This window comes from Dipodomys spectabilis, unplaced genomic scaffold (genome assembly GCF_019054845.1).
Source record: "Dipodomys spectabilis isolate Male_0828 unplaced genomic scaffold, ASM1905484v1 ptg000018l, whole genome shotgun sequence".
Classification (NCBI taxonomy): domain Eukaryota; kingdom Metazoa; phylum Chordata; class Mammalia; order Rodentia; family Heteromyidae; genus Dipodomys; species Dipodomys spectabilis.
The window spans coordinates 12,112,447-12,237,981 of NW_024870695.1; the positions used below are offsets into that span (position 1 = coordinate 12,112,447).

Below are 125,535 nucleotides of genomic sequence, written 5' to 3' on the forward strand. Positions count from 1 at the left end.
GCAGGAAAGTCTGTGAGCCTCTTATCTCTAATTAATCACAGAAAAAGCCGGACGTAGAGCTATGGTTCAAGTGGTAGAGCATTAACCTTGAGCAGAAGCAGCTCAGGGAGAGTGCCCAAGCCCAGAGTTCAAACCCCAAGACCAGAAAAAAAATGAAACACTAATGTACACCTCCTTTTATTCAATGTTTATCTTTAGATCCACATAAGACCCGAAAAATCAAGACAATCGTGCAGGAGGTGGTCAACGGTGAGGTAGTCTCATCCCAAATCCAGGAAACTGAAGAACAAATATGAAATCCTACAAGATCAGCCCATGCTTCCTTAAGAAGAAGAAATTTACCACTTTCACAGTAAAACACTAGCCTAGTTTAATCTCTGCTATGACCTGTTTAATTTTCTATGAGTTCCCACATCTACTGAGTCCCTTTTGCACTTCTGAAACAATATTCCTTTGCAAGTTCCTGTGTTCACACTGGACTTCATTACAAACCAACATCACCTGCCATCTTTCTGGCCCAGGAATTGTCTTTCAATAAACTTTCTTCTGATCACCTGGTCCATTTAAAAAAACAAACACAGAGCTTTGATGAAGTAGTATTGTTAATAGAGCTAGCTTTAATAAAGATTGATAGCAATAACATGGGAGCATGTTTTCTTGATTCTCACAACAATATCAAGCGCCAGTATCAAATGTTAATGATTACCTACAGCCAAACACAGCACCAAGATGTTGAAGTTGGAGATTAAGTTTAAGAAGATTCTTCTGGAAGTTCTGTCCTGTTTATATCAACCCATTTGGATTGTCAATTTATATTGTCCACTAAAGGGGACAACAGTTATCCTGTTTACTTCCTAACATCTTTCATACAGTTAAGAAAATGCTTTTTGAGTGCTTACAGCATGCCCAATTGGAGATTCAGTGATGATTAAGACAGTCTTTACCTTGAAGTGTTCAGAGGTGACCAGAAAACAGTGACCCAGTGAGAGAGGTCTCCCAAAAGTTGGAAGGAGATATGGAGAAAGAAGTGGTCAGTTTGTGAGGGAGGAATTAAAATGCATACCAAAGCTAAGCAGACAGAGAGCAAGAGAAAGGAGACTGCGCATACATATAACAAGTCCCAAGGGTGGGAAGAAGCTTATTTGACTCCTTCTTCTAGCTGGCAGCAGTGAGGCCCAGAGTGGGGTTTCAACTGGAGCGAGTCAGACCCACAAAGTCAGCAACGGAAGCCAAGTTGTAGTTTGGGACAGAAGATAGCCAAAGTCTAAGCCATAGTAATGGAGCATTATATCAAGGGTGATTTGATCTAGGTTGCCAAATTCAAAACCCTAAACAAGAATAGGAGTGTGTGTGTGTGTGTGTGTGTGTGTGTGTGTGTGTGTGTGTGTGTGTGTGTGTGTGTGTGTGTGTGTGTGTGTGTGTGTGTATGGCTCTGAAGCCAGAGAGGGTTGAAATCATTGTTCTACTACTTAATAACAAGCAACATCATCTCTGCGTGCCTGTATTTCTTGATCTTTAAAGCACACATGGTAGTGATGACAGTAGCTGTCTGTTGGGTGGGTTTTGTGAGGACAAACTGAGGTAACAAACATAAAACATCAAGAAAACACTTAATTTTTGAGGGGTGCCCTTTTCTTTTCTTTGTTTTGCATACTGGGAATGGAACCCAAGGCCTCAGAGGTCCAGGCAAGCATCTTACCACTGAGCTACACTTCCACCCAGAAAGTATTCATATGATGCTCCCATTTTTGGTTAGTCTGGAACCGAAATGGGTTGGAGAAGCCTGGTGAACCATGAGCAGAGAGTGTTTAAGGAAGCCAAGGAGAGAGAAGGAATAGAGCTGAGTGCAAAACCCACAGGGGATTTTATTAAGCTTCTTTGAGCTGATTTGCTTCAGTAAACAGCCCTTTGCTGTTAGCCCTCCTAGTACTCTAAATGGTGTCTGGACCTCTGTTCATCTCACGGTATTCAGCCTGCAGTTCTTTCTCACCTTCCAGCACATGTCCAGGGAAAACCTGACCCTTCATACAAATAGATTATCCAGGTCTTACCTGAACCAAGTCTCCAGCCTCTAGTAACAAAGGATGGTGCTACCACAGTGTGCAAAAGTGCCTTAAACTAGTTGTGATTTGAAATAACACCTGCTTTCCTCACAGCTAAATCTGAGAGGTGTGAGGCCAAAGGAGATAGAGGTTTAAAAAAGATAAGTCCAGTGGCCGTTGTTTAGGCCATTGTTCAGCCCTTCTTTGGGAAACATTTCTACCTACAGAGCTGCTGAGAGGAGCTTTTCCTCAGACTCTTCTCTGTTCTCACGTTGGCTCCATCCTTCTCTCCACACTCACCCCCTAGGTAATAACTAGCTCCATGGCTACATTGATTACTTCTTGGAGTAGCCTCCAGAAGGCTACACCTCCTGGTTCTCTTGACCTCCTGTGGGAGGAGTGATAGATGTATAACTTTCAAGAAGAGGTGCAAGAGCATGTTAGCTGTGCTCTGGTCTTTTAAATTGCATGGTTGGTGGCAAGTCAGCTGAGACAAGCTTAAACCATGAAGTAAAAACCACATAGTATTCATGCATGCATGTATATCCATGCATGGTGGTGCATGCCTGTAATCCCAGTTACTTAAGAGGTGGAGGAAGGAGACTCACAAGTTCAAGATCAGCACTCACAAAATTCTTGAGACCATATTCCCAACACAAAATAAAAACAAAAGGGCAGGGGGCATAGCTTGAGTGGTAGAACACTTCTTAAGCAATCTCACAGCCCAGCATTCAACACCAATAACATGAACAACAAATCTATCATTTCATGGAATTTTTACTGAGGATCCAGTGGCTAGGGTTTTGTGGAACAGCAAGTTCTAAGCAAGTCCTTTTCTAATAATATCTGTCAAAACATTCAACAGTCTTCATTTGGCAAGAGAAAGATTGGATCTCTTATGTTCTAGGTTCACCTTGCCCTAGTTTTGCTGCCAAGAAAGGTCATTGGCACAGCATGTCTTAGTCTGTGTGGGCTGCTTGTACCAAAATACCTCAGTCCAAGGGATGAGTTATAAATGAAAACCATGTCTTTCTCACAGCTCTTGAGGCAGACTCAAGTGTCCACTAGAAGCTAAGTGCCAGTGGCACATACCTGTGACCCTAACTACTCAGGAGACTGAGATCTGAAGATGGCAGTTCAAAGCTAGCCCAGGCAGGAAAGTCCATGCAACTGAGAAGTGGCAGAGAGAAAAGGCTCAGACAGCACCCAGGCCCTGAGTTCAAGAAAAGAGTCCACTAGGGATCATAGGGCCTTCTCATTAGGCCCACAGATGCAGTAGGCTTTCTATGACCTCTCTAATCCCATCCACAAGGGCCCTGCTCTCAGAACCAAGGTTCTACCTATCACCTAACACTATCACACTGGTCATAAGATTTTAATTTACAAATTGGAGGGAGGAGAGGACACAAATTTTCAGGCCATTAAGTATAATCTCATGAAACACCATCCTGCATTTGCTAAACCACGTACCCCCAATCAACACAGGCCTGTCTTCAAGGAAAATAACTCACTCTTAAGAAAAACATCTAAAGGATCTAAACATCTAAAGGATCAGACAGCAGTCAAGATTACAGCCTACAATTATTTTTAAATATAAAATTTTAAATGTTTTTTAATTTTGTATGCATTTGTTGTAAAACAGTCTAGAAAATACAGTTTTCTGTATTTTCTGCTGAATTGTAATGTCTTAGAAATGGGAGGGAGGATTTTGGAGAGCATGTTATTATTTTCTATTGTGTAAAATTAAAAATGTTTAATAAACAGCCTGTCTGATGCTGGTAATCACAAAATGAAAGTGAATTTCAGTTATGCAAAACAAGTGGGTTTGCAAATAGGTCCTGGTAGGAAGGGAACTGCCTGGTTTCTAGGTCACAGGGTGCCAGTCGCACTTCTTTAGGCTTTGTAAGAGTGCCACCTACTGGAATCTAAGAAAAGGAACTTTTTTTTTTTTTTTTTTTTTTTGCCTGACCTGGGGCTTGAACTCAGGGCCTGGGCTCTTTCCTTAGCCTCTCTGTGCTCAAGGCTAGTGCTCTAGTGCTTACCACTTGAGCCAAGTGCCACTTCTGGCTTCTTCTGAGTAGTTTATTAGAAATAAGAGTCATGGACTTTCCTGCCTGGGCTGGCTTTGAACTGCAGTCCTTAGATATCAGCCTCCTAAGTAGCTAGGATTACAGGTGTGAGCCACAAGCACACGGCTAAGAAAGGAACTTTTAAAAACCACTGTTGTCACTGTACCCTGCATCTTGTATATACATTTGTCTAATCTGGGGAGGGGAAGAGGAATAAAAAAGGACACAGGATGACCCATTGCAACAATGATACCCACAGGACAGTATATTGGAAATGAACTTTACAACTTCAGGTGGGGGGGGGGGGGTTTTAGAAGGGAGGAGTGTGAGAGGTGGGGGAGGGAAGGGATAGTAGGAGAACAACAAGGGAAGGTGTAACAATGCTCGACAAGTAATGTACTCGTTGCCTTACTCATGTAACTGTAACCCCCTCTGTACAACATCTTTACAATAAAATAAAAACTTTAAAAAAACACTTGGGGGGGGGGGTGAACCACTTGAGATGTGCCCAGGACTAGAAAGTCTATTCAAACCAGGTGATAGAGAGGAGAGAAAAAATAGGAAAAAGCAAATTTAGAAAGAAAAAAACATTTACTTAATGAAATAACACTGCCTTACTTAACTCTCCAGAACATTCTATAACGCATAAAATGAAGTTTGTAAATAATGATTTAGTCATTATTTGGTGTTTAGAGCACCAGACAGCTTATCTTAACTACTCAGGCTCTTACAAATATACTCAATAGCAAATGATATTGACCTGTAAAATAAAGATTCCCAGACTGAGGGTGTAGGTCAGTGGCAGAGCGCTCACCTACCGTGCAGGAGGCCCTGGGTTCAATCCCCAGCACCAGGGATAGAATAAGTCTATCTTACAAGACTATTATAAAGGCTTCATTGACTCAATTCACACATGTCAGACAGTAAGCACTAAATGTTTGCTGTCTTCAATATAGAAAGAAAAAAACAAAATCACGCATGCTTTAATTAACTAATTTGCATATTCCCCCAGACATTTATTTTTTCCCTTCCCTTCATACATACTCATATGCAACTCCAATTTTGAGAAAGAAGTACGCAAACTATTTTCATCTTAAGTAATTCTCTTTGACAGATGGTTGCATCTTCTAATCTGACATATGGGCAGAAGATCATATTAATCCTGTTTCCCAAAAGTTGTGAGCATCATATAAAACAATTTATGTGGAAAATGATAACTTCTGTAATCCATAAAGTACTTCAAAATTCTAAGATGCTGACATTAATGACCTGCTCACACTAAAGGGGAAGACTTGGTAAGAAAAATATTATGTGACATATAAAACACATTGGGAAGAACTTGGCACTCTTGATCTTGAGGCATTTTCTTTTCTTAAACTAGCACGGCAAAACATTAACATGGTCATGGAAAAGGATATATGTATTTGCAATCATGTGTCCACAAAGTTCAGAAGACATATTTAAACTTATGGAATTCAAAAACATCAAGCCCTTCAGAAACAATGTCTGCACTCTGTTTTAAAATTGTGAATTTTAGTTGCTAAAAGATGGCATTGCTAATATTTGACTGTGTCTATAAGAATATGGAGATGTAATATATAAGACGCTGTAAGTTTCCTTCACAATCATGGAAAAATGATTTTGAAGCCAATGTTTGTTTAATAAACTATACTGATAAAATAGTCCACAGACAGCACTAGGAAGTAGCTGGTACTTCAGGCTTTGCTCTGTGACTCAGAACTAGTTACTCAACTTGAGATGACTCACTTTTTTGAAAAGACAATAATAATACCATACTACATAATCACATTAGCCCAGCATTTTGGAATGGCAAAAAATACCATAAACACACTATGACCTTGGCTGGTCAGATTGTGTTTGTTTTAGCTATTGACTTGAAACCCTCCTCCTAAGCTTATGAATACATGAAGTTTCTGTCGAGAAAACTATATCCATTTTGAATTAGTTCATTAACATCTGATCCCACTGGATGAAGGCCATATATTACAAGTTCATGCGTGTAATCCTAGCTACTCAGGAGGCTGAGATCTGAGGATCATGGTTTGAAAGTCTATGAGATTATTATCTCCAATTAACCAGCAAAGAAGACAGAAATTGGAGCTGCGGCTCCAGTGACAGGACACCAGACTTGAGAGAAAAAGCTAACAGCGAGTGCCCCCGCCGTGGGTTCAAGCCCTGCTACTGGCTGCCAACCCTGCCTCCTCAAAAAAAAAAAAGCAGTTGTGTGTTTGTGTCTAAATATATTTAGCATCAACCACATATACATCTATTGAAAATTACCTCAGTCATCATGAACTAAAGGCAAATGCATAATATAGTTTCATGCACTTTTTTTCTTTATTGCATTGGAGCAAAGTTAATTAGACAAGTCATCACCATTCCTAATTGGTAAGTACTATTTCCCCACACATAATAAAAGCTTATCATTCAACAAAGATGAGTTGGAGTTCACAGCTTCTGGAAGGTATGACACTTCCTCACTCATGCTTTACAAGTTCTAAAAGAAGCAACTTCAGACTCTTACACAGGTATTTTCAGGGCACATTTTAAAAGCCTTACACTCTTAAATACATAATTACATTTTATATTACATTTTGCATCCTATATAAGTAGCTCCAAGATGTTTGTGTTCACAGTAGAAACCTACTCCAAACAGTCTCATCTGATTATAAATGACAGAGTAATTTCAGTATTAAATTTCCTTATCTTATCTAACAGAGGCTGTGTAGGCTGCTATAAATAAAAAGATAAATTTTTAGCACTGTCTTTAAAAAATAAACATTTCCAATCAGGATCCAATCAATAGATGACTCTGGAACAAAATTTATCAGAGAACTGATCAGAACAATGGAATCTAGTTTTGCTGTCTGGTTCAGAGGCTAAAGATGGGGCAAAGCCATGAAGATTTGAAGTTGGAAACATCTGACTTGGCTTTCCACTTAGGAACCCAGTGGCAGCTGTCTCTCCCCTATGGGACTCTGGAAAGGTACTTTTACAGCTTGCAGAGCTGAGGGAGCTGGGAAAGCTGAACGCTGGCCAATGGGAAGATGAGAATGGCTTAAGGGGAAGGTAGGACTGAGCAGGGAGGAGAACCCACAAATCTCTGAGTCATCATTATCAAGATTATCTGTCACCTCCAGGGTACACAGGGAACAGTGGCATGACAGGGAAATGATTTCTGAGGAGTTAAGGCACAACACATACAGGATTATATTTTTCAAGATGCTTTAGTAGTAGGTGACACAATTATTTGCCAATTTATCCAGAAGGAGATTTCCACTTTTTTAGCTGTACTTTCCAAAGTATTGGCACCCTGAAAACCTAATGATATAAAATTACATTCCAAAAATGTGTGAGACACATAATAACACACTTTTGATGTATACAAATGGTACATTATATCACCATACAATCTATCTCTGAACTATAAATCTGGTTAGCATCTTTATAGGTTGCTTAGTTTATGTTTGGTTTGCTTAAATAACAAATATACAAAGTAAGAAAGTGAAGTGCTAGTAACTCATATCTATAATCCTAGCTACTCAGGAAGCTGAGGTCTGAGGATTAAGGTTCAAAGCCAGCCCAGGCAGGGAAGTCTGTGAGACTCTTAAATCAAATTAACAACCAAAAAGCAGGAAGTGGATCTGTGGCTTGAACAAAAAAGCTCAGGAATACTGCACAGGCCTGGAGTTCAAACCCCAGGACCTGAAAAACACAACAACAAAAAAAAAAACTATTATTTTAACAAATTGTCACATTTCAGTCACACTGAACTTGAGCAAAATATTCCAGCATTATTCCTCCACCAATATTGGCCTTAAAAAAAAACTATAGCTTTAAGTAGCTAGTAATTATAGCCTTTTAACTAGGTCAAGCTCCATAGCTCTTGAAACAACAGACTTATGTATTTCTTTACTCAAAAGGACAATAACCATTTTCCTCCTAAATATCTATTATTTAATTCCCTTTTCTGTCACCATAACACCACCATCCTTGTCCCAGCTCACTACTCATCCTCTCCCACCTAGATGACTCCAGAGGTTCCACTTGTAACTCCTTCCCTTCTATATTCCCCACACAGTACCGGCTCTGTCTCTCCACTAGTTGCAACCCTTTAAAGGGTTCTAGGTCTTTGGTAAGAAGACCAAAATCCAGCAAGGACTAGCCTTTCTTAAATGTTTCCTCTCTGCTATCTTCCTCAACTCTAGCTAGGCACCAGTGGTTAATGCCTGTAATCCCCACTACTCAGGAGGCTGAGATCTGAGGATCACAGTTTGAAGCCAGCCCAGGCAGAAAAATCCATGGTCTGGTCGTGGGGTCTAACTCTGGGCCTGGGCGCTGTCCCTCAGATCTTCAGTTCAAGGCTAGTGCTCTACCACTTGAGCCACAGCACCACTTCCGGCTTTTTTTTCTGCTTATGTGGTGCTGAGGAATCGAACCCAGGGCCTCATGCATGTGAGGCAAGCACTCTACCACTGAGCCACCTTCCCAGCCCTCCATGAAATTCTTACCTCCAATGAATTTTTAAAAAAAATAATAATAATAATAAAGCCATAAGAAGAGATATAGCTCAAGTTGTTATTAGAGCACTATCTATAAGCCAGAAAGCTCAGGGGCAGTACCCAGGCCCAGAGTTCAAGCCCCAGGTCCAGACCAAAAAAAAAGTATCCCCCAAACCCCCTACCTCCCTACCCCCCAACCCCACCACACACGCACCAGATGTACAGTCTGGTATTTTGACATACATTTAGTGAAATGAAATGATTACTAGTCAAGTAAATTCTAATACCCTGTTTCTTCTGACTCCACCTCCTCTTCACAGACTTTCCTACTTTGCCTACCACCTGCCCCTCATACCCAGTATAGCCAGGCAAACTCCTACTTGCCAGTCATGGCTTAACTCAAATGTCACCTTCTCTGACAAGCCAGCCTCTGACTCTGTCTCTCCCACCATCTCCAGTAGTAACCAAGTCAGGTTCTCCTATTACATTCTGCATACCCGATACCACAGCGCCCGTCAAATCTCAGCAAAATTTGCCGTTCCACAGTTAGTTACCTGTACCACTATATGTTATATGTACATAGACTTGTGTACAGCTATTAGATAATACTTATGATATTCTCTAGAAGTTCCAGTTCTTTGTATATGGCTATCCCAGTAAACGTGTTCCATAAACCTTTGCTGTGTTAATGTTGAATGGTGGTAAGATATTTCTTATATCATTTTCTTGAAACACCTGTTATATCTCCATGTATGTACTTTTTAACTTGAGACTGAACTCACAAGCCTTCGTGAGTTAGTGGCAGAGCCACTAACCAGTGTCTATCACGTAACAGGCACAGAGAAGGTGCCTGGAATACATTTAACTTGAGTATCTATTTGGTTTAATTACTGTCGTTAAAATATGTTTGAGTCACTAGAAACTAACTCCCCTTATTTTCTCCTCCTTAAGGCTTTTTATTTTAATGTTTTTGTACTGGGTTTGAATTCAAGGTCTTGTGCTTGCTAGGCAGGTACTTTACCACTTGAGCCATACTCAAATGTGCTTTAGTTATTTTCCAGGCATGGTTTCATGTTTTTGCCTGAGGCTGGTCTCAGACTGTGATACTCCTCCTTACAGCCTCCTGCATAGCTGACACCATGTATGGCTTGTTAGTTAAGACAGAGTTTCACTTACTTTTGTCTGAGTGGTCCTCACAATGTCTGCCTCGCAAGTAGCTGAGATTATAGGCATGAGTGACTGCTCCCAGATGGCCGAAAGCCTTAATAAAGGAATTGACTGTTAACATACTTTAAAAAAATACCATTAAGAAGATATTTGTATTTTACTAAGATAGTCTGTAAATTTAATTAATATATTCAGAAAACACTCACACTCTGACACTCTGTGGGAACAAAAAATTATCTAAAATATGCAAACCTTAACTCAGCCATTTCACAAAGCTTATTGATATAAATCATGTTGCTCAATATCTGATGATTCAGTAGAAAGTGATTTCAGTCTCGACAAGGTCTTTTAATTCATGATGTTTCTTTCTTTTTTTTTTGGTATTGTTTAGGAAACTAACCTGAGGACTTTTTCCCATGCCTCCACAGAACATTAGAAGTCGTTTTCACAAAATAGAGTGACTTGGTTTCTATGAAGTATTTTTAAGGAAAACAATGTATCCATAAGTACTCACTTATAGAAGCAATCTTGGAACCTTCTAATTCACAGTGACAATGTGCTTTGTTTATAAGCAATCAACTAACAATAGATATGAAAACCCAGATTTATTAAAGCAACTAATAGAAAACTGATATTGCATGAAAAAATAAATTGCGTTTTGCTGGGCACCAGTGGTTCAGGCCTGCATACCTGTAATCCTAACTACACAGGAGACTGAGATCTGAGCATTGTGGTTCAAAGCTAGCCCAGGCAAGAAAGTCCACAAAACTCTTATCTCCAATTAACCATCAAAAAGCCAGAAGTGGAGCTGTGGTTCAAGTGGCAGAGTGCTATCCTTGCACAAAAGAGCTCAGGGACAACACCCAAGCCCTGAGTTCAAGCCCAGGACTGGCACCAAAAAATAAATAAGCATGATTTCAGAAACATAATATTCCTGGCTATCAAGATCAAAATAGAATTTGCTCCCCTTTGATTGACAGAAGTGTTCTATCTTGAAATACACTTCCCCCTCAATCAAACTAGTATTTTTAGCATTTACTAGGCATTATAGAAGTAACTGTAAGCAGACACAGATGCACAAGGAAGTACATTACCCTAAGGTATAAAGTGACCCAAGACAGAGGGTACAACAGGAGTTTGCAGGATGAAGAGAATACACAGGGCTGCATAGGAGGACTTACTCAGAAGAATCATATGATCCAAACCCTGTCCTTGGAACATGGCAGTCCGCACTTTCTTTTTAGAAAATGAATTGTTGTTGTTGTTGTTTTGACAATACCAGGGTTTGAACTCAGGGCTTTCACACTTGTTCAGCTGGCACTCTACCTAGAGGCAATCATGCTTCTAGCCCTGCTGTTTGCTAATCTGAAGATGGAATCTTGTAGACATTTCTGCCTAGGCTGGCCACAAACTGAAATTCTCCTGAACTCAGCCTCCTGAGTTGTTAGGGTTACAGACATGAGCCTTTGGCACAGGTCATTTTTTTTACTATCTAATTTATCCATGTACGGCCATGTATTTATTAATGGCCATCCAGAAATAAGCCCAATACTGAAAGCAGAATCTGGGAGAATATGGGTATATTAAAAACATATTACTTGAAAAGATGCTTAGAAACATCATAGTAGGATTGCATATGGTTTGCACATGATTGAAAATTTTATAGGAAAATAGAATTGGGGGGAGAGGGGATTGTAGCCTAGAAAAAAATCAAGTGCCTAGCACGTGCAAAGCTCGGGGTTAAATCCCCAGAATTTAAAAAAAATTCAAGTGAACAGATTGCTGAAATACGATCTAAACTGTTCAGTTTGTCATTAGTATTAGTATACTTTACCATAAAAGCATATGTTGATAGAAATTTTCATTTTGGTGCCAATTAGGTTGTCACTTAGGTATGGCTTGAGTGAATGAGTCATTCTAAATTTTCAAACCTTGGAATAAAAATATAATCTATTTTAATGATTGTATTATGCAAGATGCAAACAAGCAAAACCAACCATATCGATAAAGTATCCATTGGTCGATCTTCATTGGGAAGCATGCTCTGCTCAGCACCATCTACCAGCTGAAAGACTCAGATGAAAACAAACGTGAATAGTCAGGGAAAGTGTGTTTGCAGGGAAATAAAAATCCAGTGTGTATTGGGTTTTGCAACAATCGCATGTTGCAATGAAGAAATGTGATTTTACTTGAAGGAGGAAGATAATTACAGCTTAAGAACCAACTACTTAATCAAAATCACGATCAGAAAAGTCTGAGTGACAAGCCTTATCCCCACACCCAAGTAAAGAGGATGAACCCAGAAAGTGAGTAAAGCAAGTTTCCATTACCAACGTGTTTGAGACACCTGAGAGACACTCTGAACCACACCTTGAAACCAAGGAGTGGGAGGGGGGGAGATAGCTATGTTACCATTGGTTACTTAAATAATTTCTGTAAATTATTTCTGTTGTGTTCTATCTCTGAACATAATACTACCCTGGAGATAGATCAATGGGACAAAACACAGCACATATTCTTTTAAAAATAAATTCTGAAAATTCTTTGGGGTAATACTAGGAAGATAAAAAATAAAGAGAGATTAGATTGATACTGCAAATTTAGAATTGCTCCAATTAAAAGCAACTTATATGATAATGAAACAAAAGCCATTATCATTTAAGATATCATCCAAAAGACTCCATCAGCAAATCTAGAGTCTGTGTAACAGATTTTAGCCCCATATAAGAAAACGTTTATAGTGAAAACACCTCACAAATGGAATGTCCTGGGAAGCACTTAGTTTCCCATCACTAGATATGTTCAAGTAGGTATTGAGGATATTTGACAAGGGGATTCTGTCTGGTATTGAATATTAAACAAGAGAAAGAAGAAGGTATGAACATTAGTAGGTACCTATTGTATGTGAGATACTTAATTTCCTAAACTGCTGGCCTCAAATTTGTGGTGCAGATAAGAACTCTTTCGTAGGGTACAAAGAGATTACTTAATTTACCATATACTCAAATAAGAGACAAAGCTCAAAAATCAACACATGGTAATCCCGTACAAAGTCTATTTTGGTTGAAGCCATAACAGGGAATGTGTCCATGATCTAGACGATTCCATTCTGCTTCTTTCTGACTGCAATCTTATACTATTTCTACTAAGGTATCCAGAGACTTTTGGTTCTATTTGCTTCATCTTGGCATTAAACTCAAAAGATAAACCATCCTTTAGCTCCTTTCCAGCTGGATTCAGTATTTTTTCAATGACCAGATGGTCACTAACAAACCATCTAAGTAAGTAAGTTCACATGGATCCAAACCAGGAACCTGGTCATAACAGTTCAATGCAATTCTGAGGTCTAGGACCAGCTGGAAGCTGTGTCATTAGCCATTAGTAATGTCTCCCATGAGCACAGGATTGAAGATTGGCAAAAAAAAAAAAGGGTTTATGTGGGCAGAGTGGCACATGCATGTAACCCATCAGATGACAATTGTAAATTTGAGACTACATATCAAAGACCTGTCTCAAAAAAAAAAAAAAAAGAACAATGTGCAAGCAGAAAGGGAAATTAAGGAAACAATCCCATTCACAATAACCTCAAAAAAAAATAAAATATCTAGGAATTAACCTAACCAAAGATGTAAAGGATCTATTTAATAAAAACTATAAAAGCCTAAAAAAAAAAGGAAATCATAGAGGACACCAGGAAATGGAAAGACCTCCCATGTTCTTGAATAGGCAGAATTAAAATAGTGAAAATGGCCATACTGCCAAAATTGATACATAAATTCAATGCAATTTCCCAATGACATACTTTACTAAATAAAGAAAACAGTCCAAAAATTCATATGGAACAACAAAAGACCTAGAATAGGCAAAGCAATTCTAGACAAAAGAAAGAATGCAGGAGGGATCACGATACTGGATTTCAAGCTCTACTATAGAGCCATAATAACAAAGACAGCTTGGTACTGGCATAAAAAGAGACCCGAAGACCAATGGAACAGATTAGAAGACCCAGAAATAAAACTGCATACGTACAATCAGTTGATATTTGACAAAGGAACCAAAGACATACAGTGGAAAAAGCACAGCCTCTTCAACTATTGGTGCTGGGAAAACTGGGCAGCCACATGCAGAAAACTAAAAGTGGACCCCAGCCTGTTACCATGCATCAACATCAACTCAAAATGGATTAAAGACCTTAACATCAAACCTGATACTCTGAAACTACTGCAGGATAGAGTAGGAGAGACACTTGAACTTATAGGCACAGGCAGGAACTTCCTGAACAGAGTCCCAGGGTCACAACAAATTGGAGAGAGACTTAATAAATGGGACTACCTTAAAATAAAAAGTTACTGCACAGCTAAAGAAATAATAACCAAACTAGAAAGACAGCCAACTAATTAGGAAAAAATATTTACCAGCAACATATCAGATAAGGGCCTAATATCTATTATATACAGAGAACCCAAGAAACTAACCCCTCCCAAATCTAACAAACTAATCATTAAATGGGCAAGGGAGCTAAAGAGAGACTTCTCAGAAGAAGAGATAAAAATGGCAAAGAAACACATGAGGAAATGTTCATCATCCCTGGCTGTAAAGGAAATGCAAATAAAAACAACACAGAAATACCACTTTACCCCAGTCAGAATGGCCCATGTCCTATATTCAGCCACCAACAATTGCTAGAGGAAACGCAGAGAAAGAGGAACCCTACTGCATTGCTGGTGGGAATGTACACTAATACAACCACTTTGAAAAGCAGTCTGGAGGTACCTCAGAAAGCTAAATACAGACCTCCCCTATGACCCAACCATCCTAGGCATCTACCCTGAGCAACAGGAACCAGGATACAAGGACACATGCACCTCCATGTTCACTGCAGCAGTGTTCACAATAACCAAGATCTGGAAACAACCCAGATGCCCCACTATAGATGAGTGGATCCAAATATTGTGGTACTTATATACAATGGAATATTATGTAGCCATTAGAAAGAACAAAATAATGGCATTTGGAGGGAAATGGATGGAAACAGAGCAAATAGTTTTGAGTGAGGTAAGCCAAGAGCAAAGAGACAAACAGCACATGGTCTCCCTGCTAAAGCCAAAATGCAAGGAGATATGACAAAGTAAACAGGACTCAAGAAACAAAGCCTTCCACTCCTTTTGTCATATCAAAGGGTGGGGGGGAGTCCAGTCGTGGGGCCTGAACTCTGGGCCTGGGCACTGTCCCTCAGCTCTTCAGCTCAAGGCTAGCACTCTACCACTTGAGCCACAGCGCCACTTCCGGCTTTTTTCTTTTTTTCTTTTTTTTTTTTTTGCTTATGTGGTGCTGAGGAATCGAACCCAGGGCCTCATGCATGCAAGGCAAGCGCTCTACCACTGAGCCACCTTCTCAGCCCGACTCCATGTTCTTAACCATATATATGGTATATATATACACACAACTAAGGAAAGCTAAGAGGAGGACACAGAATCAGAAGGAAACAGGAAAACATACAACAGAGGGGCCCATCAGCTGCACTGGACATTGACAAAAATGAATTAAGCAACTCAAAGGCAGCGATGGGAGGGAGGGAATGAGAGGGAGAGAGGGAACAGCTTACACCAAGCAAAAAGAAAGAAATGTATATATCACCTGATATGGAAAAAACAGTTGTATTGCCAAAGCCCATAGAATTCATAAACTTTGTAGACCATGATAATGACAATTTGCCTTGTGATGGTCAAAATGTGTTTATGGCTTTACCTAAGTATAGCTATTCCACAATATTGTGAAATGTGTGAAATTTATGTTGTCACCTAATCTCAATTTTAAAAAACTAAAAAAAAAAAGGAAGAAGGAAGAAAGAAAAGGGAAGAGGGAGAAGGGAGGGAGGGAGAGAAGGAGGAGGAGGAAGAGGCGGCGGTGGAGGCGGCTTTGTGTTTGTGATCTCTAATATCCATCTTCCCTAAAACTGTTTGTCTACTCTCATCATCAGTTCTTGAGTGGACATAGAGAATAAATTATTTCACCAACCAACTGTTAAGGGATTGCTTACTAATATTGTTCCTTAAACCACTACTGGAAGGTATGGAATTATGTCTTTATTTCTTTATAAACACCTTTAATTATGTATTCTGTAATACATAATAAAACCCGGAGTTGTACACAAAACTAGACTGCTTATCAAGAGGATTTCTCAAAGATATAAATTAGAGGTGGGCTTGTCCTGGACTAGAATCTGTTTCTCTCCATATTTCAGGTCCAGAAGCTGAACTCCCGCATGTCGCTTGAGGACAGACACAGTGACTACACTCACACAGTGCTGACATGTGGATTGGAATGCCGGTGGATTAACATCAAGGGACCTATTTTTCCAGATGTCCAAAGCCACTTCCATGAGAACTCACTTTCCTGCACCTTCTAAAATGTAGACTTTTCAAAACTCCTTTTGTCAGTTCCCTATGATAAAGTTTACTCATCCACAGGGCAGTTTTACTGGGTTCCTGAAGATTCAAAATGACATAGGATGTGGTCCTTACCCATAAGAAAGTCCTATCTTATAGGGTAGAAGGTAGGGAACAAGACACTGATAATTATGACATCGAATAACCTAAGTCTGCATTATTAAAACCCTCACTGACTGGAGGATCATTGTTTCTTTAGATCATGATTTTTTTCTGACTTTTCTCTCCTTTCACATACCTACCTGAGCAGCCATCTCACTTCTTAGCTCAGAGTGTTTGTCCTTTCCTTTGTTTTTCAACCATTGAGCCACAGCTCCACTTCTGGCTTTTTGTGTATTAATTGGAGATAAGAATCTCACTGTTTTTTCCTGTCTGGTCTGGCTTTGAACTATGATCCTCAGATCTCAGCCCCTGAGTAGTTAAGATTACAGGTAGGAACCACCAGCACCAAGCACTAAAATACCTTTTAAGATCTCCGTTATTCAACTTTATTTTTTTCCAGTTGTTCTATATCCAGCAATCTCATCTTTCCTCCATTCTTGTCAGCTCCCCACCATTCTTCTGTCTTGTGCAACACTGGGTACTCTGTAGCAGCACCCACTGGGTAGTCTGCTGCAGCACAAGACACAGATTACTTCATTCCATCCCCACTTTTTCCCCATCCTCAGGGACAAATGGGTCTGGCTTCTGTGCCTTAAATTATCCAGAAAGCTCTTATTTCCAGATCTTCAAGGATGTTGTGTTGATTTCATAGACTTTTTGTTTTCTAGCACTCATTCTCCATGATCTCTCTGAAGACCCTGAAACTCAAGACTTTGAAGAGCCTCCTTCTAGAACTCAACCAGGTGAATTACCCTTGCTCCACTCCATGCTATAATTTCCTGGGTTTTTCCGGATTGACCCTATTCACTTCCTTTACTGGGTACTTTTCCTCTGGACCACACCTAGCTATGACAGGTTCATCCCTATTCAATCTTAACCTTCTGCTCTCTCTGTCTTTTATAAATCAAGTGTTGAAATGGACTCTGTTATTGCTTCAATATGGACCCTCTTGTCCTTCAGTTCTCTCCTAATGCATTGATTTCAAATTCCAATTTGTCTATGTCATCAATATGTGTGTGTGTGTGTGTATATAGTGTATGTGTGTGTTTTAAAGGAAAGACTAAGAGTTAAGATAATGTTCATCTCCTGTTTTGCAAACTTCAATGGTCCACTCCATGACCAAATTCCTGTAACAGCCTTAAAGGCCACAGCAATGTAGCCCAGCCTAGTTTCCGGTCTTATCTGTTGGCAGCCATGAACACACTTTACGCCAAACCAAACTTTTCACAGTTCTTCAAGGATATCCTTTATATTTATATCTCCTTTGTATATGCTGGTCCCTTTGTCTAGTACGTTCATTTTCATGCAATGAATTCCCCTACTCGTTCTCTAAGATGCCGTTCAGATTCAGATTGGCATCTCCTGAAGTCTTCCAGAAACTAGTGCCACATCGCTGGTGTTCACGTTTTACATACATCAGCATTGTTGAATTCTCCATCCTATCTTACAATTGATCATTGTTTGTGTCTTGTTCCCTACACTCCAGCCTGCACATTTTCTCTACTTGTATCTTGTTCCCTTGTTACTCTTGATGGCTTCCTCAAGGGTAAGGACCTCATTAACTAATCTTTGCATCAGTAGGGCTCCAGTAAAATACCTGGGTTGTGATATGTATTCAGTGAATGACTATTCTACAAAAATAAGAAAACTAAGGCAATATCCTACCCCTTTCCTTCAGCAAGTAATGGGAAAAGACCTGGAGGCAACAAAGAGCCTCTTTACCTCCTTCTTGCTACAGCTAACCTAGTCAAATAATATTAATTGAAATAATACAAAAAACTTTTCTTAGCTGGGAAGCAGTGGTTCACATCTGTAATCCTAGCTACTCAGGAGGCTGAGATCTGAGGATTGAGGTTCAAAGCCAGCCCAGGCTAAAAAAAATATATATATTTATATGTGAGATTCTTATCTCCAATTAACTACCAGGAAAAGCTACAAGTGGAACTGTGGCTTAAGTGGTAGAACCCTAGCCTTAAGCAGAAATGTTCGGGGACAGCACCCAGGTCCTGAGTTCCAGCCCCAAAATGGGCATTTAAAAAAAAATCATTTCTCCATGATTTTACCACTACAGTGTCCAAATTCCACTTAGATCAGAGGTACATTTTTAATGCAAATAGCTGTGAAGACTACCTTTGCACATTTGTCAGTAAGTCATACCTTAGAGTGAATTGGACTAACCAGATGGTAATCTACCTAATACCTGTTCTCACAACAGGCTGAGAAGTTTCAAGAATGAAGGAGGAAAAAATAGGGGAAAGGAGGCAGTCAAAGGAGGAAATGTGGGTTTGAGGAAACAACTTCAGAAGGCAGGATTGCCATAAGGGGGAAATGCTGCAAAAAAAAATAAAGATCCAAATTCAATGGTGAGAACTTAGGTAGGTGCTGGCTCCTCTACTGCTCACCCAGAAAAGGTGGAAACACCCTCTCTGGCACTCAGCAAAAGCTGCCCCACCTCCACTCACAGGCTTGGCTTCAGGGGAAGAACTCATAATCCATTGTTACTTTACTTATGCTAACTCCAGTAACCCCAATTGTTTCCACCTACTGCCCCCATTATCTTTCCTTTCATCTGGTGAGGAGGCAAGGGAGAGAGGGTGAGCTGGTTTTTGCAGTCCCAAGACATCAGGCCACCAGAGATGACTAGTTCTCAGCTTAGTCCACAACCCGATCCCACCCCAGACATCTCTCCTCCTGCCTCCACTTCAGCAAGGAGTGGGTTTGCTGCGAGAAGGACTGGAAGGAAGAGGATCCGAAGGTTTCCAAGCAACAAACACAGATGCACCTGGCAGTGTCTCTGCCCGGTTAAACCTGCAGCAACCCACTCCGAAAAAACTGAAGCACCAGGCTGTCTGGGAGGATGTGCCACCAGGAAAAAATTCAACACCTGCACTTCTAAACCACTCCTTCCAGAATCTCGCATTCTGCCACTCTCTGGGTCTCGTCCATTTTAGTATCTCATCAATAATAAAATAGTCGTCATTATTACTAATATAGTAAGGAAATATTAAGCAATAAAAATACTTAATTACTTTAATTGGCTTTGTTTTGTGTCCATAATAGACTGCAACATTCTCTTAACTGACTCCCTTGCTTCCAGACCCTCTCAGAACCACAGGTTCAGCTTAATGTGTTACTTTAGGCATGGGCCACCTAAAGAGCAACCAGAAACTTCACAATGGTCCTCAATATATTCGTCTATCCCAAAGTAGCTCAAGTACACAAAATACTGCAGGTAGGAAAAATTTACCTGCAGTGGTGGTTGGCAAGGGAAAAGAATGGATGTTAATCTCAGAGTGAGAGGAGGGAGTTATTTGTGTATAATTTTGAGAAAAATGTCTTGGTGAATAAACCTGACTAAAAAGTGAAGTCCAAGCCAGGCAGCAGTGGTTCACACCTGCAATCCTAGCTCCTCAGGAGGCTGAGATCTGAGAATCATGGCTTGAAGCCAGCCTAGGCAGGAAAGTCCATGAGACTCCTCTTATCTCCAATAAACTACTCAGAAAAAGCCAGAAGTGCTACTGTTTCTCAGGTGGTAGAGCACTAGCCTTGAGCAAAAAGTGAAGCTTGGGGACAGCATCCAGTCCCTGAGTTCAAGCTCCAGGACCAGCACAAAAAAAAAAAAGAAAAGAAAAGAAAAAAACTGATCATATAAAATAATATTTATTGAAATGAACTCCGGGAAATGGAACCAAGGTTGTTTTCTTTGTTGTTGTTTTTTCTTTTGTCTTGTTTGTCCATTTCTCTGTCTTTGGGAGCATAAGGAGGTACAGAAATGGAGGACAAAAGGTAAACAAATGCAGCAGTGATACTCACTAGACACTATTTTGGGAATGAACTACACGACTTGTGGGTGGAGATGGGAGGGAAAACCTAGGAGAGAGTGAAAGGATGACATTGTCCAAAAATAAATGTACTCTTTATCTGACTTATGTAACTATAACCCCTCTGCATAGCACCTTTATAATCACAATTAAAAATGAAAGGAACAGGAAATCATTGGAATAACAGAAGCATATGGAGTATGATGGGTACACAGGGTAGTCATACCATTTTGCAGGACTTGGTCTCTCCGCATGAGAGAAATTTCTGTATAATTTCCTAGAAGGGATTATTCTCTTCTGAGGACATAGATGTGTTTCTGCCTTCAATTAGGCTGAAGGACAACTGCCACACTGACTTCAGGATCCATATCTTCTATTGGCCTCATCCTACCCCAAACACAGCCTGGAACCCAACACAATAAGGACTGTATCAGAGAGAAAGAATACCATTGTCCTGGTTGAGGTATGGCCCTAGGCCAATTGTGTCCACCTTTATGATCTCATTAAAACGACAGAAATAGAGATGATCTCCATGATCCCTTCCAGTAAGATACAAAAAGGAAACAACTGACACATACAAATTAGAGTTAGCAAAGATTGTTTAGTAAAAGGACTAAATACAATGGTGTGGGTATGGTATAGAGAACCCACCATGGGTAAGTTATTATTGGCTACTTCCATGTTCAAAAAAGACAAAAGACGGCAACTTAGAAAGGGAGAATTATGATTGGGTGAGTGGCTCATACTTGTCATCCAAACTACTCTGGAAGTAGAATTCAGAAGAATTAGAGTGCAAGGTCAGATCCCAAAGGACAATAACTTCATGAGGCCTCCATCTCAACCAATAAAAGCCTGGTTCAGTGACACACACCTGTCATCCCAGCTATGTGGGAAGCATAAATATGAGGATTACAGTTCTGGGCATAGATGTGAGACTCTAGTCAAAAATACCTAAAGCACAAAAGGCTGGGGTATGACTTAAGAGGTAAAAGACAAGATGCCAAGTTCAAACTCTAGCATCATCACCACCCCTAAAAAGGGGGAACTCATATAAAAAGAGCCATTTTGAGACAGTTGTGGCTATTGATGAAGGGACATAGCTAAGCTGCAGAGAAGATCAGCAAAATAAATCCTCCAAACTCATTTTCTTTTCTCCTCCAACTTCCTGATGGCGTCCCCACTGGACAAACACAATGAAAGCTAGAGGGAAAAGTGCTTTCCTGGGACTGAGAGCAGGGTGGAGAAAGGAGGAAAGAGGATCTGGATGGGCAAAAAACAGCTTTTCAGGGTCAGCCCTCATTACACATTTGCTTTTCAAAAAAATGACCTTTAATAAGGAAGAAAAAAATGAGGGCCAAGATGTTTTCTTCAGTATACATAAAGTATGTCTATTTCATATCATTTTTACACAATATTCTCACATCTACAAGGGTCAAAATCAAGTCAGCTGCCTGCCTTCACTTAAGAATATAACTTGCACTATTGCTGAAACACATAGGACAGATGCTTAGAGGACAAAATAAAGACAAAAATGGGGGGGCGGGGAGAGAAGCACTGAGATGATATAGAAATACTCAGACAACAATAAGTATCTACTAGATGCTGCAAGAGTACATGACACCGTCCCTTCTCTAGATGAAGCCTAACGTATCATTGGAGCCAATCATAAGAAAGTGTAGTATAGCATGGAACACTAAATTGTACATTGAAGGAAATGAGAAGAAAGATATAACCATGGACTTGCCTGATGGTGACATGTCTCATGAAGGAGATGGCATTTCAGCTAGTTTGGAGTCCAGGTTGTTATGAATAAGCCAGTAGCAGGAAAAAAACACATTCTAAGCCAAGAGTAACAAAGGCCTTGAAATCAAACAAGGCACAGTCTCAGCCAGGAGTAAAAAGCAAGGCAGCAAGGCCTATTTGTAAGTAAAGGATTTGGGGGTTAGGGGAAAGAGATTAAACCAAGGCTTGAACTTGAGACCTTGAACTATCCCTTAACTTTTTCATTCTATCACTTGAGCCACAGCTCTACTCTGGTTTTTCAATGGTTAACTGGAGATAGGAGTTTCATAGATTTGTCTTGACAGGCTAGGTTAACTTCAACTACAATCCTCATATCTCTGCCTTCTGAGAAGCTAGGATTACAATATGAGCCACCATTGCCTATCTAGTAAAGGATTTATTAAAAAGGAAATGCTAAGCTTTTTTATTGGATCATGGATTCTTTAACATTACTGCTCTCCATAGTTTATGGGATAGTAAACCGTGTCTCGCCCAGGGCCACACAATTACTTTACAAAATGACTGCAACTCCACTAACACCCTCACCTCAGGGGGCACAGGGGTTGGCCAGCCTGGCCAAGAGAGAATAAGGTTATGGAAAAGACTTAATCCACCCACAGAAGCCCAAGCATGTTGAGCATGTCGATGAAGTGATGACAATACTGTTTCCAGAACATTAATCATGCCACAGTGAACAGAGATCATAATTGACAATAGTGATGAGCCAAAAAGAAAAAGAAAGAAAAAAGAAGATACTTCAGAAGCTGGTGAAGTAATGGTAGGGGAAAAAGTGCTGTATGTCCAGATTAGGACAGGCATCTGCAGTGAGATCAGACAGAAAGAAACAAACACATCAGATATCATAAGGAGTGACAAAACTGGTGACTTGGTGGATGTCAGGAAGAAAGAATGAAGATTAAAATACTAACCACATGGCTTATCATAGTTACCAAACGTAACCTTTTCCCACCTTCCAGCTCAATTTCCCCAGCCAGGTTTCTTCCCCAGTAGCCATTTTCCAGCTTCTAAATCTAGCCTTCTCAATTTTTCAGATTTTGTAGGCCTGCTGTGTGTTGGGCAGTGAGGGTTAGATTCTAAGAAGCAGTGAAGACAACCATAGTAATCATGGTAATAGAAATATTTATAAGTTCTTGCCAGAGCCTGCCGGCTACGAAAGGGAATCCTGAATTAGGGGGCGAGGATGAGAAAAAAAAAGACACAAGACAAAGGATGGGGTCGGGAGGCCTGCAGCTCAAGACTGCAGCACCGTTTATTTTTAACTTTCCCTAACATATACTGTTAGAAGTCAAGAAGTAGCATAAGGTTACTATAGTCCAGAAAAACAAGGAAAATTTCAGTAAAAACAGAGTGCAGTAAAGACAAGACAAGGTCAACTGGTTGAAAGTAAAACAAACTCTGCAGACATACCAAAGCAATCCCGGGCACCTGGTGTCTTTCAAGTAAGCCAGTTTCTTGTATGTGCCTTCAAGCGAGCACAGGGGTCAAGATGACCTTTGGGCTTTACTGTCAGCTCCCAACTAGTTCTTATTCCGTGCACTGTTCTAAATGCTTTGGATTAACTCCATTGACTCCCAGGATAACTCATTAGGGTAACCAAAAATTATTATTGCTCCTTTAGAAAAACAGAAGACCAGGAGAAAACCACACAATAGATACCAAAAATTAAGCAATGGAGTTGGACTATAATCCTGGTAGGCAGCCTCTAGGCCCACCCACTTAACACTGTTGCAGAACTCTCAAAGGCCGTCTAGAAGCTTCCATGTTTTGGGGCTCTAAAATCATAAACCATTTACATAGCATTTACCTTGAAAAGATATATTACTTCCCTTCCATTAGACTGTAATGACTGCTAAGATCTTTAAGGACAGGAGTTTTATCCCACTCATCTTTTTGCTGTTTGAACTTCTACTCGTGTACTTCATATCAAGATGAATAAAATCTGAGAACAAAAAGATAACAGCATTGTAACAATTAGGTGTCAATGATGCCTAGACTAAAATCATACATTTTTATTTAAGTATGCACCTGCAGATTTTCCCTCACTGTGTTTGAGAAGTTTGCCAAAGAAAACACATAGATTTTATCAATATCTCAATTCTCCTAATCACTCAGCAAGTTGGCAAAAGGGTATCAACTCCATCCAACACTTGTACGGTTCTCTCTCAGCAGGCTGTCAGAACTCCCTTTCCCATTCCTCAGAACCCTGCTCATGACTCACATAGAGCCTACACTCCTCTACAGTACTACCCCATGATGGTTGGGTCTTTGTGTTTGCCTCTCCAAATGGGCACTACTCCTTGAGGAGCAAACTGTATTTAGTCACTGGTATAAACTCCAGTCAAATTGCAAGTGCTCACTACAACCTGTTGAAAGAATGAATAAATGAATGGCCATTATTGATCCGCTCCACTAGGCTGACCCATTAGGAGTCTTAACCTGCTTGACCTCTCCAGGCCTCACTACTACTGCTACTGCACACGTTGGAAGACCCTACATGCCTTCAAAAGACTCCGCTTAAGTTCCACTGGTGCCATTAAATTCCAGTGGTGCCTCATTCTAACATGACTCTTTGCTCAATGATCTTTTAATGTCAGTTCAACATAATGAAAACTGTATCTGCTCATTAAAAACAAAACTCCAGTGCAGAGGAACTATGCTACTCCAAGCAAACACCAATATTTTCTAAATCTTTGGGGGGTTTTCTATGACAGTAAATAATGCCTTAGATAATTTGGGAAGCAGACTGAAGGGAAGTAAGCCATGGGAACACAGAAGATGCCTAGGAAATATTCACTCTTCTGCCCTCTACTCCCACAATCACTTACCATTTACATAGCACCTAAGATGATAACATATATTAATTCCCTTCCACTAGATTGCATGACTGGTGAGATCTTTAAGGATGGGAGTTTGATCTCATCCATCTTGCTCTTGTTTAAACTTCTGCCCATAGGGACATTACAGAGAAATGGATAAAATCTGAGGACAAAGAGATAACAGTGGATTGTAGCAATCAAGTTATCAATGATGCCTCCATTAAAATGATGCATTTTAGCCCAGTAATTATATGAAATTGTTACATGGGACCTCATCATTTCACTGAAGCCAAGTAGTGATTCAACAAATGGCACGCACAAATACAGGCATCCCAGGTACTTTTGTGCAAAGGTCTCCCTTCACATATTCTGTGACTTAATGTAATTGTAACTGAGATCTCCTTACACTGCTTTTAACTACCCAGAATTGGACTGGGGTTTTATATTTTCCACCTGGGTTAAAGTTCAAGGATACTACTGAAGCAAGACTGATAATGTAAGATCTAAATTCTGTGGTAATTACCAATAAAAATAAATAGTCAAAATGTCTCTTTAATTAAAGATTTCCTTTCCAACAAATAGGTTTTATGAATATCAAGGATTCAGCATCCTCATTAAACCTTATTTTTCTATTTTGATTTATCACAGCCTTCATTTATTGTATGTTATCTTTATCAAAAATCCATTCCCATGGTTAGGCTGCTGGCATTTTTTTTAAAACCACCGTTTCACTTGCATGTGCTAGCAAGTTGGAGGCACTGCAGGTTGTCAGGTGGTAACTTCTCTGAAGATAAACTCCCCATTAATGTTCTTGGCCATGGTTCCCTTTCCCTGAAGAAACTTTTTGCAGCTTTCAGAAACTGGAATGTGTAGCTACAATTTTAATTTAAATAAACAAGTACAAATAGAATAGTATATAATAAATCCTTATCCTTTGCAATACGTTGGTACTTCCACAGTGTTTTGTTCTGTTTATTCCCATGAGGAGAAGTATGTGGCAAAAGTCAGATACTTTAGCTGTGCAAACCAAATCCACCACAGGAGAGAACACACACACACACACACACACACACACACACACATACACACTCACAGAGAGAGAGAAAGAGAGAGAGAGAGAGAGAGAGAGAGAGAGAGAGAGAGAGAGAGAGAAAGTTATAGTAGGAATAAGCCAAAATCTAGGAATCAAACAAGCAAGCCTGTAACAGCTCAGCCACCCATCATGTATTGTTAGGAAAAATAATCACCACCCCCAGCCTCAGATTCCTGAAATCTAGAGATAATATCTACCATTCTAGCTCAGCACCTCATTCCAGAGACATAAACTCTGTCCTGCTTTTCTCACCATAAGTTTTACAAAGAAGATTTCTGTGATATTTAATATACTGTACTTTGATCAAATTCCCCTCGCAATATTACTTTTTATTCTTACTCCTCCCTCTTTGTTTTTAAAGTTTTTAGTGGTTATGTCATTTTTTCATATACATATGTATATATATATATCTTCTTTAATATTCATCACTGCCATCCTCTTCTTCCCTCATCACAGTATCACAAAAGTATTACATCATTACAAAACACATGATATGCATTTAAATATCTGTAATTTTTGTTTTTATATGTGTAATAAATTTTTAACAAGGGATATATCAGAGGCTATGGGAAGATATGAAATAATTTTGCATCATATATTAAAGCCTTGAATCCTTCCCTAACTCTTATGCCAAATTCTACGCACCATGTGTCCAAGGAAATATCTTTTGTTTGTTTATTTAGAAACCAATTCTAGCTTAGAAAACATATACAAAGTATGGTTCATAACTTTGGAAGCAAGTATCACTTCTAGTCTGGATTTCTATTCTTGCAAGAAAAATTTTGCTTCCAAACATGATATATCTAAACCTCTCTCTTTCAGTCAGTCAGAAGTTAGTTTAAAATACTAGGGGTTAACTCTTCACCTCTTGTGTGAAAAACCTCCACATCATGGTCTTCAAATGAACCTACAAGGCAATGATATCCTTCCCTATGGAACAGAAAACTAATCCACAATAACCTCACAAATTCAAAATGTTAAAAACCATTAGTGTCATTAAATCTGAAGCTAAATCAATCAGTACTCACATACAATTTCCTACTCAAATTATCACTTCACTATAAACACATATGTATAATTTTTGAAATTGTGCTTTGATGGCTTTCACTGACATGTGGCAACTTTTAAGCACTAAATTGTTTAGCACATAATTTTAATTCTTCCTTTTGGTTGCTTACAGTTTTCTACAATGCCCTTTCTGCATGATTCTATTACACTCTATGCTAGTTCTCTTGCCTGTCCAACTACTTAAAACTGCTTTAACCATAAATTTCAAAAACTTTACTTTGACCATAATTTTACAGCTTAACTTTTTTTCAAATTCTTCATTCAGAGCAACCTGAATTGAAGCTGAGAGAAAAATGCCTTTAACAGTTGCTCAATGTTCTTCAAAAAGCAAAAAAAAAGCATAATGAAACTGATGCTCATCTGAACTCCACCCATCTCCAATTTCAACACAGCAAGTCACCTGTTTGTTCTTAGGGCAAATTGAGAAGCACACGTATTGGTATTGGATATTGCTGAAGATAATTTATGCAATCATAAGCCAAAGATGCTACGTTGACAAAAAGAAAACCATACAAGTAAGCAAACCCTAACACACTTGAGACACGCCCTCCCGGTATATAAAGGCTTGTCTCTGTCCTCGGCAGCAGGCACTCCCTGAGCTAACCAGTACCACCATGTCTGTTCGGTACACCTCAAGCAAGCAGTTCTCTTCCTCCCGCAGTGGAGGAGGAGGAGGAGGAGGAGCATCATCCATCAGAATTTCCAGCAGCAAAGGGTCCCATGGTGGTGGACTTAGCTCAGGAAGATTCAGTAGTGGCTCCTTCAGCCGTGGGAGTTCTGGTGGAGGCTGCTTTGGGAGCTCCTCAGGTGGCTATGGAGGAGGTTTTGGTGGAGGGAGCTTCGGTGGGGGTTTTGGAGGAGGCAGCTTTGGTGGGGGCTTTGGTGGAGGCAGCTTTGGTGGAGGCTTTGGTGGAGGCAGCTTTGGTGGCGGTAGCTATGGCGGTGGAGGCTACGGTGGTGGAGGATATGGCGGTGGAGGAGATGGTGGCCTTCTCTCTGGAAATGAAAAAGTAACCATGCAGAACCTGAATGATCGCCTGGCTAGCTACTTGGATAAAGTGCGGGCTCTGGAAGAATCAAACTATGAGCTGGAAAGTAAAATCAAGGAGTGGTATGAAAAACACGGCAACTCGAGCCAGAGAGAGCCTAGAGATTATAGCAAATACTACCAAACCATTGAGGACCTTAAAAATCAGGTAAGCAGCATTTTAAAATCCAACCTTAAATCTATTTCTATCCATGTAGTGCAGGTAAGTAAATAAGAACTTAAGCCTAATGTAGCTATTCATTGCATGCACCTAAGGTACTTGCTTCTAAACATAATGTAGTGTCATCTAAGATAAATATTTGTGATGGTATCATTGTGGCAGTCTTCATCCAGTAAATGTTGATGAGAGACTACTGAGAATGTTTTAGGTTTCTAATGAGCATATAATGAGTCCATAGTTAAAATATATTAGGTCATTTACAAATGTAGGCACTAAAAGAAATATTAAATGGAAAAGATTGATAACAAGCCACTTCTGGTACTGATGTTTCAGGAAACATGAATTCTTCATCATGGAAATGAAATACTATATGCCTCCAGGGAATCTGTGACCTTTGCCTACAAATTGGCTACAAGTTCAGGGTACACATACTTAAGAAGTATTTAGAGTAAATTATATACAGGTATGAGTCAGTTGAAAGTTGGCTGAAATGCATGAAAACTGCATAGCAAAAAAGAGAAAGACACTTACTAGAATCCAGCTACACAATTCCAGTGAGTTTTTAGAACAGAATTACACCAAAGAGCATTGAAACTTCATGAGAATTGAAGTATCAGGGTTAGCTGGTGGTTTTCTATTTAAGCTATTTAAACTATTCTCCCTCAAGACTCTGGGAGAAAATAACAAAAGCAGAGTTCATCTACACCACTGTAAAAGCCACATCTTCATCTGACCTCTTTTTAAATAATTTGTGCTTCTCTTTCCAGATCCTCAGTCTTACAACAGACAATGCCAATGTCCTTCTTCAGATTGATAACGCCAGGCTGGCAGCCGATGACTTCAGACTGAAGTAAGTGAAGTGAATGTGGTCCAATATTGTATTCAACAATGATTTTAGATAGATACTCAAAACAAGATTTACAATTTCCTGAATTCATCCAAATGGTACAAGAATTGTCTAGGAAATTTCCTTTTCATTATTACCTTTTTAACAATTTTTAAAGAAAGAAAATGCATTAAAAGGAACTAACATCCAGCCTTCTCTGTATTAAATCACCAACACTCCTGTGTGGACTAGTGTGTTTTAATGTTAGCATTGATATTAAACCTACTTTATATTTGCTTTGTAAACAATCTCTGCTGAGAGATGGTTTCTAGTATTTGTATCATACTTGTTTCAGGTATGAGAATGAAGTGGCTCTGCGTCAAAGTGTGGATGCCGACATCAATGGGCTGCGCAGAGTTCTGGATGAGCTGACCCTCACTAAGTCTGACCTGGAGATGCAGATAGAGAGTCTGACTGAAGAGCTGGCCTACCTGAAGAAGAACCATGAAGAGGTGACACAAAACTCTATTTCTCCCAGCCAAGAAAAGGTTCATTATGGTCCTGGCACAGTCATTAAACCTATGTGTTCCTCAAATAGGAAATGCGAGACCTTCAAAACGTGTCCACTGGTGATGTTAATGTAGAAATGAATGCTGCCCCAGGTGTTGATCTGACTCAACTTTTGAATAACATGAGAAGCCAATATGAACAACTTGCTGAGCAAAACCGTAAGGACGCCGAAGCCTGGTTCAATGAAAAGGTAAGTGAATCCCTCTTTATAAGGAAGTCCATGGAAGTTTTCTTATCCTGCCAGGGTTTTCTCATCTTTTCATCTGTTTTTACTATTCTAGAGCAAGGAACTGACTACAGAAATTGACAGCAACATTGAACAAATGTCCAGCCATAAATCTGAAATTACCGAATTGAGACGCACTGTGCAAGGTCTGGAAATAGAACTACAGTCACAACTGGCCCTGGTATGTTAAAAGTCCTCTGAAAAAATGTTTATTGTATTATACAAGGTCTTCACTCATACAAAGCTGAGGACAAGAAACCAGAAACAAACCAGAAGTTCTATGTTCATGGAGAAAAAGAATTATTAGCATTGATGTAAGAGGGTTGAAATTCCAATGCTGCCATTAGACATAAAACAAATTCTAGTCATTTTCCTAAAAATTTCTTCTAGGATGTCTTATTGCATACTTTGATAAGTTTCAAAATACTGAATTGACAAGGTCACTAAACAACAACAAAATCTTTCCAGAAACAATCCCTGGAATCCTCCTTGGCAGAAACAGAAGGTCGCTACTGCATGCAGCTCTCACAGATTCAGGCCCAGATCTCCTCTTTGGAGGAACAGCTCCAACAGATCAGAGCTGAAACCGAGTGCCAGAATACAGAATACCAACAACTCCTGGACATTAAGATCCGACTGGAGAATGAAATTCAAACCTACCGCAGCCTGCTAGAAGGAGAAGGAAGGTAAAATTCAAAACTGAACACTTACTCCAATTTTTCATTCAATATTTCAGATAGTGAGACTTATTACTCAAAGCCTAGGGAAAATGCCAGAGGATGGGAGGCAAGAAGGGAAGTGGAAAGCAAGCAGTCTGGTTTTCTCATAGATTTGGTCCAAGCATGATTGGTGAAGGCCTGCGGCTCCCGCCTGTAATCCTAGATATTCCAGAGGCTTAGTTACGAGGGTGGTTCAAAGTCAGGCTGAGCAGGGAAAGTCTGTGAGACTCTCATCCCCGGTTGACCACCAAAAAGCCAAAAGTGAAGCTGTGGTTCTAGTGGTAGAGCACCTGCCTTGAGCAAGAAAGACAAAGGAAACGGCAAAGCCGAGAGTTCAAGGCCCAGGACCAGCACAAAAAGCAAAACAGCAAAAGCCTGACTCTTAGGGTTGTATGCTTTTTGTTCTGAATTCTAAACACACTCGGCATGCTTGCAGTTCCCTCAGAGGACATGTTGCTTGTCTGCTCAAACAAACATGGCACCGCGAGCGTGCTCTAGTCCCCAAGCTGAGACATAACCAAACATGGCCTCACCCCACTTAGTTCCGGAGGCGGTGGATCCTACGGCGGCGGACGCGGCGGCGGAAGTTCCGGTGGCGGCAGCTACGGCGGAAGTTCCGGCGGTGGCGGCCACGGCGGAAGTTCCGGCGGCAGCTATGGCGGCGGCAGCTCAGGCGGCGGCGGCCATGGAGGCAGTTCCGGCGGCGGCTACGGCGGCGGAAGTTCCAGCGGCGGCTACGGCGGCGGAAGTTCCGGCGGCGGCGGTGGTCATGGCGGCAGTTCCGGCGGTGGCTATGGCGGCGGCTCCAGTGCAGGCCAGAGCGGAAGTGGTGGCTTTAAGTCTTCTTCTTCCGGATCCGCTGGAGAGTCATCTAAGGGACCAAGGTCAGCAGAAAATATCTGGGGTAATCAGCATTAGTTTTAACTTTCTGCGATGGTTTGACCTTTTCTTTCTTTTGCTCTTTAAGTCCAAGAGCTGGTTTGTTGTTTTGTTCTTTTTTAAATGAAATATTAGGATCTTCATGTGCATTTTTAAATAAACTATATCTTGACACCAAATGGCCTGGCCTATATGCCACCCAAAACTTAAACGTCCCTTGGGCTTAATGTTAATTTTCTTCCTTTAAATTTAAAAAAAAAGTTGATTTTTTAAAAATATACGCTTATGAATTAGCCTAGGAGCCTTACAATTTGGCCTATAAATTGGCCTAAATCCTAATTTTTCTTTGTTACTATTCATACAGATACTAACAAAACCAGAGTGATCAAGACCATTATTGAAGAAGTGACACCTGATGGTAGAGTCCTTTCATCCATAGTTGAATCAGAAACCAAGAAACACTACTATTAAGCTACAAAGAGAGGAACCAGTCTCCCTCCACACAGCCCGTTCTACACAGATGCATGGAAGATAAAACCGTGCAAGAAAATGCTGTGGAAATGGCCTGTGGAAGTAGGCTCGCTCCTTGAACATAAGGTGTCTGAAAGGTGTTCTGTGATTTCTATATTTCTTCTTCTCACTTTACCAGAAAGTATTCTTTTGATGATGAAAAAAAAAAAAAAAAAGGAAAACTTTCTGTACTCATTTACTAATGAATTTCAATAAACTTTCTTACTGGTGCAAATTTACCTAAATTTGTCAGAGTTTATATTCGTCGTCATATGGGTATCCTCAGACCAAGATAATCTTACTTGAGTGAAAAAAGTCCATGAATCCTCAGGTATAACTCAACAATATTCAGGAAACTCTCAGCACTGTGGCTTTAAATTATTAATTTGTGCTACTTTTAAAATCTCAAGACCCTACTTACCTAAAAGTAAAACTGGAAATTTCTGGTTCTTTTCCTTCTTATATTTGCCTGCCCTTATTTTCTTCCAATTACCATATTACTTTTTGGTTGCTATTCTGCTTAAAAGATACTTTCAATACCTGCCAACCCAACAGAAATCATGTCAAAATCATCATACTCAGCAAAATTATTTGGTGTCAGGTGATGCTAACGTGGACAAAAGCACACATCTAAAGTCTCCTGTCCCCTCCCCTCACCACTGCCAGTGATTATTACTAAAGACCTGGTACTTCCAGAGTAAGCTCAAATATATCTCTCCACCAGTAGAAACCAAGCTGACATTACTAGTACTTGGCTAAGGATACTATGGGGCTGGTATATGCCCCTAAGCCTATCTCATGTTCCCTAGTGGTCAGCACCCTTGATTTCAGCTCCACTTTTTCCCGGGATCTGAGCCTTGAGCCTCTGTTATTTGGGACTCTACTTTGTAGACACTAATTCTCTTACACACAGTTCCAGCTTGTGCTCTGGAGGTCAGTAGCTCTCCAAGGAGGACTACATTCTCATTTCCTTTGCATCAAGAATCTCAGAAGAGAAAGCCTTGTTCACATGTGTACCTTAAGAACCTTTGGAAAGCTAGATTTTAATCCCAATGAGATGAGTACCACATCTATCTTACTCATCAATGTAAACTCAAACAGCACAGTTCTCAACACATAAATAAATAGCTAAAGCTCAATAAATACTGGCTGAGTGACAACATAAATGAGCCATGTCCAAATGAGCAAATACCCACAGCATCACCCAAGGCAAATCTAGAAATGCTGGGATTTAAAAATAATAAAGAGTAATTATCATCAAAGTTCACTACTGGCATGTATAAAATGCCATCATGAAAACCATCACTTGGTAAAATTAATATACAATACTTTAAAATAGACCTTGTAAAACAAAAGAAAACTGGAAGAATAAAGTTACTTGAGCTAGAAAAAAAGTGTTCATGTCACTCGAGGTCTCCAAAGTACTGGGATCTTTGCTAGTTCTCCATCTTCAGTACTTCTTCCATGGAAAATATCCACACTCTGGTAAAGGCTGTCCCTAACTTTTACTCTTGAGTAATAGCAATCCCATTTCCCAGCAGGTGATTTTAGGAGCCTCAGACACTGAGTCATAACCAGTGAGGACAGAAATTGAATCTGTGTAGTTCCTCAAGTACCTTCTGGGGTTGTTAGGACAAGGTAAGGACTGAAGCAAACAGCTCCCTTCAGGGTTGAATAGAAGCTGTAAACACTAGTGCAAAGAGAACCCTCCCCACCACAAACAAGGGAGAGAAGGCACAGCAGCAGACACAGCAACAGTTGGAAAAGGGACAAAGCTACTGGCCCAGGTCAAGAGCTTGATACATAGCACCAGCAGTAAAATCAATCAATCAATCAAATATTTTAGTCACCAATTACAAGACCTCAGCAGGAGGAGGGAAGGGTTTGGAGTGCCTGATGGTTTAGTTCAGTGAGTCAAGTCCACTAATTCATTCAACACACATGGATGGAGCATGATAGATCAAGCTAGGTCCTGGAAATAAAAAATGGTTAAGACATTGCCATGGCATGTGATATGTATCATGGCAGATGTATATATGTCAGGTGAGGAGAAGCATAGGCCAAGAATCATGACCTCCAAGCCAGAATGGCATGTCAGAGACTAATTAAAAGGTGGAAAGCAAATTCTTGAACCATCAAAGGCCCTCGTTACAGATGCTGCTGTGAGGCACCCAGCGTCACCATGGCTTCTATAGTAAAATCTCTGCACAGTCATTTTTTTCTTATCCATCATCACATCTATGAAGTCCTTTTATTCCCTGTGAGAGAACAGAGTCATATTTTCTGAATGTTATTAGACTTCCTAGGAGAACAATATCTTGCCTACTAAAGTAGTCATCCTGATTTTCCTCCCTTTCCATCTCGTATGGCCTTATCAGAGGCAGCCATTACCAAATCTAATGCCAATCACCAAAATTAATGCCAGTCTCATCCTTTTTATTTTCACTACCCTGTCTTAAGACATCTTAGTATCTCTCTGCAACCAGCTTTCTACTGGTTTCTGGTCCCTCCGCTCACTCCCTTCCCATCCATTCCCCATATAGCAGCCAGAACAATCTTTCTAAAATAACCTCTCTGCTAAAATCTCCCAACAGCTTCTTCCCTCTACGCTCAGAGTCAAATTCCAAATCCCTCAACTAGACAGACTCTTTGAATATAGTTCATGCTGGCCTAGAACTTACTCTATAGCTCAGACTAGTCTTGAACTCATGAGTTTCTGTCCCCAACCTATGAAGATGTAGGCTACCATACTAAACTACCCAAGAAGTCTCTTTAAAGGCATTCCCCTGCCATCTTCTTGCCCTGTACACACACGTTTCTCCCCCTGGTGTGGGTATGGGTGATTTGAGGGTGTCCTCTCAGTGGTACATGTGTGGGAAGCTTAGTCCCAGCACAACAATGTTCAGACAGTGGTAGGATCTTTCAAAAAGAAGGACTGACTGGTGGGCACTGTGAGTGGTTGTGGGCTCTGTCCTGGGAAGGAATGGATGAAGCTCATGTGCAATCTGATCAGTTCTCTGACAAGGGTTTTGAAGGGACGATCCTGCTCTTCCTGTGCTCTGACTGCCGTCCCTTCCCTCTCTCACACACTCCCTCGGTGACGCATTCTCATGAGCACCTTATCCGGGCCAAGCAGAGACCAATCTATGCTTACAGAGCCTCTTTCCATTAGAAAGGCCTCAGCCTCAAGGATCCCATTATAGCAAGGGGAAGTGGGCTAACACATGCTAGGGCTACATGTGAGTGTTCTGTTCATGTTCTCCCAGAATGTCCCTCCGATTTCCTGCCCTGGATAGTACTTTCTGGTCTTCCTATATGTAAATTAAGGTTCTTTTATCATAAGTTTCTCCTAGTTTCCTTCCCAAGTTTTTTGTTTGTTTGTTTTGGTTGGTTGTGGGTCTTGAACTCAGGGCCTGGGCACAGTCCCTGAGACTCTTTATGCTCAAGGCTAGCACTCTACCAATTGAGCTACAGAGCCACTACCAGTTTTTGAGTGGTTAATTGGAGATAAGCATCTTCCAGGGATTTTTCTGCCCAGGCCAGACTTGAGCCACCATCCTTAGATTCAGCCTTCTTTGTAGCTAGGATCACAAGTGTGAGCCACTGGCTCCTGGATTTTTTTTTTTTTTTTTTTTTTTTTTGGCTAGTTCTGGGGCTTGAACACAGTGTCTGAGCATTGTCCCTTAGTTTTTTCATTCAAGGCTGGTACTACACCACCTGAGCCACAATTACACTTTGATAGTTAACTGGAGATAAGAGTTTCACTAATTTTGCTGCCCAAGCTAGGTTTGAACCACAATGCTCAGGCCTCAGCTTCCTGAGTAACTAGGATTACAAGCTCATTACATTACTCATGTAATGGGCTTATTACAAGCATGAGCCCAATGCCCTCCCTGATTTTTTTTTAAAAACAATTTATAATTGTGATTAAAATAATGGCTACTTACTTAAGACTGTCCACTAAACAATAGGCTCCACAAGAATGGAGAAATGTGTTTTAGTTGCTTCCCCTCTGTGCTCTTGGCACAGAATAAATGCTCATCAAACAAACATTTCTTAAATAATGAATGAATGGCATTTGATAGGCAACATGGCCATAGTCTAGAGTTTTATTGTGTTATTAATTTGAAATACTGGGGGGGGGGGGGGAACTCAAAGGAATATGTTTATGCCTTTCATTAAAGAGTAATTTTTGTGCTTTTCTTTTTTAACCTATCCCTAAGATGATTCTGTGTACTGAAAAGACCAACACACCAAGTGACAAGGCCTATTCTGGGCTTTATTCACCCAGCTTGATGCTATGTGTTCTTGAACATTTCTTTTTTTTTTTTTTGGGGGGGGGGGGGGGGGTCCGGTCATGGGGCCTGAACTCTGGGCCTGGGCGCTGTCCCTCAGCTCTTCAGCTCAAGGCTAGCACTCTACCACTCGAGCCACAGTGCCACTTCCGGCTTTTTTCTTTTTGCTTATGTGGTGCTGAGGAATCGAACCCAGGGCCTCATGCATGCAAGGCAAGCGCTCTACCACTGAGCCACCTTCCCAGCCCAAACATTTCTATTCCTTAGTTTCTTCATCTTTGGAATAGACAAAGGAAACTTCCCTCTTCTTAACTGCTTCCTTCCTATAAAATTCAAATGAGATAATACTCAGGAAATCCCTTGAAGCTTCATCAGCCTATCAATGTAAGTCAATCTTGTATTTGAGTCATTGTGCTCTGGAGGGGGGAAATAGATTCTGAGTCTGGTGCTGGTGTCTTGAGCCTGTAATCCGAGCTAGTCAGTAGACTGAGATGTGAGGACTGAGGTTCAAAGCTAGCCAGGGAGGAAAGCCCATAAGACTCTTAGTCCAATTAAGCCCTAGAAAGCCAGAAGTGGAGCTGTGGATTCTTAAGCAATAAAATTAAGGCACGGGGCTTAGGCCCTGTGTTGAATCCCAAGGACCAGCACAAAAAAAAAAGAGAGAGAGAGAAAGAGAAAGAGAAAGTAAAAGAAAAAAGAAGTTTCTGAGCTCTTAAGGACCCAGGCTCAAGCAGATTCATCCTGAGCAACTGAGCAGCAACAGCCATTTGTAGGGGAGTGCTGCCCCCTAGTGGAAAGAGAGCACAGAACCAGTTTGGTCCACAAATGGGATTGCCAAAGAATTGGCTTACTAGAGCGAAGAAGAAAGGAGGAGGAGGGGGAGGGGGAGGGGGAGGGGGAGGGGGAGGAGGAGAAGAGGAGAAGGAAGAGGAGGAGGAAGCAGCAGCTTGTTTTCTTTCTTTTTGGTGGTACTTAAATTCTCATATAATGTAATTTTGTATAGTGTCTTGAGACATGTATAAATCGTGAAAATGACAAATCAATGTAGTGAGGACACTAAGTCTTTTCAAAATTTTCACATAAAAAATGAAGGGGGGAAAGGGAGAAAATGCAGTCAAGAATTCACTGTATATGCCACAAAATTAAGAAAAGTAAAGGGAGAGGTGGGTCAAGGGGGTGAGAATGTTGGAGGGGTGACACTGATCAAGATGCATTGTATTCCTAAACTGCTTCGTTAAATGGCAACTCCCTTGTACAAATAGGTAAAGATTTTTTTAATTTTTAAATGTAATATGGAAGACAGGTGCTGTTGGCTTACACCAGGTAATCCTAGATATTTAGGAAGCTGAGATCTGAAGATCACCATTCGAAACCAGCCGAGGCAGGAAAATCCATGAGACTCTTATCTCCAATTAACCACCACAGAAGTGGAACTGTGGCTCATGTGGTAAAGCACTACCCTTGAGCACAAAAGCTCAGAAACAGTGCCCAAGCCCTGAGTTCAAGTCCCCAAACTAGCACCAAAAACAAGCAATAATGTTTTGCTTTCCTCCCCACCCCCCACCCCCCACCACCTGTGGTAATACTGGGATTAGAACTTAGGCCTAGGATATGCCCCTGGCACTTCTGGCTAAGTTATTTTTTCAGATAGGGTCATGTATTTTTTGCCTGGGCTCACTTAGACCTACTAACACTTTCCACATAGCTGGAATCACATCACACCCAACCATAGCCAGCTCTTTTTGTGAGAAGGGGTTTCACAAACACTTTTGCCTTTCTTCTGGCCTCAAACCACAATCTTCCAGATGGCTGCCTTCCAAGTATCTGAGATTGTTGATATACACCATGAAGCCTGTCTCTTCTGTTGTTTGAGTTTTTTAATATATTCTTTTGAAAACATTTTATTTACATATAAGATTGCAAACACATTACACCAATTAGTTGTCTAATTATTACTTAATAATTATAATAAATAATTAGTAATGATTAATAGTGCCTAGTAATAATAATATGTATGCTGGTTAAATGATCATCAGACATGGGAAAAGTTCACAATTCTTACTATATGCTAATCTACTAATTAGATATTTCCATTTAAATGATTAAGGAAAACAATTCATACGACATGTTAAGATTATGGATGGTGGGCTGGGAAGGTGGTTCAGTGGTAGAGCGCTTGCCTTGCATGCATGAGGCCCTGGGTTTGATTCCTCAACACCACATAAGCAGGGGGGGAAAAAAGCCGGAAGTGGCGCTGTGGCTCAAGTGGTAGAGCGCTAGCCTTGAGCTGAAGAGCTGAGGGACAGTGCCCAGGCCCAAAGTTCGGGCCAACGACCGGACCCCAAGATTATGGATGATGATATATAAAGTAAGTGTTCATATCAGCATGCATTCTTTTCTTTAAATTTTAGTGAGGATTTATTTAGTACAACAGGGGTAAAGCAGGAAGAAACAGAAAGGGAAACATGTCCTGCTCCCCATGCTGGAAATCAGTTAAAGACAAAATGTCAGCTGGGTGTTTGTGGCTCAGGCCTGCTGGCTTCTCAGGAGGCTAAGATCTGAGTATCAAGATTCTAAGCCAGCTCAGGCAGCAAAGTCCATGATACCTTTATCTCATATATTTGGAATATATATATATATATATGCATATATATGCCAATACTGGGGCTTAAACTCAGGACCTGGGCATTGTCCCTTAGTTCTTTCTCTCAAGGATGGCACTCTACCACTTGAGCCACAGCTCGACTTCCAGCTTTTGGGTGGTTATTTGGAAATAAGAGTCTCACAGAGTTTCCTACCGTAGCTGGCTTTGAACTGAGATCCTCAGATCTCAGCCTCCTGAGTAGATAGAACTACAGGCATAAACCACTAGCACAGGGCAATATATTTTTAATAACATGGTTTGGGGGTTTTGGTTTTGGGGGGTTTTTTTTTGCTCTCGTGGGATAAAAATATAGTTCTGTGGTTAATGAGCCTTTATAATTGAGACTCTACTGTAACTGACACCCTACCACCATCTTGCTTTACTTTTCACACTTGATACTATCCTCCACGAGATAATGATGGCATATTCTTAGGTTCTAGATGAAAGAAAGTGAAGAATTACTCATGCAAAATTAGAAGCTCAAATAATGAACTCAAAATACAACAACCCCTAATTTATGTCAAGATAACAAACATCCTGAAGCAACACCCAGGCATGTTAGACCTTCATTATATTTTTTTTAAATCTCCCAATTACACCTCATCTAAATGATGCCATTCTTTTTTTTTTTTTTTTTTGGCATTCAGAACTCAAATAGGAACCACCCATCCCCCACACTCCTCCAGGAATTGTGCATAAAAGCCCAAGGAAACCATCCCCACAAGCTACTCTACTCATTTTGAGGTTCAGCTCTCCACAGGCAGAGGTGAAGGATTCGCCAAGCGCCATGTCCCTCCGGTGTTCTGGCGAATCTAGGCATGTGGGCTTCCAGTCTCCGGGTGCAGCCGCCAGACCACCCAGCAGAGGAGCAAGCTTTGGAGGCAGCAGCACCTATGGTAGCTCAGTTGCCACGAGTGGATTTTCCTGTGGTTTGGGCGCAGGCCTGGGCAGCGTTGCTGGTGGGAGTGGTGCCCTCGGAAACGCTGCGTGTGCTGGCCTTGCTGGAAGCGAGGGAGGCCTCCTGTCTGGCAATGAGAAGGTGACCATGCAAAACCTCAACAACCGGCTAGCCTCTTACCTAGACAGTGTGAAGGCTCTGGAGGAGGCCAACGCAGACCTGGAGAAAAAAATCAAGAGTTGGTATGAAAAATATGGACCTGGCTCCTGCCGTGGGCTGGATCATGACTACAGTGTCTATCACCTCACAATTGAGGATCTGAAAGGCAAGGTAAGAAACCCCAGCGATGGAACCATCCCAGGGATGTCCAACTAAGACATAGCTAGCCAGGGCAGAGAACCTCTATGTGAAATGCGTCAGGACAGTTACCCTCTGACTTGGATTTACTTACTTGTAACAAATAGGTAAATTAAAGAATCATCATTTCAATACACAGTCACTTACTATACCATCATTCCTGTTGCTCCAAAGTAGGCACGTTCATTCGTGAATTTCAAGATAGCTAGAAGGTTATGGCTTGCATCGTTGGGAAATGTATTTGTAGAGAAGAAAGTGAGATACCCTCGAAGTGATTGGCTAGATGGAAGTAAATGGAAACTTAGCTCTTAATTTTTAAAAATAAATTCTAAATGTTTTGGTTATTTCATGTGGACTTTTATGCAACCATTTCTTAATTATGTCACGTGTGTGTGTGTGTGTGTGTGTGTGTGTGTGTGTGTGTGTGTGTGTGTGTTGGTACTGGGGCTTGGACCTGAGTGCTGTTCCTTAGCTTTTTTGCTCAAGACTAGCGTTTTACCACTTGAATCACAGCTCCATTTCCAGCACTTGGCTTGTGAACAGGTGCTAAGAGTCTCTCAGATTTGTTTGCTTGGGCTGGCCTCAAAAACCTCAGTCCTCCAACCTCAGCCTTCTGAGTAGCTAGGATTACAGACATGAACCACCAGCACCTAGCTATGTTAACAGTTTTATTAAGTGAAATAATAAATAACGGGAGCAAACTTATTTGTCTTTTGATTTCCTCTAGATTATCGCTTCCACAGCTGCAAATGCGAATGTAATTCTGCAAATTGATAATGCCAGGCTGGCGGCAGATGACTTCCGACTAAAGTAAGTGAAAGAAAACAATTGTGGTCTAGAGGGGGTAAAAAAGGTTCCTACCTATATGTAATTTGTTAAATAAAATGTCAGCTACATCCCAAGGAAAATAAACCAAAATCTAAAGATAAAAAATAAGCAAAGAGGGGCTGGGAAGGTGGCTCAGTGGTAGAGTGCTTGCCTTGCATGCTCAAGGCCCTGGGTTCGATTCCTCAGCACCACATAAGCAAAAAGAAAAAAGCCGGAAGTGGCGCTGTGGCTCAAGTGGTAGAGCACTAGCCTTGAGCTGAAGAGCTGAGGGACAGCGCCCAGGCCCAGAGTTCAGGCCTCATGACCAGACCCCCCAAAAAAAAATAAGCAAAGGATTTTTACTGCGATACTGCAATCCGTTATAATTGAGATTTGTCCATATATGTAATATCTTCTTGGAACAAAATACCAATACATCTCTCTATCTCCCTAAAATAATGCCAAGCACAAAGTAGGTGCCCAGTTAACCCCTTGCTGCCTGAGTAAAACTGTTAACTAAGATAAAATTACAAAATAATATCTTTTTAAGTCAATAAAGATATGCTATATTGGAATCTGTGGGGTTATATGACTGCTAATTTTCATGCCCAGGATCATAGTAGAAGAGAGAGCTTTCTCTGTGTTTGTTTATAATATTAAGAGTACTCATTCAACTTCTGGTTTGGTTTAAATGAATGGAGAGTTCCCCTTTCTGCTAAGTTGCACTGATGTCTTCCGATGCCTCTCTCCCCCACTCGCCAGGTATGAAAATGAGCTTTCCCTTCACCAGAATGTAGAGATGGACATCAATGGGTTGCGACGTGTCCTGGATGAGCTAACCCTCTGCAAGACTGACCAGGAGCTGCAGTACGAGTCTCTGAGTGAGGAGATGACATACCTCAAGAAGAACCATGAAGAGGTAGGAGACACTTCACTTCTAGTCAAACAGTGATTCTGTACATTTATGTGTGTGTGTGTACACCTGTGTGTGTTTTTACATGTGTGTGTATGTGTGTGCTTCTAGGACTTGAATTCAAGGCCAAGGAACTGTCCCTTAACATTTTTTACTCAAGGATGATGCTCTACCACTTGAGCCACTGCCCCACTTCTGGCTTTTTTCTGGTTAACTGAAGATAAAGAGTTTCACAGATGTTGCTGCTCAAGCTGGCTTTGAATCATGATCCTAGGATCTTGGCCTCCTCAGTAGCTAGGATTACTGGGATGAGCCATTGCAACCCAGCTGATTCTGTACATTTAAAATGTTTAGGAAGAGGATATTAAAATTACAGTAGTAGCCAGGCACCAATGGCTCATGCCTGTAATCCTAGCTATTCAGGAGGCTGAGATCAGAGGATTACAGTTGAAGCCAGCCCAGGCAGGAAAGTCTGTGAGACTCTCATCTCCAGTTAACCACTAGAAAACCAGAGTGGCACTGTGGCTCAAAATGGTAGAGTACTAGCCTTGAACCAAAGAGCTAAGGGATAGCACCCAAGCCCTGAGTTCAAGCCTCATGATTGACCAAAAAAAAAAGTCACTAACCCAAAGATATTCATAAATCCATCTACTGACTTAATGGTATGACTTGGGACAGACCCTGGAGTCAGGAAAAGACCCTCACGAGCCTGAGTAACTTGTTCGAATCCCATTCTGTTCAAATCCCAGCATGGGAACTTACCCCACCTCTCTGTGCCTCAGTTTCCTAATCTGTAAAATAACTTTCATAATAGTATCTACCTCATGATGTTACATGTCTTCAAAATGGATCATATCAAATGCTAAGAATGGTGTCTGGCATATAATAATCACTTCATAAACAATAACTGGTGTCACTAAGATGAAGATTCCAGAAGGGATGAGATTCTTATTTGGCTTTTCCATTGGGCATAGATCCCCATCTGTCTGACAACTACCTAGTCCATAATTAGATGCTGACATAACTCTGATCTTTGTAATCTCTTCTCAGGGAAAAGAAAGACTTTCTCTTGGGAATTCTGTGACTAATTTTCATAGAGGTGGTGGGTCTGTTTTCATGAGCAAATAATTGATTAAACTGATGATTGACATGAGTATGGATCAAATGAGCTAACTGTGTGTGTTTGTATGCATGCACACATGCTGGTACTAGGGCTTGAACTCAGAGCCTGGATGCTGTTACTGACTTTATTTGTTGCTGGAAGCTAGCATTACCACTTGAGCCACATTTCCACTTTCAGCATTTTTGGGGGGGGGGGGTCTGGTCGTAGGGCCTGAACTCTGGGCCTGGGCGCTGTCCTCAGCTCTTCAGCTCAAGGCTAGTGCTCTACCACTTGAGCCACAGCGCCACTTCTGGCTTTTTTTCTTTTTGCTTATGTGGTGCTGAGGAATCGAACCCAGGGCCTCATGCATGCAAGGCAAGCGCTCTACCACTGAGCCACCTTCCCAGCCCAACCACTTCCAGCATTTTGATGGTTAACTGGACATTAGAGTCTCACAGACTTTTCTCCCCAAGCTGACTTTGAACTGTGATCCTTAGATCTCAGCCCCCTGAGTAGTTAAGATTACAGGTGAGAGCTGGTTTGTTGTTTTTTTTTAAATCATTTCACAACATGTGTTTCACTAATGTGATTACACTTAGCCAAAGAAGGTGTTGCTATCAAGTGGGTGTGAAAATTCAAAAGTGTAAGACACTTGATACGGTGCAACATTGTGTTTACAGTCCACAGTATTATGTGGTGCACATAAAATTTTGCTGACGGGAGGCCCTCATGTTAACTGTTCTAACCTCAACTTTTAAAAACATTAATTGAACTATTTTTTGTTTAAATGGGGTCACAGGGAAGGAAAATCTGGAAGAGAGGAAGGAGAGAGGGGTGACACTGTCCAAAACGAAATGTACTCATTACCTGACTTAGGTCGCTGCAATCCCTCTGTGTGTCACCTTTCTATAATCACAATTGTTTTTAAAACGGGGGTCATGAAGTATGCACACTTGATTGCAAACCTTGGGGCCTGCGATGACTCAGACCCTGGTGGGGCCCCCGCTGGCGTTTCCCTACAGCAGATGAAATAGTCAAGGTCCTCATGTGGTTAAATACCATCTGTTCCAGGAGATGAAGGCGCTGCAGTGCGCGGCGGGAGGCAACGTGAACGTGGAGATGAACGCGGCGCCCGGGGTGGACCTCACCGTGCTGCTCAACAACATGCGGGCCGAGTACGAGGCCCTGGCCGAGCAGAACCGCAGGGAGGCCGAGGCCTGGTTCCAGGAGAAGGTGAGGTGGGCGGGCCCTCGGTGCTCTCCCTGTCCCCTTCCCCGCCCTCCCGACCCCGTCGCCCCGGCACGGAGGGCAGGCCCGGGGTGACCCTCTGCGCCCCACTCGCCCTCCAGAGTGCCACGCTGCAGCAGCAGATCTTCGACGACGCGGGCGCCGCCAGCTCCGCCAGGGCGCAGCTGACCGAGATGAAGCGCACGATGCAGACGCTGGAGATCGAGCTGCAGTCCCTCCTGGCGACGGTAGGTGGCGGTGCGGGGCCAGCCTGGGATTGCTAGTTTGCAGGTGGGGTTTGTTGTGTGTGTTGGGGGGGGGGGGAATCTCAACCTTTTTTTTCCTTTGTATTTATTTATTTATTCGTTCGTTTGTTCATTTTGCTCAAGGCTGGCTCTTGAGCCACGCCTCCATTTCTGGCTTTGGGGTAGTTAACTGGAGATAAAAGACTCTCACAGACTATTCTTGCCCAGGCTGGCTTTGAACCATGATCCTCAGAGCTCAGTCTCTTGAGCAGCAAGGATGCACAGGCAATTTTATGATTAAATAATAAATAAACTTAGAAGAAGCCCTTTTCCTTCCTTTTAATAACGTCACACACAGGAGACAGGGAAGGAGATCAGAGTATTGTCTTCCTGCTTGATTCTCTGACATCACTGAGCTCAGAGGTCAACTTTTGGTCTTGCATCTCAACCCACAGAGCAAGCAACAGCAGCATCCTTCATTCCACCTGAAAATTAAGTGACTGACTGACGGATGGTCATTTGGCCACTCACAGGAAAATTAGATCACATCAAAATCTCCTAATAGTGAGAAACACATTCTAAAAGCTACATTGTGAACCTGGTGCTGTAGTTCATGGCTGTCATTCCAGCTACCTGGGAGGTGGATGCAGGAGGATAGAGAGAGAATCCAAAGCCAGACGGGGGCAAAAGTAGCAAGGAAGTCCCTATCTCAAAACAAAAATACAAACAAAAGAGCCGTGGGTCACATGATATAGCATTTGCTGCATATGCTTGTGGCCCTGGGTTCCATACTCAATATATAAAGCCACATTGTGCTTTTCAGCAGGCAGAAGAAACGGAGACACACACCCAGCATCCTCCATCCCCAGTGTCCTGGAAAGGGGTCCCAACCCAGAGCACACATCCACACAGCAGGGCTTGCACATAGTACATACCTGGATGAGTTCAGAGGTTGCTATGGAGACAGCCCCTTTTGGTCTGTGAACTGAAAGATTCCCAAAGGCTTGATTTTTGAGAATTACAACACACACAGGGCCCAGGATTTCCTCATCTTTACAAGAGGGCCTATGTTCCCTGGGGGGCTCCAGCTACTCTACCAATGAGTGCAGTGAGCCATGAAGGAAAACATGACCCAAACCAAGAGAAACAAGAGGGAGAGACAATGTGTGTGAAAGAGAGTTGGGGGGGGGGAGGGGAGACAGGAGCAAAGGGGGAGAGGCTTAAACTCAGGGCCTTGTCTCGATTTTTATTTATTTATTTTGCTCAAGGCTGGTGTTATACCACTTGAGCCACATCTCCACTGCCAGCTTCTTTTCTTGTTCACTGGAAATAAATTTTCTCAGCTTTATCTGCCCAGGCTGCCTTCAAACTATAATCCTTAGATCTCAGAATCCTGATTAGCTAGGATTACAGGTGTGAGCCACCAGCACCCAGCTAGGAAGAGACTTTTGATTTAGCCTTCAAAAAAAAAAAATACAATGTTCTGTTACCATAAAATGTTTCCATAGAGACTGGTTTTACCCACGGACAGTGTGTACATCTTAACCAGCCTGTCTCTCTTCTGTACCCCCCCCCCCCGGCATCCCTGCTGCTACCTGGTTCTCTGAGCCCTCTCTATTTGGGCTCTGAAAACCCTCCTCACCCACCCCCACCACCCCATTCTTCCCTGACTCTACAGCCTTATAGAGAGGAGCTGTTTGTGCTACAGGAGCCCTGAGAGTGAATTCTCCTATTATTTGTGGAAAAATAGTGAAGGAAATAAATTTCCACGCTCCCAGATTACAATTGTAAACATTTGCACATAGGTGCAATTATATCATGAAGTAGTTGGACTCTGTGCAGCTTGTCATATTATAATTTGAGGTCATGAAATAATACACATATCCCTGAAAAATGATCTATAGAAGACCCAATATAATTGAATTAGAGAATAATGGTAGTGTTGAATCTCATTTTGCCTTAAGAAAAATTCCAAATTCCATTTCCCCTAACTAAAGCACAAATCAGTTGTAAGTTGGGAACTGTCTAAATATCTAAATGTTCAAACACTTGCTCCCTGTATTAGGCAAAATTCTAGTTCACCCTGGTCCTGCCTCATTGATAAGCCAGTCTTTACCATGAAAGGCTTGGAGATACGATGCTGTCTCCTCGGAGTTCCAAGAGAGTTATCTATCTTCCCCAGGAAGACATGTCATCGGAGAAATGAAAGGCTTTGACTATTAGGCCCATCCTTTACTTGCTTATTGCTATGGGATGTCTCATCTTCCCCAGTACTACCCTGGTCGCCTTCCATTCAAATGCCCCTGGAAAGCCCAGCACCCCCCATCTCCCAGGCGCTCAGCAGCCTGTCTGTAGTCTAAACTTCTCAGCCCCATTAGACCCCTGTCTGCCTGCTAGCATGACTATTTTATAACTCCCTCTTTGCAAGGCTAGAATGAAATCAATACATATTGAGCAATATATGATCTGATATCAGCATAATGCCCATAACTGCAATAAGGGAGGGGAGAAGGAAATAACAGGAAAGTGTTTTGAAATAAAATGGATATATAATGGAAACATTTGGGTCCAACCACCTACCAGAATAGGTCAGATGATCCCTGAAGCTTCCCTTTTTTGGGGGGGTGGGGTGGGGGGAAGGGTGCTGGTACTGGGGCTTTTACTCAGAATCTCACTTTCTTGCTTGGCATTTTTTGGTCCATTGTGGGGCCTGAACTCTGGGCCTGGGTACTGTCCCTGAGCTCTTCAGCTCAAGGCTAGTGCTCTACCACTTGAACCACAGCACCACTTCCGGCTTTTTCTGCTTATGTGGTGGTGAGGAATTGAAACCAGGACCTCATACATGCAAGGCAAGCACTCCATTGAGCCTTCCCAGCCCCTTGCTTGGCTTTTATAACTGTTCAAGACTGATGCTCTACCACTTCAGTCACACCTCCATTTTCAGCTTTTTTCTGATTAATTGGAGATAAGTGTTTCGTGGACTTTCCCATCCCAGCTGGCTTTGAACCACAATCCTTAGATATTAGCCTCCTGAGTATCTAGGATTACGGGCATGAGCCACCGTTGTTCAAATTTGCATCTTCTTTTCATAAATATTTTATTTTTTGTGATCTAAGATCAGGCATTGCTGCACAGAAGAAAAGGGAAAGGAAAGAGCAGAAGAAGGGTTGGACATTCTGATAATAACTAATGTTCAGGAGAGGTAATAACTACCTAGACATATTTATATATGATGAGGAAACCAGAGACACATTACTGTAATTGGAATACAGCCTCACCTGGCAAGAAAAATTACAGGCTATGAAAGGAGAAGAGAGGAATCATTTATACATATAAAATATAAATACATATGTAATATATCCATATATATATTGACCTGCACTGTGTTAGGAGATAGGTCTTAAGTATTGAAAACCCACCCTATGAAAGTATTTATTTAACTCATTCAATACTAAATTCATTCAACTCAATAAGCAGTCTGGGATGAATGGCAGGAAAGGATAGAAACAAGACAAGAACACAACACAGATAAGAACAGAAGAACACAAGAACACAATGGGCCTCGTAATGGCAGGCATGGGGAGTAAGTAATGCAGTGAAACTGAACTATAACAGACAACCCCAAAATAAACAGTGCCATTTCAAAATATGAGTTTTCCAATATTGATTTCTTAGTGTGCTACCTCTCCCCACCTCCCCACAAAAAATGTTTCCACATGTACGTTGGTCCTGATAGGAGATATAGAGAGAGATAGATATAAATATAGATAGATATACACACCAAACACTAGGAGTGTCTAGTGGGACAGTGAAAAATCCTGTGGGCAAAGGATCATATTTGTCCCATGTCTCTGTCTCTCAGCATGCCTGGCCCCTCCCAGACAATGCCAGCCTTCACCTTGTAGTGTGATGAGTCGCAGACATTTCCAGATCTCACAGGGATCAGTCCTGCACGCTGTAGAAAAGTACCATGCTCACCTAGTCCTCAGAGTGATTTCATCCCTTGCTATTGATCTTTGCTGTCCTCAGAAACAATCCCTGGAGTGCTCCTTAGTGGAGACAGAGGGTAACTACTGCACACAGCTGGCCCAGATCCAGGCTCAGATCGGGGCCCTGGAGGAGCAGCTGCACCAGGTCAGGACCGAGACTGAGGGCCAGAAGCTGGAGCATGAGCAACTGCTGGATATCAAGGCCCACCTGGAAAAGGAGATTGAGACCTACTGCCGCCTGATAGATGGAGATGGAAAGTGAGTGAGACCACATGGACGTCCTGAGCCTCAGCTCTACCCTGCATCTAATCTTTCCAGACTGCTAACACTTTTTGTTTTCCCACTACACTAAAGCATGTCTGCCTCTTGCCTATGCAGTCACCTCTTCTTCATTTTGTACATCACAGAGTCTTAGATGATGCCAATCCTTATGGTGCAAGTTCCTGGTTATTGCTCAATCAATCATTGCAGATTTCAACCACCTTCTGAAGCCCTGTCTGTAAGCATTCTCCTGCTTCCAGTTCATTCCTCATATTACTTCTGCTCTGAAATAAACGTACTCCATAGAAACACTCAGGATCCATATCTGTCTATCTATCTATCCATCTATCTATCTATATCCATCTATATATATATATCCATCTTTATATACATATAGAGAGAGAGATGGATCCTAGGAGGTAAAAAAATACTTTGTTGTTTTATGTATGTATAAATGTACCTTAAGATAATATATGTACCTTTAGTTACATCCATAAATTACTATATATTAAACTCTTGAATTTTAAAATCAAATGGAAAGGGGGGTTCTTTTAATATCCCCTGTCTCTCTGTCTCTTTTTGTCTCTGTGTCCATCTGTCTCTGAGTCTGTCTGTCTGTCTGTCTGTCACTCTCTCTCTCCTCTCCCCCCTCCCCCTCTCTCTTTGCAGTATTGAAAGTCTTTACCCAGGACCTGTGATCACTAGCACTCTGATACCTGAGTCACACTCAGTCTTTATTGGTGTCCACTTATTTTCCAGAGAGGGTCTCATGCTTTTGCTCAGGCTAGCCTATGGTCCATTATTTTCTCTTTAGATAACATTTTATTACTTCAAGCTCCTGCATTTGAAAACCTTAGTCTTTTCTACCATAGTAAACTAATGTTCTCTTGCACTCATAATAATAATAAACATAAATACAAAAAAAAACCCTTTTTTATTTCTTACAGTTCGTGCTCCAAATCGAAAGGCTTTGGTTCCGATAGCTCAGGGAATCCACCTAAAGGTAATCAAATCCCATTCTATTTCTATTGCAGCAAATGCTTTTACATTAATGGCCTTGCTATGATATAGCCACACCCCATAACTGATTCTAACTAAAGAGTTCTGACTAAATTTTAAATTTTATCCAGCAGTGCCATACTGTTATTATTAATCTAACCTGGCTCCCCAGACAATGATAGGTATAATATATTACAGCCAACAGCAGAATTCTTTGTCACATAATCTTTTAGGCTGAATATATGGATTCCTATGTATTTTATTTCTAGATTCGCCCAAAACCACACTGGTAAAGACCGTGGTGGAAGAGATAGATCAACGTGGTAAAGTTCTGTCATCAAGGATCCAATCTATCGAGGAAAAGACATCTAAAATGACAAATGGCAAGACAGAAAAGAAAACACCCTTCTAGCTGTCCATTTAGGGGAAGGAATAACTCGGGAAAGATTCGGCCCAACTGCATTCCTCTAAGAACAAATAAAAACACTTTCTACTCTTCAAGAAAAGATTCTTAGCTCAAATACCTGCTTTCTCAGATATTATATATTGTTTTCAAATAAAAAGTTGATATGCACCCATTTCCATTCACTGATGGCTTACAAATATTTGTTATGGTATTGTTTCTTAGGAAGACACTCATGGAATCTGATAAATGAATTTCAATCTAAAGGAGTTTTTTTGTTTTATTTTTTTGTTTTTGTTTTTGTCTTGGTGCTAGTACTGAGGCTTGAACTTGGGGTGTGGGCACTCCCCTGAGCTTTTTTGCTGACGGCTAGCACTCTAGTACTTGAGCCACAGCTCCACTTTGGGCTTTTTGGTGGATAAGTGGAGATGAGAATGTCACAGATTTTCCTTCGCTGGCTAGCTTCAAACCTTGATTTTCAGATCTCAGCCTCCTGAGTTTCTAGGCTTACAGGCATGAGCCACCACCACCCAGCTTTCAGTCCAGTTTTAAGTAATAGTTAATACTAGTGCATGGCATTTAAACATTAAACTCTAGGCATTGTCTTTACATCCCACCACGTCTATAAACAGGCAAATAATCTAGGAAAGTTCAGAAATTCTCCTGCAACTGAGAAACCCCAACACTAGATGGCACATGTTTAATGTTTTACCAAAGCCTATCTTGAACCCTGCTGGGAATCTAGATACTTCCAGGGAACTGTTTCTTACTTAAAGGAAAATCTCTGGAAAGATCCACAGACATGAGCCTCATGTTAATGAGTTTCTTGTTTTCCTAGAGAAGAATTTTGATGCTTTTTCTATGAAGGTTCAGAGAGCAAACATTTAGGCTTTTCAGGCCTCAATGTCTATTTCAACTGCTCAGATTAGTGATTATAACAGAAAACGGTCATAAACAACAGCCAAATGAGCGCAGTAGTGTTCCAACAAAACTTTATTTAGGGACACCAAAATTTGAATTTAAACCAATTCCATGTATCATGAAGTATCATTCTTTTTAAATTTTTTCAACCATCAAAAAGAAAAATCTTCAGGCTGGGAAGGTGGTTTAGTGGCAGAGTGCTTACCTTGCATACATGAAGCCCTGGGTTTGATTCCTCAGCATCACATAAGCAGAAAAAGCCGGAAGTGGCACTGCAGCTCAAGTGGTAGAGTGCTAACCTTGAGCTGAAGAGCTGAGGGATAGCACCCAGGCCCAGAGTTCAGGCCCCACAACCAACAAACGAAAAAAGAAAAAAAAAAATCTTCATCTGGGAGCTATCTGAAAACACATGGCCAACCAAATTCAAGCCACCAGCATCTGTTCATGAGGCCAAAAACTTCGCAAGATTGAGAAGCATTATGGTTATTTTAACCTTCCACTTTAGGATAGTAGAAGAGAAAATGAAAGCAGCTCTTTTATTTCTCAAATACACGGCCTGATTCTAATGAAAAGCTCCAGGGAGAGCAGGAATTCTGCCCAACAACTACATAATCAGATAGGGACTCAAAGAAATATTAACAGTAATATTAGCAAAAAGTCAAAATGCACCCAATAAAGCACACATTAGAAATTCCTGGGGAAATGACTCCCAAATCTACAATGCATGGGACCAGCTACTTAATTAGCTTAGTGTAATTGGGATTTAGTGGAAAATGAAAGTGTGAGGTCCCCTTTTCAAAAACAAAAAGAAATATGCTATTAAAGGCACAAAAATACTATGCTTTTTTCCCTCTTCTCCAGTCACATTCTCAATTTGTCCTGCATTTTGGCTGTTTTTGTTTTGGGAGTTTTGAAGTTGGTTTGGTTTTGCTTTTCATTTTAGGTTTTATGGTTTGTTTGGGGGTTTTCGTTGTTATGTCATTCTCAGTAAGGGAAAAAAATAAAATTTTAAGTTGTTACATGCTTTGTACCACACATTTTTATATGTTGCTCAATGCCAGTTTTAAATTCAAACATAAGAACATTTAACCTAGATATTCAACACCAGAATTACACAATCCATATTTTGTAGTTCACACAAGCATGGGTATTTTATTCTTACCAAATAAGAGGAACACAGCATACAACAAACTCAGTTGCTTTTATTTCACTTCACATGTGCATATCCTACCAGCCCTCCCTACCTTCGGCTTACTGATGAGTAAGAAATGGCTCAAAGGAAAAGAACTATGAGGTTACTCTATCTTTCTATAGGAAAGCAATAATAGTAATAGTATTAGCATAAGTACATGACTAATACAAGAAAGTCCGCATGTGATAGGGCACCTTGGTTATTCATGTTTATTGAAACACCAGTACCTTCCTTCTACATTTGAAGTAAGTTCTAGTTTGCATGGAAAGCCTGGCTTGTTGGGGTTGTCAGAACAGAAGCCTGGCTTAGTGATAGTCACAATACACCAACTTTGTACTTGGGGTGACCCTCTGCCTCACAGGGCTGCCAGAATGCAGTGCACATGGGCTTTGTCTATATTCTGTATCTCAGAGGTAATGTGGAACCAACTACAGACAAACATCTCGCATATTCCTCTGTTCCCTTACACACTCCAGGATCCCAATAAAAGTCTCTTATAAGACCGATGTCCAAAGATACAATCAACAAAAATATTTATGGTGGCAACAGGGAAGAGCAAACCAAGTATAGGGTTCTTCCAAACATACGACCTTTTTCCTCCCTCTCCCTGATCCTGTCCTGACCAACTGGTGCCCTCACTCAGATTCTCCTCATTGGGGGCTACACTTCTGGAAGAAAGCCATGATCTGGTCATGTTTGAGACTTTGTAGTGCCAAAGTGACTTCATTTCCTTCTGACTGGACCACAGAGACAATCTCAGATGTTCCATGATGTCAGGTCTGATCATTCACACACACACACACACACACACACACACACACACACACACACACACACACTTGCCAAATAAAGAGATGAGGAACCATGAAGGGCAGAGGACGATGTGAGCACACCACAAAGGGAGATCAAATGTGCACTTGAGCCTATCTCTGCAGTAGACACATGATCTTTGGGTTTAAATAGAAGAACTAGGAGAGGTGCAGAGAGGCCGTCATAATTAAATAGTCCAAGGCAAAATATAGCCTGGTTGATGGTTATCTCTGATATGGTTCTGGGAAGGGTTCTGGCTAAGTTATCACTGACATCACTCAAGGGGAGTACACTGGTTCCCAGGAGATGATTACTACTGTGCCACACTGCAGCTTTATCATGGCAGGTAATTGTCCTCATTGGAGGGATGGTCTGTCCTGTCAGGCTCCACCTTTCCTTTTCCTGGGTGTAGTTTCAGCTCCTCATCCTGAAGATGTTATCTACTGGTCAGTCCTGTTCCTCCCTGGAACCCAAGATGATTTTCAGGAAAGAGAACTCAAGAGCAAAGGAAGACGGATGTAAAAGAGAGGCTGAGAAGGCAAGCTTTCCTCCTGATTTTAGTTAATTCAATGTTTTTGAAACAACTTTGAGAGACCCATGGTGCCAAGAAAGGTCATCTCTCTTGGGTACAATGGACAATGACCAACCGGAAAACCATTCCAAATGAACTTATTGGGTTGGGGTTTCTCAATCTGAGGAGGTTTAAACTCAAATTGTAAGTCCACAGGACAGTAAGGTCATGAAAATGTCATTACAAAATGCCAATGGTAATGGTAGGATTGAATTTTTTTTTTGTAATTAACATACTTCTGGATTACAAGGGTTCATGTATACAGAGTACTTGAAATAAATTCACTTCCTCCACTTACCATATCAAATTTTAAAAATCACTATTCTTAATTTTAAGGAAAAAAAATAATAGGGGGGAAGGACAGCAAGGAAAAATGGGGGAAAGGCATAGGAAAAGAGAATAGTAAGTCAACAAGGCAAGGGCTGAATCAAGAAGAGAATCCCATGCCAAGCCCCAAACTGTAAGGAATAACAAAACGTAGGGTGTAGGGGGAACGAATGGGAGAGAAAAGGGGAACAGCCAGAGCTGAAGCATTCTCGGACAGCAACTCCTGAAACTGTCAAACTGAAGTGATGGGTACCTAACACAACCAAGACTGTAAATTAAATGTAAGAAACAAGATTAAGGCAGATATACAGTGATAAGTGACTCCAATCATCATATTTCTGAAGTAGCAGAGCCAATGTGGAAGAATGAACACAGGAGTCCTAATCTAGATTCTTCAATGGCAGTTGAGGAAACTGAGGCCCAGAGAGGTGAAACCAATTCCCTTATATAACCTGATTAGCAACCTAGCTTAGACAAAAACCCAAGACAGAGTCAGTGATCATTCAGGAAGGATAAAGATCAAGGGAAGACTTTCAAGTCTCCAAAGAAGATAAGATTTATTCCTTCCATTTTCATGTATGACCTGATTTTCTTCCTCTGGAATCATAGTCTGGAAAGTTATTTTCAACATGTTTGATATATAAGAAAAAAACTATACGCGTGGTATTTCACTAGCTGAAGAAATGCAATGTTTACTGACTTGGGCAAAGGAAAGAGAAACTGGTCTATCACACATTTTAAAAATTTCTTACAGAAATCTCACATTCTCAAAGCCTAGAAGACAGGAAGGGTTACTCATAGCAAATTTGCAAAGCATCCCTATAATAACCTTGATAATACTCCACCCTGCCCCACACCAGAGATAATAAATAACCCCAAGGGAACCATCCACCTACAGAAGTGGACACAAGAGGATGAAGACACTCATTAAAGGGGAAAAAAAATCACCCAATTATGGATAATTCACAATGAGCTGGCAAGCCCTATTTTGCTATGAGTAGCAAGAGTTCACCACGAAACACCCTAATAATGTGTATATAAAGCAAACTCAACTGAGTAGGGCACTCGCTACCTGAGCATCACTTCCAGCTTGGACAACATGTCTGTGCGCTTCTCTTCAGCATCCCGACGAATGGGCTCTGTGCGCCTCTCAAGTGGAGGGTCAGGGCTGGGGGCCGGAAACACATGTGGTGTGCCAGGCATCGGAAATGGCTTCTCATGTGCCTTTGGGGGCAGCTCATCAGCTGGAAGCTACAGTGGAGGGCTGGGCAGTGGAAGTGTTCCGTGTTCTACCTTCACTAGTAATGAACATGGCCTACTGTCAGGCAATGAGAAGGTGACCATGCAGAACCTCAATGATCGCCTGGCCTCCTACCTGGAGAATGTCCAAGCATTAGAGGAGGCCAATGCTGACTTAGAGCAGAAGATCAAGGACTGGTATGAGAAATTTGGACCTGGTTCTTGCCGTGGTCTTGACCATGACTACAGCAGATACTTTCCAATCATTGATGATCTTAGAAACCAGGTAAGCAGCACATTGTCATGTCAAGCCTGGTGACAGTACTTGGCACCATGTATGTGCAAATGGGTACATTGGCACCACAGGGCTTTGGGATCCACTTCCAAATATGTGGTAGTTTATTGTCAGTGTAAATTCTAAGCTTTGTCTGTAGCCCACTTGTTACTGACATGGGGTACACATGCATGTTTTCAGTAGTATTAAAATATCTTAAAACTGCTGTGACTTCAATTGCATTTTTATAAGCTTTTCATAAGGAAAAGTAAAAGGTTTCTGTGACGGGTTAGTAGGAAATTAAAACAGACTATGCTTCCATTTCTCATCTTCATATTTTTAGGTGCCAGAAATACTGCTATAAATGAATAGGTAACTTTATGTCAAGAAAAAGTGAACTTCTAAAGAATTGTCTCACTCTTAACTCTCCCTTTTTTCCAGATAATTACTGCAACTACAAGTAACGCCAATATCGTCCTGCAAAATGATAATGCAAGACTGACAGCTGATGACTTTAGACTCAAGTGAGTAGAACTGAAGAGAAAGAGAAACAAAAGAATTAAGCACCCTTTTCTTTATATTATTATTTTTGTGTGTGCCAGTAGTGGAGATTGAGCTCAGGATCTGAACTCTGTCCATTCCCTTTTTCACTCAAGGCTGGGATGCTACCACTTGAGCCACATGACTCTACTTCTAGTTTTTTTGGTGGTTAATTGAAGATAAGAGACTCAAGGACTTTCCTGTCCCGGGTGGCTTCAAACCACGATTCTTAGATGTTAGACTCTAGAGTAGCTAGGATTACAGGTGTGAGCCACCAGAACCCAGTTTCCCTTCTTTTATTTAGAACTTGGCCTTATTCTTTCTTTTTGTTGATCTGTTTCTCCATTTGAAATCACATGTAGGTTAGAATGACTACTTGGGGGTGCCCTCACAAATGACCTGGAATCTCGAGGTCATAGGGAAGAGTTTTTTTTTTTAATATTCCCAGTCACTTGCTTCAAAGAAATGTATTTATTGCATGCTAGGTGATCTAAATGAGCCTTATGTATGACTTGAACAGTTTGACCTCAAAGCTTAGTTTGAGTTTGATTGTGAATGTGAATTACTGACAAAGGATGGCTTTCCAACATTTCTCAGGTTTGAAAATGAGCTGGCCCTTCACCAGAGCGTGGAGGCAGACATCAATGGCTTGCGCAGAGTTCTCGATGAGCTGACCTTGTGCAGAACCGACCTGGAGGTCCAGCTGGAAACACTCACTGAGGAGCTGGCCTACCTCAAGAAGAACCATGAGGAGGTAAAACGTTCTTCCTCACCAGTTTTCACATGACCCCCTACCAAAATAACAAATCAGGTGACCAGAGTCACATCTTAAATCATCAAAAAGAGCTTATCCGTTGCTCCCCATGCCTGAAATGTTTTTATTTTGTCCCTTTTCCGTAATGGCTTCAAACTCTAGGGATCTTGTCTCCTCTTGACTCTTTTAAAAATAATCAAGATTGGCTGGGAATGTAGCTGAGTGATAGAGTGTTTGCCTAGCATGCATGAAGCCCTGGGTTCAATTCCTCAGGACCACATACACAGAAAAGGCCAAAAGTGGCACAGTGGCTCAAGTGGTAAAGGGCTAGCCTTGCGTAAAAGAAGCTCAGAGACAATGTGCAGGCCCCGAGTTCAAGTCCCAGGCTTGGCAAACAACAACAACAACAAATAGTCAAGATCCTCATGTGGTTAAATACCATCTGTTCCAGGAGATGAAGGCGCTGCAGTGCGCGGCGGGAGGCAACGTGAACGTGGAGATGAACGCGGCGCCCGGGGTGGACCTCACCGTGCTGCTCAACAACATGCGGGCCGAGTACGAGGCCCTGGCCGAGCAGAACCGCAGGGATGCCGAGGCCTGGTTCAACGAAAAGGTGCCTGCCGGCCTGTCACCAGCCTCCCCGTGCGCTCTGAGGATGCTCAGGGCCCTAACCTGTGCTCCCTGACTTTCCTCTTTTCAGAGCGCCTCGCTGCAGCAGCAGATCTCCAACGACGCCGGAGCCACCACCTCTGCCCGGAACGAGCTGACCGAGATGAAGCGCACCATGCAAACCCTGGAGATCGAGCTCCAATCCCTGTTAGCCACGGTGAGTACTAAGTACAAGGTTGTAAGTACAGATTTGCTTTCGACGGTGGGGGGAAAATGAAAGGGATATTTTCTTCCAGAGAGTATTACTCATTCGAGGATTTTTATCCACTAATTAGGAGGTTGACATAAGACACATTTGCATTTTGCCTATGATACTTCTCTCTGCCTATTATGCTTAGATGCTAATAATTGTGATTTGGCACATATAATTATTTTTGAAGGACTCAAGGAAGGAAAAGAAAGCTAGGCATTAATCTTAGATCCTCAAGAGGCTGAGATCCGAGATTGTGCTACAGAGCCAACCTGGGAAGAAAAGTCTATGAGACCCTATCTTCAACTAACCAGCAAAATTCTGGACTAGAGGCAGGGTTCAAGTGGTAGAACATCAGCTATGGGCAAGAAAGACCATTCCATACCAGCACAAAAAGAAAAAAACAGAGAAAGGGAAGGAAGGAAAAGGAGAAGCAAAAAGAGAAAATAAGAAAAAGAAGAGAGAAAAAGAGAAAAGAAAGTCTACCCTGAATCTTCTCTTCCCACTCAAAAGGAGCAAAAATCACTATCTATGAAAAGCAAAAATGTGTTCCAACCTTCCCTCATCTAGAATTCCTTTTGGCCAGTTAACCAAGAGCACATAAGTTCCTTTTAAGTGACGATTAATAAGAAACAAAGCAGAGGTGTAAGGGTTGACTCTAAAAGTTAAGCATGCTTAATGATAATAATAACCTTTTTCATTAAGGGTTTGCTCAGTGGTTTCACCCACCTTAGACCACAATATCCCTGAGGCATAGGCAGGGAACCTGTACATCTCATACCAAAAGAAGAGACAAGAACCAATTGTCAACCTCCAAGACTATACCTGCCCACCATGGCTAGAAAACTTCAATACGTTAAGCCCAGAAGGAGCTGTGAATGCATTTAAAACTGGGGTTTCTGTAAAATATATTTTGACATCTATTTCATGTAAAATTAGTTCCTTCTGTGGATCCATATAAACTCACGTGAGCTTACAAGCCAAAGAATTGTACCATAAAGCTTTTATTTATTCTACTTATACAAAATTTATACAATTCATTATAGGATGTTTCTTTTTTCAGAGAAGATCTGCCATCCTAATGAGACAAGGCTGTCACCCCATCAGAAATAAAACAGCAAAGTGTCAGGGCACATTTATTCCTTAGATATTGAACAAATGGCATGGTTTGGATGAATATGATTGTTTGCATTAAGTAAAGTGATTTGGCTAATGTTGAAACAGTATGGTAACAGCTACAAAATGATGTCTTACCAAACCCTAGAAACAATCCCTGGAGTGCTCCTTAGTGGAGACAGAGGGCAACTACTGCACACAGCTGGCCCAGATCCAGGCTCAGATCGGGGCCCTGGAGGAGCAGCTGCACCAGGTCAGGACCGAGACTGAGGGCCAGAAGCTGGAGCATGAGCAACTGTTGGATATCAAGGCCCACCTGGAAAAAGAGATTGAGACCTACTGCCGCCTGATAGATGGAGATGATAGGTAAGCACTTCTTCCTGAGAAGACTATTTATCTACTAAGATTATTAGATTAATTGAAATCAAGAACACACAATCTATGAACCAGATTGTGTATTTAAAACACACACACACACACGCGCGCACACACGCGCGCATAAAATCTTTTTAGCACTAGTTCAGCATTTAATGGCTCCTACTTTAAAACAGTGCTTCTTTGTTTCTTTAGCAAAATCCACAGCAATAATTAGTGATAAACCTATTTTACAGCTCTTGTTTTAAATCAAAAGGCCAAGGTGGACCGAGAAATCAGATCAAAGGTAAACAAAAGCTGTATGTGCTTGCTTCCTTCCTTTTTCCTCTTTTCTTTCCTTCTTTCCTTCCTTCACTCCCTCTTTCCTTCCTCCTTCCTACATTTCTTTTTATTTCTTTTTTCTTTCTTTCCTCCTTCCTTCTTTCCTTCCTTCCTTTCTTTCTTTCTTTCTTTCTTTCTTTCTTTCTTTCTTTCTTTCTTTCTTTCTTTCTTCCTTCCTTTCTTTCTTTCTTCTTTTCAGTAAATGTTTGAAATAGTTATTTCCCATTTAGGAAGTAAACAAATTTTAACAGTTCATACGTGTTCTTTTAGACTCATCTAAACCCACCATCGTTAAAACAGTTGTTGAAGAATTAGATCCTCGTGGCAAAGTTCTCTCGTCCAGAGTCCACACCATGGAGGAGAAACCCACCAAAGCCAACAAGAGTGAGCAGAGAGTGCCTTCTTAAGCTTCAGCACACTTGAAAAGAACGGCCCCTAAATTAAAATACCAAGCAGAAACTAGCTTCCTGAATAAAGGCCTTCTTACTTTTCTGCTTTTATTCCATGAGTGAAGACAAGCACTTTTTAGAGTAGTGACATTTCTTTCGCTTTTCTTTATGGTTGGTGTTTCAATAAAAGTTCTTCCTGTTGCAAGTCACCTTGAGCCTGGGTCTGGTTAATCTTTGTATTTTAAATATACCCTCCAAGGGGAGCTGGATTTTTGTCTTTAATTCCCTTGGTTTGATTCACTGATCTTCACAAGTTAGGAGTAAGTTTAGCATATATAAACTAGTAGGGGGAATCTTTTTCACATTTCTGTAAAATTTTGTTTTCCATCCACTAAAACTTACTTAAATACATACTAAGTGCCAGTAATGAGAATAAAACAAAACAAACACACAAAATGCTCTACATTACCAACACTGGGGAGCAAACCTCACACGTGCAAGGCAGGTGCTCTACCACTTGAGCCATGCTCCCAGACATTATAAAATGTTCCTTTGAAAATGACAAAATAATGGCATTTGCAGGGAAATGGATGGAGCTAGAAGGAATCATGTTGAGCGAGGTAAGCCAAGAACGAAGAGACAAACGGTACATGGTCTCCCTCATAAGTGGATGCTAAATCCAAAAGGTTAGGTGATACGACAAAACTAACAGGACTTAAGAAACAAAGAACTCCCGCTCATCTGGTTGAACCACTACTAAATATCCTCATGCTGCTGATCACAAATATGGTATATAACATGTGAACACTGTTATATATTACAGACTGTGGTAGACAATTTGCTCCAGGGAAGTTAGAATGAACTTGTGACTTTGAAATTATGTAATCATTTAATCACAATCAAAAAAAAAAAAAAAAAAGAACCTCGGGGAAGGGAGGGAGGGAGGGGATGGTAGGGGGAAAACAATGGAGGGGGTAACAATGTTCAAGAGGAAGTGTACTCATAACCTCACTCATGTAACTGTAACCCTCTGTATAGTAGCTTTACAATAAAAAAAAAAAAAAGAATGACAAAAAAAATAAAATAAAATGCTAGGCAAACATTCTAAAAAAAAAAAAAAATGTTCCTTTGAAAGGGAGGAGAAAGAGAGATATATGAGGCATGGAGAATTCATCGTTTTAGTACTTACATCATTATTTTAGTCTCTCCGCCATGAGGGTAGAGATTTACAGCAACGCTGTTCAGATTTTTCCACCCATGGCTACCCAGCAACGCACTTCTGAAGTTAGAATTGTGAGATTGTATTCAGTCTGTGTGATCAAAGAATTTGTTTCTCTGACTCCTGTTTTAAAGACTCATGGAGGCAGGAGGAGATAGAAACACAGCAGAAACTCCTTCAGAGAGTTATTTGAGAGGGAAAGAAATGTTCCTGCATTAACTCACACCAGAAACAGCGTGCTTTTCCTCAGGACCCAGTATCTATTACTGAACTCTACAGAGCAGGTTCATACCAGCTGAGTGGCAATCACTCTCAAGCTCTTCCCTTCATTCTTCCTTACACACACTTAACACAACTCAAATGAACCAAAAGCACGTACCTACCTTCTCACTTAGTTATCTAATCAACTGGTCCTCATATCCTATACATTAATTCAAAATCAGAAGAAAATAGCTCACCTTATGGCTTCATAGTCCAAAGTATTAGCTTCTTTTTTGAAGGATAGTTAACAGGTGCTTACCAAACCAAACTTACTCTTACCACACGATCCAGTAATTGCTGAATCCTTACATCTTTATCCAAGAGTTTAAAATGTATGTTGGTGGCTCATGCCTGTAATCCTAGCTACTCAAGAAGCTGAGATCTGAGGATCGTGGTTTGAAACCAGGCAAAGCAGAAAGGAAGTCCATAAGAATCTTATCTCTAATTAACTACCAAAAGCCCAGAGCGGAGCTGTGGATCAAGAGTGCTAGCCTTGAATAAAAAACAAATCTCAAGCCCCAAGACCAGCATACATACATACCACACACACACACACACACACACACACACACACACACACACACAAACTATAACCATACAAAAATTTACATGGGTATATTTATAGTCACTCTGTTCATTAATGGCACAAACTTAGAAGCAACCAAAATGTCTTTCAGTGAGTTAATGAGTAAAGAAATGGTCTAGATCTAGACAATAGGATAAAACGCAACACAAAATAAAGAAATGAGATATGGAGCCATAAAAAGACATGGAGGAAAGTTAAATATGTATTAATGTGTGAAGGAAGCCAATCTAAAAGGCTTTTGCTATAAAATAGATCTCCATTACCAGGCACAGAAGATAAGTAGACAGACATTATAGAAATGTCCAAATCCATAGAATGTACAATGCCAAGAACAACCACAAATGCAAATCATGAAGTTTAGTGATATGATGTGTCATTGTAGATTCATCAACTGAAACAAATGTACCACTTGGGATGGGAAGGTGGCTCAGTGCTGGAGTGCTTGCCTTGCATGCATGAGGACCTGGGTTCGATTCCTCAGCACCACATATGCAGAAAAAGCCAGAAGTGGTGCTGTGGCTCAAGTGGTGGAGCTCTAGCTTTGAGCTGAAGAGCTGAGGGACAGCGCCCAGGCCCAGAGTTCAGGCCCTAGGACTGACAAAAAAAAAATGTTCCACCCTAGTTGAGGATGTTGGTAATGGGGGAGAGACTGCATTTTATATGGGCAGGGAATATGCAGAAAATCCATGTACATTTCTCTTACTTTTGTTGTGAATCTAAAACTGCTTTAAAGTAGCCATTTCAATTTTCTTTAAAGATTTTTAACTGGTTGGCTTGGATTTCTTTAATATTTGAGATGTCTGACCACCAACTCATTATAACTCAGGAAATAAACTCTTGCCAGTAGAACCAAGTTGAGAGAATACGTGAATAATATTTAGGACTTTTCTAACTTTTTATTGATTCCAGAAAGAATCGATAACAATAGATAGCCAACACTTACTATATGTGAAGTGCTGTTCTAAAAATTATTTAAGGGCTGGGAATGTGGATTAGTGAGAGAGTGCTTGCCTAACATGCATGAAGCCCTGAGTTCAGTTCTTCAGTACCACATAAACAGAAAAGGCCAAAAGTGGTGGTGTGGTTCAAGTGGTAGAGTGCTAGTCTTGAGCGAAAGAAGCTTAGGGACAGTGCCCAGGCTCTGAGTTCAAGCCCCAGGACTGGCAAAATAAACAAAAATTATTTAGTTCTCACAAAACCCTTTGAGGTAGATATTAAATCATTTTCACTTTACAGATAAAGAAACTGAGGCAGAGATGAATTTTTATTTTCCCAGAGTCACACAGCTCATAACGGGAGGTATTTAGAATCCAGCAAATTTGACTTTGAGTCTGTGGACTTGACCATAACATAATCATTCCATTCTGGTGAGAACTCTTCGACCATTAGTCAATCTGAGGTTATCAGAGTCACCAGTCTCTTTCCCAAACCAGGAGAGCCATTTGGCAAGAAGAATTGGCATACCAGAACCTGATTCGATAAAGAAATATGAAAACTAAGGAGGAATCACTTCCAGCACTTGAGAGGCAGAGACAGGAAGGTCATGAGTTCGAAACCAGCTTAGGGTCTATATTGAGTTAAAACTTAGGCTGGGCTACATAGTAAAACATTGTCACATACTAAGACCCTGTCTCAAAAAAAATGCATAGCAATCTAATTAGAAAATCTCACATGTGTTCTAGAAAATTTTCTTTGTAAGCTTGACTAACAGAAATGTAGAATATGAGTTTTAAGCAACAATGTTTTTTAAAAATGAAATCCTAAATGTATGGGGGGGGGATTAACATATAGTCATTAGAGTAAGATGACATCATGAAAAACTTCATCCTGAAATGAAATTTTTAATTGTTGTGGGTATCAAATATATTGAGAAATATCTGGACTACTTGTGGATTTGAATGCATGGGTTTTTCTGACCAAGGAATATTAAAAAATAATTAATATGAGAGTAACTCAGACCACCAACTCATGATTGAATAGTGCATAGGAAGAGATTAATCTTGTATTTAGAGACTTACTAACTTCAAGGTTCATTCTATTTGATTATTCTGAAGACCTTTAATACACACATTCTGTAACATTCTAATACCTAATGGATTCTCCACAAAAAAAGATGAATAGTAAGTTGCTAGATACTGCTTTCATACCATGAATAGAATAACCACTCTCCAAGAATAAACATCTAGTGGCCTGGGAAATTTGTTAAATCTATCCTCCACTTCCAAAAAGAACTAATGCGTACCTGAACTTTGTAAAGTAAGTCATGGAGAGGAAGCTTGTGATTAAGAGAATTCAGGAGTCTTGCATGATGAGTCAATGAGAATGACCTTTGGGAAGGAGGTAAGTACCATGTGTCCCAAGCCTGCTTTGATGGAGGAAGAGCGGTCTATGATCTATGCAGCCACTTTAGTCTGGGAGCCAACTCATCCCCCAAATGGTGCTTATAATATATGCTTAACTTATTTTACAAAAGATGTGAAGTTAATTAGTATTTATAAACTATCTGGAGATAAATAGATTATGCTAATAATACTTTGCAACCTCATAATACGTCCTATCTAAAAAAAAAATCTCAGCCCTTGTAAACTATCATACTGACAATACATTTTGTTTTTCTGATTAAAATTTTGACCAGGTCACAACAAAATCAGTAGTAAGTCTCTAAATACAAGATGAATCTCTTCCTATGCACTATTCAATCATGAGTTGGTGGTCTGAGTTACTCTCATATTAATTATTTTTTAATATTCCTTGGTCAGAAAAACCCATGCATTCAAATCCACAAGTAGTCCAGATATTTCTCAATATATTTGATACCCACAACAATTAAAAATTTCATTCAGGGAAAAAAATTACTGCTTCACCACTAAGCCTGTAATTAGTTGACCAATTCAATTAGTACCATTGTAAGTGATAGAGCTCTGACCCTGTCTAACATGTCCACTCCATTATAATAATATAAATAATTAATATTTTCAAAATGTGCTCTTCAGACTGTCTTATAAGTCATTCATTATGGGAGCCACTGATGATCTGAGTCTTTAGTTGAGGTTGAGGATGTTTACTTCATAGGGGTGAGCCACAAGGAGACTGGTTATCAAGGCAAAAGAAGAAAACATCTTCTCACCCATGACAACTAACATAGGTATCGCAGTTAGGGATTTTCAGGTCATGATGGAAACATCTCTCTCCAGACCTTTCACTCCCCACTGGTCAGTATCAAACTTATGTCTCAAAACAACCCAAAATGTTTTAAATACATCCACTTACACTAAAGAACAATAACCCATATCTTTGAGGCAGGGAAGTGAAGTATTTGGAGATTCCGAAGTTAGTTCAATTGATGTTCTACAGAATCAAGAAATTTCAATATACATTGACCATGTATTCATGACTTGTAGTGAGACAGATCAGCAAGCGATAGCAGGAATGCTATTTGTTCACAATATTTTTAAAACTCAATTAAAACACTCCCACTATTGAAATATTGCTGAATATTGTCTGATTTCAGTTTTTAAAAAAACTCGTTAAAGTGAGTATCATGAAGAAACCTGCACATATACGTAGCACAAGTTTAATGAAGGTTTCTCACTTGAATAACTAATCCTTTGTTGGATGGGAAGAAAATCTAGACTCTGTTCCTGAGGTGAGAAAAGATGTACAAAGCCAGGTGTGGTGATGTATGTCTGTACTCCCAGTACTTAGACAGCTGAGACAGGAGGACTTTGAGTTCAAGGACAACCTGTACTATGGAAGGATGGAAGGAGAGAACGAAGGAAGGAAGGAAGGGAAGGAAGGAAGGAAGGAAGGAAGGAAGGAAGGAAGGAAGGAAGGAAGGAAGGAAGGGAAGGAAGGAAGGAAGGGAGGGAGGGAGGAAGGAAGGAAGGGAGGAAGGAAGGAAGGAAGGAAGGGAGGAAGGAAAGGAGGGAGGGAGGGAGGGAGGGAGAAAAGAGGGAGGAAGGGAGGGAGGGAGAGAGAGAGGGAGAGAGGGAGGGAGGGAGGGAAGAAGGAAGGGAGGAAAAAAGAAATTTTTATAAAAATAAATTATGGTTTCTGAGGTCTGTGAACTATGATTACCACTAGGACTTTAAAGCTATGATTTAGTCTGACTCTACCTGGCACCTTTTTTATATATAAAATATGTCCCTGGGGCATCTTGTCACCTACTGGACACTATAAAAAATCACCCAATGGTGAAAACAACAATTAGGATGCAAGTAGTGCTTTATTACAGGTGGGCTCCGGTGGATTGCAAGGACTTCTGGACACTATAAAAGGCCACAGGAGCCGCGCTCTGAACAAAGTGGCCTTGGCTCTGTACCAGTCTGGAAAAGGGGCGCTAGCTGGGCTGTTGTCATGTCTTTTCGGCTTCCTGGTGGCTCCAGGCGGATGTGCTCGCCGGCTGAGTCTGTCCGGCTTTCTCGTGGAGAGACCAGCTTTGTGACCGGCAGCATGTGTGTTGGGTCGGGAGCAGGAAGCAGCTATTCTTGTGCTCTTGCAGGCATTTCTTCAGGGGGGAGCTGCAGCCATAATGGGGCACCAGGAAGTGGCACTGGTTTTCTTGGAAATGAGGCTGGCCTCCTCTCTGGGAATGAGAAGATGACCATGCAGAACCTCAATGATCGCCTGGCCTTGTACCTGGACCATGTGCATGCCCTGCAGAAGGCCAACTCAGAGCTGGAGCTGAAGATCAAGGGCTGGTATGAGAAATACGGGCCTGGTTGTTGCCGGGGACTTGATCATGACTACAGCAGCTATTTCCCAGTCATTGAAGACTTGAAAAAACAGGTAAGAAATAAAAGACTTGAGCCAGGCACTGAAAACTCATGCCTATAATCCCAGCTACTCAGGAGGCTGAGATCTGAGGATTGTGGTTTGAAGCCAGGCCAGGCAGAAAAGTCCATGAGACTCTTATCTCTAATTAACCAGCAAAAAAAAAAAAAAAAAAAAAAAGGCCAAAAGTGGTGTTGTGGCTCAAGTGGTAGAGTACTAGCCTTGAGTAAAAATAGCCAAGGTAGCATGAGAAGTCCTGAGTTCAAGCCCCAGTACAGGCATTAAAAAAAGAAAAGAAAAGAAAGGCTGGGCACCAGTGGCTCACATCTGTAATCCTAGCTATTCAGGAGGCTGAGATCTGAGGATCATGGTTCAAAGCCAGCCTGAGCAGCAAAGTCCATAAACCAATAAACCACCAGAGAACAGGAAGTGGTGCTGTGGCCCAAGTGGTAGAGCGTGTACCTTGAGATGAAGAGCTCAGGACAGCACCCAGGCCCAGAGTTCAAGCCCCACGACCAACAAAATTAAAAAAAAAAAAAAAAGGAAAGAGAGACAGAGACAGAGAGAGAAAGAGACCATGTGACATTTAAGTTCAGGATAACTATTATCTGATGGAAATCTAAAGTTCATTGAACATAGGAAAAATGCTACTTAATACAGATGCTTGTCGTGGAGTCATGAAATCTGGAGGGTCCTTTGACTTTGCATATTTCACATTTTTCACAACTTACCCTGTTTAGATTATTTCTGCGACCTCTGGCAATGCCAGAATTATTCTACAAAATGACAACGCAAGACTGACCGCTGATGACTTCAGGATGAAGTAGGTTCAAATCAAGTCACTTATGATGTTCATAGACATAAAAATACTGCTGCTAAAGAACTTATCTTTTCTTTCTAAACCCAAAAATGTGCTAATAAAACGATTCTACAAAAGAAATCCAATTTCACACACCTTTCTAAAGAGCTATCACCAACTTTTTAAATCTAGCAATACTGCATTCAACTGTCAAACACATTGGATGACAAAAATCAGCTCTAACAAAAGGACACCTATACATAAATCAGTGGGTTTTTCAAATTATTTCACCAGTTTGTCCTTGTAAGAACCATCAGGAAATGTCTTTACAAGTTTGCCTTCAGCAGTCTGTGATAGAAATACTCAAGCACTTTGTGATGTTTAAGGTACGAAAATGAGCTGGCTTTGCACCAGGGCGTTGAGGCCGACACCAGTGGTCTTCGCCGAGTGTTAGAGGAGCTCACCCTTTGTACAACTGATTTGGAGATTCAGTGTGAAGCCCTCACCGAGGAACTGACCTATCTCCAAAAGAACCATGAGGAGGTGAGAGCACAGCCTACACCTTGGCTTTGTACTTAATGTCTGGCTTCCTGCCTCACCTTCCATCGCAGGAGTGAACATCAATTTAAAACAACCACTCCTCCCTTGAGCATTAACACTGACCCCTTTCCAGGAAATGGAAGTCCTACAATGTGCCTCTGGAGGGAACGTAAATGTGGAGATGAATGCAGTCCCGGGAGTAGACCTAACTGCTCTGTTGAACAATATGAGGGCCGAGTACGAGGACCTGGCTGAGCAGAACCGCAAAGATGCCGAGGCCTGCTTTAATGAGAAGGTATGACTATGGGGACTCACACAAGCCAACCTTGTTCAGTAGACAATGGAGACCAACCACTGACCCTTCTGACAATTCTGATTCAGAGCGCATCCCTGCGACAACAGATCTCAGATGATTCGGGGGCACTCACAGCAGCCAGATGTGAGCTGACAGAACTGAAACGCAACCTGCAAACCTTGGAAATAGAACTTCAGTCCCTCATGGCTATGGTACGTAGACATTGCCACCCAATCAAATACCTGTAGGTCCATTTGCCATCACTATGACAAATGCACGGGGCTAGGTACTTAGAAATTTTTGGAAACTGAAAATCTAAACAACCTGGCACTACCACATCTTGGTAGATGTACATGAAGAAGAAGAGAGCAAGTGGAAGGACAGGACATTAGAATATGTGGGGATGGGGAAGAAATCACTATTTTGTAACAACCCTTTCAGCTATTAATAATTTCTTCCAAAAGCAGCATCCTCAATGGCTTAATTATTTCCCACCAAGCTTCTCCTTTTAAAGATCCCAGAACTTTTTTTTTGGTCATTCGTGGGGCTTGAACTCAGGGCCTGGGCACTGTCACTGAGCTCTTTTGCTCAAAGCTAGTGCTCTATCACTTTGAACCACAGTGCCACTTCTGCTTTTCTGGTGGTACATTGGAGATAAGAGTCTCACAGACCTTTCTGCCCCAGCTGTCTTTGAACCATGATCCTCTCAGCCTCCCAAGTAGCTAGGATTACAAGCATAAGCCACCAGCACCCAGTTCCCAGCACTTCTTACCATTACCATACTAGGACCAAGCTTCCAAACTACAACTCTTGGGGGATACATTCAAACTTTTATCCAAACCATAGCACTATATGTGCATAGATAAATAAATATATATAAATAAATAAACATATTACATTATATATAAGATATAATATATATCTTATTTTTTTGCCAGTACTAGGGCTTGAATTCAGGACCTTGAGCTCCGGGTTGGCTTTTCCTGCTCAAGGCTGTTCTACTTCCAGCTTTTTGCTGATTAGTTGGAGATAAAAGTCTCTAATTTGTCTACTCAGGCTAGCTTTGAACAGTGATTCTCAGATACCAGTTTTCTGAGTAGCTTGGACTATAGGTGTGAGCCCCACTGGCAGCTTAAAATAGATCACTAAGTACAGTGTATGTAATTATATATGACTAAAAATACAATGTGTCATAAATATTCAAAATTTTGTCCATAAATACTACTTCTAACTCACCAACACCAAAACTTAAAAAATGACATTTTCAATGGAGATGATTTTTTTTAATCTTAATAATTTTGATTTTTCAGTTGAAACTGCTTGGGCCCTACCATGGTATGCTTAAAATACAAACATGCCATTCTCTCTTGCTTTCCTTTGTTCTTTCAGAAACAGTCCTATGAATGTTCCTTGGCTGAGATTGAAGGAAATTACTGTGTTCAGCTCCAACAAATCCAGGATCAGATTGGTGTGAAGGAAGAGCAACTACAACAGATCCGAACAGAAACAGAAGGGCAGAAGCTGGAGCATGATCAGCTTCTTGATATCAAAATATTTTTGGAAAAAGAAATCAAAACATATTGCAACTTATTAGATGGAGAAGAAAGGTAAATACTGATTTTGGTGAGGGGGGATTTACCTCACAATGACCGAGTCTTTCTGTGAATATTATACCAATACTGTATCCTGAAATTTGCTAAAGATTATATTCTTAAATATCTTTAGCTGTATACATTATTTAATTCAAGTGAAATGAAAACAGATTTGAAAAACCAAAGTTCTAAGTAGGTAAAATATTTGTGTGTATAATGATATAAAGGACAATTAAGTATGTAATATTTAATCCTAGTAGTTTAATCAAAAGAGAATGTGTTTTCTATAATATATATTTAAACAAATTGTGTGTGTGTGTGTGTGTGTGTGAGAGAGAGAGAGAGAGAGAGAGAGAGAGAGAGAGTTCAGGTTCTCGTGCTTGAACTCCAGGCCATGGTGCTGTTCCTTAGCTTTTTCACTCAAAGCTAATGCCCTACCATTTTATCTCACAGCTCCACTTTTTGGCTTTTGGGTGGTTCATTAGAAATTAGAGTCTCATAGACTTTCCTACTCAGGCTGACTTCAAACTGAAATTCCTCACTCAGATCTCAGCTTCCTGAGTATCTAGGATTGCAAGTTTAAGCCACCAGCGCCTAGCTTAAACACATCCCATATAATCACTTATTTTATTACCTTAAAAGTTGCCACACACACACACCCTCTACCAAAGTTGAGCAATGATGATTACGAAGATGTCATTGGAGAGGCACCACCATTTGTCAGCCAAGAGCAAAAAAGGGCCCTAGAATTATAGTTCTGATATGACTCACACACTGGGTAAATTTGAACCACAATTTCCTCATTGATAAGTTTGGATAATACCAAAACCATTTTCTTAACTGTTCTCAGCCACAAGTGGCTCATAATATGCTCTAGCAATAGCTTATGCATGAAAGGTACTCAGCCATCAAGGACTATAACAACACATTTGCCATGGCCACCGGACGAGTAGGTAACATCTCTGTATCCTCGGAGGCTAGGGTGACCCCTCTACAACCTATTTTCCCAAGAACCCAACAGTGATGGCTCCCTTCTCAGTACAAAATATGCTTCGTGGCCACCATACTTTTTTTTTTTTACCTGACAGCACCTTTCCTGCTATATGTAACTTTTTACATCAATGCTTGATTTCTAAGAAAGCATTATACTAAACTACTTGTATTTCTAGGCCTAGCCCACCTAGTGAGTGGGCACTTCAAGCATGAACAAAAAATAAAAAGGAGAACCTGGAATTACCAGATTGCTAGATGAAGTAATATTTGGTTGTAGGAAATTTCTAATCATAAACAGTTATTTAATCTCTTTTGAAGTATACTGGTGTCTCTTAAATATAGATGAATTTAAATCTTACTGAAAGGAGAACTCCAAAATTCTTGTTTCTAGTTCATATTTTTATAAGCTCCCTATTAAAAGAAAAAATACAGTAATTTACTCTTTTCTTCACAGAAGAAGTGAATCCACATGTCCTAAATCAAAAGAAAGCAAGTCTGCAAATTCTGAAAATCAAAACAAAGGTATAAAAAGCTTCTACTAAAGATAATTCTTTTAAATTATTTCAGTTTTATTAAATAAAAACTTATTTGTTAGCCAAATGAAATTTATTCTAAGTTTAGCTCTAGTGAATGAAGACATATGAGGATATTATGACAGTTGTGTGTGTGTGTGTGTGTGTGTGTGTGTGTGTGTGTGTGTGTGTGTGTGTGGTGTGTGTGTGTGCCTGTACTAGAGCTTAAACTCAGGGCCTTGCACTCTTACTTAGCTTTTTCACTCAGAGCTGGCACTTTACCACTTGAGCCACAGGTCCAGCTTTTTTAGTAGTTAATTGGAGATAAGAGTCTGATGGGCTTTCCTGCCTTGGCTGGCTTCAAACCATGATCCTCGGATCTCAGCCTCCTGAGTAGCTAGGATACAGGTGTGAGCCACCAACACCTGGCATAACAATTCTTAATACTTGTATTTTATATCTCTATACAATGGCTGTGATCAAATTATTGGAGAAAAGAAAACTCAATCCCCAACATCTTTCTTTCCTGAAGCATATCGTCTTTCATTGGCTCAATGCTTTGATAAAAGAGTAATGCTAAAGCACAAAATAGGAAAGCTGGTATTTAAAAAAAAAAAATGAGGAAGGAAAGGATGGTAGGGGAAAAACAAAGGTGGAGGTAACAATGCTCGATAGGAAATGCACTCATTACCCTGCTCATGTAACTCTAACCCCTCTATACAGTATTTTTACAATAAAAAATATATATGGAAAAAAAACAAAAAAATACTTCAGGCCTGTTCTTACCCAATGCTTAGGTCATGTTAATTCAGATTTCATTTATGCTTCCAAATACCCATTACACTTTAAAAAAAGTGATAAATATTTTTTTTAAAAATAGATGGTCCCAGGTCTTGTGAAATGTTGATTTCAGATACAGTGTTTTATCTCAATTTTCTGTAAATGTACAACTGATTTTAAAAAGCATAACTTCGGTGACTAAATACCTTTTGACTTGTTACAAATGATCACTGCACTTTATTTTATTTTAGATTCAACAGAAGAATCTTTTGTCAAGACAATGGTTGAAGAGCTAGATCAACTGGGCAATGTCCTTTCACTGAGAGTTCATTCAGTGGAAGAAAAATCTTCTAAAATAAGCAACATTACAATGGAGCAACGATTACCTACTAAAGCATCCTAAGAGGGATAAAGTTCTTTTAAAAACAATGCAAGCTTTGCATTGCCCCTTTGCCCCACCCCACTGCTCAAGTCACCCAAGGAAATTATTCACTCTGACCTTAAACATCAAAGGTCTATAATCTCATTTCCTTTTAACTTTTCTCCTGGATTTTGCATGTAATCCTTTCAAGAGGAGGAAACATCTTTCTCTCTGCCTAGTTTTTTTTTTTTTTCTTTTACTCTGTGGGTCTTTTTTTTCCTTTTGCCATTCCATTAAAAAAAAGTTCCTGTCACAAGTTTTTTTTATTAATCTGATTCCTTTAAATTTCCACAGTTGATCTCTAGGTGACAACATTAAAGCCATACTAATAAAACAATATACTTCAGGGTCGCATTTACCTCAATTAATAATGACATATTGGAAAGTACACTGACCCTACCTCTAGGCCCAAATATGTCACTGGTACATAAATAACCTAATCACTTTGGGTTTAGGCTTGTATGGATGTAAAAGATGACACCCAGCATAATTAAGAACTGTTCATACTCACTGCTAGTGGTTCAATCCTATAATCCCAGCTACTTAGGAAGCTGAGATCTGAGAATTGCTGTTCAAAGCCAGCCTGAGCAGGAAAGCCCATGAAACTCTTATCTCCAGGCCATTACCATAAAAGCCCTAAGTGGAACTCAAAAGATACAACACTAGCCTTGAGCAAAATAGCTCAATGACAGTGCCCTGGCCTCAAGTTCAAGCCCCAGCATGAACACATACACACAAACTGTTCATTCTCATATAGTAGACAGAAATATTTTAAAACTGTTGCCAGTCTATATTTGCCACAAAGTATACATTCTACTGTGGACTTCTTTCTAATTTGGGACAACTAAAACAACAATACTCTATAGACAATCCTCATCTGCTGTCTAGTACAATGTAAGCTGAACAGAAAAATAAGAATGATGAGTGAAGAACTCATCAGGAACACCACCAAGCTTCCCCTTGCTGCTCCTAGGGGCACAAACTGGACACCTGGGGAACATAGGGACCTTGCTAGCCCATGGGCTGCACACTAGCTTATGGTCTGAAGAAAAAAAAAAAAAGGTCTGCTTCTCAAGTGAGGCACAGAAATGAACAATTGATCTTTAACCAGCCCTTCCCTCAAATCACATTTAGCACCAACCAATACACTAGGCACTACAAGAGACTTCAGTAGGTTTTCCATGGTCTGAGTGATGCCACAAGTCAGGCCTGGTACCCTGACTTCCACAGGTGAATGTTTGAATACTCAGCTATACCCCTATTCTGATGATGAAAACGTTCACCTCCATCCTGCCACTCAACAGTCCTGCCTGAACACTGGGAACATTCAAATTGAACAAGTGATTATAACTCCCAATGACTTGACCTTGATATACAAATCCCAATTCAAAAATACAAGACAAATTTAAAAACAAAAGCCAGGCACCGGTGGCTCACGCCTGTAATCCTAGCTACTCAGGAGGCTGAGATCTGAGGATCACAGTTCAAAGCCAGCCCGGGCAGGAAAGTCCATGAGACTCTTATCTCCAATAAAACCCCTAGAAAACTGGAAGTGGCGCTGTGGCTCAAGCAGTAGAGCACTCAGCTTGAGCCGAAGAGTGCAGGGACAGCACCCAAGCCCAGAGTTCAAGCCCTACAACCAACCAAAAAAAAATTTTTTTTTTAAACAAAGCAACAAAGGTCTTCAAGAAGCCAATAAGTACACAAGAATGGACTCCAATGAAAGTGGATGAAATCTCAAAGAATTCCTCAAAGAATAGTTGTAAGAATGATCAATAAAATTAAATACACATATCAATACCTGAATGAACTTTTTTAAAGAATACAAATAAACAGCTGAATATTTTTTTAATTCAAGTGGTTAAATGATAAAAGGAAGATCACATAGGATATAAAATAGAAATTGAGTCAGGTGCTAGTGGCTTACACCTGTAATCTTAGCTACCCAGGAGGCTGATATCTAAGAATTGTGGTTCCAAGCCAGTCTGGGCAAGAAAGTCCATGAGACCCTTATCTCCAATTAACCACCAAAAAGCCAGAAGTGGAGTTATGACTCAAGTGTTAGAACACAAATATTGAGTCCTAGGTTCAAGCCCACATACTGGCACCAAAATAATTAATAATAATAATAGTAGTAACAATAATCATGACCATATTGCCATGCCCACATTAAACACCATACTTAATGAGAAACTGAAAGCTTTTCCTCTAAAATCAGGAACAAAACAAAGGCATCCATTCTCACTAATTCTATTCAACATAGCACTGGAGATCCTCACCAAAGCCGTTATCTTACAAGAAATTAAAGACAGCCACATTAGAAAAGTCAATCATCTCTGTTTACGTAAGATATCTCTAAACACTTTATTACAATCTGTTAGAATTAGCTAGTTTCTGGTGGCTCATACCTGTAATCCTAGCTACTCAGGAGGCTGAAATCTGAAGGTCACAGTTCTAAGCTGATCTAGGGCAGAAAAGTCTATAATATTCTTATTTCAATTAACCACCAAAGTAGAGGTATAGCTCAAGTGGTAGAGTAGTATCCTTGATCAAAAAAGCTCTGGAATAGGCCTGAGTTCAAGCTCCAGGACTAACACACACACACACACACACACACACACACACACACACACACACACACACACACACACACAGTCTGTTAGAACTAATAAATAAATTCAACAAAGTTGTAAGATACAAAGTCAACAATTGAAAGTAACATTGCTACTCACTAATCACAAACTCTCTCAAAAAGAAAGTCAAGAAAACAGTACCTTTAACAATAACATAAAAGAATAGAAGAAAAATATAAAGAGGTGAAAGATCTTTATACTGACAGCTATAAAACATGAAAGGAATTAAAGAAATCAAATTTAATGGAAAGATATCACATGTCTATAGATTAGAAGAATTGGGATTGTTAAAAGATTCATGATAGCTACAATGATCTACAGATTTGATGTAATTCCAATTATTTTTTTAAAAAAAAACTGCAATGTGGGCTGGGAAGGTGGCTCAATGGTAGAGTGCTTTCCCTGTATGCATGAAGTCCTGGGTTCAATTCCCCAGCACCACATAAACAGAAAAGGCTGCAAGTGGCGCTGTGGCTCAAGAGCTAGAGTGCTAGCCTTGAGCTGAAAAGCTGAGGGATAGCACCCAGGCCCAGACTGACAAAAAACAGAAACAAAACAAAACAAAACTGGGGCTGGGAAGGTGGCTCAGTGGTAGAGTGCTTGCCTTGTATGCATGAGGCCCTGGGTTCAATTTCTAAGCACCACATAAGCAGAAAAAGCCGGAAGTGGCACTGTGGCTCAAGTGGTAGAGTGCTAGCCTTGAGCTGAAGAGCTAAGGTACAGCGCCCAGGCCCAGAGTTCAGGCCCATGACTGACTAAATAAATAAGTAAAACAAAACTGCAATGTAATTTTTCTCAGAAATTCATATGCAACCACAAAAGATCCTGAGACAAGAACAAAAAGAATGAAGTTGGATATATCATTTCATCTAATCTCAGAATCTACTATAAAGCTCTAAATAATCAAAACATCATAGTCTTGGTGCAAAAACTCATCTCCAGACCTCTGGAACAGAATAAACAGCCCAGAAATACATGCTCGCAGTTGCAATCTTCTTTTTTTTTTTCAAAAAAAAAAGAAAAGAAATAGTGCTAAGAATAGAAATTGGGCACTTTCTTCAATTAAAAAAAAATGAGAATAAGTGATATCCATATGTGGAAGAAAGAAATTGAACCTTTATTGCATACTAAATACAAAAATCAACTCAAAATGGATTAAACAGTTAAACACAAAACCTAAAAAAATGGTGAAGCTATTATAAGAAAATATAGAGCAAAACTTGATATTGGTCTGTACAAATGTTTTTTTGACCCCCAAAAAGCAAGGAAGAAAAAAATGGGTCTATGTAAACTTGAAAAAGGGTTTTTTCACAGCCAAGTATTTAAAAAGTCAGAGATACCCCACATATTAGGAGAACATTTGTAAACTGTAAATCTGATTACGGTTTAATCTCCAAAATATATAAAGAATTCTAACATCCCAATAACAAGAAAATAACCTGATTTAAAGGACAATTCTTAAAAGAAGACATTCAAAGAACCAAAACGTATTTGAAAAAAATTATCCAACATCACGCTAACCACCAAGGGAAAGAATGGGAGAGACATTGTCCTAAGTATATAAAATTTTAATTAGAAGGAAGAAATAAGTTCAAGAGGTCTATTGTACAATTAGGTGACTATCATTAGTAACAATGTATTTAATGCTTGAAAATTGCAAAGAATAGATTTTAAATGTCCTAACTGCAAAACTATGTGAGGTAATAGGAATGTTAATCACCCTTATTTAGGCATTCCAGAATGTTATACGTATCAAAACATCATATTCTACACCACAAATATGGGGCTATCATTTCTATAATATTTAATAGAATTTTTGATAAGATATATCTAGCTAGCCTTCCTTATGACTTTCACCTAAGCTAAATAAACCACTTGAAGTAAACATACATCCAATAAATTCCTTCCAGATTTGCTTCAAATTTTGCAGGGTCAGGAAAGAGGCTAATGTCTTTCCAAACTCCCACAAAACATAACAACAATTAGGGGAGGTGTGTTCTCAATTATCCAAAGGAAAAAGAGGAGACAACTATCCCCATCAGACGCGTCAACAAACGTGTTGCATGTGTCAGCCAAAATGGTAGTTAAACTTCCCTTCGGAAATGGTGGCAAAAGGAGACAAAAAACAATCATCACTAACAAAATAAACGCAAAAGCCTCATGACCAGCGGACTCCAGGTCAAGTCATGATTACAGTTTCTCTTCTCAACCAATCCCAAAAGAATTGTGAGAATAAAAGCAGAAAGAGCCTCGGAAACTTCAAAACCCACCTTAGCTTAATAGCCCCAAAACCACAAGGCCTGATTTTTTTTTTTTTTTTAATTCTGTAATGGCCTGATGAGCTTTATCTCCTTAGGGAGGAAATGCAGAATGACTCATTGGCAATTTTAAAATGTAATGGTGAACCTGACACTGCTCCACCCAGACCCATTTCTCAGATAACCACCAACCCCAGGGCAACTGCCCTCCTCCTGAAAGGAGCCCAACGAAGCTAGATACTAATTAGGAAAAAAAAAAATCGTGCAATTACACTAACTTGCTGAGGCGGGCAAGCCATGTTTTACTCTAAGTAGGCAGAACTCCCCTATAGAACACCCTTGGCAATGGTATATAAAAAGGCGAACAACATCGTGGAGGGGAGAAGACGATCCATTCTGGCTTCCACCAATACAGATCTGTGACTCGCTTGCCCTGCAATCATCATGTCTCTGCGACTTTCCAGTGGATCCCGGAGATCCTATCCCCGGCCCAGCACAGGGTCACTCAGGCTCTCTGGGGGAGCAGGCAGCTTTGGAGCTGGAAATGCCTGCGGCATCCCAGGCATTGGAAGCAGTTTCTCTTGTGCCTTTGGTGGCAGTTCCTCAGGGGCCAATGCAGGGACAGGCAACCCTTGCGCCGGTTTTACCCTGAACGAGGGAGGCCTCCTCTCTGGCAATGAGAAGGTGACCATGCAGAACCTCAACGATCGCCTGGCCTCCTACCTGGATAACGTGCAAGCCCTGCAGGAAGCCAATGCCGACCTGGAGCAGAAGATCAAGGGCTGGTATGAGAAATTTGGACCCGGCTCTTGCAGGGGTCTTGACCATGACTACAGTAGATATTTTCCTATCATCGATGATCTTAAAAACCAGGTAAGAAATAACATTTGGCCATCACATGGATTTGCATATGTTTTTAGGTCTGGATTTCATGTCACTAGAATTCTAGAGACACGTTTCCATCCTATTTGTGATTATTTCTTACAGGGAATTTTAATTCAGCATTGGAAGTTAGTGCTAAGTAGATTCAGTTGACTAGCCTCCTGATAAAAATGTCACTAATAACTGAGTTGATTTTCATTATTTCCATTTGCTAGTGCGGAGGAGGGGTGGAGTTTAACTCATTGTGATAAATTGCCACTGAAAACTCAAACCCTGGCTGGGAATGTGGCTTAGTGGTAGAGTGCTTTCCTAGCATGCATGAAACCCTGGGTTCCATTTCTCAGTACCACATAAACAGAAAAAGCCCGAAGTGGTGCTGTGGCTCAAGTGGTAGAGTACTAGGCTTGAGCAAAAGAAGTTCAGGGACAGTGCCCAGGCCCTGAGTTCAAACTCCAAGGCAGGCAAAAAAAAAAAAATCCTACTCCTGCCAGGGATCAGTGGCTCACATCTATCATCCTAGATACTCAGGAGGCTGATATCTGAGGATCACTGTTAGAAGTCAGCTCAGGAAGAAAAGTCTACAAGTCTCTTATCTCCAATTAACCACCAAAAAGCTGGAAGTGGAACTGTGGCTCAAGTGATAGAGTGCTAGCCTTGAGCAAAAACGTTCAGGGACAGACAGCATCCAGGCCCTGAATTCAAGTCCTAGGACTAGAACAAAATAAATTTTAAAAATAAAACTCAAACTCCCTATTTTTAGATCATCGCTTCCACCACCAGCAATGCTAATGCTGTTCTACAGATCGATAATGCCAGGCTGACAGCTGATGATTTCAGACTCAAGTAAGTGGACTTGCAGAGCCAAAACAGCTCGTGGTCATTAATGAAATGACTCGTTTCCTTTTTAATGTCACCATTAAATGTTACTCACTCTTATTCCAAAAACTGCAAAGTTCTAGACTTTAACATGGAAGCTTATTATAATAATATAATAAGATTAGAACAATATTCTTATTTAAAATATAAATTTAAAATTACTAGAAACTTACTACTTTTCTATATTTTGGCTAGTTTTAATGAATTCCCATATAGCTATTGTTTTATATAACCTATTTCTTTTTCTGTCCAATACCCAGGGATTCAAGAATAATAATTATATACAATAAATTTTGAAAATGTTTCTTGTGGTCAAAGTTGCTACTTCAAAAATACCAGAGACAGCTTGGCACTGGTAGCTCACACTGTACTCCTAGCTATTCAGGAGCTGAGATGTGACTATCACAGTTTAGATCTAGCCCAGGCAGAAAAATCCATGAGACTCTAAACTCCAATGAACCAGCAAAAAAAAATAAAAGCCAGAAGTGGAGGTGTGGCTCAAGTGGTAGAGCACCAGCCTTGAGGAAAAAAGCTAAGTGAGAGATCCAGATCCTGAGTTCAAGCCTCAGTACCGGTACACACACACACACACACACACACACACCACACACACACACACCACACACACACACACACACACACACACACACACACAAACACACACACACAGTTTTAGCATTATAATTGATTGGTAACGATCTCAAACCATGTGACAAATTGGAAAAAAATTTACTTTTCAAGGTATGAAAATGAGCTGGCTCTTCATCAGAGTGTAGAGGCTGATGTCAATGGGCTACGCAGAGTTCTGGATGAAATCACCCTGTGCAGGACTGACCTGGAGATTCAGTACGAGACCCTGAGTGAGGAACTGACTTACCTCAAGAAGAACCACAAAGAGGTAAGAGTTGCCTGCCCTCCACTGTACTCTCCCTCTGTGCATACTGCCCACCCAACAGGAGACAGTGTACTAAACCTCTTAAATAAGAAGTCAGTCTAAAGCCCCATTGTGATCTGTCAAAGGCAGAAGGGCTGACTTGTCTTTGTGTTGAATTCCCTGTACCAGTTCACCCTTGTTCTCTCATCTAGTTTCCCATGAGAAGATAAAAGAATCTTGCTTTCCAACATAACCAGTGTTATAAGATCAGTATTTGGCTATGTAATTATAGCTGAGTTAAAATAGTCTACTTAGCAGATTACATCTAATTGGATTAAATGAATATACTTTAAGGGGATCCTTAAAAAAACAAAACTATGTAACAGTTACACACTTTAAGTACATATACTTATCATAAAGACATATCTTAATAAATATGGCTAGAAAAATGAAACAGCAATTAAATTTTTACTCTATAATTTTTTATACTTCCAAGCACATACTACATTTCAAAGGGGTCACTCTGGGAAGCTAGATTGAAAATCAGATCATGCAACCATTTCATCTTTGGGATTCTGTTTTAGACCTACTTTTTTCTTTAAAAAGAAAAAGAAAAGAAGGAAGGAAGGAAGGAATATCTTTATACTTTTAAATAAATTTAATATTGTTAAATAGCAAAGAGACTTCCAAAGTTAAGTAAACTGCTTAAAGCAGATTAGTCATGTTGAGAATGATACTTGGTTAGTCACGAGGCTGTCTTGCAAATAAAATCACTTGAATCATTTGACCTTACAAATTCAAGTATGGGTGCAGTCCATGGAAATCATTTAATACATTTTTGATGAATTGTAAGCAAGTAATCGTTTTAATTCTTCTCTTGCAATGACCTTTTTCTCTTTTTTTCTGCTTGAACTGAGGGAAATTTTACTAACTGCTCAGGAATAAAAGCCATAGTGAGCCATTGATGCACAGAATCCACCACAGAGGAAAGGACATTGAAACAGTGTGAGACATAGAAGAAAGAAAGCCTCATCACAGAGTAATCCAGAGTTGGAAGGAGAGTTTCTGCAGCAGACACATATACTGAGCTATGTCATTTCAATGCACAGACTTAAAAGCCAGCTATGGTAGTGCACACCTGTAATACCAAGACTTGGGAGGTAGAGGCAGAAAGAACAGTTCAAAGCCAGCCTGGGCTACACCGAGAGACTGTCTAAAAAAAAAAACAAATTTAATTTACACAGACTCCTCAAGGAATGCCCACTCTCCACAATCTTAAAAACAACTCACATTGCATATGCATCCCAACTGCACACAATTCAGACATAATAAAGTGTAGATGTGGACTCCAGCTTCCATGATGAAAGTAATTATAATAACCTGCATGTGTTTACCATTAATATTCCAGGCAACGTGACTAAGTCTTATGATTATTACTTATTTTGCTTCTTTTTAAACAACCGAAAGAATGTGGATTTTTACATACTCTCAATTTTCAGATAAGTAAATCCAGACTTAAGTAGGTCAACCAACATTCCCCAATTCACACCACCACTAGAGGACAAAGCCAGAATTCACAAAGAGATTTATCTGACTCCAAAGTCCAACAGATCAATAGAATGTCACTGTGTGAGCATCACAGGCAGCCGGCTTCTTTCTTCCCTAGGGGAACTTAATGATTGAATGATTGATTATCATTTCAATTGTTCAGAATTATTCAAACTCTGATCATGTTCCTTATGTCTGTTTCTGGGATGCACCCAAGTTGAGAGCTCATGGAAGGTGAACTTTAGTGACATGAAGCCCATTACAAGGATGCCTATTTATGTCACAAGTAGCTAAAGAGTTCAGAGGACAATTTAAAGACTTTCATACGGAAAAAGGAATTTTTTAAGACTTTTTTTTAAAGATTTTCATTGGAAAAGGAATGAAGACTTATTCTGGGTAACAAAGCTAACACTGATGAGTTGGGGTTACAAGACTAAAAGCCCAGTTCACCATAAGGAAAAGCTCTGGAACAATTCATACTCTTATTCCAAGTCAACCACAGTGGTGCATTCCTGTAATCCCTGTACTAGGAAGACTGGGTGGGAGGACTGGGCTATACACTGTGATCTTGATTCAACACAAACAAACAGAAGCCCAAGAAATCATCCAGAATGCAACAGGGCTACCCCATGAAATGGTGATGTGTTCACCATCTTTTCAAGGCAAATTGAATGGGCACATGGAGGGAAGAGGTCATTGCACACAGCCTGGGAATTCAAAAAACCAAAAACAGACATTTCAGAGCTCTTCCAAAGCTAAGCTTCTAGAACTTTCCAGGGATGCCTGCATGGCTGAGCTGAACCCTTCTCTGCCTACAGGAAATGCAAGTGCTGCAGTGCGCGGCGGGAGGCAACGTGAACGTGGAGATGAACGCGGCGCCCGGGGTGGACCTCACCGTGCTGCTCAACAACATGCGGGCCGAGTACGAGGCCCTGGCCGAGCAGAACCGCAGGGATGCCGAGGCCTGGTTCAACGAAAAGGTATCTGCCGGCCTGTCACCGGCCGCCCCGTGCGCTCTGAGGATGCTCAGGGCCCTAACCTGTGCTCCCTGACTTTCCTCGTTTCAGAGCGCCTCGCTGCAGCAGCAGATCTCCGAGGACGTCGGCGCCACCACCTCTGCCCGGAACGAGCTGACCGAGATGAAGCGCACCATGCAAACCCTGGAGATTGAGCTCCAATCCCTGTTAGCCACGGTATGGAAGCATTATGCTCCCAGCTCCTAGGTGCTTGCTGAATATGTGCCATGAGTTTTTAATGCCCCTAACAGTGATGAAAAGATATGCACATAGGTGTGTGTGTGTGTGTGTGTGCATGCTGAACCTGGGGCTTGAACTCAGGGCTTGATTGCTGTGCCCTAGCTTTTTGGCTCAAGAATGGTGTTCTTTCACTTGAGCCACAGCTCTGCTTTTGGCTTTTTGCTGGTTAATTGGTGGTAAGGGTCTCAAGGACATTCCTGTCCTTTAACCAGGAGCCTCAGATCACAGCCTCCAAGGAGCTAGGGTTAGAGGTGGGAGCCACTAGCAATGACATAGATTTTTATAGCAGACCTGAAATAATAGGAAACAATGGGATCATGAATCAGCTAAAACAGCAACCCCAAAGCCACTAGGTCTATTCTACCATAAAGAAAGATTTGCCTATTTATTTACAAAGCAGCAGTCATCTTAACAATGAGTTGATGGGAAATCTGAAATAACTATAGTTCAAGCTACTAAGAAGAGGAAATCATATATCATATATCAAAGACCTATCTGCCTGTCAGTATCTATCTGCCTCAGGTTCCCTGTTCTGTTCCCTGACAGAAACAATCCCTGGAGTGCTCCCTGACAGAGACAGAGGGCAACTACTGCACTCAGCTGGCCCAGATCCAGGCTCAGATCGGGGCCCTAGAGGAGCAGCTGCACCAGGTCAGGACTGAGACCGAGGGCCAGAAGCTGGAGCATGAGCAACTGCTGGATATCAAGGTCCACCTGGAGAAGGAGATCGAGACCTACTGCCTCCTGATAGGAGGAGATGAGGGGTAGGTAAAGTAATTTACATGGAAGATTCCAATCTGGAGCCCTTCCTTATGGATAACAACCAATCACAGAGGAAAATATCCAAAAGTTTCAAAATGCATCTATACTGAACATGTATAGATTTCCTATTTCATTATTCCCTAAAGAGTACCTTATCACAACCTGTGTCAGAGGATGTACATTGTATTGATATTTTATAAGTAACCTAGAGATGATTATTATACAGCATACAGAAGATGTTATGTGGAAATATCATACCATTTTGTAAGAGACTTGCACTGGGATTTCTGTATCCACTGGGGTCATGGAACCAACCCTCCACTGACACTGAATCATGATTATCCTGAAACTGGCTTGAAACTTAGATCTGGGAAGTGACTAAGAACTAATGTTCTCACAACCATGAATGCTGAATGTTAATAATACCATTTAGCCAGCTATGAATTAGCAATACTTCACAAGATCAAATGCAACAAGCCCTCTGCTTAAGGTATGAAAATTAAAAATATACCATTCTCTTGAGGTTGAGACAAGGTCTCCTGTCTGAATTCAAACTCCAAATCCTCCAGCCTCAGCCTCCCAAGGGCCGGGATTACAGACATATACTACACTTGCTTGGCTAAAAGTACCACTTCTTAATGAGAAAACAGCAGTTTCAACTGTGCAACCGATTGGATATGTTCTCACCAAAGAGCTAAAGAAAGCTTAATAGAGGATCTAGAACTGAAGGCATTCTCTTGAAATCATTCTTATTTGTGATGTCTTTGCAGGGCTTGCAAGTCTTCAGGTTACAAGTCTAAAGATTATGGAGCTGGAAATGTGGGAACTCAAATCAAAGGTAATGAAAGTCCGTTGTTATGCTATACCTCCTTTCCAATGAAGACTGCTTTTTTATATTACCTGAGATTGGTAAGGCTAGATGTAATCAAGATTTATAGTAGACACCAGTGTGTATGTGTACTAGATGTCTAACTTAGTAATGTATTTTAATTTTAAACAAAGTCATACGTTACTATGATTTTAAAGTAACCAAACTTCACCCAAAAATGTATTATTCTTAAGTATGCATGCTTTCTACTTAGCCCATTCTGTATATAAAATCTTATTATTCTGTTAATTGATATAATTTCTTATTTATCTTTTTTTAACCGTAAAAATCTCCTTTAAATTTTAATTTTTCAGATTCAGCCAAACCCATAGTAGTTAAGAAAGTTCTTGAGGAGGTAGACCAGCGAAGCAAGATCCTTACCACCAGGCTCCACTCTCTGGAAGAGAAATCTCAAAGCAATTAACAGAGAACAGCCAAACTCCTTCCAAGAAAAGGCATTAACTGAGTCTGGGAATATGAGCAAGTCTAAGTAAAATGTCTGTCCTATGGTCTTTCTGTTCTTTTCTCTTTCTGGACAATCAAAAGTAGATCTGCCCCTTCATCTGAAAGAATGTCATGTGCAAATATGATTCACTTGGTTACTCTACAGCTATCTATAATCAATACTTTGTACTCAATAAACCTTCTCCCTTGAGCAAATCATCACCAGTGATTGTCTTATCTTTAAAATATTTATATCTGGTACAGATAGATGGGTATCTAACAGTTTCTCATTTGTGGGAAAACTTTCACATAATATCTAACAGATTTTTCCCCTAGATTTTTATGAGGCTTTCCAGATAAATCCGACTAAATCAGAAGGAATAAACACATTTTTATTAAATGTTTCATCTACTATATTTTGACTTTTTAATACCTATTTTCCTTTCATAATAGCTAAGATGTGTGCATTTTAGATTCTTCATCTGTAAGTGTGAATAATAAAATCATTTGTCTCAAATAGTTGTTGTAACTATTAAATTAATTACCTTAAAGTATACTTATGGGGTAAGAACTCAGTAAGTGTTAATTCTTATTTTTTAATACTCAATATTTATAATAATCTAATTTTCAGCTTCATTATTATGAATACATATTAAAATACATATTACAAATATAAGAGAGATTGAAGAAACATCCTGGTGCAGAATGCAAATTATATCTATAAAGTTATCAACTTGTTTTGCAAGGTTATTTTACAGTTAGTGTTCATAACTCTCTTAACCAGAGGATTCATCTCGAAAAAAGAAAAATGAGTAAGATGAGCTGATACTATAATTTCCTTAGATCAAATGTTGCCCCTAGATACTTACATATCCTTAGCCCTCTGTGAATATATTTTAAATCTACTCAGGAATATTTTATTAAGATTTCCTGTAAAAATATTAAGTAGAAAAGATGATAGTACTGTAATTCTCCCTGAATTACCTTTGTGATTTTTCTGATACAATCTTCGCAGAGGCCACTTCAGCCAAAATGCCAGATGATGTGAAACAAAGGCATTAAAATATTAGAGCGGGGCTGTGAAGGTGGCTCAGTGGTAAAGTGCTTGCCTTGCATTCACGAGGCCCTGGGTTCGATTCCTCAGCACCACATACGCAAAAAGAAAAAAGCTGGAAGTGGCACTGTGGCTCAAGTGGTAGAGCGCTAGCCTTGAGCTGAAGAGCTGAGGGGCAGCACCCAGGCCCAGAGTTCAGGCCCCACGACCAGACCCCCCCCAAAAAAAAAAAAATATATATATATATTAGAGAAAATTTTAACTTAGAAAAAAATATCTTGCAATTTATATACTGAAGTGATCTACACCCCTCTTCTCAACTTACTATCCCATCCTCTCTCATGAGCTAGGTTGATGCTTCCAAATGGAAATTCTTATTCAGCTGTATACATTTGTCACAAATCTGTATACCTACAAAAGGTATTTTAATAATGAATTGAAATATTTCTCAATAACAGCAGAAACTGCACTCAAATTGCTATTTGATTGATTCAGGGTAGTTTAATAAACCCTCAAATCAAAAAGAAGGGAAAGAAAGGAAGGAAGGAAGGAAGGAAGGAAGGAAGGGAAGAAAAAAGAAAGAAAGAAAGAAAGAAAGAAAGAAAGAAAGAAAGAAAGAAAGAAAGAAAGAAAGAAAGAAAGAAAGAAAGAAAGAGAAAGAAAGAAAGAAAGAAAGAAAGGAAGGAAGGAAGGAAGGAAGGAAGGAAGGAAGGGAAGAAAAAAGAAAGAGAAAGAAAGAAAGAAGAAAGGAAGGAAGGAAGGAAGAGAAAGAGAAAGAAAGAAAGGAAGGAAGGAAGGAAGAGAAACAAGGAAAGAAAGAGAAAGAAAAAAGGAAGGAAGGAAGGGAGGGAGGGAAGGAGGCAGGGGAAGGGAAGGAAGGTAGGAAGGAAGGAAACAGCATTAAGTTCTCCCAGCCATGGTATGTGACATTATATATGTAATACTGCCAATTAGAGAAGCCCATCCAAACCTCAGGGTCCAGGGTCATTCACCTGGGTATTGAGTGCCCACATGACCCATCTTATTTACCCAGTCTCCAGCCCTTTCAGAGATCAAACTGCTAGAGCTCAAGGACCAAGTATAAATGACACTGTTAACATGAAGTCTCCAATTCAGCCCAAGACCCCTGGAATACAAACACTTTCTGTGGGATAAGATATTCCAAGGTTTATGAGTTATCCCTAAAGAGTTAAGACAGCTAAACCTTTCTATGGGACTTGCAGATTCCATAGAATCTGGTCAGAATATTCCAACATACTCAGTTAACACTTTGCTGCAAAAGAAGTCTCACCACAGATCCCTGAAATACACAGGGCAGAGCTGCAGCACGCTAGCCCTACGACTACTGCCCCTAGTGCCACTTCAAGCCCAAGACGCTTGGATAGGGTCTGTAGTCAGATGTAGCTAATGATAGAGTCCATCTTTCCTTGCAAACAATATAGAAGGCTAGGATGTGGCTCAGTGGCAAAACGCTTGCCTAGCACGTGCAACGTCCTGGGTTTGATCCCCAGTACCTAAAAAGAAAAGACAAAAAATAGTTTTAAAAATACATAGAAACACAAAAGTATTAGTAACAGATGATATCTATCTAAAGGAAACATAAATCACTGAAACACATTTTTGAAAAATGACACTTGAGACAGAATAGGGCTAGTATAAATGCAGGTGTAGGTTTCCATGGTAATAAACACCAATTAATATAGGTTTGCATTTTATAGGATGTTTAAAATAAAAGCTGATAGATTGCCATACATATATAATATTGTTTTCTAGTTTTATAACTTCTGCTAATTTATTTTAATTGTGCCAGATCTGATGTTGCTGAGCTTTCCATTCATAGTTGGTGCTCTACCACTTGGACTACACACAATTCTGGCTTTTTAACAGTTAGCTGGAGATAAGAGACTCACAGATTTGTCTGTCCAGGTTGGCTTCGAACTGCAATTCTCAGATCTCAGCCTCCTGGGTAGCTAGGATTATAGGCATGAGCCACAAGTACCCGTCCAGTTTGCTGGTTTGTCTTTTTTTGTCAGTCGTGGGACTTGAACTCTGGGTCTGGGCATTGTGCCTCAGCTCTTCAGCTCAAGGCAAGTGCTCTACCACTTGAGCCACAGAGGCACTTCCTATTGGTTTGTTTTTTTAGATAGTTCTTCCTACATAGCTCAGGTTGGCCTCAAATTCACTATGTAGCCAGGCTAGTCTTTAACTCATGACCCTCCCACATCATCCTGCTGAGTGCTGGTATTACAAGTGTGTACTACCAAGGCTCCAGAATTACTCTTGAATGGTCAGAGACAGAATGAATACTGATCTCATCAATTTGTCACTAAAACCAAAATCAGTTCCTTACTTCATGTAGAGTTATAGTCTAAGAGTTGTTTGTAAATGTCTCTATTTAACACATTTCACCTTACTGTTTGCCAGGCATTGCTCCTGATCCTTTATAAATAAAATTTATTAATCCTTACAATAACTCTGCGAGAGTGGAATGAGAGTCTTCATTTACAGATGAGGAAATGGAGATCCAGAGGTGGTATGTCACTTTCTCAAGGTCACAAAGCTAGTAAAAGCTGAAACAAGGACACAACATTGCCACAATGAGACTCACAAGACACTATGTTGAAAATGAACTTTACAACTTGGGTGGGGGGGAAGGAGTGAGGGAGATGGGGGAGGGAAGGAATAGTAGGAGAAAAACAAAGGAGGGGGTAACAATGCTCAAGAAGCCTGGAAGTGACAAAATATAACTCCAGGAATTTTTAGAAATTGTGCCGTGATGAGCTTTGTGGAAGTCCCACAGAGACAATGACATCAATGAATTACAGAGATCCACAACCCTCTATTTGAGACATATGTGGCTGAGCCAAAACTCCTATTGATCTAACCAGTGCTGGCTCCAAGCCCAGTGGCTGTCACAGAGGAAGAGCTTCCTAATATTTGCTGGATTGAATACCGAAAGGACTCCCCCACGTGGGGCATCTTGGAACATCCAAGAGCATGAACCTACATTCTAGGTTCTCCTTTCCAGCATTTCCTGACATCAGTCCCAACAGTTGGCAGCAGGTAGGAAGTTTAGTGGAGGGGGCACACATCATTTCCAACGGATGAGAAATGTAGTCTTGGTTTTAGCAGCAGAGTAGTGCCACAAAAGTAGGGAGAGAATCTGGGTTGTACGGCTTGGCAGCAGGTGATGGTTTCAAGCCTGTGACAGACGGTGTGGAGGAGGCAGTGGCAGGGCAAGGTCAGCCTCTGGGACCAAAGCTCCATGGGAACTGGTTTTCTAGCTAGAGCAACTGTTTGTCACCAAGGGGAGATTAAATCAGCCATCTGCAACCCAGAACTACTGTATGTAGGTCAAGCCCCAGACCGTGAGATACCTTGCTCTATTGTGTCTCTGTAGGGGGGGAAAATGGTGTAAATTATTTTTACAACACCTTCTCAACATTGTGAAAAACACATGTCTTTTCCATGAGATTATAGAACACTACAAAAATTATAAGCTACATTCTTTAAGAGCAGCTACTATGGCTTATCCATCTGATTCCCAAGATCTAGCAGAAAGCATTTGGCAAATATTAACTTATTAATCAAGTAAGCTTTCAAATATTTTACATTTTCAAAACTATACGTTCAAAGGATGAGTGAAGATTTTTAGCTTAAAAAATGGCACAAGATGAAGGTTAGATTTACATTAAAAAATTATCTCTAATAAGAAGAAAGCAAAATGCAAAGGAAAAGAAAAAACCTTACACTTCTGTTTAGTATAGTTGGGAAAAAACCTACACCGAGATCTAGAATAGCTAGGCAGCCAACTGAATCTAGATTCGCACCACAGCATTTAATCTTGTCTAAGCTGTGGTTAGCGCCACCTGCTGTCTCTAAGAGGTAAGCACATAGCCTGAAGTCTAAGAATGCTGAGATCTGAGGATAGATGTTTGAGGCCATTCAGGGCTCCATAACCAGCAAATAAGCCAGACGTAGAACTCTGGCTCGAGTGGTAGAGTGCCAACTTGAAGCAAAAACAAAATAAAAAGCTAAGCAAGTGTATGGGACCCTGAGTTCAAGCCCCCCAATACCAGCACATATACATACAACATACACACACACACACACACACACACACACACACACGAAGGTAAGATCATTAGCTTACACTCTTGGGATCTTGGTATAAAATGGAAGGCAACTGGCAATTGCTTCACATCTACATTTTCGGTGGTGCCTGAATGGTGTCGGGGGTTGCTACTCTGATCATAGGTGGCCCTCCAAAGGCTATTGTACCCCATATATATAAAACACATAAACATAAAGAGATAGCATCATCAATTAAAGATGGATAAATGATTCACACAAGTGATTCCTAAAAGAGAAATAACCAACAAAAAAGCCCTTGATGCCCAACATCTCTACCAGGTAATGTTAGAACTCAAACATTATCTACCAGGCCAGGCGCCGGGCTCACACCTGTAATCCTAACTAATCAGGAGGCTGAGATCTGAGGATCACAGTTCAAAGCCAGCTCAGGCAGGAAAGACCATGAGATTCTTATCTCCAATAAACCACTAGAAAATCGGAAGTGGTGCTGTGGCTCAAGCAGTAGAGTGCTCACCTTGAGCTGAAGAGCTGAGGGAAAGTGCCAAGCCCAGAGGTCAAGACCCACAACCAAAAAAAAAAAAAAAAGATCTACCAGGAAGCAGGACACTACCAGACACTGGACCTCCCAGCACCTAGATCTTGGCTTTCTCCAGCTTCCAAAACAGAAGGAATTAAATTACATTGTTTTTCTATAAAAAGATGTCATTTTAACATTAGAACAGGTCCCATTTATTTAATGATGATAAATATTCATGGTAGCAGGGGTATAAGGAAAAAGGCACTGACCGATGCCTGATGGAGCCAAGTTGGCAAAACTTTCAAGAGAACAACTCAGCAGCAGATAACAAAGCCTCTAAAAACAGAATGTCTCCAAAGAGCAAGCTGTTCCATTTCTAGGAATGTATCCTCACAGGATCAATTATTAATATAGCTACACAGATATAACCTTCTCAGCTTTTTGCCATGGTGAAACCTCAGCCATAATAAAATATTCAACAATTACTTTGAATCAATAAGCTAAGTTACAGAGTACCCATCAAAGAATTATCACCCAGCCATTAAGACTGTTCAAGTAAGAATCTAGTATGGTATCTCACATCTGAAATTCTAGCTACTCAGGAGGCTGAGATCAGAAGAATTGTGATCTGAGGTCATCACAGAAGCCTTGAGATTCCATCTCAACTAATAAAAAAGCTAGGCAGTGGTATGCACCCAGCAAGGCAGGAAACACTAATAGGAAGATCACAATCCAGGCCAGCCAGGGCAAAAAGCAAGACTCTATTTGAATGCAAAAAGGGTACCAGTGATATGGTTCACGTGGAAAAGCACTTGCCTGGAAAGCACAAGGCTCTGAGTTCAAATTCCCACACTGCTCAAACGAGAAAAAAAAGGGTTCAAGTTAGGTGAATTCACAATTTGAGGGTAGCCTGGGAAAAATTAATAAGACCCTATATCAAAAGTAAAATGAAAACAGATATAATTCAAGTGGTAAAGCACTTGTTTAGCAAGTACCAGGCCCAGCCCTAAGTTTAATCTCTAGGACCACAAAAAGAAAAGTTCAAATTCATGTGTTGGCCTGAAAAGATGTCAATCATTTATTGAGAAATGATATGTTGTGTCAAGACATTATACACAGTACGGTCTATTTTTATTTTAAAAGAAAATAATTGCATACCTGTCACGTATATGCTTATTTTTTTAATCTAAAGCAAGCCAACTGGCTATTGTGAAAACACAAGCAATCTTTACTTTCTACCCTACATTGAGGTGTGTTTTCTAATTTTCTAAAATAATCATGTACTACTCATAAAAATGTAAAAGTCTTCAAAGGAAAGAACACATCTATATGTTTCAATGTTTTACAATGCATTTCTTCTCTTTTACTTTTAAGGGAAAAAATAAATAAGCAAGTGATGGATAAGGTTATAGAAAGAAAATCATGAGATGGGAAGAAACTAACATATTAAAGTTTAAAGTGTGGACAAGAAAAGTGTTCTAAAACAGGTAACCCTTGAAAGGTGATAAAATTTGGATTCATGGAAAGAACAGAACAAGGTGTAGTATTAGGCTTTGCTCCAGAACTAATCACATCAAAGGTACTTGTAGAAATACCCAGTCACCTTGAGTGATCAGGGTCACGTGTTAGTACATATCATCAGCCCTTTGTGTCCACTCTGTACCCCGAAGGGCAATCGTAGGCCTTTGGAATTACTGTTGAATGACACCGTGGGAAAGACATAGGCTAACTTGGCATCCTTGAAGATTTCCCAACACCTGGCTTCTCTGTCTCCCTCTAGGGTATGAACACCATGGAGAACAATTGCTTGCTGAGGTCTGTGCTTGGGCTTGATCTAGTCAGCCCCCACATCAAAGCTGAATCTTCTCCCTTTTCTCCCTTCTTTGTTTCATCGTCAGTATTTCCCCGGTTCCTTTCCATGTTCTGATCACTGTATCAGGTGGCACCTGCATCCTAGCCCTACTTAAATCTGTCTGGATTTCTACCTCCCTACTCACAATTGGCCTATCTAGTCAACCTTTTCATCTAAGGATACAGCTCTGCCATTGTTTCTAAGCAGCCTGTCCTCCTAGGGTGGGCCGTGTGCTTCCTTCTTCCCCAGCATCCTTTGGCACAGTGTAAGTAGAGTGTACACCTGAGCCTGCCCCATCTCTCTACATTGGGGTGAGTCTGTACAGGAGTAGTCCAATGGCATAGAGATTACCCATGGAGTGATAGCAATTTGGCTTAGTACTAGAACATTCTACCATGTGCTACCATTGCTATGTATGTAGTATTAGCTTATTATTTGAATCTTCTTGTATCTTGTTTATTTTGGGTCTCTCTTTTCCTTAACCAGGCTCATGAAGAAGTTTGTCTCTTTTATCTGTCTCTTTAAAAGAACCATTTTGACATAATAAATTATACAGGACCCTAGGCATTCACACACAGTGAAACCAAAGGAGAGGAACACAAAGGCATGATGCCTATGTGTATCTAGTCATATAAAATAATTGTATCAAAACGAACACCAGGAAATGGAAACAGGAGGGTTTTTTTTCTTTGTGGCTGTTTTCATTTGTCTTTTTATCTTGTCTGTTTATCTGTCTTTGGGAAGACAAAGGGGGGCATGCAAATAGAGGGACAAGGGTGAACAAATACAGCCGTAATACTCCCTAGACACTATGTTGAAAATGAGCTATACAACTTGTGGGTGTGATGGGAGGGAAAAACTAGTAGAGAGCAAGGGAAAGGGTAACATTGTTCAAAAAGAAATGTACTCTTTACCTGACGTGTTAACTGTAACCCCTCTGTACATCACTTTTATAATAATAATTTTTAAAGTTTTTAAATAAAAAAGAACAATCTTTTGAATGCATTTGTGTATTGCTTGTTTTTCATTTCAACAATTTTGGCTTTTATCTTTACTACTATGTGTACATGTGTGTATACATACTCCTTTTTCTACAAGGCTAGAGTTTGAACTTATGTCCTCAGGTCTTCATGCTTGCTACACAGGTGAGCCATGCGTACAGCCTTTTATTTTTTCAGATAGGGTCTCACTTCGAACCCAGGCCCATACCTGGACTGCTATGCACCTACTTTTGGCTTACTGTTGTAGCTGGGATGACAGGTATGAACCACCACACCCAGATACTTCTGTTGATATGGAGTCTCTTATAGTTTTATGCCTGGGATAGCCTGGTGCCACAGTCCTCCTGACCTCAGCCTCCCAGAGTTGGGATAACAGGTGTGCACAATTGTGCCTTGCTATTGGTTGAGAGGGGTCTTGTGTGTTTGGCCCAGCAGGACTCAAACCACAATCTTTCCAATACCAGTCTCCCAAGTTGCCAGGATGATAAACAATATATATGATTTTATTGTTCTTTTTGTATACTGTTTCATCTTTAGTCTTCTTTCTTTAATCATGCAACCATTTGAGGTTGTGGATTTTCAATGTAAAGCTGTTGCAATATCCCAAAAATGCATGATACCATTCTATTTTCTATTCATGGTACTATTCTCTTTTCTGTTTCTATAAGAAAATGCCTGAAACTGGTTATTTTATAAAGAAAATAGATCTATTTAGCTTTGGAGGCTGAGACTATGGCTGGGGGCCTGGGGAGTGCTCATCAGTTCAGCTTCATGGCAGATGGCATCACTATGGTAAGGGTACATGCAGAAGAAATAGCATGGCAGGTAGGAGGTGGAGAGATTCAGGGGCCTGTGAAATCTGTGCTTAACTGCCACCTGCCCTGTCCTGAGGCCCTAGAAGACAAGATCGCACAACCCCTATACAAATCACTTACCTGTTCTTTTAACTCTATAAACTGATTAAATGATCTTAAGGAAAATCTAGGAGATTCCACAGCATAGATACAAAATTAAGTCATTTTTTCCTCCCAGAACAAACTGTGGCAAAATGGCATGATCAAACAGATGTTTGCTGATGGCACAGTGCTAAAACAGATGTGCTTAACTGAACCCAGGGAGAGAAAGTCGTACAAGTGGAATTAGATGGTGGAAAAGAGCCCCTGGCAATCACTCTACCGAGACATCACTTTCAACATCTGTTTGCACATGCCAGTACCTTCATGAGTGCTAAGGATACTAATGAGAGCATAAAAATAACAGAAGATGGACTGAAGAGAGTGGAAAGGGCAGTTTATATGATCTGTTTCTCCATCCCCCAAAATCCATACAGCACAAGGAGACATACCAACGGTTTAGGGGAAATGATGGGGAGTAAACATAGGGCTTTCTTCTTTGAGCCCTAACAATGGACCCATGATAAGAAAATCCAGCACCTGGCAGGTGCCTACAGTCCCTGAATTGCTCCAGGCTAGTGCCTGCAGCACACACTGCCAGACTTGCCCCAGCACCAAGCTAGGACCTGTATCACCCATAAAATGGGCTGGACTTGTAGTTCGCATCAAACTAAAGCAATCTTGGGTGCCAGGAAAATCTTAGCAGTGGGCAGGTCTCAGAAGCTATGGGGCTATTGGCATGTCCAAGCATTGCACCAGCCTTAACAGCCATAGGACTCATGCCCAACACCAACATGGCCACAGTTGACCAGAGCTTAGAATACACACACAGATACCCCAATACTGCAATAGCCACAGGGGTTTCAGACATAGGGAGCATGCCAAATGACCTGTGTGGGATCTCTAGTCAGACTGACATCCTACTTTAAAGGAGCTTCCCTTATGGAGCCAAGTCTGCAAGGCCTGGGACAAGTACTTACTTCTTCCAGTAAACAGACCTACAGTTACAGGATCAAGCGTAATCAGGGAAACATGGCATCCAACCCTGGAGACAAAATCAATGACTAGTGCCTGACCCTAAAGAGACAGAGATGTATGATCTACACAAGGTATTCAAAGCATCAACTTTAAGGAAGCTCAGTAAACTTCAGGAAAATGTGAAATCATTTAAAGAAAGGAGGAAAACAATAAATGACTAATGTAAGAGTTTTAACAGAGATTACTTTTAAAATCAAACAGAAATCACTCGGCTGAAAAAAAATATTTTTTTAAAAATAAATGAAGACAAATGAAGAGGAGACATGGGTGGAGAATGCAATCAAGAATGCAACGTAAGCCCAGTGCTGGTAGCTCACTACTGTAATCCTAGTTACTCAGTGGCTGAGATTGGAGATCATAGTTTGAAGCCAGCCCAGGCAGAAATATCCCAGTACTCATAAACTGCTTTGTTAAATGACAACCCCTTTGTACAACTACTTAAAAACAATAAAAAGTAAGTAAAATTTAAAAACAAAAAAAAACATTCACGTTACATGAAAAATGACAACAGGGAACAACAACAACAGAATTGATGACATTAAAGAGTCAGTGAACTTTAAGACTGATCAATTGAAAATATACAGAGGATGTCCTTGCACTTGCTAGGCAGGCCCTCTTCTGCCTGAGCCATGCCCCCGCTCACTTTCCTTGCTCTTACGCAAAAAGTTCTATCAGCTCAGTGACAGTGGCTCATGCCTATAATTCTAGATATTCAGGAGGCTAAGATCTAGGATTGCAGTTGGAAACGGAATTAGGCAGCCAAATCCAAAAGACTCTTATATCCATTTAACCATCAAAATACCATAAGTGGATCTGTGGCTACAATGATAGTGCAGCAAAAATAATGCTAAGGGACAGCGCGTAGGCTCTGAGTTCAAGCCCCAGAACCGCACAAGAAAAGGGTTCTAACAACATTCAACAACACTCCGAGCCATTTTCTACTCTTAACTATTTTGATCTTAGTGCTTATTTGAAAACCAGAGAAATTCTCTGGAATGGGCAGGCAATAGAAGCCCTGAATTCTACTCCCAACTCTGCACTATATCATGCCTTTCCAGCTCATCTAAGAACATACAATATGCCAATGTTTAACTACTAGCAATCCTCTCTCTCTCTCTCTCTCTCTCTCTCTCTCTCTCTCTCTCTCTCTCTCACACACACACACACACACACACACACACACACACAAGTTGACAGTTATCTTTTAGAAGTCATTCTGTGCTTAGGAAGAAAACATATTCTATAGTGAAAAATCATTTATACAATTCCTTATAGATAAAAAGAAACTGCTAGTCAAAAACCATTCAAAATAGCCAAAAACAGATGGCAGAGTACAGAACTAGAAGCTCAGAGACATTTGGACTTTGGTTTGCTTCTTTTAAACTATTATATAACAAACAACTAAGTGCCAGGCACAAATGCTGCCATGTTTCTGAAACTCCTGGTCCACTGAACCTTAACAGGTTGTTGAGGCCACCATTTCACAAATAAAAGAAATGCCAAGAACACTTACCATGTTATCTTTGGCAAGTCGTGACTTCAAATAAAGGTGTATTAAATTTGAAGTTGTCTCAAAACAATGAAGGTGAATATTTACTAAAGAATCCTAACACTTCAGGCGAGAATGGAATGCCTTTATAAAGGTGATTAATATCTTTAATTCACTAAACACCAAACACTGTGCTAGACAGTTCGCAAATAACAGAATCAAAATTAGTCTGTTAAAACAAACTCATCACTCACAATGAAAAAAACCATATGGATACGACTGAAAGAAAGCCATGGAAATGCATCAGAAGGACCAACTAAGAGAACAAAACCCTGTGGGTATCTACTTATTTATATACTGACTCATTAGGCAAAGAATTTAAGGTAATAAATGGCTATTTTAAATCATGAAACCACCTTCCCCACCCTTCAGTTCTGAAAAGACTTAGGGAAGTATCACACAAGAACTGAATTTTGAAGTGAATTAAAAAGACAAGAAACTCAAAGATAGTACAAACTGATTTAAAATGTGCAAGGTCCTGGGTTTAATCACTAGCTCTGCAAAAATAAATAAATAGGACTAAAGCATGGTTGAAGTGGCAGAGCTCTCACCTACCACATGAGAGACCCTGCTCCCAAACCCCAGAACACAGAAGAGGGGAGGTGGGGGGTGGGGAGCAGGGAAGGAAGGAGGGAAGAAGAAACGAATGTATCATTATAAATTGTATCATAAAGAAAGGTGAAAAATAAACAAGAAAACAGCAGAATGCCTCCATCATCCATCACAGGCTTCCTCAGTTAAAACCCAAATGTTCAGATACCCAAAAGGACATGGCAAATAAAGAGAAAAAGCTACAGAAAAAAAAATGTACAATCCCCAGGCAAAGTTCCAAGTCAAATGGAGTTGTTAAAGCATATCATTTCTCAGCCAGGAACAGTGGCTCATGCCTATAATACCTGCTATTCGGGATGCAGATATTGGGAAAATGGTAGTTCCAGGCACCTGCCATCCTAGCTATCCAGGAGTCTATAGATCTGAGTCTAGCCCTGGGCAGAAAATGCAAGACACCCCTGAAACTAAAGCTTAAAGCTTCACAGGGGGTGGCTCAAAGAGTAAAGTGCTTGCATTTTGCCTCATTCTTAACACATAAAATTCTTTCAACAGAGGCTCTTAAACTTCTTCTATAAGATTTCTTTCACTTAGCTATTTCTTTGCTTAAACCTTCTCTTGGCCTAGTGCCATCCTTGATGAAAATGAAAAGCTTCCACTTCACGATGGCAAGAGGAAAGAAGACTTGATTCCTGTTCAACCCATCCTCATGATTTGCATACTTGTTATCATTAGTGTTCAGACTTTCTGGTTTCTTAGTTTGGGACTAGATGAGGTGTAATGACCAACAAATCAGAAAAGATGTTTAAGAATCATTCCTAGAGCTGGGAAGGTGGCTCAGTGGAAGAGTACTTGCCTCTCATGCATGAGGACCTGGGTTCGAGTCCTCAGCACCACATAAGCAGAAAAAGCCAGAAGTGGTGCTATGGCTCAAGTGGTAGAGCACTAGCGGGACAGCGCCCAGGCCCAGAGTTCAGGTCCCACGACTGACCAAAAAAAAAAAAAAAGAATCATTTCTAGCTTAACAGTTTTATTTGAGTGTCCTGTGGAGAGCTAGGACTCTAAATAACAAGTGGAATAACATCACACTCCTATAAAAGTGCATGTAAAGTAAAAAAGTTAGTAAACTGCTGGGCACAAGTGGCTCACTCCTTAATCCTAGCTATTCAGGAGGCTGAGGATCGTGGTTCAAAGCCAGCCCAGGCAGGAAAGTCCATGAGACTCTTCTTTTTTTTTTGAGTTTTTCTTTGTTTTTTTGTTTTTGTTTTGTTTTTTCACGGGTTGTGGGGCTTGAACTCTGGGCCTGGGCACTGTCCCTCAGCTCTTCAGCTCAAGGCTAGCACTCTACCACTTGAGCCACAGTACCACTTCTGGCTTTTTCTGCTTATGTGGTGCTGAGGAATCAAACCCAGGGCCTCATGCATGCAAGGCAAGCATTCTACCACTGAGCCACCTTCCCAGCCCCAAGTCCATGAGACTCTTATCTCCAATAAACCACTCAGAAAACTGGAAGTGGTGCTGTGTGACTCAAGTGGTAGAGTGCTAGCCTTGAGCTGAAGAGCTGAGGGACAGTGCCCAGACCCAGAGTTCAAGCCCCATGACCAAAAAAATAAATAAATAAATAAAAGTTAATAAAGAACTATGTGGTAAAAGGAATCAACACCTCTTTTTTTTTTTTTTTTTTTTTTGTCGGTCGTGGGGCTTGAACTCTGGGCCTGGGCGCTGTCCCTCAGCTCTTCAGCTCAAGGCGAGCGCTCTACCACTTGAGCTACAGCGCCACTTCCGGTTTTCTGGTGGTTTATTGGAGATAAGAGTCTCAGGGTCTCTCCTGCCCGGGCTGGCTTTGAACCGCGATCCTCAGATCTCAGCCTCCTGAGTAGCTAGGATTACAGGCGTGAGCCACCAGCGCCCGGCTTAACACCTCTTTTTTTATAATGCCACCCAAAATGTGTCCAAATAAAAGTAGTTTAAGGAAAAATTAAGAGAGGTCAAAAAATTGGATAACAAATGATTGAATATAAAGATTAAATCAAGCAGTTACTTAAATGAAGAATACAATATAATAAAGAAAGTTTTATATTGTTTTGTTTTTTATCCATTGTGAGGCTTGAATTCAGGGCCTGGGTGCTGCCGCAGAGCTCTTTTGCTCAAGGCTAGTGCTCTACCACTTTGAGCTACTGCTACACTTCTGATTTTTGAGTGGTTAACTGGAGATAAGAGTCTCTTTTGTTTTTCTTTTTTTTGGGGGGGGGTCCAGTCGTGGGGCCTGAACTCTGGGCCTGGGCCTAGGCACTGTCCCTCAGCTCTTCAGCTCAAGGCTAGCGCTCTACCACTTGAGCCACAGTGCCACTTCTGGCTTTTTTCTTTTTACTTATGTGGTGCTGAGGAATCGAACCCAGGGCCTCATGTATGCAAGGCAAGCGCTCTACCACTGAACCACCTTCCCAGCCCAAGATAAGAGTCTCACAGTACTTTTCTGCCTGGGCTAGTGTCCAAGAGAGATTCTCAGATCTCAGCCTTCTGAGAAGCTAGCATTATAGGTGTGAGCCATTGGTGACCAGCTAAAGGAAATTTTCATTTATTTATTTACTTACTTACTTATTTATTTATGTGGAGCTTTTTTAGGAGGTGGGTGCTGGTACTGGGGCTTGAACTCTAGTCTTCAAGCTTGAGCTCAGCTTTTTTGCTCATGGCTGGCACTCTACCACTTGAGCCATTCTCACTTTCAGAGCATTTGAAGGTTAGTTGGAGATAAGAGTCTTTCAGATTTGTCAGCAGCAGGCTAGCTTTGAACTGAAATTCTTAGATCTTAGCCTGCTGAGTAGCTAGGTGTGAGCCACGGGTGTTTGGCGAGAAAGTATAAGTAAACAAAACAACTACTTGAGTATAAAGCTAAGGAGAGCCAATAACTTGTGGCTCACACTTGTAATCTTAGCTACTCAGGAGGCCAAGATTTGAGGATTGTAGTTTGAAGCCAGCCCAGGCAGACAATTCCACAAACTTTTATCTCATTTGCCCACCAAAAAGCCAGAAGTGGAGCTGTGGTCCAAATGATAGAGCATCAGCCTTGGGCAAAAGAAATCAGGTACAGCACCAGGCCCTGAGTTCATGCCCTGATACCAGCACATGAATACACACATACACATACACACACACACACACAGATTTTGACATCTGTAAAATTACTCATAGATGATTAAAAGTGGTTCAGATCCTTTTCTTGCAAGTATCTTCAAAACAAAGACAGAAGAAATTGACACAAAATTCTACTCTAAAGGTGGCATTCTCATTTTCCAGACTAGAACTCAAGGAAAATGTGTTAGAGTCATCTCTCTAGTTATAACCATGCTCTGCTCTGCTGTGAGAAAATCGGCCTGAAAATTCTGTTCTTTCTGATCCCTTATCTGCTTGAACAAGCAGTCCATGCTTACATGCAAAAAAAAACATTTTCTCTTTTAAGTTTTTCAATATTATCAGTAAGAACATTTCCATTCATCTCAATATACAAAAGAAGACAATAACTTAATAGCACAAAGTTCAACAGCCTCAAAAACAAAAACAACAACAGGCTGTTGGAAATAGAGAAAAGGATGCTTGAAGCCAATTTCAACATTTGAAAACACTACAGACAAAAAGTTACATGTTGGGAAATGTTCTTCTGATCACACTAAGTATTTTAATTACATGCAGTAATCTAGGGATGTTCCTTGCCATTGGGAAATCATGAAGCAAATTTAATAGAATTGTCCTTTCAGAAAAGAACAGTCATCAACCACTTTAAAAGATTAAAACTGTAATTCTGAAATATTTTTTATTTGCTCCACCTTATTTATTTTTCTCTCACCCAGCCTTAGAAATAAAAAAAAAAAAGGAACCAGTAGAGTGGGTTCATGGAAAAGACATTATCCAATTAGGGATTAACAAAACTGTAACAGGGATTAAGAAGTTACAGGGAAAAGCAACACCCTAAACGTGAGTATATAAGACCAAAAGAAGAGACAATCTGCCACAGGCTCACCACTGCACCCCTCCCAGTCACCTGACAAGCTAAGGGTTTGCAGCAGCATGTCTTGCTCGGCTCGCATCTCCTCCTCCAGGGCTGGGGGCTACAGGGTGTCTGCTGGTGGAAACAGCCTCAGCAGTGGAAGCAGATGTGGTCTGGGGAGTGGCTCTGCCAGCAGCTGGGGCCTGAGTGGGGGGTCTAGCGGGGGCATTGGAGGGGGCTTTAGTAGCTGCTCAGTAAGAGGTGGTATTGGAGCAGCCTCGGGCTCCAGAGCTGGCTTTGGCTGGGGCTCTGGATTTGGTGGCAGTTCTGGATTTGGTAGTGGTGCCAGTGGAGGCTTCTATGGCTGTGGCTATGGTTTAGGAGGTAGCTTTGGTGACAGTGATATTAGCGATGGGGGACTTTTCTCTGGAAGTGAAAAGCAAACCATGCAGAACCTCAATGATCGCCTGGCTAACTACCTAGACAAGGTCCGGGCTCTGGAAGAGGCCAACACTGATCTGGAGAATAAAATCAAGGAGTGGTATGATAAGAATGGGTCTAGAGACGGTGGATCTAGACGAGATTACAGCAAATACTACTCAGTAATTGAAGACCTCAAGAACCAGGTGGGATACTATCCAGGGCTGTGATGTGTCTTACACTTACCTAATGAATTTAAGTCAAGGAATTGCTTGTTGTACATGCAAAATGGTTTCTGGTATGTCTTAGTTATGACAATACTGGACATGACATCCATCTGCATTGATTTTCTATGTTGCTTCTCAAATATGAATATTTCTACAGAAGAGTGAAGTGAATACAATGACAGACTTCAAACAAGTGTGTGTGCATGCATTGTATGTGTGTATGTGTATATGTATGAACTATGGCAATAACTCAATGATTCCTCTAATGATTTCATTATTCATTCAGATAGAGTGAACCATTTTAGTGTCATTATAGAGTCAAATCCTCTTCCTAGAAAAGTCTGCTGCAAGTACTATATAATAATGCAGTATCTCTAATTTTAAAGGCTTTTCTAAAGCAAAATTCAATTTTGCACCATTTTTGGAAAGAGCTCATGGATTGAGGATTAACTGATTTCTTCCAAACAGCAGAAATACACAGATGGTTATGTTCTATTAAACAATGTTCTCTGTGCCTGTTCCAGTAAATATAGAAATTACCTTTTTGCAGAAAGATGCAGTCCTAAATATACAGGCATCATTACTAAGAATGGTTACATATGTGTTTGCCTTTAAGAGCAGCTCCTTAAGACAGCAACCCACACAGGTAGGCCTGCAAACAAGAGGCAAACATCATCTGTGATTTATTCATTCTTATCACCTTTTCTAGATCATTGCTGCCACTGTTGAAAACGCAGGGATCATTTTGCAGATTGACAATTCCAGACTGGCTGCTGATGACTTCAGACTCAAGTAAGAAAAGATTTTGGAAACAAGGGTCATAATAAAAATAAAATTCATTTTCCAGGGGGGAAAAAATTGAGGATTATGACCTAAATTCACAAATATCCCAAGGTGGGGGAGAAGAAAAAGAAGTACAAGAGGAGGGGCAGGCAAGTGGAGAGATGAAGGGCAGATGGATACAGTCATAATATTTAGTCAGTGTACACATGTGAAAATGAAACCAGGTAACTTGAGGGGATGGGTGAGGTTAGGAACTCTGGGGAGAAAATGATAGAAGGGGTGACAAAGTTGGGCGCTGGTGGCTCACGCCTGTAATCCTAGCTACTCATGAGGATGAGATCTGAGGATCACAGTTAAAAACCAGCCCAGGCAGGAAAGTCTGTGAGATTCTTATCCCCAATTAACCACCAAAAAGCTAAAAGTGGAGCTGTGGCCCAAGTGGTAGAGTACTAGCCTTGAGCAAAAAAGCTCAGAGGCAGCACCAAGCCCTGAGTTCCAGCCCCAGGACTGGACTGGCACACACACACACACACACACACACACACACTTACAAAGAAACGTTATCTTCCATTACAATGTTTTTATATGTAACAACTACCCTAATAAACTCTTAGTTTACTTAGTCCAGTCTTCAATGTTTCAGACTGTATGGGGAGAAACCTAGTGGGACAGATAAAAATAGATGGGTAAGATAATTTTGGTAGCTACTCCACACTTACGGAGATGCAGTGTAAATTCCTATTCTTTAAGTACAGATTATATATGGTTATATAACTGTTATATGTCTTTCCAAAGAGTACAGTATGAAAAAGAAGGGTGCCAGGCACTGGTGGCTCACGCCTGTAATCCTTAGCTACTTAGGTGGCTGAGATCTGAGGATTGCAGTTCAAAGCTAGCCCAGGCAGGAAAGTCTGTGAGAATCTTATCTCCAATTAACCACCAGAAAAGCAGAAGTGGAGCATTGGCTCAAAGTGGTAAAGCACTAGCCTTGAGAAAAAGAGCTCAGGGACAGTGCCTAGGCCCTGAGTTCAAGCCCAATGACTAACAAAAAAAAAGGGGGAGGGGGTTGCCATTAATCAGGATGCAATATAATCATCAACAGACATGTGGAATTGAATCCTCTTTGTACAACTACCTAAAGATTATTTTTAAGTAAATAAATGTTTAAGTAAATAAAGTTAATAAATTAATTAAATGATAATTTTGTTCTAAAATTAGTAGACACGATTGGATTTCACTAGATATCTATTTTTCTGCCAGGATGAGAGTGGGGATGATCAGAGAAAAGTTCAAAAGCCTTATTTGCCAAAATTCTTGGACATGACAGAAGGGGAAGGTTGAAATGTGTCAGGCCAGATCACTGTCCTACTTGTCACTGCCCCTTCCAGGTACGAGAATGAGCTGTTCCTCCGGCAGAGCGTGGAAGCTGACATCAACGGCCTACGGAAAGTCCTGGATGAACTGACCATGACTCGCTCTGACCTGGAGATGCAATTCGAGAGCCTCACCGAGGAGCTGGCCTACCTGAGGAAGAACCATGAGGAGGTAGAACAACTACACATGAATGAACAACTCTGGCTTCCATGTTTCCCTCACATCCAGTCTAGAAAACCAAACTTGATTGTATTCAAATGGACTGCCCACATCCACTGAGCAGAATAGGATTACAATGAACACATTATGGCTGAACTTATTTTTTTCCCCTTGACTGCCCGGCTGTCAACAATTTAGAGCTATACACATTTTAGGAAATGTGGCTTTTCTATTTGCATGTCTGTGACCTTTTCCCCTTCATGCTAGGAAATGAAGAGCTTGCAGGGAAGCTCCAGTGGAGACGTGACAGTAGAAATGAATGCAGCTCCTGGGACAGATCTGACCAAGTTACTGAATGATATGAGGGCACAGTATGAGGAGCTGGCTGAGAAAAACCGCCAGGAAATTGAGGAACAGTTCAACAAGCAGGTCAATATTTGTGTTGAGCATCTAATCTGCAGCCACACATCAGCCATGTCTGCTCGTTTCAGTTGCCTGTAACAACGGTTACTTTTTTTTTCTCTCAGAGCGCATCTCTGCAATCCCAGATCTCTGTTGATGCTGGAGCAGCCAACTCTGCCAAGAATGAGATAACAGAACTGAAACGTACAATGCAAGCCCTGGAAATTGAACTTCAGTCTCAACTGGCCATGGTATGCATGAAGAGCTTTCCAAAAACCTCTAGCAGGGAGTTAAGCAAATGTTTTTTTTTTTTCTTTCTCTGCAAGATGCTCACTAGGCATGAAATTAAAGCAATGCTAAGAAGAATTAAGCCGTGGTTCTAGAAAGCATAAAGCAGTTCAAGATAAATTATATTAATTCAATTAAAGATTTAACCAGCTCCAGTAGCTCATACCTATAATCCTAGCTACTCAGGAGACTGAAATCTGAGGATCTAGGTTCAAAACCAGCCGAGGCAGGTAAGTCCATGAGACTTTTATCTCCAATTTACCAGGAAAAAGCCGGAACTGGAGCTGTGGCTCAAGTGATAGAGTGCTAATCCAGACTTTAAAAAAAGCTAAGGGACAGAACCCAGACCTGAGTTCAAGCCCCAGTATCTACTCGCGCGCGTGCGCGCACACACACACACATACACACACACACACACACACACACACACATACACAATGTAAACTTAATGTCAACAAAAATTGAAGAAGCAATGATAAAATGATGTAGATTAGTACTAGGTATACTTTGAGTCCCATGTGAAATTATATTTTTCTTATCCATTGATTTATTTTCATCATGATTTCTTCACTTGCCTTTTCCCCTTAGAAAAGTTCCCTGGAAGGGAACCTGGCCAACACAGAAGCTGGCTATGCAGCTCAGCTGTCAAAAACTCAGATGCTGATCAACAGCCTAGAGGAGCAGATCTGCCAGATCCGGGGTGAGACCGAATGCCAGAACGCAGAATATGAGCAACTGCTGGACATCAAGACCCGCCTAGAGATGGAGATCGAGACCTACCGCCGCCTCCTTGATGGAGAGGGAGGGTAAATGAAAGCCAGGATCATGCTGACATGTATACCTTGCTGAACTGATTTGATCAAACCCCTAAAGGATGCAGGGGTTGGATGTATACTTATGAAATAATAAAATCACAGGCAAATACAGTCCAAAGACATCCAAGATAGGGGAAGAGGGACAAATACGTGTAATTCCAACTTAGGAGGAAGAGGCAGGAGAATCTCAAGTTCAAAGGCTACATAATGAGAAACTCAAAAAAATAAAATTCTGAGTGGTAGTGGTTTATGCTTGTAATTCTCTCTACTCAGGTATCTGAGATCTAAGAATCGCAGTTCAAAGCCAGCCCAGGCTGGAAAGCCCTTTAGACTCTTATCTCCAATTAACTAGCAAAAAAGCCAGAAGTGGAGGTATGGTTCAAGTGGTTGAGTACCAGCTGTGAGCAAAAACACTAAGAGATAGTGTTTAGGCTGTATAGAGTGCCAGGCTAGTATTGCATACCCATGTGTGTACACACACATACACCACACCAAAAAAAAAAAAAAAAAAAAAAGTCATCCAAAACTGAAGTGTTGGTACAGAGAGTTTCTGCTACCTTTGTAACTACAAAAGAAAATATAATTCTTTTTCCCAGTGGTTCTGGTTTTGGAGGATTCAGAAACATGAGACCTAAGGAGTCAAGATCTGAAAGCTCTTCTGGTCAAGGAAGAGGTAGAGCTATTTTTAATGTTGATTATTATTTTGTAACTTTAAAGTCAAAGGCAAGCATTTTCTCACCATTTTAAACTATCTACAATTGTTTGTATAATCTTACCCAGATATAGCATACTCTATTAAAATAGTTGAATTATTCACAGCAGTGTTTCCAGACTGACATTGCGGTCTCATGATTTTTCAGATCCCAGCAAGACAAGAGTGACTAAGACCATCATCGAGGAGGTGGTGGATGGCAAAGTTGTCTCGTCTCAAGTCAGCAATATCTCAGAGGTGAAAATAAAATAAGCAATTTTCTAGATGACAAAAGTGTCTTTCAGTAAGTGATCTGGTCATCTTTCTAGAGAGCTCCAGAGGAAAGCTTCAGTCAAGAAATGGCCAGCAGCCAATTTCTCTGCATCTTCTTGTTTCCTTATTATATTGCTCCCCCAAAAGTAAAAAAAAAATGACACTATGCACTAACTTTTTCCATGCTTCAATAAACTGAATTTTGCAATTAACAAAACTATTCCTGAATATTTCTAAGAAAGTCAATATTTTTATCTAGGAACAAGCCAATCAGTTATGATCTAGAGGAATCATTAAATTACTCATGTTAATTTGTTATTTATCTGGAACCTTCTCCAAAAAAGTCTAGAGTCATTTTGCATGTGGGCAGTTTAACAATCTTACAGGAGACCAGAATGATGCTATAAGTAAAATGTCCCTAACACCTCAACCAACAGCTTAGCTCACCAAAACTAAAGTTACCAATAAAAGTGTAATCAGTTAGTGCCTAGTTTCTTTATGTCCATTGCTGAGTGGGGATATTTCATAAGATAGAAAAGAAACATAAGCCATGTTTCCCTCTTCACGAAGGTTACATCATAGGTGAGGAGGAAAGATAAAACACAAAGAAGACAACAAGGATTACAAAGATGCTCATAGTGAAGGAAGTATGCAATTTCACAGTATGCATCAGAAGTTCCATAAAAAGAGACATGATATGTTTGCAGAATATTTAGGAAATGGGCCAAAGAAAGAACCTTGGGAAGGAAGATTGGATGTGTGAAATCATGCCAGATTTCTTAAACACCCTTGAAAGCCCCAAAGAAAAGAGCTGCTCTGGTATTCATTCCTTTGCTAAATCTAGCCACATCTCTATCCAAACATTGTGCCTTGGCCAAGCTGGTGTTTCTTTTCTCCAATCTCCATTGCTGAGATCTTTTACCCCATGGATGATCACAAGCCCATTCTCTCATTTCTACATTATCCATGAAACCACATGATCCTGCCTTGTCTTGCTTGGGATGATGAAGCCATTAAGATAGAGCAGGAGGTGAGACAGGTTCCAGGAAGCACCAAGTTTAAGACCAACCCAGACTTCTGAAAGACATTCTCATTCGAGGCGAACACCCAAATCATAAGTTAGAGAATCGATTCCACAAGCCTACTGTCAAGAAAACAACACAGGACATGGCAGAAAAAGCCACACTTAAACTTAAAAATGAATGAGCCGAAAATAATTCATGAAATCTATATATAGAAAACCAAGAAGAGCTGAATTATAATATCATACTGTAATCATCAAAGCAACAAAAAATGCCATTTTTGTCTTCTATGCACATCAATGAAACACAACGCTCTAAATATAAATCACTACTCAAAGAAAAAGTACAAGGTTATCTTAAGTCAGATATTTCTCATCAAATCATTATAGTAAATTAAAGCTTGCCAGTCCTGGGGTTTGAACTCAGGGCCTGGGCATTGTCCCTGAGCTTCTTTTGCTCAAGGTTAGCACTACCACTTGAGCCACAGCACCACTTCTGCTTTTTCTGCTTCATGCATGCTAGGTAAGCACTCTACCACTACACTACATTCCCAGCCTGAAGGTTTTTCTTTCACTGAAAATTTTTAAAACATGATATTAAGAATGTGATCAAGCCTAGATATTTCCAGACATTGAAGACTATTTTGCTCAGCCTCTAATCCATAGGGACCTCACAGCTACATCAAATAAGCCTTGGGTCTTCCCAGATCTAATCTTCTTCTTTTTTTTTTTTTTTTTTTTTTAGGTCCGGTCGTGGGGCCTGAACTCTGGGCCTGGGCACTGTCCCTCAGCTCTTCAGCTCAAGGCTAGTGCTCTACCACTTGAGCCACAGCGCCACTTCCGGCTTTTTTCTTTTTGCTTATGTGGTGCTGAGGAATCGAACCCAGGGCCTTGAGCATGCAAGGCAAGCTCTCTACCACTGAGCTACCTTCCCAGCCCCCCAGATCTAATCTTCTAACTGTGGATCCTAACCACCTGGGAGCCAAGTTTGTGCCTAGTGACAAAGTAACATGATAATGCTCTGAAAATCATCTGCAGGTGAAAACATTCACTCTGTGTTTGCTAGACTCAGGTTAAGATGCTGCATTTGTGCCAAAAAAATACTCTCTAAAGATATGAAGTCCATATCCTAGGTCCAAAGATACTGAGATAAAATAGAATGTGTTGCTAAGAACATGTTCCTTTTTTAAATTTTTTCCTACCTTTAGGAAGTCGTACAAAGAAAGAGGTTTCGACTTAATATTGAACTGTTTGGGATTATGAAATTTATTTAGAGTCCTGAACAAAAGATATCTTTAAATGGTAGCTGTACATGATTACGTGTTCTAAAATTACTTTAGAACCACACAACAAGAAACTCCACTATGCAGTCAACTTTTAAACCAGAGGATCACACATCTTTCTTCTGAGTAGACTTGCCTGTCAGGAGGAAGAGCTGGTGCCTACATGCACATGGATTTACACCCATTCATTTTATCTAGAGATTCCTAAGGTACTTCTTGTGTTCCTGACCTCGAGCAACAACGTACAAGGAGGAGGAGAATACAAGAAGTGCCGTCTGTCTTCAAAGAGATTAGAAACATCAAGGCAAGATATCCAGCAAACAGTACCAAGCAATAGAACTTGAGGCTCTAAGGGAAGAGGTCCAAACTTGCCTGATGACTTCATGAAATCAGACAGTAGTTCCAACAAGGAGACAATGGGATGAATGGAAATTGCCTGAAATGCAGTATAAGTACTACTATCCCACACCACCTCCCCAAGTGACAAGGTACTGCAAGTAATAAATCAATGGATTGAATATGACATTTGGACAACAGGATATATTACTCAAACCCTTTCAATAGCAACATACTCATTTGCAATATCCATGTCTTCATGAAAAAAATAAGATGGGAAGAAGCAAAAAAGAAGGGGAGGGAGGGAGAGAGAAAGGAGGAGGGAGAGAGAAAGGAAGTGGGAGAGAGGGAGAGGGAGAGAGGGAAAGGGAAAGAGAGAAAGAAAGCATCCTGGCACTGAGATATGTACAAAGCTCAGGGTCCTAGACAGATAGTATATATTTTTCCTCCTGAACCACAAGGGATATGTCAGCATTGGGGAGCTCAGAACAAGACTGCAATCGGCTGTGAATTGCGCAGCTCAGCCTTGTTTCTTAATGATACAGTGGAGTCAGGCAGTGCTATAGTTTCCACATGGCTTACCTAGGTCCCCCCAAAGAGGCATGTCTTGGAAGTTTGTCCTCATTACAACAGTGTCAGGAGACAGTGTCTACCAAGAGGGCCTTAGGTTAATTGGACATGTGCCCATGGAAGGGATTATAGAGTTTTAGTCTCTCCCTGGCTTCCTGTTTTGCAATGTGATGTCTATACACACTCCCTCCCAACACTGTCAGCTACATGAGATAATACAGTCCACAAGACACCAGAGCCTGCACCACGCAGTTTGGACTCTTTGCAGCCAAAACTTAAGCTGAATAAGCCTCTTTTGTCTATAAAGTTATCCTATTTCAAGCATGCTGTTATAGCAACAACAACTAAAAAGAATAAAAAGCCAGATTAATAAAGGCAGAATCTAAACCATGTAAGAGGAGGAAAACAAATCACAAGTGTCTTACCCTGTAATCCAATCTTTACTTGTTGTCATAAGCTAATAAGGATAAATATGTCAAGCTGTGTCAGAAAAAACAAGCTATTATTTTTAAAGTATTGTTCTAATAGCCTTTAAATATACACCTATGAAATATAACTAAGAACCTACATTGATTTCTGAATAAATTTGTCCAGAAATCACTTGCAACTTTTAGTATTACCCATCTCTCAGTCCAGAAATGCAGATGAAAAGGACAGTCCAACATTTCAAAGAGAATATTTTCTTCTAATTTGTCCACATCAAACCTTGTCCACAATGGATTTTAAGAAGCTGCAACTGAGGGGAATTTTGCCAGTGAAATCCTAGTCCTGGCCCTGCCATGTAAAGGGAATCCTTAGCTTTAAGGAGATTTCTATTTAGTATAAAGAGAGATGAAAATGTTTGCTTTTCCTAGAAGAAGGAACAAGTTTTGTCAGTCATGGGACTTGAACTCACGGCCTGGGAGCTGTCACTGAACTTTTTTTGCTCAAGGTGAGCACTCTATTACTTGGGGCCAAAATAACACTTCTGTCTTTCTGGTGGTTAATTGCAAACAAGAGTTTCATGGACTTCCCTGCCCAGACGGGCTTGAAACCTCAATCCTCAGATCTCAGCCTCCTGAGTAGCTAGGATTACAGGGGGGAGCCACTGGCACCTGGCCAGAAAAAGGATTTTAATCATCAATCTTGAGCTGGAGGATCTAACAACAAACTGAATTGTAGCCATAAAGCAACACTATATTTGTCTCCTATGTTGATTTTTTCAGAAAGTAAACTTGGCATTTTAGGTCACATTCAAGTATTTGTAGAAACATTACACAAATGTTTTGAAAAATCTTTGTTGAACAAGACTGAATGTTCCATGGGAACAAAGTTTACAATAATTTTCATGGAAATCTGCTGGGTGGGGGGGAGTTTAGGGACCAACATAAATGAGATTGTTATACAAATAAATGCAAACTAGAGAAGTCTGAGGCTGGCTTATCAAAGCTCTAGCCTACATTGTGTCAGTTGTAAAGAATATGATTTCCTGACATCCCAGAAAATAATAATATTGGTGACATCAGTATAAAAGCTCCGGACCTGCCCTATTTTAAATAAAATACTAAAAGGCTACTTCCAGGGAAAAATTATCTAAGTTTACCATGCAGTTGTTTACCAAAAATAGAGGCAAAGAGTCTATTTTTCTTTTTTCTTTTTCTTCTTTTTTTGGTCAGTCGTGGGGCCTGAACTCTGGGCCTCGGCGTTGTCCCTCAGCTCTTCAGCTCAAGGCTAGCGCTCTACCACTTGAGTCAAAGGCACCACTTCCAGCTTTTTCTGCTTATGTGATGCTGAGGAATGGAGCCCAAGGCCTTATGCATGCAAGGCAAGCACTCTACCTCTGAGCCACCTTCCCAGCCCCAGAGAGTCAACTTTTGCTCTTATACTCAAGTCAAAATACTTTTTAGAAGTTGTATGATATCAGTTTGGAAGTCCAATGTTACTTTTCTTGCCCAATGACTTTAAAGAAATTTAGTGTGCCAGTGTGATCTCTCTCCCTTTTTTCTATTTCTACTCTTCATTTCCACACCTTCTTACTGCATAGACTGGCTATTAAAGTATTTGGGTTTTTTTAAATATGTTTTTTATTGTAAAAATACTGCACAGAGGGGTTACAGTTACATGAGCAAGGTAATGAGTACATTTCCTATCAAACATTGTATCTCCACCTCTGTTTTTCCCCTACCATCCCTTCCCTCCCACCTCCACAACTACACTTCTCCCTCCCCACCTAAAGTGTAAAGTTCATTTTTTCAACATAGTGTCTTGTACATCTCATTGTTACAATGAGTCAACCTGTATCCCTATTTAAGCATTTTGTTTTTTTCCTTCCCCTCTCCAAGTTAGAGAATTGTATATACAAGATGCAGGGCACCCACATCAGATACAGTGAAAACAGGGGTTATACTGTGGGGGAGGAACATACAAAGAAACAAAAAAAATCACATGGTACATTATAAATATGTTAGGAACAATGGCAAGAAAGAAAAAACTACTTGTGTCCCTATCTTGGGGTTCATTTCACTCTAAAGTATTTGGAAAAGAGAAATAGTTCTTATATACAACTCAAAAAGTTGGAGATTTATTAATCCTGCTGTTTTTCACAATTACTTATAGAATCAACTGTACGTTGGTGGGAATCTGCTTTGTTCTCACAATTCCATGTTGCTCCCAAGGTCCACCCTCCCCCGTGGACCCCTCCTGACTGTCAGGAAAATTTCACCCCTTACCTTATCTGAAAGTGCAGGATTATTAGCGTCAGAAGAATACCCCTACCATAAATCCCAAACAGGACAGGACAAAAACATTCCAAAGAAGAGTCTCACCCTAGAATGTATAAAAACCTTCCACCTTCCACACACTCCCCACTCCATCTCTCTGAACCCATTCAGTGTCACATGGAGGCTCTCTGCAGCAATGATGGAAAACTGCTGTGGTCTGTTGAGTTCTCTACCTCTTTCATCCGCTTGATCTTTCCCTAAATTACATGAGCATCTGCTCCTAGCTTAAATAAACTCCAAGGTACTAACCAGATATAAGAAGACATCACAGATTTATAATATGGGGTATTTTAAGAAATTAAAAGATCCAGGCCAGTTTGGAGGTAAGTCAATATGTGTTATAACTATGGGAAAAGAAGTTATCACAGAGATTGATCATTTCTGGTAATTTGACCACAAGTTATTTCTGAAAACCCATAGACCCAGACATCTGCCATGTATACAGGGTGTTTCTTATACTATCGCCTAAAAGGTTACATGCATGAGAAGAGCCTGAAGAAATGATTGAGAAAGTGGCGCTGTGGCTTAAGTGGATCAACAAACAAACAAACAAAACAAAACAAAACAAATGATTGAGCCGGGTGCTGGTGGCTCACATCTGTAATCCTAGCTACTCTGGAGGCTGAGAGCTGAGGATCAAGGTTCAAAGCCAACCAGAGCAGAAAAGTTTGTGAAGACTCTTTTTTTTTTTTTTTGGGTCCGGTCATGGGGCCCTAACTCTGGGCCTGGGCACTGTCCCTCAGCTCTTCAGCTCAAGGCTAGAGCTCTACCACTTGAGCTACAGCGCCACTTTCCGGCTTTTTTCTTTTTGCTTATGTGGTGCTGAGGAATCGAACCCAGGGCCTTGAGCATGCAAGGCAAGCGCTCTACCGCTGAGCCACCTTCCCAGCCCTGAAGACTCTTATCTCTAATTAACCAACAGAAAACTGGAAGTGGTGCTGTGGCTCAAAGTGGTAGAGTGGTAGCCTTGGGTGAAAAAGCTCAGGGACAGCACCCGGGCCCTGAGTTCAAGCCCTATGACAAACAACAAAAAAAAATAAAAATAAAAAGATATGATTGAATAAACAATGTTTTTTCAGACATTGGTAGCAAAGAGGCCATAAAAAATATGTGTCTTAAACTGATAATATATGTATGCAATGAAGAGAAAAAGGAAATATGCAGTCGGTGCATCATGTAAACAAACATACTAAGAGAGGAGAAACCCATTTGTATTTATATATGTTTCTATGAGTGTAGAAAAATATGTCAACATCAAAAGGTTAGCAATGCTTACCTTTTACATAGGAATTCATCACTGCGATTACTAATGTCAGGAAATTACCAGCCTTCTAGAAAGAACTGAAATGATCATAACCTTTGTCAATGAAACCTCATTTTTAGAAATGCATAACCTTTGTCAATGAAACCTCATTTTTAGAAATGCATATCTGTCTTAGCTTTCCTCATTGTTTGTATCAATCTGTAAGTAAATTGTTTCAAATAATTTTTTCTAAGACCAAGAAGTTAAAGTTTCAAGTCTCTGTGGCAGTCTTTATGCAAATTAGGGCTTTGTTCTACTCTCTCAAGATGAAGTAATTTTTTTGTTTTTTCCCTACTAGGTGCTTCACACCCAAAAGTTTCCATCAAGATCCAATATCAGAGCTTGTGATTTCTATCTAAGCACAGGAACATAAAAACCACAGAATTTTAATGAGTTGGATGGTGATTCTTTCTGTAGACTAGAAATTCTTTCTGAAAGATTTTACTAGATTATCTTTGGGGTTGTAGGTGCCCAAAGCTTGGAAAGTTCATCCTGAGAATTATTTTTAAATGTCTTCTATTTTCTAAGCAAAAATCCTAATTTCTTTGGCTGGGTCTCATCTGACATTCTAAGAATTCCTTCATTTAATTTCCCACTTTGTGCTTACATAGAAAAGGCCCTTGACACCTAAGAGGTAACAAGAATGATTACTATGGAATAAAATATGCTGAGAGGATTCTTTCCTCAACACTTTCAGCATTTTATATGCAAGTACCACCCTACCTCTCAAAATGTGAAAAATTAATAGCAAATTATATTAACAATTATTAAAGTGAATGTCAGCATTTCTGCTACCTATTACTTGACTAAGAGGTTTTCAATAGAGTATAATGACCATTGAAGGCACTCAGAAGTTTTTCCAGTTTGGAAACTAAACTGATTCTCCACCAAAGGATCAAGGCTCTCATAGAAGGCATTATATGGCCTGATCTTGCCCAAAGCTGATGTGGAAATGCAGATTGAAAGTCTGATGGAAGGATATACCAAGTAAATCTTTCTTCTTTCTTATTTCATTTTTATCTTCTACTCAAATGAAGTTAGGGATAATGTGAGTAAATTCTTCTGCCATTATGTTTGAATTCCTTGGAGATTGTTTCCAAGTGAAGAAATTAAAGTCCAGCCATCTGTTGTAGAGATGGACCCTAGACCCAGAGCTGATCTTGCCTGGTTCCTCAATGACAAGAAACTCACTATGAAGGTACGACCAGCCAAAATCACCAAGATGCTTCAATGAGGCTCAACAACAAGGTAAACTAGCAGCACACTCAGTGTCAGAAGATCTTGAGCAGAGTGCAACAAGTAGGCTGCTGCTTCTGCTGCTTGTGATTCTAAAGATGAAATGGAACAGAATTGAGTTTTTAATGCCTTGGAACCAGAACAGTCTACATACAGCATCTGTGGTACTTAAAAACTTCCCCCTAGGTAAACACACCACACACCAACTGCCCGCTCAGACAATTTTGTAATTTCATATGAATTCTCAGCAATAGGTCTCAAACACATGTTGCCTAGTGATGTTTATTGTTGAAGCTTGTAAGAAAAATCCAAGAACTTAAGAATTCTTCACTTAGCAACTTAGGCAAGAAATTTTCCACGGAATACATGAAAAAAAATAGAATTAGTAGCCAAATTATGAACTGCCCATGTCAGGCCTTGTTTTGCAAATACTACAACCACAGAATTTGCTGAGCTCCCAAGAATGTCAGCACGAGATGCTATTAGGGAGATGCTGGCTCACATTCAGAATGAGATCACCTATTCTCTGCCCAAGTAGGTGGTAAGGCAGGTTCCTGTCTGAAAGCTTAAGAAAATAAATCTAGATAAAATGCCTGCAAGTAGGTCAGCTAGAAATCTACTAAGCATCGAGAAATATACTGGGAGAGATTGAGGCAAGGGGTGACATTGTCCATAAAGAAATGTACTCTTTACCTGACTTATGTAACTGCAACCCCTCCATACTTCATCTTTATGATTATAATTTTTTAAGTATACTGGGAGAGAGTGAGGGAAGGGCTGACACTGTCACAAAATAAATGTACTCCTTACCTGACATGTGTCACTATAATCCCTCTGTACATCACCTTCATAAACAATAAAAAATAATTTTAAAAATAAGTATGTAAGCTCCTTTTTAACCAAAGGAGATTTAATACACTTAAACTTGAACAACAATCAATTTTCACCTACACACTAAAAACCTAAGATTGTTAGTGATAAGCCTTTACTTCATCCAGTTGTTTCAGGACCCAGGAAATTAGGAACAAAGACAGCAGCAGCAATTATCTTCTTCTTTTTTTAATTCCTGTTTTTTATTGTTATTATAAAGGTGATAATACAGAGGGGTTACAGTCACATAAGTCAAGTAATGAGTATATTTCTTTTTGGACAATGTCACCCCTTCCCTTGCTCTCTCCCAGAGCATTAATCTTCTAAAAGGAGCACATCAGAAGCTTTCATTAAACTAATCATGCATTAGCAAGTTGCTGTATCTTACATGGACCCAGTCCTCATTCTCAGGTTATCTCTAAACTCACTATGTAACCTCAGGTAAGTCAGTCTCCTGCAAGACTCCATCTCTAGACCTCATTGTTTTCTTCATCTATAAAACAAGGGAGTTAATGATCCCTAAGGGACTTTTTTGCTCAAAAATTTTGTAGCTCTGTGCAATCAAATCAAAAAAAGGAAAAAGAAGGAAAGAAACTATCAAGGTGGCAGAATTCATGCCACAGGGAATTGAAATTAGATCAGATTTACCATAATTCAAGCAGTTTCCCTGAAATTTTTGAATACATAACATCTCAATGTCAGAATTAAAAGCAGAATACAGTACCCTCATTCCTGGCACCACAGACATTTGGGGCTGGTGATTCCTTGGGTTAGGGATGGCTATTCTGTAGGCTCCAGGAAGCTGAGCCCCACTAGCTATAGCCTTGTAATAGTTGACTACCAAAAATGTCTCCAAATCTTGCCAGAAGCTAGAATGCCTGCTGAGGATCACAGCTCTACCCCCTAGGAAGGCAGGAACTTCCTACTCCATGCTCACTGTGAACGCAGTTAGGTGAGAAAGACTCAGGGAGCCTGAGATGCCCTCCTTCTCAGGAAATCACAAAATCCCACCCGTATAAAATAAGACATCTATTTGGAAAGGTCCTCTCTGGTTTGCTTGAAAGAGGAAGGGTTAGAAGAGAAAAGATAACTGTACAATATATATTCTTTTCTTGCAAAGTAAGTGGTAATAAACCTCCAGTACTAATCTCCCTATATAATTCTGCTGGAAGTGGAGCTGTGGCTCAAGTGGTATAGAATGTAAGCCTTGGGCACAAAGCTCAGGACAGCACTCAGGCTGAGGTCAAGCCCCAGGACAGACACAAAAAATAAAAATTGAAAAAATAAAACCTCCCCTTGAAGGCAGCCTGGCAAAATCAAAGCCAGATCCCACTCAGCTGTCAGAGACCTAAGTCCAGGTGAACACCCTGAAGACCCAGCTCCTTCAAGTCCAGGGCAACAGCAAGAGCACAAACACGGGCGACATGCAGCTTTTAGACTTCAAAGCATGCCTACAGAATGAAGGTGATCGAACACTGCTCTCCTCACGCTGCAGATGAGGACACGAAGACACAGAACCATGAACTAACATATCCAAGGAAGCTACTAAGCAACCTTTCCCACTTTCCAGCCTAGGCAGTCCAGTTCCAGAGTCCCTGCTCTTGCTGCCATGGTAACTTTCTTTCCCTAGTTCTGAAATAGTGCTGACTGCCTTGACTGTCTCCTTCACAAGTCACCGGTTTGTGTCAACTTGTAGAAGTCTCAAAGACAATGGCTTTGGAAAGAAACTGAGCCTGTGGCACCTGTGTGTCAACATAGCACCCAATTTCGTATCTGGCGTCGTCGGCAATGAGCAGACAGGCGCCAAGCCACCAGCAAGTTATGACATCTGAAAAAAACAATTGAGAAGGAGCTGAAGCTAGAAGGATTAATATAACGAGTTTTTTTCTCGAGGGAAGAATATTAAAAAATATATTTGTAAAAGGTGTGGCTGAGTGTGGCAATCACTGATCCACTATTCTCACCCTGCCAAATATGTTTCTTTTCATACAGGCTGGATTAATTCATGAAAGTTCATTTGCTTACAAATGTAAATGTTTGTAATTTAGGGCAAAAGATATCTGAAAATAAATTATACTTCTTTTCTGAATAAGCTAATAAGATAAGAAGCAAAATATTTTTTAAAAACAAAACAATAAAAAAATTCACAAATTTCAGAACACTTCGTATCTCTGAAGAGCATAGTACTTCAGACCACAGTTGGCAGGAAATCGGCAAATGTATTAAGCACTCAACCTACAAATGAAGTATGGGGACTAAAAGCAAGCAAGCTGAATGAAACTACAAGATCCTGAGTTCAGGCCCCAGTACTGGCACATACACAAAAACACATAAAATGCATACACATATTTACACACAGGCTAACTATACAAAAGTACAACAACAAAAAAAATACAGCATAATTCTCAAAGGTATACCGAGTGCTGGGCACAGTGGCTCACACCGCTAATCCTAGCTATTCAAGAGATTGAGATCTAAGAATAAAGGTTGAAGGCAGTCAAGGCACAAAGCCATAAGACTCTTATCTCCAAATAATCACCAAAAAGCCAGAAGTTGAAGTATATTCAAGTGATAGAACACTAGCCTTGACAGCTCCCAGGTCCTGAGTTCAAACTCCACTAACAGTGCAAAGGAAAAAAGGGAATTGGGGTGGGAAGAATATCATTTACTCTGTAAGACTCATCTAAGAGAACCGAAAGTGTTTCTCTTGACTCCAATGACCAGCTCATTCATGGTATGAATCTTGTGGCTACTTTCCATCCCAAAGGTAATGTTTTTTGAGAGTAAAAACTACACTTTGTTAAATGGCAGCTCCTTTGTACAACTACTTAAAGATAATAATAAAAAAGAAAAAGAAAAAACTAAAACACAACTATTAAAAAAAACCTACAAACCCCAGCATTTTCTTCAAATGTGCAACCTTATTTGCAGGAATAGAAGTATTATATTCATACAAAGTGACATAATCTGTGGATATAATTAAGTTGCCTTAAGCTGAATAATTGTTGAATGTCTTTTATCTAAACACAGTCTTACGCCCTAAAGGATTATCATTCCATCCTAAACATGCAACAATAATACCTAAGTGAGCAACTCCTATCCTAATTATACCATTAGAAAATCAAAACAAACTTGGACTTGCAATGAACATTGCCAGAACTCAAGATATATTTTCAAAAGAAGTGTAAAAAGAATCGATTCCCTTTTAGTACAGAATTTTAAAAGTCAATAAATTATTATATACTCTAACAACAATAAAACAAATTGATTTAAGAACATAAGGGATTATTAGGGAAGGAACAAGGAAGGAGGACACAAAGAGGAGAAGAGGGTAGAAGGAAATGTAAACATGATCTAGTATCATCTATGCATGTATGGAAGTGTCACAGAGAAATCCATTAATTTGTATAATTAATATGCATTAATAATTATAATCATAAAAAGAGTGCCTATTCTGATGTTCATCCATTTGTCTAACAACATTAAGTACAAAAATCTAAGGGCTTGGTAAGGAGATAGAGTTAGAGCAAGTTCCAAAGAGATTGTAAGACACATACTGTCCACCCTTAGGAAGTTTGCAATCCAATGAGAACAGTAGATAAAACTCATAAACAGGGGCTGGGAAGGTGGCTCAGTGGTAGAGCACTTGCCTTGCATGCCTAAGGCTCTGGGTTCGATTCCTCAGCACCACATAAGCAAAAAGAAAAAAGCCGGAAGAGGCGCTGTGACTCAAGTGGTAGAGCACTAGCCTTGAGCTGAAGAGCTGAGGGACAGCACCCAGGCCCAGAGTTCAGTCCCCACGACCGGACCCAAAAAAAAAAAAAAACTCAAAAACATCAAGATGCTGGTTAGTATTTAGACTTGTAGTGGGATGTGGAGGTGTAAAGTGTTGGTGCTAGGCTTGAATTTGGTGGCAAGGTACTGTCCCTGAGTTCTTTGGCTCAGGCTAGCACTCTACCAATTGAGCCACAGCTCCACTTCTGGTTTTTTGGTGGCTAGTAGGAGATAAGAGTCTTATAGACTTTACTGTCCAGACTGGCTTTGAACCTCAATCTTCAGATCTTAGCCTTCTGAGTAGCTAGTATTACAGACATGAGCCACCTGCACCCAGCTTGTATTTAGATGTTTTTAAGGCAGTGTATTCCTGGTTACTGGAAGAGTTGGAGAGGTTATGAATGTGGTAGAAATGATGTAAATATTGAATGAAATATAAGAACAATTTTCCTACCCTTTTATCCTAGACTGTATTGCTGTCCTTTTTATTTTTGTAAATGTCACCTAATAGCTCATCCATTTTCTCTCTTTCAAATAATTATGTAATAGATGCTCTGTTTACAAACACATAATGAAAGTGATTTTTTTCAAAACAGGCTTACAATCTAGTTAAGGGGAAAGCAATTACCCAGGGTGTTTAACCTCACTTTAAAGTTGTGGACTTGGAGATAATGATGGAAGGGGTGACGCTGAAGAAGATGCATTGTACAACTAAACTGACATGTTCAATTGAAACCCCTTTGAACAAATAGAAGTTTTGTTCATCGATGGTAGATCCTAGGTATCTGCAGACATATGGCTCCAAGAAGACCACCATGTCCAGGATGCATAAAGTATCATTCTTTAGATGTTACTTTCCCTAAAGACATGGGTCCTCCAAAGCTAGGAGCCCTAACAAAGCTAAAATTTTCATGTCATCATTTATACTAAGCATTATTACTTGCCATTTGGGGCTTGGGAGAAATACTGTAACTTTTTAGATACCTTAGTGTGAGGCACCATTTGCTTGTTGATAAAGCAGATCACACAATGATTTAAGCACATCTGAGGATAATATGGGATAGACTGAGAGCATCTCTGCATAGCTGAGCTGTGGAATGGGCATGAGGATTTAAATTGGTTTTGAAGGAAGATGGTAACAGACTTCAGAGTTGAAGCTGCTGAAGTTACTAGGACTGAGTAAGGAGAATAAACACTGCATTCAAAGGCAATCTACATGGTCCAACTCTAACAGGATTGGCTACTTTAGTAACTCATATAGTCAAACAGGCTGACGAGTATTTGATGGACAGTACTATAGCAAAACAAGCAAGGGTTCAAATACAGAATCACACCTGGTGCTAGTGGCTCAGGCCTGTAACCCTAGCTACAGAGAGGCTGAGAACTGAGGATCTTGGTTCAAAGCCAGCCTGTGCAGAAAGTCCATGAGACTCTTATCTACAATTAACCACCACTGGAAGTGGAGCTGTGGCTCAAAGTGGTAGAGTGCTAGCTTTCAGCAAAAAGATCTCAGGGTCAATGCCCAGGTACTTAGTTCAAGTCCTACAACCAACAGAAAAAAAAAAGAATAAAGGGTCATGTGAGTAGATGGACAGTCACATTCTGTTGGAAGATCTCCATTTGTATCTTGAAGATAAAGCCTACTTTACAGGATATAACTTTACCTAAGCAGATATCCTATTATACTGCACTGGGTGTCAGTAAACAAGGCAGGAAGAGAAAGCATCAGGGAAAATATGAGAAAAAGTACATCTCAAGGCTAAGTCTTTGGTTGGAGAAATTGCCCTGTTTTCTTGTTGTGTATTCTTGAACTACAGCGACTAAGAATGAGGTGAGCCTCACATGACATGCAGGAGCCAGCCTGCATGTGGCTTATCCTGCTTCATCAGTCCACACAAAATGCATGTACAGGGCATAGGATGCACGTATAAGCATTTCTCAAACATACCGAAAACCTGCCACACTACTTTGCATGGAGTTCCCTGACCCATGAAACACAAGATTCACCCTATCCTGTGGAGGCATGCTCCTGTGAATAGAAAGATCAACAATATAACAAAAAAGGGACCAGCCCATAAAGGCCTGTCATTCAGAACCAATTTTTTAACTTAAACAAAATCTTTTACTTGCTGTCTAGTTCTGCCTCTCTAATCCTATTAGAATGCATACTTGATTTAAAAAGCGGTATCTGAAGCTGCAAAAGAAACTATACTTCATAAGCAAAAGACTACCTAAGCTCTATGATTAAAAGGTAAGTTGGATGTTTCTATTTGAAGCAAAGTAAGAGGCTGGGAATGTAGGTTAGTGATAGAGTACTTACCTAGCATGCATGAAGCCCTGGGTTTGATTTCTCAGTACTACATAAACAGAAAAACCAGAAGTGGCACTATGGCTCAAGTACCCTTGAGCAAAAGAAGCTCAGGGACAGTGCCCAGGCCATGAGTTCAAGCCCTAGAACTGATGAAAGAAAGAAAGAAAAAGAAAGAAAGAAAGAGAGAAAGAGAGAGAGAGAGAGAGAGAGAGAAAGAGAGAGAGAGAGAGAAAGAGAGAGAAAGAAAGAGAAGGAGAGAAGGAAAGAGAAAGAGAGGAAGAGAGGAAGAGAGGAAGGGAGGAAGGGAGGAAGGGAGGGAGGGAGAGAGGGAGGGAGGAAGGGAGGAAGGGAGGGAGGAAGGGAGGAAGGGAGGAAGGGAGGAAGGGAAGAAGGGAGGAAGGGAAGAAGGGAGGAAGGAAGGAGAAAGAAAAGAAATTCATAATTACAAATGTCTAGAGGGAAAAGCCGTTTTGCCTAAACTGTGTGTTATATGCCATATGCACACACATACATATACAACATATATATACTTACTCAGAGATACACTATATATATATATATATATATGTATATATATATATATATATGTACATAGGTATCCCATAACATTATGTTATAAACTTCAAATTTACATCGGAAAAATGTATGTAAAAAGTAAACATTCTAATTAAAAGAAAGGAGGGTCTAGGTGCCCATGGCTCATGCCTGTAATCCTACTTATTCAGGAAGCTGAGATGTGAAGATTATGATTTGAGGCTAACTGGGGTTCCAATTAATTACCAAAAAAAAATGGAGCTGTGGTCCCAAGTGGTAGAAAGCTATCCTTCAGCATCAAAGCTCAGGGACAGTGCCCAGGTGCTGAGTTCAAGCCCCACGACAGGCACCGAAATAATAATAATAAAGAAAAAAGGAGAAAAGTATCTTATTTTTAACTGAGCCTCTTATTTTTATTAACACATCTAATTATACAAAATAGTGGGCTTTGTTATCACATTGTCATACACATTTATAAAGTATTTTGATCATATTTACATCCTCATTACCCACATTTATTCATCCTCACCCCTCTTGCTGATCCTTTTCCTACTCAATAATAACCCCTCTCCTCTGTATGCATTTCTCATTTTTATTTGATTCCACATATAAGGGAAAAAAGCCTGTGATACTCTTCTGAGCCAGTCAGTTAAACCCAAATCTCAAATCTGCTCTGTCCAATCCATTAGCCATTAGCCACATACTATTGAGCACTTTGAATTTTTTTCATTTTTTTTTGCAATAATAGAAATCAAATCTATTACCTTGCAGCCCCAGTCTGCTTTGCAAATTTTAATGTGACTTATGCAAATTTAGATAGGCTAGAAGTATAAAATACATTTTTAATTTCAAAGACAGTATCAAAAATAAAGAATTTAAATAATGTGTTATTATATTTTGGGGTATACTGGGTAATGTAAAATATGATATTGAAATTAATTTCATCCACTTCCTTTTATACCTTTTGATATGGCTGCTAGAATGTTGAAAATTAAATATGTGGTTTGCCCTTGTGGTATATATCAGCTTGCTGTTCAAGGGCACTGTTTTAGGGCTCTAGGAAATATCTGTTCAAAATGCAGATTGCAGCCTGGTGGCATGGTTCAATTGGTAGAGATCCTGAGCTGAATCCTCAGTACTGCCAAAAAAAATGAAGATAACATAATAAAACGCAGACTGCCAGAACCAGCCTCCACATAATCTAGTTCAGCTCTCTCTCTATTTTAGGCAGACCTTAGCAGAAGCTAGGTAAAGTAACCAGAGGGTGTAATTTATTGCTTCTGAATATAATTTGAGTTTAATTTGTCACTTCTTTCTCTTTCCTATCCTAAGTAGCTAATTCTCTTCATATTTCACAGTTTCAAGTATCAACAAAAACAATCCATTTGGCCTGGATAACTTCTGTGCCCCTCTAAAGGAGAGCTTTTTATATCAGGCTACTCTGACCCACCAATAAATTGTCAAATTGTGACTGGTGGTGAATGTGGAGGAAGGAGGGTACAGAAATAACCTGGACCCTCTCCAAGGGTTGGGGATCAGCCCAAACTTTGTTTGGGGAAGATTGTGGAAATGCCTGATACAGACTAGCCTGTCCAGAAATATGTTCATTGAGAAATTAAAAGAACAAGATATACATGCAAAGGCATTGTGAGAAACGGAGCTAAGATCCCAACTACCCCTCTCCCATGCTCTCTATACAATTCAACCAACAGCCACAAATCCATTCACAAAAATGTTTCAGTCCTATTTGAATTCATTCATGTTGGTCAGATCGAACAAAGAATTGGGGGAGAGGGGGTGTCAAGGAGATAATGGAGAAGCAGATGGAGCAATGGACTACAGCCAAGCAATCAAAGTTCCAGTCCCAAAGATGCCATTTACCTCACCAAATGACCTTGAACACAATACCTTAATGCCTCTGGCCCTAGTCCTCTCGACTTTACAGGTCACTAAATGTCAAAATCGAAGATTGGATGGATTGGCAGATGCCAAGTGTTCCTTTAAATTGGAAAAATGTCCTATTTTCAAGTAGAAATTGCATTTAACATTTATTGATGGAGATGAAATCTCCCAATAAATCTTATCTCAGTGAAACACAGTCTCCACAAAGACCAAACAAATCTATGTCTTCCGCACTTTTCAAACACTGGCAATCTTATCCCACAGCTCTGATACTGTGGGAGCCTCACCTCTGCCCTTGACTTCATTTGCAACATGCCTCTAGGAATTCACCTCAGTTCATCAAACTCTGCCCTCAGCCAGAAGTCCTCCACAATAGGCATTCAAGGGAAAATGCAGTCAGTCAATTCTAAGGCCAACGGCAAGTGTCATCTTAATCTGATAGCAGCTTTTTCCAATACTTGTCATAATATTTTTTTGCCAATCCTGGGGCTTGAACTCGAGGCCTGGGCACTGTCCCTGATCCTCTCTGTGCTCAAGGCTAGCACTCTACCACTTGAGCCACAGCATCACTTTTGACTCTTTCAGTTTATATGGTACTGAGGAATTGAACCCAGGACTTCATGCATCCTAGGCAAGCACTCTACCACTAAGCCACATTCCCAGTCCAGTATTTTAAATTTCCACATAGTCTAGTGACTCACTATAGCATTTCTGTTTAAAGAATCCAAATGGTAGCTGGCTGCTGGTACTCACATCTGTAATCGTAGCTACTCAGGAGAC

At 40.4% G+C, this 125,535-nt stretch overlaps 7 protein-coding genes across 7 annotated transcripts in view; all 7 read left to right on the top strand.

The window, feature by feature from the left end:
- The window catches only part of Krt12 (keratin 12), a 5,967-nt gene extending 5,671 nt beyond the window's left edge, over window positions 1–296 (top strand). Inside the window, exon 8 of the mRNA XM_042673263.1 lies at window positions 199–296. Within this exon, the coding sequence (XP_042529197.1) occupies window positions 199–296 (98 nt within the window). The remainder of the gene's footprint in view (window positions 1–198) is intronic.
- A 27,271-nt stretch (window positions 297–27,567) lies between these two features.
- Krt10 (keratin 10) lies at window positions 27,568–32,130 on the top strand. The gene is made up of 8 exons (XM_042673775.1): window positions 27,568–28,149; window positions 28,929–29,011; window positions 29,343–29,499; window positions 29,586–29,747; window positions 29,839–29,964; window positions 30,252–30,469; window positions 31,045–31,406; window positions 31,746–32,130. Exons 1-8 carry the CDS (start codon window positions 27,568–27,570, stop codon window positions 31,850–31,852), a joined length of 1,797 nt encoding a protein of 598 aa, XP_042529709.1. The 3' UTR covers window positions 31,853–32,130.
- Window positions 32,131–39,617: 7,487 nt separating this feature from the next.
- Krt28 (keratin 28) lies at window positions 39,618–50,040 on the top strand. Its single transcript, XM_042673870.1, has 8 exons — window positions 39,618–40,058; window positions 40,813–40,895; window positions 41,655–41,811; window positions 43,979–44,140; window positions 44,257–44,382; window positions 48,409–48,626; window positions 49,577–49,632; window positions 49,898–50,040. The coding sequence occupies exons 1-8, from the start codon at window positions 39,618–39,620 to the stop codon at window positions 50,038–50,040; spliced, it is 1,386 nt and encodes a 461-aa protein (XP_042529804.1).
- Window positions 50,041–54,951: 4,911 nt separating this feature from the next.
- On the top strand, window positions 54,952–59,737 carry Krt27 (keratin 27). The gene is made up of 8 exons (XM_042673869.1): window positions 54,952–55,377; window positions 55,807–55,889; window positions 56,503–56,659; window positions 57,111–57,272; window positions 57,360–57,485; window positions 58,783–59,000; window positions 59,246–59,295; window positions 59,601–59,737. The coding sequence occupies exons 1-8, from the start codon at window positions 54,952–54,954 to the stop codon at window positions 59,735–59,737; spliced, it is 1,359 nt and encodes a 452-aa protein (XP_042529803.1).
- Window positions 59,738–66,141: 6,404 nt separating this feature from the next.
- Window positions 66,142–72,472, top strand: Krt26 (keratin 26). Its single transcript, XM_042670568.1, has 8 exons — window positions 66,142–66,573; window positions 67,299–67,381; window positions 67,744–67,900; window positions 68,031–68,192; window positions 68,279–68,404; window positions 69,582–69,799; window positions 71,232–71,299; window positions 72,321–72,472. The coding sequence occupies exons 1-8, from the start codon at window positions 66,142–66,144 to the stop codon at window positions 72,470–72,472; spliced, it is 1,398 nt and encodes a 465-aa protein (XP_042526502.1).
- A 5,353-nt stretch (window positions 72,473–77,825) lies between these two features.
- On the top strand, window positions 77,826–84,947 carry Krt25 (keratin 25). The gene is made up of 8 exons (XM_042673882.1): window positions 77,826–78,254; window positions 79,024–79,106; window positions 79,881–80,037; window positions 82,380–82,541; window positions 82,629–82,754; window positions 83,364–83,581; window positions 84,350–84,417; window positions 84,762–84,947. Exons 1-8 carry the CDS (start codon window positions 77,826–77,828, stop codon window positions 84,869–84,871), a joined length of 1,353 nt encoding a protein of 450 aa, XP_042529816.1. The 3' UTR covers window positions 84,872–84,947.
- A 16,557-nt stretch (window positions 84,948–101,504) lies between these two features.
- On the top strand, window positions 101,505–106,856 carry Krt24 (keratin 24). Its single transcript, XM_042670580.1, has 7 exons — window positions 101,505–102,050; window positions 102,781–102,863; window positions 104,243–104,399; window positions 104,655–104,816; window positions 104,915–105,040; window positions 105,666–105,883; window positions 106,712–106,856. The coding sequence occupies exons 1-7, from the start codon at window positions 101,505–101,507 to the stop codon at window positions 106,854–106,856; spliced, it is 1,437 nt and encodes a 478-aa protein (XP_042526514.1).
- The last annotated feature ends 18,679 nt before the right edge of the window (window positions 106,857–125,535 follow it).

Bases quoted from the DNA above. Each gene is read 5' to 3' on its own strand.
- Krt26 (XM_042670568.1), top strand. From the start codon at position 66,142: ATGTCTTTTCGGCTTCCTGGTGGCTCCAGGCGGATGTGCTCGCCGGCT. The intron at 68,193-68,278 runs GTATGACTATGG...ATTCTGATTCAG, and splicing joins AGGCCTGCTTTAATGAGAAG to AGCGCATCCCTGCGACAACA. The intron at 69,800-71,231 runs GTAAATACTGAT...TTTTCTTCACAG, and splicing joins TTATTAGATGGAGAAGAAAG to AAGAAGTGAATCCACATGTC.
- Krt24 (XM_042670580.1), top strand. From the start codon at position 101,505: ATGTCTTGCTCGGCTCGCATCTCCTCCTCCAGGGCTGGGGGCTACAGG. The intron at 104,817-104,914 runs GTCAATATTTGT...TTTTTCTCTCAG, and splicing joins AGGAACAGTTCAACAAGCAG to AGCGCATCTCTGCAATCCCA. The intron at 105,041-105,665 runs GTATGCATGAAG...TTTTCCCCTTAG, and splicing joins TTCAGTCTCAACTGGCCATG to AAAAGTTCCCTGGAAGGGAA.
- Krt28 (XM_042673870.1), top strand. From the start codon at position 39,618: ATGTCCCTCCGGTGTTCTGGCGAATCTAGGCATGTGGGCTTCCAGTCT. The intron at 40,059-40,812 runs GTAAGAAACCCC...GATTTCCTCTAG, and splicing joins TTGAGGATCTGAAAGGCAAG to ATTATCGCTTCCACAGCTGC. The intron at 48,627-49,576 runs GTGAGTGAGACC...TATTTCTTACAG, and splicing joins CTGATAGATGGAGATGGAAA to TTCGTGCTCCAAATCGAAAG.
- Krt27 (XM_042673869.1), top strand. From the start codon at position 54,952: ATGTCTGTGCGCTTCTCTTCAGCATCCCGACGAATGGGCTCTGTGCGC. The intron at 55,890-56,502 runs GTGAGTAGAACT...AACATTTCTCAG, and splicing joins GCTGATGACTTTAGACTCAA to GTTTGAAAATGAGCTGGCCC. The intron at 56,660-57,110 runs GTAAAACGTTCT...CATCTGTTCCAG, and splicing joins TCAAGAAGAACCATGAGGAG to GAGATGAAGGCGCTGCAGTG.
- Krt25 (XM_042673882.1), top strand. From the start codon at position 77,826: ATGTCTCTGCGACTTTCCAGTGGATCCCGGAGATCCTATCCCCGGCCC. The intron at 78,255-79,023 runs GTAAGAAATAAC...CCCTATTTTTAG, and splicing joins TCGATGATCTTAAAAACCAG to ATCATCGCTTCCACCACCAG. The intron at 79,107-79,880 runs GTAAGTGGACTT...TTACTTTTCAAG, and splicing joins GCTGATGATTTCAGACTCAA to GTATGAAAATGAGCTGGCTC.
- Krt10 (XM_042673775.1), top strand. From the start codon at position 27,568: ATGTCTGTTCGGTACACCTCAAGCAAGCAGTTCTCTTCCTCCCGCAGT. The intron at 29,748-29,838 runs GTAAGTGAATCC...TTACTATTCTAG, and splicing joins AAGCCTGGTTCAATGAAAAG to AGCAAGGAACTGACTACAGA. The intron at 29,965-30,251 runs GTATGTTAAAAG...AAATCTTTCCAG, and splicing joins TACAGTCACAACTGGCCCTG to AAACAATCCCTGGAATCCTC.